At 45.6% G+C, this 122,388-nt stretch overlaps 4 protein-coding genes and 5 non-coding genes across 23 annotated transcripts; 5 read left to right on the top strand and 4 right to left on the bottom strand.

Moving 5' to 3' along the window:
* Positions 1-3,148: 3,148 nt before the first annotated feature.
* On the bottom strand, positions 3,149-5,283 carry LOC121143980 (armadillo-like helical domain containing protein 1). 6 transcript variants are annotated; one of them, XM_040756867.1, is made up of 4 exons: positions 4,841-5,260; positions 3,677-3,806; positions 3,500-3,577; positions 3,149-3,311 (listed from the first exon to the last, which is right to left on the bottom strand). In XM_040756867.1, the coding sequence occupies exons 1-4, from the start codon at positions 4,948-4,950 to the stop codon at positions 3,258-3,260; spliced, it is 372 nt and encodes a 123-aa protein (XP_040612801.1). In that variant the 5' UTR covers positions 4,951-5,260; the 3' UTR covers positions 3,149-3,257. The 6 variants fall into 6 exon arrangements, with proteins under 6 accessions (XP_040612801.1, XP_040612802.1, XP_040612799.1 ...); XM_040756868.1 differs by having other exon boundaries at positions 3,149-3,278; positions 4,841-5,257; XM_040756865.1 differs by having other exon boundaries at positions 3,500-3,806; positions 4,841-5,276.
* A 7,814-nt stretch (positions 5,284-13,097) lies between these two features.
* Positions 13,098-13,214, top strand: LOC121144218. Its single transcript, XR_005881537.1, has one exon. It is a non-coding gene; the product is annotated as a U5 spliceosomal RNA (small nuclear RNA).
* A 15,573-nt stretch (positions 13,215-28,787) lies between these two features.
* LOC121144216 lies at positions 28,788-28,903 on the top strand. Its single transcript, XR_005881535.1, has one exon. It is a non-coding gene; the product is annotated as a U5 spliceosomal RNA (small nuclear RNA).
* A 5,685-nt stretch (positions 28,904-34,588) lies between these two features.
* Positions 34,589-37,107, bottom strand: LOC121143979 (armadillo-like helical domain containing protein 1). Its single transcript, XM_040756862.1, has 5 exons — positions 36,707-37,107; positions 35,550-35,679; positions 35,373-35,450; positions 34,975-35,056; positions 34,589-34,899 (listed from the first exon to the last, which is right to left on the bottom strand). Exons 1-5 carry the CDS (start codon positions 36,814-36,816, stop codon positions 34,775-34,777), a joined length of 525 nt encoding a protein of 174 aa, XP_040612796.1. The 5' UTR covers positions 36,817-37,107; the 3' UTR covers positions 34,589-34,774.
* Positions 37,108-44,472: 7,365 nt separating this feature from the next.
* On the top strand, positions 44,473-44,588 carry LOC121144217. Its single transcript, XR_005881536.1, has one exon. It is a non-coding gene; the product is annotated as a U5 spliceosomal RNA (small nuclear RNA).
* Positions 44,589-47,676: 3,088 nt separating this feature from the next.
* LOC121144215 lies at positions 47,677-47,792 on the top strand. The gene has a single exon (XR_005881534.1). It is a non-coding gene; the product is annotated as a U5 spliceosomal RNA (small nuclear RNA).
* Positions 47,793-50,638: 2,846 nt separating this feature from the next.
* Positions 50,639-101,956, bottom strand: Armh1 (armadillo like helical domain containing 1). Of its 8 annotated transcripts, none has more exons than XM_040756854.1 (14): positions 101,815-101,950; positions 101,588-101,702; positions 83,463-83,583; positions 81,390-81,617; positions 75,714-75,782; positions 73,707-73,873; positions 69,020-69,216; positions 67,300-67,384; positions 52,677-52,799; positions 52,530-52,602; positions 51,683-51,812; positions 51,506-51,583; positions 51,022-51,103; positions 50,639-50,946 (listed from the first exon to the last, which is right to left on the bottom strand). In XM_040756854.1, exons 4-14 carry the CDS (start codon positions 81,593-81,595, stop codon positions 50,825-50,827), a joined length of 1,332 nt encoding a protein of 443 aa, XP_040612788.1. In that variant the 5' UTR covers positions 81,596-81,617; positions 83,463-83,583; positions 101,588-101,702; positions 101,815-101,950; the 3' UTR covers positions 50,639-50,824. The 8 variants fall into 8 exon arrangements, with proteins under 8 accessions (XP_040612788.1, XP_040612794.1, XP_040612786.1 ...); XM_040756860.1 differs by having other exon boundaries at positions 83,459-83,558; positions 101,815-101,917; XM_040756852.1 differs by lacking the exon at positions 101,588-101,702 and having other exon boundaries at positions 101,815-101,956.
* Positions 101,734-121,978, top strand: Tmem53 (transmembrane protein 53). Of its 3 annotated transcripts, none has more exons than XM_040756861.1 (3): positions 101,734-101,754; positions 117,057-117,175; positions 120,290-121,978. In XM_040756861.1, the coding sequence occupies exon 3, from the start codon at positions 120,326-120,328 to the stop codon at positions 120,941-120,943; it is 618 nt and encodes a 205-aa protein (XP_040612795.1). In that variant the 5' UTR covers positions 101,734-101,754; positions 117,057-117,175; positions 120,290-120,325; the 3' UTR covers positions 120,944-121,978. The 3 variants fall into 3 exon arrangements, with proteins under 3 accessions (XP_040612795.1, XP_005083973.1, XP_012978850.1); XM_005083916.4 differs by lacking the exon at positions 101,734-101,754 and adding an exon at positions 102,027-102,198; XM_013123396.3 differs by lacking the exon at positions 101,734-101,754 and adding an exon at positions 117,618-117,675.
* On the bottom strand, positions 107,020-107,123 carry LOC121144230. Its single transcript, XR_005881548.1, has one exon. It is a non-coding gene; the product is annotated as a U6 spliceosomal RNA (small nuclear RNA).
* Positions 121,979-122,388: the final 410 nt, after the last annotated feature.

The following is a 122,388-nucleotide window of genomic DNA, read 5'->3' as shown; positions in this document are numbered from 1 at the left end:
ACCAACGCCCGGCCTAGGGGTCCTAATTCTATAATATAATTTTATAAGGTGTCTCCTCTTTCCAACCTGACATTCTAAAAACCCAGCCAAGGAGATGGAGACAGAAGTCAGTGGTCTAGAGAGCTTACTGCTCTGGAGGGAACAGATTTTGTTTTCCATCCTCCACATCCTGGGGCTCAACAACCACCTGTTATTCAAGCACCAATAGAATGAGGTGATGCTCTCTTCTGGCCTCTGAAAGCTGCATTCACACACACAAAATTAAAAATACATATTAAAAGTATAAAGTGTAGGGGCTGGAGAGATGGCTCAGAGGTTAAGAGCACTGACTGCTCTTCCAGAGGTCTTGAGTTCAATTCCCGGCAACCACATGGTGGCTCACAACCATCTACAATTCAATCTGGTGTATATGTAATAAATAAATAAATCTTTAAAAAACAAGTATAAAGTGTAGGAACTTTTATCCTAGACCTGTTCCTGGAGGGAATCTTAGACCGTTACTGAACTTGCATTTACTGGCAGTCCCCAGACCCCACATTTCAGTATCCTTGGACATCACGGCTTTCTCTGTTTCATAATCACTATTATATTTTTTTCTATCTTTCTTCCTAAAAATCATCCTCTGGAATCACTTTAAGCCATTTTAACTTCTTGAGCTGGACATGGTGGAACATGCCAGTAATCCAAGCACTCCAGAGACTCAGAGACAGATTGCCCCTGAATTTGAAGATATCCTAGGTCCTCTAACGTTTGGTCAGCCAAGGCTCCATATTGGGACCCTGACTGAAAAAAAAAACCCTAAGAAGTCATTATAACTTTACAACAACAACCCCATTGCCTCTCAGAGAGGCCCACATTCACCTCACATACATTACTTGATACCTCTGTGTCAGAACTAACTGTAACTAAACCTTTGGGACTTTATTAACTTACAGACCAGTAACTTCCACCAATCCCCAAACTAAGAATGTCGGGAGACTTTTGCCTGCAGAAGAGCTATCCTCATCTTGCTGCAACTGCCAAGGGAAAGTTGAAATTTCCTTGATTTATGATATGTTCTTTTTTTTTTTTTTTTTTTTTTTTAGGTTTTTCGAGACAGGGTTTCTCTGTGGCTTTGGAGGCTGTCCTGGAACTCCCTTGGTAGTCCAGGCTGGTCTCGAACTCACAGAGATCCGCCTGCCTCTGCCTCCCGAGTGCTGGGATTAAAGGCGTGGGCCACCAACGCCCGGCTTATGATATGTTCTTGATGTGTTAAATTATAAGACTTCATGAAACTGCTTCCTTGTTGGAATATAAAATCTGGAGTAACCTAAATGTGTGTCCCTGAGTCATGAATAAACTAATTGGATCCAGAATAGACTATCTCTTGGCTGTTTTGCTTTGTTTTTGTTTTTGGAGACAGAGTTTCTCAGTGTTACAGCTCTGGCTGTCCTGGAACATGCTTTGTAGACCACCCTGACCTAAAAGTCACAGAGATCCTTCTGCCTCTGCATCCTGTGAGCTGGAATTAAATATGTGTGACACCACTGCCCAGTTGTTGTTTTTTTTTAACAGTTCCCATATGGTGGCTCACAATTATCTGTAGCTCCAGTTCCCAGGAATCTGACACCCCCTTCTGAGCTCCATGGACATCAGGCACACATGTGGTACATATTCAGGCAAAACAGACACATAAAATTAAATAATCTTTAAAAAAATTAAAAGAGACCCTCAAGACCTTGAGTACTTTCCATTGCATTCTTTGTGACTTTTAAAAAATGAAACATGCCAGGTGTAGGTGGTGCACGCCTTTAATCCCAGCACTTGGGAGGCAGAGGCAGGCGGATCTCTGTGAGTTCAAGCCAGCCTGGTCTACAAAGTGAGTTCCAGGACAGCCTCCAAAGCCACAGAGAAACCCTGTCTCGAAAAACCAAAAAAAAAAAAAAAAAAAAAGAACCAGAATAGGTCCTGAAAGGCAAAGGATCCCCTGGAACTGATGTTAGATAGTTGTGAGTCTCTAGACATCATAACTTTTATTTGTGTTATCGCTTTGCTTTTTAAATAAAGTTTCCTCCTACTCTGCAGAGGAAGAGAGGGAGGGAAGAGAAAGAAAAGCAAGAGACCACCTCAAAGAAAGGACTCCTCTAATGGACACGTGGTGGCTTGTGGGAACAACAGACATTGGCCGGAGGCCCACTTCCCCATCAGCCTAGAGCAGGCAGCTGTAATACAATGTTTACTAAAAACATGTTTACTAAAAACATGTTTACTAAAAACATGTTCGTGAAAAGGGCTGGCCCACGGAAACGCCCTAATATTGACCTTTTCCAAAGACTAACTGCCTCTTTCTGACCCACCCACCTCTGCCTCTGGTGGCAGGGTATATAATAACCAGCCAGGATATGAATAAAGGAGAGCCTTCTTGAGGAGCCTTCTGAAGCCACCGATGGGTCTCTGTATCATCAATCCTGACACCCTCGCCACATTCTCAGATACAGGTTGCACAGCGGGCGTGGCAGTGTCTTTCGCCAAGGGAGGACTCCTCTAATAGATACATGGGTGTCTTTCTCCAAGGGAGGACTCCTCTAATAGATACATGGGTGTCTTTCTCCAAGGGAGGACTCCTCTAATAGATACATGGGTGTCTTTCTCCAAGGGAGGACTCCACTAATAGATACATGAGTGTCTTTCTCCAAGGGATGACTCCTCTAATAGATACATGGGTGTCTTTCTCCAAAGGAGGACTCCTCTAGTGGAATCTTGGGTAGATTTCTCCAAGGGACAACTCCTGTAATGGACCCTTAGGTGGCTTTTGAGGCTATCCTGCTTCCCCCAACCCCCCCACCCCCGACACAGGGTTTCTCTGTGGCTTTGGAGGCTGTCCTGAAACTCGCTCTGTAGACCAGGCTGGCCTCGAACTCACAGAGATCCACCTGCCTCTGCCTCCCGAGTGCTGGGATTAAAGGCGTGCGCCACCAACGCCCAGCGGCTATCCTGCTTCTTGATGCGCTCACCTATTTTTCTTTTTTTGGTTTTTCGAGACAGGGCTTCTCTGTATTGTTTTGGAGGCTGTCCTGGAACTCCCAATGTAGATCTGCCTGCCTCTGTCTCCTGAGTGCTGGGATTAAAGGCATGCACAATCACCACTGGGCTACCAATGTTCTTTTCTTTTCATTTGTCCCTTGTTTATTTAAGTTTCTGGTGAGGCTGGTGTCTTTCCACATACAGGCAATTGAACTTGAAGGTCTGTGTCATTTCAGAGCTCTCAACCATTATCTCTAGGGGTCTTGTCTGTGAACCTGTAACGGTGACCACACCCTTTTGGGTGTGGCCTCAGGCAGAAGGAAGCAGAAAGAGGGAAGCTTGAGGCTTGGCTCCTGTTTTGGGGGCTCCTTTCTGGTGGGTCAGCCCATCCAGTAGGAAGGGCAGAGAAATGCTCCCACGGTTCTTTGTACTTTTCTGTGTAAGTGTTCCCCAATAAACACCCATTGCTGAGGCTGGTGGGAACGGACATACTTACAAGGAAGAGCTGGTAGAGTTCCTCCTCCATGGACTTGTGGACATGTTCCTCCACCAATGGGAACATTTGCACAAAGAACTGCAGCAGAAGTGAACGGGGCAGCAAGACGGTGTGGGTATCTGCTGACTCGACTGCCCATGCCCTGCAGTCTGCCCACGCCCACCCCAGCCCGAGCACCTCTAGTGTGAGGCTGGCCAGTCTCTGGCTGTTGCTGTGGTCGGTGTTGCCCATGGCTATCATCAGGCTGTGAATCACACGCATGTGCAGCAGCTCCTCGGCCACTGTGAAGTCATCTCGTGCCAGGATCCTTTGAGGAAGGATAAGAAGACAGGGAAAACTGTGGAGACGTGGGAGGGGAAAGGAGTCCCTCACCCCAAGTCTGAAGCCTCCCTCTCTCCAGCTGAGAAAGTAGAATTCCAGCAGAGCTGGGCTTTGTGGCACATGCCTTTTATCCCAGCACTAAGGAGGCAGAGGCAGGTGGATTTCTGTGAGTCCAGGCCAGCCTGTCTATGTAGAGAGTTCCAGGACAGCCTCACCTACTCCTGTCATGGGGAGACATTACTGCAAAAACAACAAAAAACAGGAAACAAGACAATGAGCTGCAATTCTTCCTTGAGAAGCCTGTAGTTTTTGTGGGAATTCATTTCACCAATAGTATTGGGATACAGGACCTAGGGCGTGGCTTCTTGTCTGCAAAGATGATCTCTCAAAAGCAGAGAGACAGAGGTCGAGTGCTCTCTTGGCTTGTGAACCTGGTCAGGTAGTGTGAAGCATTCTTTGGCAGTTCCCAGGTCCCTTGGGCAAATGAAAGGACTTTGCAACTTGTTATACCTTGTCCTGTATCCGTGAGTCTGTTTTCCCCCTAACATCCATATCTATCTATCTTCCTACCTACCTACCTACCTACCTACCTACCTACCTACCTACCTACCTACTGACCCAGCCACCCACCCACCCACGTACCCATCCACCCATCCATCCATCCACCCACCCACCCATCCACCCATCCATCCACCCATCCATGCATCCATCCTGATAGCCGCCTAATCCAGCCTGGGGCCAGCTCGCTCGTTCTGCCATCCTCTTCGGGCCCCAGGTGCCCAAACTCCATCTTTTGAAATTCCCACTTTGTCCCACCCCCAGAATTTCCCTGGCACGCACCCCGAAGCACTCCTTGGGAGTGATGGGCATAGCTTGCCCCTACCCTCTCTCCAATCCCCCCCATTCGCCACAGTCTTGCATTCCTTTGTCGCATTCATTGCACCCCTTATCGCCGCTCTGTTAGCAACGAACCAAGCGGCTGCTGTACAGCTCAGTGATTGTGGCAAACCGGGTAATCACCTGCTTTGCACGTCTGCCCCTCCCGGCAGGCCTGCTTCACGTCTGCGAGGCCGAGATAGGCTCTGCTGTGCACGCTGAGGCAGGGTCCCGCCACCCTGCTCATGGCTCATAGGGTTCCTCAGCCTCTGATCTGCCTCTGCCCTGACCCATCCTGCCAGTGTAGGAGCAACGGGAAACCCGGGAACCACGACGTGGTCTACTCAGCTCAAGTTGTTTTTGCTTGGCGTGACCCGTGAATTCTGTGCCTCGAGTACAGACAACTATAGACGACACTTCTCCTGAAGTGATAAGGTTAATTCAGACTGATCAGTAAGTAGATTTACATTCGGAAAAAATCTGTCGTTTGCTCTGCCCCCTGGTGGTCGACTCACATCTTTACAGGGGCAAAAAGGAAGTATTTCCGGTATTTCCGGAGCCCTGAGGGCGGCGACTCAGTCTTATTTACATACCCACAATGCACCGCACAGGGATCATTGCTGAATTTCAAACCAGAACTGCTAGTTTTTTGTTCCAACTTGGTTTCCTTCACCGTCGTACAATTTTCACAGATTTAAGTGAGACTGAACCAGAAGAGTTACGTGTTTTATTTCGTTTTCACAAAAAAGTGACCATTCGTTAAGTAAGATTCTTTGCTCACTTGAGAACTACATGTAGCCTAGGACAGGTATGTCCTTATAATTATATAAGCAGAAATTCTTTTCCGGAATTTTTGGAGGTCTCACTCAAGAGCCAAATTTTGAGCCAAGTGAGACCATATTCGTTAAAAACTAGAATCCTTTTTCTAAGTACTTTTTTACCAATTAGTTTTCAGCAAATACATAGTTTTGTGTGCTGTGTCATTTAGTGATTAAAATTTGGAGACCTCATGAAGCTTTTACCTTAGTGTTGTAATTCAAGCCTAAAGTTCAAAACCTGTACTTGTTGTGTATATAAACCCAGTATGACCTTAGCATGCTCTGTGTGTGTGGCTGCTTCTCTTTACTTTGTCTTGTGCTTATGCACCTGGGTAATCCTCTGTAGGTGATCTGTCTCCTTCCCTACAAAAACAAAACCAGGAACAAAGTCAAGAGAAACAATAGCAGAGAGAGACAAACAAAATTACAACCCAAATGTAAAGGCAACATATAATCAAACCAAAACTAACAAAACCCCCAAGAATATCAGGAGATAGTAGTGCATGCTTAATCCAGCATTTGGGAGGCAGAGCCAGAGGCAGGTGGACCTTTGTGAATTAAAGGTCAGGTTATATGGTCTCAGTGGTTAAGAACACTAGCTGGTATTCCAGAGGTCCTGAGTTCAATTTCCAGCAACCACATGATGGCTCACAACCATATGTAATGTGATCTGGTGACCTCTTCCGGTCTGCAGACAGACAGAACAGTGTATACCAAATAAATAAATAAATAAATAAATAAATAAACAAACAAACAAGTCTAAAAAAAATGGGGGGCAGGTATAATATAAAATCAAATCAGTTCCAGGACAGTCAGGGCTACTCAGAGAAACTCTGTCTTGAAAACCAACCAAGAAAGACAAAGAAACAAAAACAAACCAAAATCTAAAGGCAACATATAATCTAAACCAAAACTAACAAAAACCCCAAGAAGGTCAGGAGGTAGTGGTGCACGCATTTAATCCCAGCACTTTCTAAGCAGAGGCAGGGGGAGTCTCTGTGAGTTTGAGGCCAGCCTGGTCTACAGAGAGAGTTCCAGCCAACCAACCAAAACAAAAGAAAACAATTAAAAAGCCTAATGAAACAATGAGCAACAGGAAAAACAGGAGAACCCAAAGTAAAACAAAACTGAAATACGAAACTGATTTAGCTGAGCTGGATGGCACTGGTCTGCTATTCCAGTCACTGGTGACAGGTGGCAGGAAGATCAAAACCACCCTGGAGTATGGGCCAAGTTCAAGGCCAGCCTAGGCAGTTTAGGAAGGTACTGTCTTAACAATTAAAAAGTAGAAACAGCATATGATGGAATGTCACATAGTAGCTATGAGGCCTGAGGCACTGCAAGGCAAACCTGAAAGAGACTGGGAGGAAAAACAAAAATACCAGTGATGAGAGATTAGTACAGGATGTAATATGTTATAAATTGGGCACAGTGGCACATGCTTATAATCCCAGGGTTCAGGAGGCAGACAAGTGCATAGGCCTGCAGACAGTGTCAGTCTTGGCTTGCCGCAATCACCCACTCCCTCTGCTGGCCTACCCAAAGGCTGCCTGTAAAGAGCACTGGTAGTGCTGGGCGTTGGTGGCACACGCCTTTAATCCCAGCACTCGGGAGGCAGAGGCAGGCGGATCTCTGTGAGTTCGAAGCTGGGCTGGACCGACAGCCTCCAAAACAATACAGAGAAACCCTGTCTCGAAAAACCAAAACAAAAAACAAAACAAAACAAAAAAAAACACTGGTAGCTGGAAGCATTTCAATGGATCAGGTGGGATGGATTATGGCACTTCGGAGCCAAAGAATATTGAGAGGCATTCTGCAGGACACAGAGAAAAAAATGACTGACAAACTGCCAATACAGGCAGGACAGTTTCAAATTTCCTGCTTCACTGAGAAGTCTGCCACACACTCTAGACTGAAGACGGATGCCCCAACATTACAGAAAAACTGTGGGTAACTGTCCAGGAGGCAATATATCTCTGTAAATTCTAGAGTTTATATAATATCCTTCTGAGGTCTTTGATTGAGTTGAAGACAGATAGCTATGGCTACTGTTTTCCTTAGTTAAGATAAAAGGTAAGTTACATATAAAACTTTAGACTCACAAAGATAGGATAGAATATTTTCTCTAAATTTTGCCAAATGTTAATGGTCTAAATATTGTTACCTATAGATCTTGCTTAATCCCTGTTTGGTTATTTATACTTTTACTATGTTAAGGTTAAAACCTTTTTTTATTTAGACAAAAAGGGGAGATGATGGGGGATGTCCTTCTGTATATCTGTTTCTCTTATTGGTTGATGAATAAAACACTGTTTGGCCAGGCAAGTAGTGTAGGTGGGGTTATGAGAGGAAGGAGAAGGAGAGAGGAGACAGACTCTGAGATCCCGTGTGGCCTCCAAAGGAGTAACCAAGACCCTGTGAAAATACAAATTAACTAAATGACGGTGCTGATCAATAGGAAGTCCTAATCACTGGCCAACATTTATAAATTAATATATATCTGTGGGTGCTTATTTGGGGCTGAAGGGTGGTGGGACTTCAGCAGCATTGAGACAAGTGGGTCACTTGAGTAGGAGTTCAAGTCCATCCTTGATAATACAGCAAGAACTAGCCCAACATACAAACAAAAATGCATTATAATTATTGTTAATTAATTACTTAATTTGGAGACAGGTTTTCTCTATGTAGCTCTGTTGTCCTGGAGCTTGCTACATAGTGCAGACTGTTGTCAAACTTACAGAAAACCTTATTCCTCTGCCTCCTGAGTTCTGGCACTAAAGATGTGTCACCAAGCCTGGTTCATTATTATTTTTAAAAATCAGACATTCAGCTGGGCGGTGGTGGCCCACGCCTTTAATCCCAACACTCGGGAGGCAGAGGCAGGTGGATCTCTGTGAGTTCGAGGCTGGGCTGGACCGACAGCTTCGAAAACAATACAGAGAAACCCTGTCTCGTAAAAACCAAAAAAAAAATCAGACAGTCAGTGAAGTATTAACAATATGAGCTATTGATGCGGCATAAGTGTTGATGGCTCAGGAGTTATGGTTACATGCTCTCTCTCTCTCTCTCTCTCTCTCTCTCTCTCTCTCTCTCTCTCTCTCTCTCTCTCTCTCTCAGGTCTCCTGTAGCCCAACCAAGCTTACGCTTGCTATGTAGCTAAGGATAACCTTGAATTACCGATCTGACAAGTTTGCTGTTTGAAAATAAGGTCTTGGTAGCTCAGGCTGGCCTTGAACTCTTGACATTCATCCTGTCTTTACTTCCTGAGTGTTGGGATTACAGATGTAAACTGCTACACTGCTCTTCTAGACAAGTTTTTTTGTTCTTGCTTTTTATTTATTTTTTTAAAATATTTTATTTATTTAGTGTATATACAGTCTTCTGCCTGCAGGCCAGAAGAGAGCACTAGGTCTCATTCAAGGTGGTTGTGAACTACCATGTGGTTTCCGGAATTGAACTCAGGACCTCTGGAAGAACAGTCAGTGCTCTTAACCACTGAGCCATCTCTCCAGCCTCCTGCTTTTTATTTTTATTCTATGAGTGTTTTGCCTTTATGTATGCAAGTGCACCAGGTGCAGTGATGTGCCAGCCTGTGGGAGCCATCCTGGGTTCCCTGCAACCCCTGCAAGAGCAGCAAGTTTTTTTTTTTTTTTTGGCTTTTCCAGACAAGGTTTCTTTGTATTGTTTTGGAGGCTGTCCTGGAACTTGCTCTGTAGACCAGGCTGGCCTGCAACTCACAGAGATCTGCCTGCCTCTGCCTCCCGAGTGCTGGGATTAAAGGTGTGCGCCACCACGCCCGGCTTCAGCAGCAAGTGTTCTTAATCGCTTTTCACATCTCCAGCTTCCTCTTCTGGACAAGTACAACCAGCCTGTGATGTGAACTCCTCTAAGAAGTGAATCAGAATCAGTGTGGAAAACTGGAAACAAATTTGCCTTGGGGTTTGTACCTTGACCCTGGAGAACCTTATATAGCAAAACTCTTCAAATGTTAAATAAAGTGACACAGATCAGTACTAATATAACTGGGTGGATGGGACGTTCTTGTTTAAGCACAGAAGATTCTGGAGCCTGTGAGATAACTCAGGGTTAGAGGTGCTTGGTGCCTTGTCTTCACACTCAACATTCACTCACACACACACACACACAGACACACATACACACACACTTACACTCACTCACTCACACACACACACACACACACACACGCACACACGCACACATACACTCCAGCATGCTTGCACACTAAATAAGTTTAAAATCTTAGGATTTTTGTTTGTCTTTGTCTTCAAGATAGGGTTTCTCTGTGGCTTTGGAGGTTATCCTGGAACTCGCTCTGTGTAGACCAGGAAGGCCTCGAACTCACAGAGATTCGCCTGCCTCTGCCTGCTGAGTGCTGGGATTAAAGGCGCGTGCCACCAATGGCAAGTGCTAAAATGTTAATTATATTTTAATGTGCCTATATAAATATGCACGCCTGTGAGTGTAGGTCAGAGGACAATTTGGAAAATTTTCTTTCTGCCAGACATCTCTAGAGGGTTCTACTGTGCCAGTGCAAGAGTTTTTCAGTCACTAATATCCCTGTTGTACTTTGGGACTGATGAACCAGCCACACACTCAACCTCATTATAGGACAATTGATCATTTCATTAGTACCTCCAGTAAATGCCAGTTATCAGGTTAATTATTTAGATTTTTATTTTGCAAATGGTGATTTTTCTAAATTCATAAAGAGACATTTTATGGAAAACTTGTTTGGTTTACATATTTGGTTAGTTTTTCAAGGAGTTGTGTTTTTTCATAAGACAGTGTCACTCAGCCAGGCATAGACTCACACGCCTTTAATTCCAGCACTGGCAGCAGAGGTAGGCAGATTCTGTGAGTTAGAGTCTAGCCAGGTCTACAAAGTGAGTTCCAGGATAGCCAAGAATATATATAGACTTTGTATCAAAAAACCATGGGGGGCCGGGCGGTGGTGGCACATGCCTTTAATCCCAGCACTCGGGAGGCAGAGGCAGGTGGATCTCTGTGAGTTCGAGGCCGGGCTGGACCGACAGCCTCCAAAACAATACAGAGAAACCCTGTCTCATTAAAAAAAAAAAAACATGGGGGGGGAGACACCTTGTAGCCATCTGAAACTCTCCATCCTCTTGCTTCAGCACTGGAATTACACAAAACATCACCAGTTTTCATTAGCTCCTATGGCAGATTTAAAATGTTCCGACCAAGGTTTTTTTTTAACTATTTATTAATTTTATTTTATTTGCATTGATATAGAAGGTGTCAGATCCCCTGAAACCAGAGTTACAGACAGTTGTGAGCTGCCATATGGTTGCTGGGTATTGAACCCGGGTCCTCTGGAACAGCAGAACAGTGCAGTTTACCTCTGAGCTGCACTCCAAGACAGAGGCAGGTGGATCGCTATGAGTTCGAGACCAGCCTGGTCTACAAGAGCTAGTTACAGGACAGCCTCCAAAGCCACAGAGAAACCCTGTCTCAAAAAACAAAATAAATAAATAATAAAAACCCAGCCCTCAAGCCACTCCTACTGCCCAGTTTCAGAAGTCAGAAGTCTTCTGTGGTCTCAGCTAGCTGGAATGCTTTTTGTGCCCCTCAGTGATTTTTTCTTCTTCTGCAATAAACTTGCCTCTGGTTTCGTAGACTTTGGTGATAAGTCTTTGGTGACAAGACTTTGTGTGCCTCTGGACCTAACACATATCAGCTGAGTTGCCTGCTTTTATTTTTAAAAATTATGTGTATACGGATCAGAATGGCTCAGATCAAAAACACTGATGACAGCATATGCTGGACAGGGTGTAGAATACGTTGAACACTCCTCCATTGCTGGTGGGAGTGCAAACTTGTACAACTGCTGTGGAAATCATTTTACGGTTTTACAGAAAACTGGGAATCAATCTACCTCAAGACCCTGCAATACCACATTTGGGCATGTACCCAAAGGATGCACACTCACACCACAAGGACATTTGCTAAACTAGGTTCATAGCAACATTATTTGTAATATCCAGAACTTGGAAACAATCTAGACGCACCTCAGTGAAACATGTATAAAAAACATGGGGCTGGAGAGATAGCTTACAGGTTAAGAGTACTGACTGATCTTCCAGGTGTCCTGAGTTCAATTCCCAGCAACCACATGGTGGCTCACAATCATCTGTAATGAGATCTGGTGCCCTCTTCTGGCCTGCAGGGATACATGCAGACAGAACACTGTATACATAATAAATAAATATATCTTAAAAGAAAAGAACATGTGGCACATTTACACAAAGGAGTATTACTCAGGGGTAAGAAACAATGACATCTGTACATTTGCAGGTAAATGGACAGAACTAGAAAAAAAAACACCTTGAGTGAGGAACCCAGATCCAGAAAGACAAATACAGTAGGTTCTCACTCAGAAATGGATACCAGAAATAAAGTAAAGTATAACCAGCCTACAATTCACAACCCCAGAGAGCTTAAACCCTCTTCCAGAAACTGATGGAAGCAGATGCAGAGACCCACAGTAACCCTTGGGATGAGCTCCCGAAGTACAATGAAAGTGAGAGGGATAATGAACAAAGGAGTCAAGACCATGATGGGGAAATGCACAGAATCAGCTGACCTGAGTAGTGAGAGGTCACTGACTCCAGACTGACTACTGGGGAACCGGGACTGGAATGTAAATAATAAATAAAAAGGAGGACAACCAAAACGTTATGGTCATCATGTATGTCTGTGTGTGCCTGGCTCCCATGGAACTCAGCAGAGGGTAGGGAGGGTTGTGAGCCACCATGTGGTTTCTGGGAACTGAACCCTACTGTGTCATGTCTCCTAATCTGGTCATGTTTTCCATCTTAGAGTTGTTCTTTCCTTCTGTTGACTATGGTTCTCCTCTCCTTCTTCTAGTTTTGGAGATAATCACACTCTATATCCCAGGCTAGCATAGACTTTCTATATAGACCACCATGGTGTTGAATTCCTGGCAATCCTCCTGCCTCACTCTCCCGAGTTGCTTTACAGCTTTCCTGTGACTTCCTGGTGCCTTCCAGGAAAACATCAGGGTTACCACCTTATCTCTTCTGGACCTGCTAGTGCCTGGCCTCCACGTCCCAAGGTTGTGATCTCCACTCAGCCCACAGGCCTGTGTCCCGGGGCAAGCACAGCTACTGCTCAGCACATTTGTGACAAGTGAATGATCAAGACAATTGTCAAGGTCTCTGTTTATTTTGAGACAGGCTCTTTGTAACCCTAGCTGGCCTGGAACTCGCTTTGTACAAGAGGTTGGCCCCCTGGTGGTGGCCCAGCACTAGTCCAGGGATAAAGGCTGGCGTTTTGGAACCCTGGCTTGTGACTAAACGTATTTTACATACCCATAATGCATTGCGCAGAGATCGGCGCTTTCATTTAAAAGTATGAGCTCTTTTCCTGTTTCCTTTTTCTTTCTTGAGAGCGAAGCCGCATCCAGAGATTGAATGTGAACTGAAAGCAGACGTCAATGACGGCTTGATTTGTGCAGCTAGTTCCCATCGGTTATATAGGAGTTACAGACGGTGGAGAACGGTGGGCGGCCTGCACAGGTCATTCTCTGGTTTCTCTTCAGATCGTATAAATCTTTCGCCTTTTACTAAAGATTTCCGTGGGGAGGAACAACTCTGAGTCTTAGCTCAATTTTTTGAGGTCCTGCTTTGTTCAGGGCTACTTTTACTGGTTCAAGAGTAGACACGACAGAGTCTCCTTACCTGTTTGGGAATAACGAGTAATGAAGTGCTTTAGTTATTAAGTTATTTTCTTATTTGTGACACTGACTTTCTGTATTTCCTTGGAGGTTGTTCTTTGTAGGCCAGCCTGGCCTTAAACCATTTGCCTCCCGAGTGGTGGTTTTAAAGGTATGCTCCACCAAAGATCCGCAGAATTGTGTATTTTGAAATCACTTGAAAGGTCACTGAATAGTATTAATTTTTCCCCCGGGTTTTTTTTTTTTTCCGGTAGTTTTGTGCGTTTCCATTGCCCTTTTGAATCTCATTGTAGATCAGAGCGATTTCTGCTTTTCTATTGCTCACAAGTTTACCCCTTAGACACTTTCAGGATATTTTAGGATGTGGTCTTCCTCCACACAGGCCTCTTGTTTTTGTTTGTTTGTTTGTTTGTTTTTTGATTTTTCGAGGCAGGGTTTCTCTGTGGCTTTGCGGGCTGTCCTGGAACTCACTCTGTAGACCAGGCTGGCTTCGAACTCAGAGATCTGCCTGCTCTGCCTCCTGAGTGCTGGGATTAAAGGCATGCGCCACCAATGCCCGGCGGCCTCCAATCGGTCTCAGTGTGTGTTATATTACGTAGAGACAATCAAGCTGGGCAAAAGCACACTGAACACAGATTTCTGTCAGCTGTAAGACAGCCAGAGCTACATAGATAAACCCTGCCTCAAAACGCAAAAGTAAACAGGCAGGTTTAGGGGTCCTAAGTCTATAATATAATTTAATAAGGTGTCTCCTCTTTCCAACCTGACATTCTAAAAACCCAGCCAAGGAGATGGAGACAGAAGTCAGTGGTCTAGAGAGCTTACTGCTCTGGCGGGAACCGATTTTGTTTTCCATCATCCACATCCTGGGGCTCAACAACCACCTGTTATTCAAGCGCCAATAGAATGAGGTGATGCTCTCTTCTGGCCTCTGAAAGCTGCATTCACACACACAAAATTAAAAATACATATTAAAAGTATAAAGTGTAGGGGCTGGAGAGATGGCTCAGAGGTTAAGAGCACTGACTGCTCTTCCAGAGGTCTTGAGTTCAATTCCCAGCAACCACATGGTGGCTCACAACCATCTACAATTCAATCTGGTGTATATGTAATAAATAAATAAATCTTTAAAAAACAAGTATAAAGTGTAGGAACTTTTATCCTAGACCTGTTCCTGGAGGGAATCTTAGACCGTTACTGAACTTGCATTTACTGGCAGTCCCCAGACCCCACATTTCAGTATCCTTGGACATCACGGCTTTCTCTGTTTCATAATCACTATTATATTTTTTTCTATCTTTCTTCCTAAAAATCATCCTCTGGAATCACTTTAAGCCATTTTAACTTCTTGAGCTGGACATGGTGGAACATGCCAGTAATCCAAGCACTCCAGAGACTCAGAGACAGATTGCCCCTGAATTTGAAGATATCCTAGGTCCTCTAACGTTTGGTCAGCCAAGGCTCCATATTGGGACCCTGCCTCAAAAAAAAAAAAAAAAAAAAAAACCCTAACAAGTCATTATAACTTTACAACGACCCCATTGCCTCTCAGAGAGGCCCACATTCACCTCACATATATTACTTGATACCTCTGTGTCAGAACTAACATCTTGTAACTAAACCTTTGGGAATCTATTAACTTAGCAGACCAGTAACTTCCACCAACCCCCAAACTAAGAATGTTGGGAGACGGCCGGGCGTTGGTGGCGCACGCCTTTGATCCCAGCACTCGGGAGGCAGAGGCAGGCGGATCTCTGTGAATTCGAGACCAGCCTGGACTACCAAGCGAGTTTCAGGACAGCCTCCAAAGCCACAGAGAAACCCTGTCTCGAAAAACCAAGAAAAAAAAAAAAGAATGTCGGGAGACTTTTGCCTGCAGAAGAGCTATCCTCATCTTGCTGTAACTGCCAAGGGAAAGTTGAAATTCCCTTGATTTATGAAATGTTCTTGATGTGTTAAATTATAAGACTTCATGAAACTGCTTCCTTGTTGGAATATAAAATCTGGAGTCACCTAAATGTGTGTCCCTGAGTCATGAATAAACTAATTGGATCCAGAATAGACTATCTCTTGGCTGTTTTGCTTTGTTTTTGTTTTTGGAGACAGAGTTTCTCAGTGTTACAGCTCTGGCTGTCCTGGAACATGCTTTGTAGACCACCCTGACCTCAAAGTCACAGAGATCCTCCTGCTTCTGCATCCTGAGGGCTAGAATTAAAAATGTGTGACACCAATGCAAATTTTTTAGCAGTTCCCATATGGTGGCTCACAATCATCTGTAGCTCCAGTTCCCAGGATTCTGACACCCCCTTCTGAGCTCCATGGATATCAGGCACACATGTGGTACATATTCAGGCTAAACAGACACATAAAATTAAATAATCTTTTAAAAAATTGAAAAGAGACCCTCAAGACCTTGAGTACTTTCCTATGTAGTCTATGGTATTCTTTGTGACTTTTTAATAATAAAACATATACTTTATATGCATATGTGCCTGGTGTATGCATGTGCCTCATGTGCATACATTTCTTTCATGCGTGTATATGCCTGATGTATGCATATGGATCATGTGCAAACATTTCTTAAATGTGTATATGCATGCTGTATGCATGTGCATTTTGTGCATACATTTCTTTTGTTTTGTTTTTGTTTTTTTGGTTTTTCGAGACAAGGTTTCTCTGTATTGTTTTGGAGGTTGTCCTGGAACTCGCTCTGTAGACCAGGCTGGCTTTGAACTCAGAGAGATCCGCCTGCCTCTGCCTCCGGAGTGCTGGGATTAAAGGCGTGAGCCACTACTGCCCGGCTACCAATTTTCTTTCCATTTGTTCCTTGTTTATTTAAGTTTCTGTTGAGGCTGGTGTCTTTCCACACACAGACTATTGAACTTGAAGGTCTGTGTTATTTCAGAGCTCTCAACCATTATCTCTAGGGGTCTTGTCTGTGAACCTGTAACGGTGACCATACCCCTTTGGGTGTGGCCTCAGGCAGAAGGAAGCAGAAAGAGGGAAGCTTGAGGCTTGGCTCCTGTTTTGCGGGCTCCTTTCTGGTGGGTCATCCCATCCAGTAGGAAGGGCAGAGAAATGCTCCCATGGTTCTTTGTACTTTTCTGTGTAAAAAACCCATTTATCATTTATCTTGGGTCTAGTGAAATCTTTACAGACGTGCTTTCAATTGGTGCCCGATGTGCTTGGGTTGGTCCCTGGGACAGCCCCACGTAGCTCATTGTACAGCCTGTGGCTTTTTTATTTGGCTCTGGCCGCTAAGTTTGCTGCACAGTTTCCGTGGGAAAAGCTGGTACTTCTCTGTGCTCTTTGCATGTCGTGGATTTGGGGGCACGTGCCTGAGTAAAGTAGCCCAAAGCTTTCTGGGTTTCAGCGGTTTTTTTTTTCTGTTTCCATCTGTCTGAAGCCACACCCAGCCTCAATTCTTGCAGTGATCACTGCTTCTCCAGTCCAGGAGATGTCTGAGTTCAACCTCAGCCTGGTCTATATATCGAGTTCTCATTCAGCAAATGCTATACTAAACAAACAATCCAACAAACAAAAAAAGCCACGTGTCAGCCGGGCGTTGGTGGTGCCTCCAAACAATACAGAGAAACCCTATCTCGAAAAACCAAAACCAAAACCAACGAAACAAACAAACAAACAAACACACAAACAAACAAACAAAAAAAAAACCCCAGGTCTGGAACAACACAAACCAAGTTTGATGTGGAGACCTATGCCCGTCGTCCCTGCACTGGGGAATCGCAGGCAGAAGGATCTCGAGTTCAAAGTCATTTTCAGTTACATGGAGAGATGAGGTTAACCTGAACTACAAGAGACCCTGTCCCAAACACCCCCAAACAAGTAAACAAAACCCCGCAGCAGTCTAGTTGTATTATTCTCTGACTGCATTCGAGGTAAATCTTAGGTGCGGAACGTCCAGGTGCCTCTCTGCCCTTTTCTCGAAGTTCTAGTGTTTGGCACCTGTGTCTTTGAACTTTGAGTCATCAGTGCTTGGCATACATTCCAGTGCCTTAGGGCAAAGACCTCAGGCGTTCAATACTTTGAGTTAAATGAATGTACCGATATAGTAATTTTCGATGTGTTGTTTATTTACTGATTAATGCAGTGGTGAAATCCAATGCCTTTGTGTATAGACAACGGATCTACAATGACAACACTTCTCCTGAAGTGATAGTTGTAATTCAGAAAATAATTCGGAAAATCTGGCGTTTTGCTCTGCCCCCTGGTGGTCGGTTCACATCGTTACATGGGGTAAAAAGGAAGTATTTCAGATATTTCCGGAGTCATAGGGTGGTGGTGGTGATTCAGGCTCATTTACATACCCACAATGCATCGCGCAGGAATGATTTGATTTTTTAAAACAAAATCCGCCCTTTTTTTCCAGCTTGGTTTCTTTCACCATCCTACAATTTTCACAGATTCATATGAGCATTAGACAGAAACATTACAGTTGTTTTGTGGTTTTTTTTTTTAGGTGAAAGTTACCATTAGTTTTCTAAGACTTCTCTTATCAGGACTATATGCGACTTCCTTGCTAAAGTAAGAGGCTTTTGTCACTCAAAAACAATTTTTGGAGGTCCTCTGAGAGCCACAGTAGGGCCAGTGTATTTTGTGTAACAGTGGATTTTGGGACTTACTGTTATGTAGGTTATTGCTTGTGAAAAGCTTTATGTGCCTTTATATGCTCCTTGGGTGTTGGTGGTGCATGCCTTTAATTCCATCACTTGGGAGGCAGACTCTTGGAACGAGTCGAAGGCCAGCCTGGCCTACAGAGTGGTGAGTTCCAGGACAGCCTCCAAAAGCAATACAGACAAACTTTTGTCTACAAAAGCAAGAAAGATATAGACATCGGTTTGTTGAAGGTTGTTGTTCTTGTCAACTTTTTAACTACAACATTCAGTCGGTAAGGTTCGTATAACTGTAGTTTATTCTTTAAATATAGGCAGACAGACAGAGGGACAGATTTGGGAGTTGGTTCAATGGGTTTATTGCTTATCTATCATGCAGAAATCCTCAGCTTCTACCCACAGCTCTGTAAAACCTGCAGGTAGTGGTGTGTGCTTAGGACTGGGGACAGAGGCAAAAGTCAGAGGATCAAAACTCAAAGTTGTCCCTGGCTATATTAAGGTTCAGGTCAGGGCCGAGCGTTGGTGGCGCACTCAGGAGGCAGAGGCAGAGGCAGAGGCAGAGGCAGAGGCAGGCGGATCTCTGTGAGTTCGATACCAGCCTGGACTACCAAGCGAGTTCCAGGACAGCCTCCAAAGCCACAGAGAAACCCTGTCTCGAAAAAGAAAAAAACAAAAACAAAAACAAACAAACAAACAAACAAACAAATCCCAGCACTGGGGAGGCAGAGGCAGGCGGATCTCTGTGAGTTCGAGGCCAGCCTGGTCTACAAAGTGAGTTCCGGGACAGCCTCCAAAGCCACAGAGAAACCATGTCTCGAAAAAAAAAAAAAAAAAAAGGTTCAGGTCAGATGAGGCTAAATGAGACTGTCTTAAACAAAACAACAACAACAAAAACCCAGCTATCCCCATTTGTGGAAAAAAACTCCAAACCAGAAACGAATATTTTAGATTTCCTTCTTGGGAGCCTATAACACACTAGAGAATTCTTTTTCACCTTTCCTTTATCTTTGCTAACAACAAAAATTCCAGCTGGGCATACTGGTTCAACTCTTTAATCCCAGCCCTCAGGAGGCAAAAGCAGACAGATATCTGAGTTCGAGACTGACCTGGGCTACAAACTGAGATCCTGGATTGAAAAAACAAAACATTAACAAAGTTTCGTAAAGAACAATAGCAAAGAAAAACAACAAAATCTTAGAGACAAAACATAACTCAAGCCAAAACTAACAAAAATCCCAAAGAGACCAGGAGGTAGTGGTGCATGCCTTTAATCCCAGCATTTGGGATGCAGAGGCAGGTGACTCTTTGTAGACAGAGTTTCTGTCCCACCTGGTCCCAAAGCTGTTCAGTCCCCAAATAAACACACAGAGGCTTAAATTAAGTATAAACTCCTTGACTGATGGCTCAGGCTTCTTATTCACTAGCTCTCTCTTAATTATTAACCCATTTCTATTAAACTATGTGTTTCCACGAGGCTGTGGCTTACCCATAGTGCTCCAGCATGTTACTGGTTTGGCAGCTGCATCATATTCCTTTGGCACCTACATGGTGTCTCTCTCGTGTGCGACTGCTTCCCTGCCTTTCCTGTTGCCAGCCTTATCTTTGTGAATTCAAGGTCAGCCTGGTCTAAATAATGAGTTCTAGGACAAGACAGGGCTACACAGAGAGACCCCGTCTCTAAAAACCAAGCAACCCCCACATGTGGGTGTGGTGAAATGGTGGGTGTATGCCTTTTTATTCTCAGAACTCTGGAGGGGGGATCTCTGTGAGTTTAGGCCACCCTGGTCGACAGAGTGAGTTCCAGCCAACCAAACAATCAACCAACGAAATACAGGAACAAAAGCCCATTGAAACAATGGCCACAGGGAAAGCAGGAGAACCCAAACTAAATCAAAACTGAAACAAACTCGGGCATTGGTGGCTCATGCCTTTAATCCCAGCACTAGGGAGGCAGAGACAGGCGGATCTCTGTGAGTTTGAGACCAGCCTGGTCTATAAGAGCTAGTTCCAAGACAGCCTCCAAAGCCACAGAGAAACCCTGTCTCGAAAAACCAAAAAAAAAAAAAAAAAAAAACCTGAAATAAAAAACTGAGTTAGCTGAATTGGGTGGTGCTGGTCTACTTTTCCAGTCACTGGTGACTGGAGATGGGAAGCTCAAAACCACCCTGGACTATAGAGCAAGCTCAAGCCCAGCGTAGGTAATTTAGGAAGACATTGTCTCAACAATAAAAAGTAGCTGTGAGGCCCAAGGCTCAATCCTCGGCACCGCAAGGCAAACCCTGAAAGGGTGGGAGGAAAGCAGAAACAGGAGTGATGAGGGCTCAGTCCTGGGAACAAGCCATGGGGGTATAGGAGTGAGATGATCGGTTCTAGAGACACTTGGGAGGTAGTCAGTGGACCAGAGAGAGATGCAGTCTAAGAAGAGGCCTCAAGGGACATTATGGTATTGAGTTATAGGAAGGAAGAGTGACTGACCGTCCCTGGAACAGGTGAAGGTGGCCCAGCACTGGAGTTGTGTGTGTGTGTGTTTTCAAAACAGGGTTTCTGTGTAGCTTGGAGCCTGTTTGGAACTCATTTTCTATTCCAGTTTGGCCTCCAACTCACAGAGATTGGCCTGCCTGTTTCCCAAGTGCTGGGGTGATGCGGGAAGTTCTTCTGTGCACATGTTGTCTTATTGGTTGATTAAATAAAGCACTGTTTGCCAATAGGGAAGCAACATAGGTGGGACTAGGAGTCAAGGAGGATTCTGGGAAACAGAGGCACAGTCAGTCATGATGTTGGACAGGGAGAAGCAAGAAGTCTGAACTCTCTTCTCTGGTAAGAGAAGGCCACCTGGAAATACTCAGATTAGCAGTTATGGGTAAATAATTAAGTCAGAGCTAGCCAATAAGAAACCAAGAAAACAGCCAACAGCTTCATAATTAATGTAGTGTTTTGTGTGTTATTTGGGGGCTGAAACAGCTCAGGACCCAGGTGACTGGTAGGAAGACTACACGTTACATTGGGATTAAAGGCATTTGCCACCAAAGGTGACTGGAGATGTTTTATTAGACACAAGGAGATGTAAATGTCTGAAATAGAAGGGGTTAAGGGAACAGAACTAAAAAAAAAGGCAGGAGAATAGCAGGCATATGTGTGTGTTAGTACATGCATGTATGCATGTGTTTGTGTGTGTATTTGTGAGATTTCTTAGAGCAGTGGTTCTTAACCTGTGGGTCATGACACCTGTTTAAAGGGGTTGCCTAAGACCATCGGGAAGCACAGATATTTACATTATGATTCACAACCATAGCAAAACTACAGTTATGAAGTAGCAATGAAAATAACTTTATGGCTGTAGGGGGGGAATGCACAAGGGACTGTAGGGTGGCAGGGTTAGCAGGATGAGAACCACTGTCTTAAAGGATCAAGGGCCTCCATTAAGGCCACAGGATGCCCTGGAGCTCTTCCAGAGTCTTGATGACAGTTTCCTTGGGACCTGCTTTTGTAGGAGCACCCCCAACCCTACTACACTGCTTCTGTGGATCCCCATTCCACACACTACACAGTCCAGGCATCACAACATTTTTTTTTTTTTTGGTTTTACGAGACAGGGTTTCTGTGTATTGTTTTGGAGACTGTCAGTCCAGCCCGGCCTCGAACTCACAGAGATCTGCCTGCCTCAGCCTCCCAAGTGCTGGGATTAAAGGTATGCACCACCACCACCAGGCCTGCATCACAACTCTTTATTAGACCTTTCGCAGCAACAGCTTCCCTCTTCTTCTGTGCTTCCTAAGTCCCAGGTTCCCACCCAGAACCAAGAGGCACTAACTGTCTTCAATGCCTTCCTCCTGGCAGTCAGGCTTCCATGAGGCACAGTCTTGGCCTTCCTGTTTGCCACAGGGGCTCTGTCACTCCTTGGATTCTGAATGAAGCTTCTCAACGTGGGTGACATATTCCACCTGATTCAAATCTCCAGGGCCCATGAAAAAGCTGAAGCAGCTGTTGGTGGCGCCTTCACAGAGGTGTAATGCTGTGGGCCATAACGAGCATTCTTCTGGCCAGCCTGGTCACAGTGCTGCATCAACCCCAAATAACACACAGAGACTCTATTAGTTACAATGCTGTCGGCCAATGTCCAGGGCTTCTCATTGGCTGGTTCTGGTTTAAGCATTAACCCATGACTATATATATTTCTATTAGGTCTTATCTTAACTAGGACACCAGCCTCATTCATCCTCTCCTCCCAGGATCACATGGCAAACTCCACTCTTGACTACATTTCCCAGAATCCTCCTCAACTCCTATTCCCATCTTTCTTGCTTCCCTATTAGCCAACAGTGCTTTATTTATCAACCAATAAGACAAAGACAAACATATACACAGAAGGACTTCCCCCATCGGTGGGCAGCAAAGGTCACCATGAGCACAATTGCTGGCTCTGCATGGGCTCCAGGTCCCATCACCCCCTGCTCACCTTTTTTTTGTTTTGTTTTGTTTTTTGTTTTTCGAGACAAGGTTTCTCTGTGGCTTTGGAGGCTGTCCTGGAACTCACTTTGTAGACCAGGAAGGCCTTGAACTCACAAAGATCCACCTGCTTCTGCCTCCCGAGTGCTGGGATTAAAGGCGTGCGCCACCAACACCCGGTGCCTGCTCACCTTTGGTAACATTGACTTTGTTGGCTGCCAAGATGTCTGCCTGAATGCTATCTATTTTTGCATACAAGATCTCCCCATTGCTCTGAGGAGAGAAGCAGGGGGAGCCTGCCTCACACGAGAGCACTGTGCTCCTGGAGTGGGTCTTGAGAGGAAGGTTAACTGCACACAGAGCAGCTGAGGCAGAGAGGTCCTGCTCCCAGTTTAGCAATTAGGGCAGGTGGTAGGGGACGAGAAGACAGTGTGTGTGTGTGTGTGTGTGTGTGTATGTGAGTGAGTGAGTGCATGCATGAGTGTGTGAGTGAGCATGCTTGCGTGAGTGAGTGTGTGTGTGAGTGTGAGTGTATGTGTGTGTGTGTGGCCAAGTCAGGAAACTAGATTCCCTCTGTGCACAAGGGTCACCTTTCTGTCCTGGGCCGTTGCTGGGGCTGGTGGGAACGGACATACTTACAAGGAAGAGCTGGTAGAGTTCCTCCCCCATGGACTTGTGGACATGTTCCTCCACCAATGGGAACATTTGCACAAAGAACTGCAGCAGAAGTGAACGGGGCAGCAAGACGGTGTGGGTATCTGCTGACTCGACTGCCCATGCCCTGCAGTCTGCCCACGCCCACCCCAGCCCGAGCACCTCTAGTGTGAGGCTGGCCAGTCTCTGGCTGTTGCTGTGGTCGGTGTTGCCCATGGCTATCATCAGGCTGTGGATCACGCACATGTGCAGCAGCTCCTCGGCCACTTTGAAGTCATCTCGTGCCAGGATCCTTTGAGGAAGGATAAGAAGACAGGGAAAACTGTGGAGACATGGGAGGGGAAAGGAATCCCTCACCCCAAGTCTGAAGCCTCCCTCTTTCCAGCTGAGAAAGTAGAATTCCAGCAGAGCTGGGCTTTGTGGCACATGCCTTTTATCCCAGCACTAAGGAGGCAGAGGCAGGTGGATTTCTGTGAGTCCAGGCCAGCCTGTCTATGTAGAGAGTTCCAGGACAGCCTCACCTACTCCTGTCATGGGGAGACATTACTGCAAAAACAACAAAAAAAAGGAAACAAGACAATGAGCTGCAATTCTTCCTTGAGAAGCCTGTTCTTTATGTGGGAATTCATTTCACCAATAGTATTGGGATACAGGACCTAGGATGTGGCTTCTTGTCTGCAAAGATGATCTCTTAAAAGGAGAGAGACAGAGGCCGAGTGCTATCTTAGCTTGGGAACCTGGTCAGGTAGTGTGAAGCATTCTTTGGCAGTTCCCAGGTCCCTTGGGCAAACGAAAGGACTTTGCAACTTGTTATACCTTGTCCTGTATCCGTGAGTCTGTTTTCCCCCAACATCCATATCTAATTATCTTCCTACCTACCTACCTACCTACCTACCTACCTACCTACCTACCTACTGACCCAGCCACCCACCCACCGACATACCCATCCACCCACCCATCCATCCATCCTGATAGCCGCCTAAATCCGGCTTGGGGCCAGCTCGATCGTTCTGCCATCATCTTCGGGCCCCATGTGCCCAAACTCCATCTTTTGAAATTCCCACTTTGTCCAACCCCCAGCATTTCCCTGGCACGCACCCCCAAGCACTCCTTGGGAGCGATGGGCATAGCTTGCCCCTAACCTCTCTCCAATCCCCCCCATTCGCCACAGTCGCAAGCATTCCTTTGTCGCATCCATCGCACCCCTTATCGTCGCTCTGTTCGCAACGAACCAAGCGGCTGCTGTACAGCTCAGTGATTGTGGCAAACCGGGTAATCACCTGCTTTGCACGTCTGCCCCTCCCGGCAGGCCTGCTTCACGTCTGCGAGGCCGAGATAGGCTCAGCTGTGCACGCTGAGGCAGGGTCCCGCCACCCTGCTCATGGCTCATAGGGTTCCTCAGCCTCTGATCTGCCTCTGCCCTGACCCATCCTGTCAGTGTAGGAGCAACGGGAAGCCCGGGAACCACGACGTGGTCTACTCAGCTCAAGTTGTTTTTGCTTGGCGTGACCCGTGAATTCTGTGCCTCGAGTACAGACAACTATAGACGACACTTCTCCTGAAGCGATACGGTTAATTCAGACTGATCAGTAAGTAGATTTACATTCGGAAAAAATCTGTCGTTTGCTCTGCCCCCTGGTGGTCGACTCACATCTTTACAGGGCCAAAAGGAAGTATTTCCGGTATTTCCGGAGCCCTGAGGGCGGCGACTCAGTCTTATTTACATACCCACAATGCATCGCACAAGGATCATTGCTGAATTTCAAGGCAGCACTGCTAGTTTTTTGTTCCAACTTGGTTTCCTTCACCGTCGTACAATTTTCACAGATGTATGTGAGACTGAATCAGAAGAGTTACGTATTTTATTTTGTTTTCAGAAAAAAGTGACCATTGGCTAAGTAGGATTCTTTCCTCACTTGAGAACTACATGGAGCCACAGACGAGTATATCCTTATACTAGCATAAATAAAAACTCTTTTCCGGAATTTTTGGAGGTCTCACTTAAGAGCCAAACTTTGAGCCAAGTGAGACCATATCCGTCAAAAATTAGAAATAGTGTTTTATTATCTCTCATCACATGTTTTCAGCAGATTCATGTTTTAGTGTTCTGTGTGTTGTGACTTTTACGGATTTGGGGTGTTTTAACGTAGTGTTCTAAATGAAACACAAAGTTCCAATCTTGTGCTTGTTATGTATCTAAGGCCCATTATGACCTTAGCAAGCTCTGTGAGGCTGCCTCTTTCCTTTGAGTTGTATGCTTGCGCTGCACAGCTTCTAAAGCATCTGTAGGTGATCTGTCTCCCTCCCTGCAAAAACAAAACCAAGAACATAGTCTAAAGAAGCAATAGCAGAGTGCTGCACTCAGAACACATGGTACTCAGTTCTCTCCAACATTTTTTATTTATGCATATGAGTGCTGTCTCTGCATATGCCAGAAGAGAGCGTTCGATACCCCTGGAGATGATTGTGAGACACCTTACAGTTGCTAGAAAATTCATATCAGGTCCTCTGGAAGAGTAGCCAGTGTACTCTTAACCCCTGAACCATCTCTCCAGCTCCTAGGTCCTCTGAGTGCTAATAGGACACAATGCTGTGCTATTTAGGAGACTTGGCCACAAAAGGTCAGCGGCTTCACACTGGAATGGTTTGCATGATGTTATTGGATGCCCCTTTTTTGTAACCCAGACATCAAGCTATGAGAAGGCAAGGGTCCACATAGAGGAAACATTTTTGGGGGAAGAAGTCGATACAGGGTCCATGTGTAACAGCCCTGGCTGCCCTGGAACTCACTTTGTGGATCAGGCTGCCCTGGAACTTACAGAGAACCACTGGCTTCTGTCTCCCGAGTGCTGGGATTAAAGGCAGGAGCCACCACAGCCTGGCCCTTTATTCCATTTCTTAGTCTGTTTATCTCCTTAACCACAGAATTTAGCTCCATTCCACTTCCAGATGCTCCTTTTCTCTCAAATTGTTCTTATTCATTAGAAATCTTTAGAGGCATGCACATTATTAGTAACCACATCCCAGAGTCTATAAAAGGCTGCTTTGAGATTTCCTCTGCCAATGCCAGTGGAATTAATCCAAAACCTTTTCATTTTAGCCTCAGGCAAACTCCTTGGACAAGGTCAAAAAGCATACAAATTCTTCACCAGAATACCACAAGGACAATCTCTGACCACATATCAATCTTCTTTGCTGAAACCTCTGACCCAGACATCCACAATTCAAATCATCCTCACCTCCATTGCCTTCCATGCTCCTACTAGTACGGCCCATTAATCAGTACTTAAATGTTCTGCTGCTTTTCTAATCCACAGTACCAAGGAGTACCTTCCTTCCAACAAAAATATCGTCTGGATTATCACAGCAATTCCCCAGTCCTTGATACCAACTACTGTCGTAGTCACGGTTTCAATTACTGTGAAGAGCACATAGCTATGGAAACTCTTATAAAGGAAAACATTTAGTAGGAGTCTTAGCATTTTGAAGGTTTAGTGCATTATTAACAAGGTGGGGCATGGTGGAATACAGGCGGACATGGTGCTGGAGCCGAGAGTCCTATATCTTTCTGGCAATAGTAAGTGAACTGAGACACTGGGAAGTATCTTGAGCATGTATGAGACCTCAGAGCCCACCTCTATAGTGACACACTTCTTCCAACAAGACAACACCTCCTAATAGTGACAGTCATTTTGGGGACCATTTTCTCTCAACTCACGGCGACACCCATATAATAAAACAAAAATGAAAAAACAATCTTAGTTTTTAAATCACATTTTAGTTGTACTGGTTAGTTTTATGTCAACTTGACACAAGCTAGAGTCATCAGAGAGAGGGTAGCCTTAGTTGAGGAAATGCCTCCATAAGAAGCAGCTGTGAGGCATTTTCTGAATTAGTGATCAATAGGGGAAGGCCCAGCCCATTGTGGGTGGCGCCTGCCTTGGACTGGTGGTTCTGGGTTTCATAAGAAAACTGCCCTAGCAGGCCATGAGGAGCAAGCCAGTACCCCTTGGTGGCTCCTGTGTCAGCTCCTGCCTCCATGCTCCTGCGCTGTGTGAGCTCCTGCCCTCACTCCCTTGATGACGGCTGTGATGGGGAACTGTGAGCAAAATAAACCCTTTCCTCCCCAATTGCTTTGGCTATGGTGTTTTTCACAGCAATAGTCACCCTCACTAAGACACCAGTGTACTAGAAGACACAGGAATATAAAATTATAAGCTCAGAGAGATGAGAACTGTCAGCTAAGCAGCTTTGTCAGCGACTGGAGGTTAACTTCAGTGATAACCCCTCCCTGCTTACAGCTGAAAACTGCCTTCAGTCAAGGTTAACTTCTAAGAAGTTGTTGCTCCATGGCTTTTGGCTTCACATTGTTTTGTATCTTCCTCTGCTATGGGACACCTGCTTTGTCAAGAAAGCTGGGGTTTTTCTAAAGACCCTTGTAAGGGAAAATTGTCAAATGCAATATATGTCTAGCTTACCCTCAAAATCGTAAAAGTTCCTTTGTCCATGGATAGCTTACTTCTTGCTATAAAAAGCAGCCCCGGGGTTGAAGGTATGGCTCAGTAGTTAAGACCACTGGCTGATTTTCTGGAGGACCGGGGTTCAATTCTCAGCACCTACATGGAAGCTCATAACTGTCTGCAACTCCAGTTCCTGGCGATCTTACACCTTCACACCAATACATATAAAATAAATTTAAATTAATCATTAAAAAATAAACAGAAAGCAGCCCCAAACAACTCCCACTGCACAGTTTCAGAATCTGAAACTCTGGCTGTGGTCTCAGCTAGCAGATATGCATTTTGTGCCCCTCAGTGTTTTTTTTTTTCTTCTTCTGCAATAAAGTTGCCTCTGGTTTCATATACTTTGGTGATAAGTCTCTCTCAGTTTTGTGTGCCTCTGGACCTAACACGTATCAGCTGAGTTGCCTGCTTTTATTTTAAAAATTTATGTGTATATGGATCAAAATGGCTCAGATCAAAAACACTGATGACAGCTTATGCTGGAAAGGGTGTAGAATAATGTGAACACTCCTCCATTGCTGGTGGGAGTGCAAACTTGTACAGCTGCTGTGGAAATCATTTTTGCAGTTTTAGAGAAAATTTAGAATCAATCTACCTTAAGACCCTGCAATACCAAATTTGGGCATGTACCCAAAGGATGCACACTCACACCACAAGGACATTTGCTAAAGTATGTTCATAGCAACATTATTTTTGATATCCAAAACTTGGAAACAACCTAGATGCCCCTCAACAATCTTGTTTCTAATTTAAATAAAAAATACATTTAAAAAGTTCTTATTAACAACCTCCTGAGTCCAGTTAGTGCTGCCCAAATGCGCATGTGTGTGGAGTCATACTGGGGCAGGCGAACTCTCCCTCCCTCAGTAGCCGTCAAGTGCCAATAGCGCCCTCTCTAAGGGTGGGGCTTCGGAGACCCCGCCCTGAAAAGTCCCACATTGTGGATGGGGTGTGTACTCCTGCAAATACGGCTCTGGTGCTGCCCCCTGGTGGTGGCCCAGCACTAGTTCAGGGATAAAGGCAGGCGTTTTGGAACCCTGGCTTGTGACTGAACGTCTTCTACATACCCATAAGGCATTGCACAGAGATTGGCGCTTTCATTTAAAAGTATAATCTCTTTTCCTGTTTCCTTTTGCTTTCTTGAGAGCGATGTGGCATCCCGAGATTGAATTTGAACTGAAAGCAGACTTCCGTGACCACTTGATTTGTGCAGCTAGGTCCCATCGGTTATGTAGGAGTTACATGCGGCCGAGAACGGTGGGCGGATGCACACAGGTCATACTCTGGTTTCTCTTCAGATCGTATAAATCTTTCGCCTTTTACTAAAGATTTCCGTGGAGAGGAACAAGTCTGAGTTTTAACTCAATTTTTCTAGGTCCTACTTATGTAGGACTACTACCTGTTGTTCAAAAGGAGGTTCTTTGATACTACTACTTGTATGCAGTAAGGAAACTTGCTAAATAGCAAGTTCCTTGTGGGTCTCCTGGACGGTTTTGCAACTCTCTTTTTTCTGTGTATTTCCAAGTCTGCGTTCACTGTGGCTTTGATTGTTGTAGAGCTGTGTGATCCAGAGACCCACCTGCCTGTTCCTCACCACTTCTTGAGAGAGCTGGAAATGAAAGCATGGCTTTTCTCCCACTGTTGTTGGTAAATCTGCTCCTTCGCCACCTCAGGATACTTTGTGCTCTTTCTCCGTGTGGGTCTCTTGTTCATACTGGTCTCATTGTGTCATACTTCGTAGAGAAAAGCTGGGCAAAAGCACGGAGGACACAGGTTTCTGTGAGTTCAGGACAGTCAGGGCTACATAGAAACGCCGAAGAAAACAGTCAGTCTTAGCTCTCTTTAATTCTATAAAATAACTTGGTAAACTCCTCTTTCCAACTTGACTTTTATTTATTTATTTATTTATTTATTTATTTATTTATTTATTTATTTATTTATTTTGAGACAGCGTTTCTCAGTGTAGCTCTGCCTTAGAACTCACTGTGTAGACCAGGCTGGCCTTGAACTCAGAGATCTGCCTGCCTCTTCCCCCCTGAGTGATGCGTTTCTCTCTTTTTCCCAACCCCATCTCCCTTTCTCTCTTACCCCCTTAAAGTCCATGCATTTTGTATAACTGCAGTCAATTCTTCAAGGCCTCACTGAAGTCCTCTGACCAACCTGAGGAGTAACCATACATCAAAGCAGAGGTATTGGGGAGCAGCTGAGCTCTGGCATTCTCACAGACAGGGCTGGGGGTTGTTTCTCCAGGTCTATTGCTTATCTATCATGCACAAATCCTCAGCTCTACCCACAGCTCTGTAAAACCTGTGCTTCGGACCTCATCCGAGGGAGGCAAAGACCAGAGGACCAAAACTCAAAATTGTCCCTGGCTAAGTGAGACTGTCGTAAAACAAAACAACAACAAACAGCTCTCCCCATTTGGGGAAAAACCCCAACCAAATCAGAAAAGAAAACTTTAGATTTCCTTCCTTGGAGCCTATTCCACTTTGGGGAATTATTTTTTCACTTTTCCTTTATCTATGTTAACAAGAACAAAAATCCCAGCTGGGTCACACTGGTTCGAGCCTTTCATCCCAGCACTCAGGAGGCAGAAAGAGACAGATATCTGAGTTCCAGACTGGCCTGAGATACACAGAGATCCTGGCTGGAAAAAAACAAAACAAAACAAAAACATCAACAAAGTATCATAGAGAAACAATAGCAAAGAAAAACAAAATCTAAAGATAACATATGACCCACACCAAAACTAACAAAAACCCCAAGAAGGCTAGGCGGTGGTGATGCACACCTTTAACCCCAGCTTTTGGGAGTCAGAGGCAGGCAGATCTTTGTGAGTTCAAGGCCAGCATGGTCTATTTAATCAGTTCCAGGACAGCCAGGGCTACACAGAGAAACCCTGTCTTGAAAAACCAACATACTGCTGGCTGGGGGTGTTGCATGGTGGGGTGGGGTGCTGCAAGCTTTCATTTATTTATTTTTTAATAATTTACATATTTGTATTTTATGTGCATTGGTGTTTTGCCTGCATGCATGTCTGTGTGAGGGTGTCAGATCCCCTGGTAGCAGGAGTTATAGACAGTTATGAGCTGCCATGTGGGTGCTCAGAATTGAACCCAGGTCTTCTGGAAGATCAGTGACTTAACTATGGAGCCATCTCTCCAGGCGGTGCATTCCTTTAATCCCAGCACTCCAGAGGCAGAGGCAGACACACCTCTGTGAGTTCAAGGCCAACCTGATACACAGAGTGAGTTCCAACCAATCAACCAAACAAAAACCCCAATGAGAAAATGAACAACAGGGAGAGCAGGAGAACCCAAACTAAATCAAAACTGAAACACAAGAGTGAGTTAGCTGGGCTGGGTGGCACTGGTCTCTTATTCCGGTCACTGGCAATGAGAGGAAGGAAGCCAAATACATCCTTGTAATCAGAGATCTGCCTGCCTCTGCCTCCCGAGTGCTGGGATTAAAGGCGTTTGCCACCACAGGCTGGCTGGAGATGTTTAATTGGACACAAGGAGATGTTAAGGTATGGCTGGAATAGTAGGGGTTGAGGGAACAGAACCAAAGCAAAAGGCAGGAGCATATCAGGTTGATGGGGAAGTCCTATGTATATGTCAATAAAGCACTGTTATTGGCCAATAGGGAACCAAGATAGGTGGGACTAGGAGTCCAGGAGGACACTGGGTAGTAGAAACACAGGAAGTCAAGATATAACACCAGGCGGTAGGAAGCCCAGAAACCTCTCCGGTAAGAGAAATACTTAGATTAGCAATTATGGGATAAATACTTAAGTCAGAGATAGCCAGTAAGAAACAAGCAAGGCCAATAGCTTCATAATTAATATTGCCTCCTGTGTGTTTATTTGGGACTGATGCGGCTCTGAAACCAGACTGGCAGGAAGGTTTCCATTTACATAATGGTGATCAGAAGTGGGATCATGAATTTCCACGTAGAATGACAAACGCTCTAAAGCAATTTTAGAAACAGAAGAACGGAGAGAAGCATAGCTTCTTGGTAGCAGAATTTTCTCAGGTGGGCTCTGTTTTGTTAGCGACAAGCAGAGACTCAGGTGGCTTGCTTAAGGGAGTCTTCCTGAGTCAGCACAAAAAAAGAAAACAAGGTTCTTTTAAGAGGCTCTGCTAATGATTGAAATGTGTGCAAGTACAGTTGGAAGTGGCAGTGACCACATCTCTAGGCCAGCAGCTTTTGCTAGATATCAGCATGGACTGAGGCGGTAAACTGGAATCATGCTTACACCTGCCATCTTGGAAAAATGCAATTTAAACAGCTGTGGTTTTAACAGATAAAACACGTGGCCAGAAAAACATAAAGATTTATAGTAAAGCCAGATTGGATGAAGAAAACCTCTAAAGGTTTACAGTGTGTTTAAAATATACGTAAGATTGAGAGAGAAAAAGAAACGGCAAAGTGGTAAATAAGTAGAGAAGCCGGTTGTGGTGGCGCACGCCGGTAGGAATTGCTCCAGAGGCAGAAGCAGGCAGATTTCCAAAGAGAAACCCTGTCTCAGAGAAATAAAGAAATAAAAGTAAAAGAAATAGAGTAATAATAATAGATAAATAAGCCACGTAAAGATGGAAAATACACAGAGAGTCTGGATACTTTAAGCTGTTAGGTTTTTCAGTTTTTTGATTGCTCAGGAAGGAATAACTGCTAAAGTACACTTAATTATAAATGCTGCTGAATTAATTCAACTTCTATCCTTTGAAAATGCCTTGACTTCAAAATTTAAGTATAAGGATATGTTACTTGGGAAAGGAGTTTTTGTTTATGTTTCTACAGAAAATGAAAAGCTGAGGATTCCTTCTAGGCTTCTGTGGTTTGATGAACCCAGACCCCCAGAAGCAATGGCCCAAGTGACTCAACATCTAAAACAGCTAAGATGATACAGCTTTACAGACCAAAAATAAGGACTTTACAGGTTTTTGAGTTTTGTTATGATTCCCATGGTATGAACAGCGCCCCCTTCCAGCAAGAAGCAGTTTGGAATGAGCGACGTCCAAATCTCATATTATTTATAAATCTTTGTTTTCATTTGAATGGGGTTGTTTATAATTGGTTAATGATCATAACCAATCTCTTTTTAAAGGAAAAAGGGGATTATGGTATGGAAATGAATACTTTGTATGGGTATGGTTTTTCATTTATTTATTTATTTAAAATTTTTTTGGTTTTTCATTTATTGATACAAATTCAGGTCAATTTTGTGATGCTTATATTTCTCTTCTTTTTTTTTTTTGGTTTTTCGAGACAGGGTTTCTTTGTGGCTTTGGAGGCTGTCCTGGAACTCACTTGGTAGTCTAGGCTGGCCTCGAACTCACAGAGATCCCCCTGCCTCTGCCTCTCGAGTGCTGGGATTAAAGGCGTGCCCCACCAACGCCCGGCTTATATTTCTCTTCTTGATTAAGTATTGTGCTTATACTGTCTTTTAAAACATAATGCATGATTAAATACAGACTATAGATAGTTACTTATAATAGTCAGAATTTATAGTTAGGTAGGTTAGGTTTTCTAGATATTCAGAAATATATTTGAGATACATAGACAGTCTTCAAACCTTTCAAAGACCTTCAGAAAATGGCATTTAAAATGATTTAGGGTTTTTCTTGACAATGAGAAATGCCTGCTCCTGGCAGCACCAATTACGTCTGAGAGGAAGATGGGCATCGAAGAAACTCGTTATGGAGTTTGCTTTCAACATGGCAAGATTAGCCATTTGGGCAAGAAACTGCTCTTGCCTAGACTGCTTGACTGTTATTGTATAATCTGGACATGCAGGACCCACAGGAAAGTGACTGCTGAACTCAGTCTTACAGGGTTCCTGCTTCATGGAAGAGTCTACGAGACTTTCTGCAGGACACAGAAAAATGTCTGACAGACTGCTAATGCAGATGGACAGTTTGAAATTTCCTGTTTTGCTGAGAAGCCTTCTGGACACATTGTGGCCTTATGGGCTGAAGATGGATGCCCCGACATTACAGAGGAACTTCGGGTAACTGTTCAGGTAGCAAGATGTCTCTGTCAATCCTAGTGTTTATATATTATCCTTCTGTGATCTTTGATGGAGTTGAAGACAGATAGTTATAATATAGTTTTCTTTAGTTATGATAAAAGATAAGCTACATATAGAACTTTGGACTCACAAGGATGGGATGGATGATATTTTCTTTAAATCTTGCTAAAATATCGTAACTGTGTTCTTACTTGATAACTGTTCGGTTATATAATTTGACTATGTTAAAGTTAAGACCTTTCTTTTTGTTTAGACAGAAAAGAGGAGATGATGGGAGAAGTCCTGTGTTTATGTCAATAAAGCACTGTTGTTGGCCAATAGGGAACTAAGATAGGTGGGACTAGGAGTCCAGGAGGACACTGAGAAGGAGAAACACAGGGAGTCAAGATGTAACGCCATGGGGTAGGAAGCCCGGAAACCTCTCAGGTAAGAGACATACTTAGATTAGCAATTATGGGATAAATACTTAAGTCAGAGCTAGCCAGTAAGAAACAAGCAAGGTCAACAGCTTCATAATTAATATAGCCTCCTGTGTGTTTATTTGGGGCTGATGCGGCTCTAGAACCAGGCTGGCGGGAAGGTTTCCCATTACATCAGGTGTGTGTGTGTGTGTGTGTGTGTGTGTATGTGTGTGTGTGTGTATGTGTGTGTGTGTTTGTGAGATTACTTAGAGCAGTGGTTCTCAACCTGTGGATCATGGACCCTTTGGGGTCAAACAGCCCTTTTACAGGGGTTGCCTAAGACCACTGGGAAGCACAGATATTTACATTATGATTCATAACCATAACCAAACTACAGTTATGAAGTAGCAAGGAATATAACTTTATGGCTGTAGGGGGGGAATGCACAAGGGACTGTAGGGTGGCAGGGTTAGCAAGGTTGAGAACCACTGTCTTAAAGGGTCAAGGGCCTCCATTAAGGCCACAGGATTCCCTGGAGCTCTTCCAGAGTCTTGATGACCCTTCCTTTGGGACCTGCTTTTGTAGGAGCACCCCCCAACCCTACTACACTGCTTCTGTGGATCCCCATTCCACACACTACACAGTCCAGGCATCACAACTCTTTATTAGATCCTTCCCAGCAACAGCTTCCCCTCTTCCCCACTGTGCTTTCTAAGTCCCAGGTTCCCACCCAGAACCAAGAGGCACTAACTGTCTTCAATGCCTTCCTCCTGGCAGTCAGGCTTCCATGAGGCACAGTCTTGGCCTTCCTGTTTGCCACAGGGGCTCTGTCACTCCTTGGATTCCGAACGAAGCTTCTCAAAGTGGGTGACACCTGATTCCACCTGATTCAAATCTCCAGGGCCCATGAAAAAGCTGAAGCAGCTGTTGGTGGCGCCTTCACAGATGTGTAACGCTGCAGGCAGCAAAGTCACCATGAGCACAATTGCTGGCTCTGCATGGGCTCCGGGTCCCCTCACCCCCTGCTCACCTTTGGTAACATTGACTTTATTGGCTGCCAAGATGTCTGCCTGAATGCTATCTATTTTTGCATACAAGATCTCCGCATTGCTCTGAGGAGAGAAGCAGGGGGAGCCTGCCTCACACGAGAGCACTGTGCTCCTGGAGTGGGTCTTGAGAGGAAGGTTAACTGCACACAGAGCAGCTGAGGCAGAGAGGTCCTGCTCCCAGTTTAGCAACTAGGGCAGGTGGTAGGGGACGAGAAGACAGTGTGTGTGTGTGTGTGTGTGTGTGTGTGTGTGTGTGTGAGTATGTGTGAGTGTGTGTGTGTGTGTGTGGCCAAGTCAGGAAACTAGATTCCCTCTGTGCACAAGGGTCACCTTTCTGTCCTGGGCCGTTGCTGGGGCTGGTGGGAACGGACATACTTACAAGGAAGAGCTGGTAGAGTTCCTCCCCCATGGACTTGTGGACATGTTCCTCCACCAATGGGAACATTTGCACAAAGAACTGCAGCAGAAGTGAACAGGGCAGCAAGACGGTGTGGGTATCTGCTGACTCGACTGCCCATGCCCTGCAGTCTGCCCACGCCCACCCCAGCCCGAGCACCTCTAGTGTGAGGCTGGCCAGTCTCTGGCTGTTGCTGTGGTCGGTGTTGCCCATGGCTATCATCAGGCTGTGAATCACACGCATGTGCAGCAGCTCCTCGGCCACTGTGAAGTCATCTCGTGCCAGGATCCTTTGAGGAAGGATAAGAAGACAGGGAAAACTGTGGAGACGTGGGAGGGGAAAGGAGTCCCTCACCCCAAGTCTGAAGCCTCCCTCTCTCCAGCTGAGAAAGTAGAATTCCAGCAGAGCTGGGCTTTGTGGCACATGCCTTTTATCCCAGCACTAAGGAGGCAGAGGCAGGTGGATTTCTGTGAGTCCAGGCCAGCCTGTCTATGTAGAGAGTTCCAGGACAGCCTCACCTACTCTCTGTCATAGGGAGACATTACTGCAAAAACAACAAAAAACAAGAAACAAGACAACTTGCTGCAATTCTTCCTTGAGAAGCCTGTTCTTTATGTGGGAATTCATTTCACCAATAGTATTGGGATACAGGACCTAGGATGTGGCTTCTTGTCTGCAAAGATGATCTCTCAAAAGCAGAGAGAGGTCGAGTGCTCTCTTGGCTTGTGAACCTGGTCAGGTAGTGTGAAGCATTCTTTGGCAGTTCCCAGGTCCCTTGGGCAAATGAAAGGACTTTGCAACTGGTTATACCATGTCCTGTATCCGTGAGTCTGTTTTCCCCCAACATCCATATCTAATTATCTTCCTACCTACCTACCTACCTACCTACCTACCTACCTACCTACCTACTGACCCATACACCCATCCATCCATCCATCATCCATCCACCCACCCACCCACCCATCCACCCATCCACCCATCCATGCATCCATCCATCCATCCTGATAGCCGCCTAAATCCAGCCTGGGGCCAGCTCGCTAGGCTTGCCATCGTCTTCGGGCCCCATGTGCCCAAACTCCATCTTTTGAAATTCCCACTTTGTCCAACCCCCAGCATTTCCCTGGCACGCACCCCCAAGCACTCCTTGGGAGCGATGGGCATAGCTTGCCCCTAACCTCTCTCCAACCCCCGCCCCCATTCGCCACAGTCACAAGCATTCCTTTGTCGCATCCATCGCACCCCTTATCGTCGCTCTGTTCGCAACGAACCAAGCGGCTGCTGTACAGCTCAGTGATTGTGGCAAACCGGGTAATCACCTGCTTTGCACGTCTGCCCCTCCCGGCAGGCCTGCTTCACGTCTGCGAGGCCGAGATAGGCTCAGCTGTGCACGCTGAGGCAGGGTCCCGCCACCCTGCTCATGGCTCATAGGGTTCCTCAGCCTCTGATCTGCCTCTGCCCTGACCCATCCTGTCAGTGTAGGAGCAACGGGAAACCCGGGAACCAGGACGTGGTCTACTCAGCTCAAGTTGTTTTTGCTTGGCGTGACCCGTGAATTCTGTGCCTCGAGTACAGACAACTATAGACGACACTTCTCCTGAAGCGATAAGGTTAATTCAGACTGATCAGTAAGTAGATTTACATTCGGAAAAAATCTGTCGTTTGCTCTGCCCCCTGGTGGTCGACTCACATCTTTACAGGGGCAAAAAGGAAGTATTTCCGGTATTTCCGGAGCCCTGAGGGCGGCGACTCAGTCTTATTTACATACCCACAATGCACCGCACAGGGATCATTGCTGAATTTCAATCCAGAACTGATTGTTTCTTTGTCCCAACTTGGTGTCCTTCACCGTCGTACAATTTTCAAATATTTATGTGAGACGTATTTTATTTTGTTTTCAGAAAAAAGTGACCATTCGCTAAGTAGGATTCTTTGCTCACTTGAGAACTACATGGAGTCTCAGCTGAATATATCCTTATACTATCATAAGTAAAATCTCTTTTCCGGAATTTTTGGAGGTCTCACTTAAGAGCCAAACTTTGAGCCAAGTGAGACCATTTTTGTCAAAAATTAGAAATCATGTGTCTTTCACCATCTAGTTTCCGAAAAGTAGATTTTCTTTCTTTTACCGTTGCCGGTTTAGAGTATTTGCAAGTTTTGTGAAAGACTTAACTTAGTGTTTTAAGTCTGAAACAATAGCAGAGAAACTTAGGACGCGTGCTGTACTCAGAAATCAATGTGCGCAGTTATTTCCTCCATCTGTTTGTTTACGCATATGTGTGCTCTCTTTGCATATGCCAGAAGAGGGCATCCGATACCCCTGGAGATGCTGTACTATTTCGGAGGCTTGGCCACAAAAGGTCAGCGGCTTCACACTGGAATGTCTTGCATGATGTTATTGGATGCCCCTTTTTTGTAACCCAGACATCAAGCTATGAGAAGGCAAGGGTCCACATAGAGGAAACATTTTGGGGGGAAGAGGTCGATACAGGGTCCATGTGTAACAGCTCTGGCTGCCCTGGAACTCACTTTGTGGATCAGGCTGCCCTGGAACTTACAGAGAACCACTGGCTTCTGTCTCCCGAGTGCTGGGATTAAAGGCAGGAGCCACCACAGCCTGGCCCTTTATTCCATTTCTTAGTCTGTTTATCTCCTTAACCACAGAATTTAGCTCCATTCCACTTCCAGATGCTCCTTTTCTCTCAAATTGTTCTTATTCATTAGAAATCTTTAGAGGCATGTGCATCATTAGTAACCACATCCCAGAGTCTATAAAAGGCTGCTTTGAGATTTCCTCTGCCAATGCCAGTGGAATTAATCCAAAACCTTTTAATTTTAGCCTCAGGCAAACTCCTTGGACAAGGTCAAAAAGCATACAAATTCTTCACCAGAATACCACAAGGACAATCTCTGACCACATATCAATCTTCTTTGCTGAAACCTCTGACCCAGACATCCACAATTCAAATCATCCTCAGCTCCATTGCCTTCCATGCTCCTACTAGTACGGCCCATTAATCAGTACTTAAATGTTCTGCTGCTTTTCTAATCCACAGTACCAAGGAGTACCTTCCTTCCAACAAAAATATCGTCTGGATTATCACAGCAATTCCCCAGTCCTTGATACCAACTACTGTCTTAGTCACGGTTTCAATTACTGTGAAGAGCACATAGCTATGGAAACTCTTATAAAGGAAAACATTTAGTAGGAGTCTTAGCATTTTGAAGGTTTAGTGCATTACTAACAAGGTGGGGCATGGTGCTGGAGCCGAGAGTCCTATATCTTTCTGGCAATAGTAAGTGAACTGAGACACTGGGAAGTATCTTGAGCATGTATGAGACCTCAGAGCCCACCTCTATAGTGACACACTTCTTCCAACAAGACAACACCTCCTAATAGTGACAGTCATTTTGGGGACCATTTTCTCTCAACTCACGGCGACACCCATATAATAAAACAAAAATGAAAAAACAATCTTAGTTTTTAAATCACATTTTAGTTGTACTGGTTAGTTTTATGTCAACTTGACACAAGCTAGAGTCATCAGAGAGAGGGTAGCCTTAGTTGAGGAAATGCCTCCATAAGAAGCAGCTGTGAGGCATTTTCTGAATTAGTGATCAATAGGGGAAGGCCCAGCCCATTGTGGGTGGCGCCTGCCTTGGACTGGTGGTTCTGGGTTTCATAAGAAAACTGCCCTAGCAGGCCATGAGGAGCAAGCCAGTACCCCTTGGTGGCTCCTGTGTCAGCTCCTGCCTCCATGCTCCTGCGCTGTGTGAGCTCCTGCCCTCACTCCCTTGATGACGGCTGTGATGGGGAACTGTGAGCAAAATAAACCCTTTCCTCCCCAATTGCTTTGGCTATGGTGTTTTTTCACAGCAATAGTCACCCTCACTAAGACACCAGTGTACTAGAAGACACAGGAATATAAAATTATAAGCTCAGAGAGATGAGAACTGTCAGCTAAGCAGCTTTGTCAGCGACTGGAGGTTAACTTCAGTGATAACCCCTCCCTGCTTACAGCTGAAAACTGCCTTCAGTCAAGGTTAACTTCTAAGAAGTTGTTGCTCCATGGCTTTTGGCTTCACATTGTTTTGTATCTTCCTCTGCTATGGGACACCTGCTTTGTCAAGAAAGCTGGGGTTTTTCTAAAGACCCTTGTAAGGGAAAATTGTCAAATGCAATATATGTCTAGCTTACCCTCAAAATCGTAAAAGTTCCTTTGTCCATGGATAGCTTACTTCTTGCTATAAAAAGCAGCCCCGGGGTTGAAGGTATGGCTCAGTAGTTAAGACCACTGGCTGATTTTCTGGAGGACCGGGGTTCAATTCCCAGCACCTACATGGAAGCTCATAACTGTCTGCAACTCCAGTTCCTGGAGATCTTACACCTTCACACCAATAGATATAAAGTAAATTTAAAATAATCATTAAAAAATAAATAAAAAGCAGCCCCAAACTACCCCCACTGCACAGTTTCAGAATCTGAAACTCTGGCTGTGGCCTCAGCTAGCAGATATGCATTTTGTGCCCCTCAGTGTTTTTTTTTTCTTCTTCTGCAATAAAGTTGCCTCTGGTTTCATAGACTTTGGTGATAAGTCTTTCTCTGTTTTGTGGGCCTCTGGACCTAACATGTATCAACTGAGTTGCCTACTTTTTTTTTTTTTGTTTTTGTTTTTGTTTTTGTTTTTCGAGACAGGGTTTCTCTGTATTGTTTTGGAGGCTGTCGGTCCAGCCTGGCCTTGAACTCACAGAGATCCGACTGCCTCTGCCTCCCCAGTGCTGGGATTAAAGGCGTGCGCCACCACTGCCCGGCCGAGTTGCCTGCTTTTATTTTAAAAATTTATGTTTATACTGATCAAAAAAGCTCAGATCAAAAGCACTGATGACAGCATATGCTGGACAGGGTGTAGAATACGGTGAACACTCCTCCATTGCTGGTGGGAGTGCAAACTTGTACAGCTGCTGTGGAAATCATTTTTGCAGTTTTAGAGAAAATTTAGAATCAATCTACCTTAAGACCCTGCAATACCAAATTTGGGCATGTACCCAAAGGATGCACACTCACACCACAAGGACATTTGCTAAAGTATGTTCATAGCAACATTATTTTTGATATCCAAAACTTGGAAACAACCTAGATACCCCTCAACAAAGAATGGATGATTAAAATGTGGCATATTCACACATAGGAGTATTACTCAGGGGTAAGAAACAATGACATCTTTACATTTGCAGGTAAATGGACAGAACTAGGAAAAAAAGACATCTTGAGGAACCCAGATCCAGAAAGACAAATACAATAGGTACTCACTCAGAAATGGATACCAGACATAAAGTAAAGTATAACCAGCCTTCAATTCACAACCCCAGAGAGCTTAAACCCTCTTCCAGAAACTGATGGAAGCACTTGCAGAGACCCACAGTAACCCTTGGGAAGAGCTCCCTAAGTACAATGAAAGTGAGAGGGATAATGAACAAAGGAGTCAAGACCATGATGGGGAAATGCACAGAATCAGCTGACCTGAGTAGTGAGAGGTCACTGACTCCAGACTGACTACTGGGGAACCGGGACTGGAATGTAAATAATAAATAAAAAGGAGGACAACCAAAACGTTATGGTCATCATGTATGTCTGTGTGTGCCTGGCTCCCATGGAACTCAGCAGAGGGTAGGGAGGGTTGTGAGCCACCATGTGGTTTCTGGGAACTGAACCCTACTGTGTCATGTCTCCTAATCTGGTCATGTTTTCCATCTTAGAGTTGTTCTTTCCTTCTGTTGACTATGGTTCTCCTCTCCTTCTTCTAGTTTTGGAGATAATCACACTCTGTATCCCAGGCTAGCATAGACTTTCTATATAGACCACCATGGTGTTGAATTCCTGGCAATCCTCCTGCCTCACTCTCCCGAGTTGCTTTACAGCTTTCCTGTGACTTCCTGGTGCCTTCCAGGAAAACATCAGGGTTACCACCTTATCTCTTCTGGACCTGCTAGTGCCTGGCCTCCACGTCCCAAGGTTGTGATCTCCACTCAGCCCACAGGCCTGTGTCCCGGGGCAAGCACAGCTACTGCTCAGCACATTTGTGACAAGTGAATGATCAAGACAATTGTCAAGGTCTCTGTTTATTTCGGGACAGGCCCTTTGTAACCCTAGCTGGCCTGGAACTCCCTTTGTACAAGAGGTTGGCTCCAGCCAGAGAGATGCACCTGCCCTTGCCCCCCAGCGTAGAGATTAAAGGTGTGGACCACCACAACCCGCTCTCCAATGTTTGGGTCACATCTGTACTGGCTGGTTTTGTGTGTCAACTTGACAAGTTAGAGTCATCAGAAGAAGTTGCCTCGGTTGAGGAAATGCCTGGATGCTACCCAGCTGTAAGGCATTTAATCATTTAGGGATCAATGGGGGAGGAGACAGCTCATGGTGGGTGGTGCCATGTGTGGGCTGTTGCTCCTGGGTTCTGTAAGAAAGCAGACTGAGCAAGCCATGGGAAGCAAACCAGTAAGCAGCACCCTCCATGGCCTCTGCATCATTTCCTGCCTCCTGGATCCTGCTCTGACCTCCCACAGTGATGAACAGCAACGCGGAATGAAGTGTAAGCCAAGTAAACCCTTTCCTCCCCAGTTGCTTTTGGTCATGGAGTTTTGCCACAGCAATAGAAATCTAAGACAGTATCCATCCACCATTGCCTTCTCCAACTTACTACACGTCAATTCCTCCCATATCACCTTTTATTGTCCTGTTGCTGTTGTTAAAAAGTTCTTATTAAGGCCAGGTGTTGGTAGCTCACGCCTTTAATCCCAGCACTCCGGAGACAGAGGCAGGGGGATCTCTGTGAATTCGAGGCCAGCCTGGTCTACAGAGCGAGTTCCAGGACAGCCTCCAAAACAATACAGAGAAACCCTGTCTCGAAAAAAAAAGTTCTTATTAAACACAAAAAGGCAGCCCACACAATGGGAAAAGATATTCACTAACCCCACATCTGTCAGGGGGCTGATCTCCAAAATATACAAAGAACTCAAGAAGCAAGTCTCCAAAACACCAAAGGATCCAAATGAAAAGTAGGGTACAGAACTAAATAGAGAATTCTCAACAGAGTAGTCTAAAATGGCTGAGAGGCAGTTAAGAAAGTGCTCAACATCCATAGTCATCAGGGAAATCAAAATCAAAACAACTCTGAGATATCATCTTACTCCTGACAGAATGGCTAAAATCAAAAACACCAATGACAGTTTATGCTGGAGAGGATATGGAGAAAGGGGAACACTCCTCCACTGCTGGTGGGAGTGTCAACTCATACAGCCACTGTGGAAATCAGTATGGAGATTCCTCTGGAAAGTGGGAGTCAGTCTACAAGACCCAGCAATTCCACTCTTAGGCATATACCCAAAAGATGCATAGTCATACAACAAGGATGTCTGTTCCACTATGTTTACAGCAGCACTGTTTGTAATAGCCAGAACCTGGAAGTAACCTAGATGCCCCTCAACTGAAGAGTGGATAGAGAAAATGTGGTACATTTACACAATGGAGTACTACTCAGTAGGAAAAAACAATGGAATCTTGACATTTGCAGGCAAATGAACGGCACTAGAAGAAACCATCCTGGGTGAGGTTACCCAGTTACAAAAAGACAAACATGGTATATACTCACTCATATATGAATTTTAGACATGAATCAGGGGAGTGCCAGCCTACAATCCACTGCCAGAGAGTCTGGGAAACAGGAAGGACCCTGAGAGATATGCCTGGTACCCCAGAGAAGGGGAATGAGGCAAGATCTCTGAGCAGATTGGGAGCATGGCGGAGAAGGGAGAGGGAGCCAGTAAAAAGAGGGGGAGAAGAGGAGGGGAGAGGAGGACTTGGGGGAGCAGGAAGGTTGAGTCAGGGGAAGAATAGAGGAGAGCAGGATGAGAGACACCATAATAGAGGGAGTTATTTTAGGTTTGAGGAGAGAGCTAACACTAGTGAGATTTCCAGAGATCTACAAGGATAACACCAACTGGCAAACTTAGCAATAGTGGAGAGACTACATTAAATGCCCCTCCCTGATAATGAGTTTGCCGACTACCTTATATGCCATCCTAGAACCTTCAACCAATGACTGATGGAAGCAGAGGCAGACACCCACAGCTAAACACTGAACTGACCTCCTGGAATCCGGTGACAGAGAGGGGTCGATGGGCTGGTGAAACCCAGAGAAACAGCTGACCTGAACAAGGGGGAGCTTTTGGACCCCAGACTGATGGCTGAGAGGCCAGCATGGGACCGATCCAGACCCCCTGAATGTGGGTGTCAGCGAGGAGGCCTAGGCAATCTATGGGGCCTACTATGGGTAGTAGATCCATATTTATCCCTGGCATACGAATGGACTTTGGGTGCCTATTCCACAATAAGGGATGCTCTCAGCCTGGACACTTGGGGGAGGGCCTAGGCCCTGCCCTGAACCAAATGATGGACTCTGGAGATCCCCCATGGAGGGAACAGAGTGGGGATTGGGTGGGGGCTGAGGGTATTGGTGGGGGAGCTGGAACTGGCATATGAAGCAAGCTTGTTTCTAATTTAATTTAACAATATGTTAAAAAAAGTTATTAACAACCTCCTGAGTCCAGTTACTGCTGCCCAAATGCGCATGTGTGTGGAGTCATACTGGGGCAGGAGAACTCTCCCTCCCTCAGTAGCCGTCAAGTGCCAATAGCGCCCTCTCTAAGGGTGGGGCTTCGGAGACCCCCTCCCTGAAAAGTCCCACATTGTGGATGGGGTGTGTACTCCTGCAAATACGGCTCTCGTGCTGCCCCCTGGTGGTGGCCCAGCACTAGTCCAGGGATAAAGGCAGGCGTTTTGGAACCCTGGCTTGTGACTGAACGTCTTTTGCATACCCATAAGGCATTGCACAGAGATCGGCGCTTTCATTTAAAAGTATAAGCTCTTTTCCTGTTTCCTTTTGTTTTCTTGAGAGCGATGCGGCATCCAGAGATTGAATGTGAGCCGAAAGCAGACGTCAATGAACGCTTGTTTTGTGCAATTAGTTCCCATCGGTTATGTAGGAGTTACATGCGGCCGAGAACGGTGGGCGGATGCATACGGGTCATACTCTGGTTTCTCTTCAGATCGTATAAATCTTTCGCCTTTTACTAAAGATTTCCGTGGAGAGGAACAAGTCTGAGTCTTAGCTCAATTTTTCGAGGTCCTACTTATGTAGGACTACTACCTGTTGTTCAAAAGGAGGTTCTTTGATACTACTACTTGTATACAGTGAGGAAACTTGCTAAACGGCAAGTTCCTTGTGAGTCTTCTGCACGGTTTTGCAACTCCCTTTTTTCTGTGTACTTCCAAGTATGCGTTCACTGTGGCTTTGATTGTTGTAGAGCTGTGTGATCCAGAGACCCACCTGCCTGTTCCTCACCACTTCTTGAGAGAGCTGGAAATGAAAGCACGGCTTTTCTCCCACTGTTGTTGGTAAATCTGCTCCTTCGCCACCTCAGGATACTTTGTGCTCTTTCTCCGTGTGGGCCTCTTGTTATTACCGGTCTTAGTGTGTCAAACTTCGTAGAGAAAAGATGGCAAGAGCACGCAGGACACAGATTTCCGCGAGTTCAGGACAGTCAGGGCTACATAGAAACGCCAAAGAAAACAGGCAGTCTTAGCTCTCTTTAATTCTATAAAATAACTTGATAAACTCTGCCGCGCCTCCTGCGCAGCCTGTATCTGAGAATGTGGCGAGGTGGTCGGATAGATGACACAGAGACCAGTCGGTTGTGTTAAGAAAACTTTATGCTCCCCAAATCGGCTTAGGAGAACTTCCCAAGAAAAATGCTTCCCTTCAGAAAAAGCTTCTGCCAACAGCCCTCTCACAGACCTCTCACTCTCCTGGCTGGTGGTTAAATGTCCAGCACCAGAATCTGGAACAGCAGGGAGTAGCTAGCCATTGGGAAGATCAAAGTCATGGTGTTTCAGTGAGGGAGGCCTTATCAGGAGCTTATGGCATTGAATTGTTTTCCGTAAACAGGTTTTCAGTAAATATTGTCTCAGAGCTGCCTGCTCCCAGGCTGATGGAGGGGTGGGTTTCTGGCCAGGGTCTGTGATCCCCACAAAACTCCTCTTTCCAACTTGACTTTTTTTTTTTTTTTTTTGAGACAGCGTTTCTCAGTGTAGCTCTGCCTGCCTTAGAACTCACTGTGTAAACCGGGCGTTGGTAGCGCACGCCTTTAATCCCAGCACTCGGGAGGCAGAGGCAGGCGGATCTCTGTGAGTTCCAGGCCAGCCTGGTCTACAAAGTGAGTTCCAGGACAGCCTCCAAAGCCACAGAGAAACCCTGTCTCGAAAAACAAAACAAAACAAAAAAAAGAAGCAGCTTGAGGCATTTTCTGAATTAAAGATCAATGGGGGAGGGCCAAGCCCATTGTGAGTGGCGCCTGCCTTGGACTGGTGGTTCTGGGTTTCATAAGAAAACTGCCCTAGCAGGCCATGAGGAGCAAGCCAGTACCCCTTGGTGGCTCCTGTGTCAGCTCCTGCCTCCATGCTCCTGCGCTGTGTGAGCTCCTGCCCTCACTCCCTTGATGACAGCTGTGATGGGGAACTGTGAGCAAAATAAACCCTTTCCTCCCCAATTGCTTTGGCTATGGTGTTTTTTCACAGCAATAGTCACCCTCACTAAGACACCAGTGTACTAGAAGACACAGGAATATAAAATTATAAGCTCAGAGAGATGAGAACTGTCAGCTAAGCAGCTTTGTCAGCGACTGGAGGTTAACTTCAGTGATAACCCCTCCCTGCTTACAGCTGAAAACTGCCTTCAGTCAAGGTTAACTTCTAAGAAGTTGTTGCTCCATGGCTTTTGGCTTCACATAGTTTTGTATCTTCCTCTGCTATGGGACACCTGCTATGTTAAGAAAGCTGTGGTTTTTGTAAAGACCATTGAGCCACAACCTTGTAAGGGAAAATTGTCAAATGCAATATATATCTAGCTTACCCTCAAAGTCGTAAAAGCTCCTTTGTCCATGGATAGCTTACTTCTTGCTATGAAAAGCAGCCCCGGGGTTGGAGGGATGGCTAAGTAGTTAAGAGTACTGGCTGATTTTCCGGAGGACCGGGGTTCAATTCCCAGCACCTACATGGAAGCTCATAACTGTCTGCAACTCCAGTTCCTGGGGATCTTACACCTTCACACCAATAGATATAAAGAAAATTTAAATTAATCATTAAAAAATAAACAGAAAGCAGCCCCAAACCACTCCCACTGCACAGTTTCAGAATCTGAAACTCTGGCTGTGGCCTCAGCTAGCAGATATGCATTTTGTGCCCCTCAGTGTTTTTTTTTTTCTTCTTCTGCAATAAAGTTGCCTCTGGTTTCATAGACTTTGGTGATAAGTCTTTCTCAGTTTTGTGCGCCTCTGGACCTAACACATATCAGCTGAGTTGCCTGCTTTTATTTTAAAAATTTATGTGTATACCGATCAAAATGGCTCAGATCAAAAACACTGATGACAGCTTATGCTGGAAAGGGTGTAGAATAATGTGAACACTCCTCCATTGCTGGTGGGAGTGCAAACTTGTACAGCTGCTGTGGAAATCATTTTTGCAGTTTTAGAGAAAATTTAGAATCAATCTACCTTAAGACCCTGCAATACCAAATTTGGGCATGTACCCAAAGGATGCACACTCACACCACAAGGACATTTGCTAAAGTATGTTCATAGCAACATTATTTTTGATATCCAAAACTTGGAAACAACCTAGATGCCCCTCAACAATCTTGTTTCTAATTTAAATAAAAAATACATTTAAAAAGTTCTTATTAACAACCTCCTGAGTCCAGTTAGTGCTGCCCAAATGCGCATGTGTGTGGAGTCATACTGGGGCAGGCGAACTCTCCCTCCCTCAGTAGCCGTCAAGTGCCAATAGCGCCCTCTCTAAGGGTGGGGCTTCGGAGACCCCGCCCTGAAAAGTCCCACATTGTGGATGGGGTGTGTACTCCTGCAAATACGGCTCTGGTGCTGCCCCTGGTGGTGGCCCAGCACTAGTTCAGGGATAAAGGCAGGCGTTTTGGAACCCTGGCTTGTGACTGAACGTCTTCTACATACCCATAAGGCATTGCACAGAGATTGGCGCTTTCATTTAAAAGTATAATCTCTTTTCCTGTTTCCTTTTGCTTTCTTGAGAGCGATGTGGCATCCCGAGATTGAATTTGAACTGAAAGCAGACTTCCGTGACCACTTGATTTGTGCAGCTAGGTCCCATCGGTTATGTAGGAGTTACATGCGGCCGAGAACGGTGGGCGGATGCACACAGGTCATACTCTGGTTTCTCTTCAGATCGTATAAATCTTTCGCCTTTTACTAAAGATTTCCGTGGAGAGGAACAAGTCTGAGTTTTAACTCAATTTTTCTAGGTCCTACTTATGTAGGACTACTACCTGTTGTTCAAAAGGAGGTTCTTTGATACTACTACTTGTATGCAGTAAGGAAACTTGCTAAATAGCAAGTTCCTTGTGGGTCTCCTGGACGGTTTTGCAACTCTCTTTTTTCTGTGTATTTCCAAGTCTGCGTTCACTGTGGCTTTGATTGTTGTAGAGCTGTGTGATCCAGAGACCCACCTGCCTGTTCCTCACCACTTCTTGAGAGAGCTGGAAATGAAAGCATGGCTTTTCTCCCACTGTTGTTGGTAAATCTGCTCCTTCGCCACCTCAGGATACTTTGTGCTCTTTCTCCGTGTGGGTCTCTTGTTCATACTGGTCTCATTGTGTCATACTTCGTAGAGAAAAGCTGGGCAAAAGCACGGAGGACACAGGTTTCTGTGAGTTCAGGACAGTCAGGGCTACATAGAAACGCCGAAGAAAACAGGCAGTCTTAGCTCTCTTTAATTCTATAAAATAACTTGGTAAACTCCTCTTTCCAACTTGACTTTTATTTATTTATTTATTTATTTATTTATTTATTTATTTATTTATTTTGAGACAGCGTTTCTCAGTGTAGCTCTGCCTTAGAACTCACTGTGTAGACCAGGCTGGCCTTGAACTCAGAGATCTGCCTGCCTCTTCCCCCCTGAGTGATGCGTTTCTCTCTTTTTCCCAACCCCATCTCCCTTTCTCTCTTACCCCCTTAAAGTCCATGCATTTTGTATAACTGCAGTCAATTCTTCAAGGCCTCACTGAAGTCCTCTGACCAACCTGAGGAGTAACCATACATCAAAGCAGAGGTATTGGGGAGCAGCTGAGCTCTGGCATTCTCACAGACAGGGCTGGGGGTTGTTTCTCCAGGTCTATTGCTTATCTATCATGCACAAATCCTCAGCTCTACCCACAGCTCTGTAAAACCTGTGCTTCGGACCTCATCCGAGGGAGGCAAAGACCAGAGGACCAAAACTCAAAATTGTCCCTGGCTAAGTGAGACTGTCGTAAAACAAAACAACAACAAACAGCTCTCCCCATTTGGGGAAAAACCCCAACCAAATCAGAAAAGAAAACTTTAGATTTCCTTCCTTGGAGCCTATTCCACTTTGGGGAATTATTTTTTCACTTTTCCTTTATCTATGTTAACAAGAACAAAAATCCCAGCTGGGTCACACTGGTTCGAGCCTTTCATCCCAGCACTCAGGAGGCAGAAAGAGACAGATATCTGAGTTCCAGACTGGCCTGAGATACACAGAGATCCTGGCTGGAAAAAAACAAAACAAAACAAAAACATCAACAAAGTATCATAGAGAAACAATAGCAAAGAAAAACAAAATCTAAAGATAACATATGACCCACACCAAAACTAACAAAAACCCCAAGAAGGCCAGGTGGTGATGATGCACACCTTTAACTTTTAACTTTTGACTTTAGCTTTTGGGAGTCAGAGGCAGGCAGATCTTTGTGAGTTCAAGGCCAGCATGGTCTATTTAATCAGTTCCAGGACAGCCAGGGCTACACAGAGAAACCTTGTCTTGAAAAACCAACATACTGCTGGCTGGGGGTGTGGCATGGTGGGGTGGGGTGCTGCAAGCTTTCATTTATTTATTTATTTTTTAAAACATTTATTTATTTATTATGTATACAGCATATGTCTGTATGCCCACAGGCCAGAAGAGGGCACCAGATCTCATTACAGATGGTTGAGAGCCACCTTGTGGTTGCTGGGAATTGAACTCAAGACCTCTGGAAGAGCAGGCAGTGCTCTTATCCTCTGAGCCATCTCTCCAGCCCCCATTTATTTATTTTTTAATAATTTACTTATTTGTATTTTATGTGCATTGGTGTTTTGCCTGCATGCATGTCTGTGTGAGGGTGTCAGATCCCCTGGTAGCAGGAGTTATAGACAGTTATGAGCTGCCATGTGGGTGCTCAGAATTGAACCCAGGTCTTCTGGAAGATCAGTGACTTAACTATGGAGCCATCTCTCCAGGCGGTGCATTCCTTTAATCCCAGCACTCCAGAGGCAGAGGCAGACACACCTCTGTGAGTTCAAGGCCAACCTGATACACAGAGTGAGTTCCAACCAATCAACCAAACAAAAACCCCAATGAGAAAATGAACAACAGGGAGAGCAGGAGAACCCAAACTAAATCAAAACTGAAACACAAGAGTGAGTTAGCTGGGCTGGGTGGCACTGGTCTCTTATTCCGGTCACTGGCAATGAGAGGAAGGAAGCCAAATACATCCTTGTAATCAGAGATCTGCCTGCCTCTGCCTCCCGAGTGCTGGGATTAAAGGCGTTTGCCACCACAGGCTGGCTGGAGATGTTTAATTGGACACAAGGAGATGTTAAGGTATGGCTGGAATAGTAGGGGTTGAGGGAACAGAACCAAAGCAAAAGGCAGGAGCATATCAGGCGTGTGTGTGTGTGTGTGTGTGTGTGTGTGTGTGTGTGTGTGTGTGTGTGTGTATTTGTGAGATTACTTAGAGCAGTGGTTCTCAACCTGTGGGTCATGGCCCCTTTGGGGTCAAACAGCCCTTTTACAGGGGTTGCCTAAGACCATCGGAAAGCACAGATGTTTACATTATGATTCATAACCATAACAAAACTACAGTTATGAAGTAGCAATGAAAATAACTTTATGGCTGTAGGGGGGGAATGCACAAGGGACTGTAGGGTGGCAGGGTTAGCAAGGTTGAGAACCACTGTCTTAAAGGGTCAAGGGCCTCCATTAAGGCCACAGGATTCCCTGGAGCTCTTCCAGAGTCTTGATGACAGTTTCCTTGGGACCTGCTTTTGTAGGAGCACCCCCCAACCCTACTACACTGCTTCTGTGGATCCCCATTCCACACACTACACAGTCCAGGCATCACAACTCTTTATTAGATCCTTCCCAGCAACAGCTTCCCCTCTTCCCCACTGTGCTTTCTAAGTCCCAGGTTCCCACCCAGAACCAAGAGGCACTAACTGTCTTCAATGCCTTCCTCCTGGCAGTCAGGCTTCCATGAGGCACAGTCTTGGCCTTCCTGTTTGCCACAGGGGCTCTGTCACTCCTTGGATTCCGAACGAAGCTTCTCAAAGTGGGTGACATATTCCACCTGATTCAAATCTCCAGGGCCCATGAAAAAGCTGAAGCAGCTGTTGGTGGCGCCTTCACAGAGGTGTAATGCTGCAGGCAGCAAAGTCACCATGAGCACAATTGCTGGCTCTGCATGGGCTCCGGGTCCCCTCACCCCCTGCTCACCTTTGGTAACATTGACTTTGTTGGCTGCCAAGATGTCAGCCTGAATGCTATCCATTTTTGCATACAAGATCTCCGCATTGCTCTGAGGAGAGAAGCAGGGAGAGCCTGCCTCACACGAGAGCACTGTGCTCCTGGAGTGGGTCTTGAGAGGAAGGTTAACTGCACACAGAGCAGCTGAGGCAGAGAGGTCCTGCTCCCAGTTTAGGAATTAGGGCAGGTGGTAGGGGACGAGAAGACAGTGTGTGTGTGTGTGTGTGTGTGTGTGTGTGTGTGTGTGTGTGTATGTGTGTGTGTAAGCGAGTGTATGTGAGTGAGTGTGTGCGTGCGTGCGTGTGTGTGTGTGTGTGTGTGTGAGAGAGTATGTGTGAGTGTGTGTGTGTGTGTGTGTGTGTGGCCAAGTCAGGAAACTAGATTCCCTCTGTGCACAAGGGTCACCTTTCTGTCCTGGGCCGTTGCTGGGGCTGGTGGGAACGGACATACTTACAAGGAAGAGCTGGTAGAGTTCCTCCCCCATGGACTTGTGGACATGTTCCTCCACCAATGGGAACATTTGCACAAAGAACTGCAGCAGAAGTGAACGGGGCAGCAAGACGGTGTGGGTATCTGCTGACTCGACTGCCCATGCCCTGCAGTCTGCCCACGCCCACCCCAGCCCGAGCACCTCTAGTGTGAGGCTGGCCAGTCTCTGGCTGTTGCTGTGGTCGGTGTTGCCCATGGCTATCATCAGGCTGTGGATCACGCGCATGTGCAGCAGCTCCTCGGCCACTTTGAAGTCATCTCGTGCCAGGATCCTTTGAGGAAGGATAAGAAGACAGGGAAAACTGTGGAGACGTGGGAGGGGAAAGGAGTCCCTCACCCCAAGTCTGAAGCCTCCCTCTTTCCAGCTGAGAAAGTAGAATTCCAGCAGAGCTGGGCTTTGTGGCACATGCCTTTTATCCCAGCACTAAGGAGGCAGAGGCAGGTGGATTTCTGTGAGTCCAGGCCAGCCTGTCTATGTAGAGAGTTCCAGGACAGCCTCACCTACTCCCTGCCATAGGGAGACATTACTGAAAAACAACAAAAAAACAGGAAACAAGACAATGAGCTGCAATTCTTCCTTGAGAAGCCCATAACCATACTATTCTGTCTTTTGTTTTGTTTTTCAAGACAGGGTTTCTCTGTAGCTTTGGAGCCTCTCCTGGAACTAGCTCTGTGGACCAGGCTGGTCTTGAACTCACATAGATCTGCCTGTCTCTGCTTTCTCAGTGCTGGGATTAAAGGCCACTACTGCCAGGGTTGTCTGCCTTCCTTCCTTCCTTTCTTTTCTTTCTTTCGAGAATGGATCTTACTCTAAATCCCAGAACTCACTATGTGGACAAGGCTGGTTGAAATCACAGAAATCTGCTGGCCTCTGCCTTGTCTAGCCATATATATATATTGTTATGAGCTGGACACAGTGGCACATGCTTTTAACCCCAGGGTTCAGGATGTGGAAAAGTGCATGGGCCTGCAGACATCTGCTGGCCTACCCAATGGTCTTGGCAGCTGCAGCCTGCTGTAGGAATACTGGTAGCTGGGTGGTGATCTCGAGAATCGATGATTCTGAAGAAAAGAGGGACCATTAGCCAGGAAGCCCTTTCCCTCCTCCAGGGGCAGTCCCATATCAGGAGTCCTACCAGTGAAGATCTTGGCCTGTAGTTTGGAAGTTTCCTTGACTGATGGGATAAGCAGCTCCACAAGGCCCTTGAGTAGAGGCAAGCGCACGTCATAGTGGATCAGGTCCTTTATCAGCTCGATGGCTGGGGAGGACAGAGATGCTGGAGAGGCCTCTGGTCCTTCAGAGATCATCACTACCTTCTATTCTGCCCTCTCCACCACCACCTCTCGCTTGCTTTCTGCTGCTCAGAACCTGGTAAGGCCTCATATGGAGAGGTTACACTTCCTGCCTGTCTGGAGCTTGTGACTAGACACCAGCAAGAGTAGGAGTCAGAGGGAAGAAGGGGATGGTGAGCCCGCCAAGGAAAGGTTGTCAGGTCAGAGCTGGAGGTTTATGGCCCATAGAAATGAGTTGCCATCAGCTTGGAGGAATTCGGGTTCGATGGAGGAGGAAGGGGCCAGGGTATGACAGATTTAATTTATCTTTTAAGAATCAAAACCCAGGGCTCCTACATTCTAGGCAAGCACTCCACCCATTAGCTACATCCTCAGGCCTGGGCTGGGTCTTTTGTTTTTTGAGACTCCCCATTATTGTCCTGAGGTTGATCCCCAGAAACCAGGTAAAAAGAGTAGAGAAGTGATCCACCAGGTTGTCCTGACCGTCACAAGTGCACCATGACATGCAAATGCCCCCCAACATGCTTGTAATCCTAGTACTTGGGAAGCGAAGGCAGGAGAATCAGGAGTTCCAGGTCGTTAAAGAAAAAAATAGCCAGGAATGGTGGCTAGAAGACCCGCTTCCTTCACAGACATTTTCTGTAGGGAGATGCCTAAGTTCCTGCACTGCAGAGGCTGAGGCAGGAGGATTGTGAGTTTGATGATAGTTTAGGCTTTAGGTAGATCAAGACCCTGTATCTACGTATGTATGTATGTATGTATATACGTACGTACATACGTACACACCTATGCAGCTCAGTGTAGTAGCACAGGCTTGCTCTCTAAGCACTTGGGAGGTTGAGGTAGGGGCATTATGCATTTGAGGATAACCTGTACTACATAGCAAATTCCAGCCTAATATAGGCTACCCATTGAAACTCTGTCTTCCCCAGCACCTGGGACCTTGGATATTCCAAATGTGGGTGAAAGTAAAACATCACACTTACAGGTGTGTGTTTGTATGTGCGTGCATGTGAATGTGCTGGAATGTATGTGTGAGTAGTTTTAGAGTTGTTTTATTTTGTTTTGAGACAGGGATTCAGTACATAGCCTTGGCTAGCCTAGAACTCATTGTGTAGATCAGTCTGGCTTTGAACTCACAGAGATCCGCCTTCCTCTACCTCCCGAGTGTTGCCACCATTAGAATTGATTATTGGAGAAACTGCACTCTGTGGATGGGAATGGATGGAAAGACTGCCCTCTGCAAATGGGCTGACATCATGAAGGAATCTGTATTAACCAGCCAGTGGCTATGAACGGGATTCCTCTGACATGCCATCCTTGTTGTCCAGGAAAGATCTTGTCATGGGAAGAGGAGGTTGGGGCTTGACACTTGCCCACACAGACATCGTCACAGGTAATTCTTGCTTTGGGGACTCTGTGTAACCAGAAAACCCTTGCTTCCTGCCTCCTCCCCTCAAGCTCCCAGAGCCTGCAGTCACTTCCGGTCCCTCTATAACTGGAAGCCTTGATGCCTTTGCTTAACTCTCCATAAAGCTCAGCTAACCAGCACCTCCCTTGATCCTCCTCTGTAGAATCTGTGTTTAGGGAAGTAAGAAGTTTTTCTGCTAATCTGTGTATAAATATGAATACATCTATAAATATAATCATCTTATAGACCAAGATGAAGAAGCCCTTACAATGAACAGAGTAAATCTAAACCTTTTGTACACATGCAGCCACTTCCAAGGTGCCCACATATTCTGGAGTCTGAAGCAGCAGAATTCTCTGCTCCTAGAGTCTTGGGAAATCAGGACTCTAGTTTACTATGCACTTCTAGACAAGACTGCCACCCTCTGGCTGGACTGAGGAAGTGCGAGTCAACGTAAACTTTTTCCAGCAGACTGTGCTCTCTGATTGTTGTGGACTCTGTTACTCTTTTAACTGCACCCTATTCAAACACTAATGCAGAAGCACTAAAAAACAGATTGATTCACTGCATTTTTCACTGCATCATAATCAAAGACCAATATTAAAACACCAAACACTGATAGACTGACTGATTATTAGACACAGACTCTTCAGTGTTTCAGTTATGTAGATCACACCGGCCTTGAACTTGTGGCAATCCTCCTGTTATAGCTGCCTTCATGTGGCATTACAAAACTATTTTGAAAATTATTTTTGAGTGTTGGGGAGAGCTTATGAGCTGGTTCAGTGGACAAAGGCACTTGAAGCCAAAACTGACTAAGATCCCAAGGACCACACGGCAGGAGGATAAAGGTACTTCTAGCTGTCCTCTGACCTGCACGCCCCTGTGGCGTGCACCTGCTCCACCACAAATAATCAACAAACACATGAATGAGCTAAAGGGCTGGAGAGGGTCAGCAGGGGAAGGTGCTGGGAAAGCGAGCTTGAGAAGAGGAGTTCATGTCCTCAGCACCCAGGTGAGTGCTGGGTTGCCATGGTGACTGTACTGTACTGTCAGCACTAGGGAGCTAGAGATGGGGGTACCAGGACAAGCTGTCAGCTCAGCTCACTCTGGTGAGTTTCAGGTTCAGGGAGAGACCTCAATCTGTAAGGAGAGTGGCTGGGTGGTGGTGGTGCATGCGTTTAATCCCCGCACTTGTGAGGTAGAGATAGGGAGATCTCTGTGAGTCAGAAGCCAGCCTGGTCTACAGAGAGAGTTCCAGGACAGTCAAGGATGTTATAGAGAGACTGTCTCATAAAACTAAGGGAAAAAAGAGTGCCGCACCATGTAGTCATCTGAATTCTCCATCCTCCTGCCTCAGTGCTGGAATTACACATAAACATCTCCATACCCTGTCTCAGCGGTTTTCATTAGTTCCTATGGCAGATTTCAAAGGTTCCAACCGAGTTTTAAAAATTCCTTAAGTGTTATTATTTGAGAGAGTATGACGTGTGTGTGCGTGTGGAGGTACATGTGCCACAGCATGCGTGCTGCACTAAGAACACATGGTGGTCAGTTCTCTCCTCCATCTTTTTATTTTTATTTATGTGTATGAGTGCCCTTTCTGCATATTCCAGAAGAGGGCATCAGATCCCACTAGAGATGATTGTGAGACACCTTGTGGTTGCTGGAAATTGAAATCAGGTCCTCTGGAAGAGCAGTCAGTGCTCTTAACCACTGAGCAATCTTTCCAGCCCTCCCTCTACCATCTTTGTGTGCCTTTGGGGAACTGACCTCAGGTCATCAGGGCTGGCAGGAAAGGCTGAGCCATCCTGATAGCCCCACCAACATGTGGTATGTTTGTTTTTTCCAGGACAGAACCTACTTCCCGTGAGTGGGAGCTGGCCTCGTTTCTTACTGCGAGGGTCAGGCAGAAGAAGCATACGGGTAGAGAGTGCTTAGGGAGTCTTTCCTGTTCTGTTGAATTAGTTATCTTTCTATTTAGTTATCTTTGTTTATTATTTTATCTTCAATATTTTACATTTTTACCTATTTTTAATTGTTTTTATCTTTATCTAGTTTGCAGATGTGTTTGTGTGTGCAAAATGTACTTGCACTCCACAGTGCACCTATGGAGGTCAGAGGACAAATTCAGTCATCAGACTTGAAGGCAAGCGTGTACACTTGCTGAGCCATTCTGCAGGCCCTGGGAGGACCTGGAAGGACCTTGGATTTCTCTCTCTTTTCTCTTTTTATTAGTTTCTCTTTCTTCCCTCTCTCTCTCTCCTCTCTCTCTCTTCTCTCTCTCTCTCTCTCTCTCTCTCTCTCTCTCTCTCTCTCTCTCTCTCTCTCTCTCTCTCTCTCTCTCTCTCTCTCTCTCTCTCTCTCTCTCTCTCTCTCTGTCTCTCTGTCTCTCTGTCTCTCTGTCTCTGTCTCTGTCTCTCTCTCTCTCTCTCTCTCTCTCTCTCTCTCTCTCTCTCTCTCTCTCTCTCTCTCTCTCTCTCTCTCTCTCTCTCTCTCTCTCTCTCTCTCTCTCCAGGGTCTCACTGTATAGCTCTGGCTGCCTTCAAACTCAATTTCTAGACCAGGCTGGCCTTGAACTCACAGAGCTCCAACAATTGCTTCTGCTTCCCAGTTTGGATTATTGCCATGTGCCACCACAGCAGGCTGGATCTCTGAGAGACACCGTTGCCGTGGTGTGAGGACAAACAGCAGCTATGAGCAAAGGTCTCTTACTAACCAGATGTGGTGGCACATGCTTGTAATCCAGCATTCTGGAAGCTGAGGCCGTGGGATCAAGGACTTGAAGTCAGCCTGAGTTCAAGTCCTAACATGGGCTACATTATGAGAGATTTACTATCTCTACTACTACATTTTTTAGGGATGATTTTTAATGTAGAAATGGATACCTAATTTTTTTATTTTTTATTTTTTTGGTTTTTTGAGACAGGGTTTCTCTGTATTGTTTTGGAGGCTGTCCTGGAACTCGCTTTGTAGACCAGGATGGCCTCGAACTCACAGAGATCCGCCTGCCTCTGCCTCTCAAGTGCTGGGATTAAAGGCGTGCGCCACCAATGCCCTGCTAGATACCTAATTTAGACAGACAGAATTAACAGCTTTTGAAGTTCTATGCAAAAGTTCAAATATCCTTTGTCTCTGCTATGTTTGGTGGCAAGGGACAAGACATACACTATTAATCCCAGTAGTCACACTAGTTAGCCATAGAGGCCAGGCAGTGGTGGCATATACCTTTAATCCCAGCATTTGGGAGACAGAGGCAGACTGATCTGTTAGTTCAAGGTTACCCTGGGGGGCTGCACATAATCGATCCAGTCTAAAAGAGAAACAGAGCTCACACAAAGGTGACCTCAGCACTGGGAAGGTGGAGACAGGAGCTCATAGTCAGTCTGAGGCAACAGTCTGAGCAGGATTCAGTCTGAGGAGGCAGTCTGAGGCCATGATTTTCCCCTGGCTGAATATTGGTAGAAGTAAGAACTCTCTAGTGGTTGGCTGCTTTGCTTCTCTGATTTTTCAGTTCCCCCATCCCCAATATCTGACTCTGGGTTTTTATTAAGAGCTATTGGAACTCATGCTATATCTGGCACCTTACCTTTGGGGTAGGAGTTCTCAAAAAAAGCTGCTTGCCTGTGGCTTTGCAGCCACGGGCACAGGCTGAAGCTGCACTCAGGACTCTGACCAGACAGCTAGGTTCTTGTCTCTTTTTTTCCCTAAGCCTCTAATCGAGTGTTGCAGCATCTCTGCAACAAACCCCATAGGCACCTGGGCTCCAATGGAGCCAGCTGGAGTTACTCGCCCCAGACTGTCTGGCTCTGCCTTCAACTGGAGTTACCCGCCCCAGACTGGCTGGCTCTGCCTTCAACTGGAGTTACCCGCCCCAGACTGGCTGGCTCTGCCTTCAGCTGGAGTTACCCGCCCCAGACTGGCTGGCTCTGCCTTCAACTGGAGTTACCCGCCCCAGACTGCCTGGCTCTGCCTTCAGCTGGAGTTACCCGCCCCAGACTGGCTGGCTCTGCCTTCAGGCAGCTCCCACCACACATGCTTCTTCCACACAACCCTGTGTGCAGTTTTTCAGACAGCCGGATCCCTTTCCCCCATGGGTTGGGGGCTTTCCCTAGAACCCCTCTCTAAGCTCACAGCTACACAGCTACACACTAGCAGCTGCAGCTGTCCTTAGCCAGACTGGTCACTGCGTGTTCTCCAACAGACATGCTACTCTGGTTTATGCTCCTCTGTCTTTGTCAGCAGATTTGGTGAGACAATTGGGAATTCTTTTTTTTTTTTTTTTTTTTTTTTTTTTTTTTTCGAGACAGGGTTTCTCTATGGCTTTGGAGGCTGTCCTGGAACTAGCTCTTGTAGACCAGGCTGGCCTGGAACTCACAGAGATCCGCCTGCCTCTGCCTCCCGAGTGCTGGGATTAAAGGCGTGCGCCACCAACGCCCGGCGACAATTGGGAATTCTTGAAGTGGGGAATTAGTTAAAAAGGTTTTTTCCCCAAATTACAATGAAATGAGTTAGGTCTCTATATGATAATATGCTGGACAGTTTGAAAATGGAACAGTTAGATGAGAGGATAACTAATTGAGATGGGACTTATGTAATGTCAGTTATAAACATTATCAGAGCCGGGCGGTGGTGGTACACGAATCCCAGCACTCGGGAGGCAGAGGCAGGTGGATCTCTGTGAGTTCGAGGCCAGCCTGGTCTACAAGAGCTAGTTCCAGGACAGTCTCCAAAGCCACAGAGAAACCCTGTCTCGAAAAACCAAAAAAAAAAAATTATCAGTTTTATCATTTTTGTTTTATCACTAAAAAAGTTGGTTAATCTGAGTGCCAAGATACAAGTTGTAGAAAAACTTGAAGCCTACTGTGGCCTCTCTTTCCACAGGAAAGTGTGTGTGTGAAGAACCTGGGAAGTTGTGAGTATATTCAAGGCTCTGTGTTCAATCTTCAGCATAACAGGAAAAATATGCATATGATCATTTGTTTATTCCCTTTCTCTCCAACTAGTACAAAGCCTCCAAGGGGACAGGGACTGTGTCAGTTTTGTTTATCACTAAATATTCAGTATTTGATGCTAATTCTGCTGCATATTAGGCATTAGGTAAATATTGATTATTGGCTTGCTCTGTTTTGCTTTATTTTGTTTTTAAAATAAGATCTCACTATATTGCTCAAGCTAGCCAGAAGTCTTGAACAAAGGGATCCTCCTTCCCTAGTCTCAGAAGTTACTGGGATTAGAGGCATGTCACTGCACCTGGCTAAAAGTTTGTTTAATAAATGAAACTGTTGGGGTTGGAGAGATGACACAGTGGTTAAGAGCATTGTCTGTATATCCAAAGGACCCAGGTTCAATTCCCAGAACCCACATGGCATAAGGTAATGAAGAAATTGATCAATTATTGATTGGAAATGTGATGAAGGCCCCAGAATTTCATAAAAAATATCATGTCAATAGCAAAGGTTTAAAAACAAAAAGACTTTTCCATCACATAGCAACAAGTCAAGGAAATTATAAGGAAATGTCCTACTTGTTCTTTATACAACCAAACTCCTCTACCTGTAGGAAGTTACCCAAAGGGTACTAAAAGGGATAAAAATCTAACAGATGGATGTGTTTTATTTTGTAGAATTTGGAAAATTAAAATATGTACACCACACTCCATACTATTGATACCTATTCAGGTTTTCAGTGGACAACTGCTTTGAGTTCAGAAAAGGCTGATTCTGTAATCACACATTTGTTAGAAGTTATGGCCATCATGGGTATACCTGCACAAATAAAGACAGACAATGCTCCAGGATATGTCTCTGAGAAAATGAAACATGTTTTTGCTTATTATAATATAAAGCATATTATATATATATATATGTATAGGCTTTTTGAGACAGGGTTTCTCTGTATTGTTTTAGAGGCTGTCCTGGAACTTACATAAAGCATATTATAGGAATACCACACAATCCTATAGGTAGGCCGTTATAGAAAGACCAAATCGAACTGGAAAGGATATGCTAAATAAACAGAAAGTGATGATAAAGACCCCAGAAATAGATTACATAATGCCTTATTAACTTTGAATTTTCTAAACGCTAACAAGAAAGGAACAACACCCATGGAGAGACATTGGATATCAGAAAAAATATGGAATTAAATCAATCTGTATTCTTTAAAGATGTGTTGACCTCAGAATGGAAACCAAGGCTTGTGTTACGATGGGGAAGAGGGTTTGCTTTTGTTTCCACAGGAGAAGAAAAGCTATGGATACCATCAAGAAAGATAAAGATACTATTTGAACAAGAGAAATGTCTTAATTAGAAGAGATGATAGTTCATCAAGCAGCATGGATGTTTAGTCTAACCTAACTTACAAAATTAACAAATGCTTTTCATTTGATCATATATAAGTTGCCAAAAAGGAACCTCCCCAAAGTTAGGGTTGGGGAAGGGTTTTGCTTTTGTCTTTTCAGAAGACTAAAGGCATCCAGCTAAGGAATCTGAAGACCACTGCATAAATGAGACATCTGAAGAAAAAGGACAAATCATCCAGAAGAAATGTTCCAAGAAACAGAGTATATCACATTTCCAACAAGATAAAATTTCATACATCTTTCCAAATGTTTGTTTATGCTGTTCTCTACAGACATATAATGCACATGGTCATGTTGTAGTCCCAGTCCAACTAAATATTAAAACTGGCTTTGGAGTATGGCTCTCTCCTTCTCTAAACCCAAGCGAGCTTACTAAAGTAAAATCCAGATCTGTCTCATGTCAGAAAAACCACCTGATATGGGACAGAAGAAAAACAAATACTTAAGGACTATTGTATTGCCACTAATCTCATAATCCCTTGGCTTTATTTTGCCTCTTTAACAGCTTTTTTACAGTATAAATATCATCTCAAAATTTATAAGATTTATATATATTAAATTTTTTCATGATATTAATGGTCACATAGAGTACTAATTCTAGAAAAAGGCTTCATCTACCTTCCTGTACATGATTTCTCCATCAGTTTTCTGCAGTGAACCATGACCACACCTAACAGCCACCTTTGAAGTCTCCAAAAGGATGATGGGGTCCTACAACAATGATTCCACCAGGACTATGATAACACCACTAAGCTGAAAAACATCGCCCAAATAACAGCTTTTGACTATAAACTTCTCGGGACAATTCCAAGGTGGCCTAGATGACCCAGCCTCACAGACTACTCCAGCCAGGACTTGAGACAAGCCCTGCATCTTCCCATTATGTAGAGACTGGATAACAAATGATACAGGTACCTCTCCCAGGACTTGATAATTAACCCAAAAATTTCTTTCCAGAATCTCTTAAAGCTGCCAATGGTCACATTTCCAAGAGGTGGGGTGGGTGGTTTTTGGTTGTTTTATGGATTATGGATGTTTGTCATTGTTTAGGGGGTGAAGATGGAGGTTTTTGTCCCTCCAGGTCCCACCACCAATTCAGTCCAAAGTAAGTACATAGAGACATGTTAATTATAAAACTGTTGACTGATGGCTAGGGCATCTTACTGGCTAGCTGTCTCTTAATTATTAACCAATTTCTATTAATCTAAGTATTTCCACATGGTCTTATCTTACTGGAGAAGGGAATGGACCTGTTATTCCTTCCTCTGGTACATGGTGTTTCTCTGTGGCCTCTCTTTGCCTTCCTGTCTCCTTCCTCTTGCAGCCCCACCTAGCTTCCTGCCTCTACTGGCCAGTCAGTATTTTATTCATCAACCAATAAGAGAAACATATACATATACATATACATATACATATACATAGACATCCCCCATCAAGGGGGATTGGTTACTAGTTGTTATTGATAATGGTCAAGGAAAAAGCTAAACAAAGGAGATTAGATTCAGGGTTCTTTTCTGTTTGTTTTTCGAGACAGGGCTTCTCTGTGTAGTCTGTTCTGGAACTCACTCTGTAGACTAGGCTGGCTTCAAACTCACATAGATCTGCCTGCCTCTGCTTCCCAAGTACTGGGATTAAAGGTGTGTGCCACCACTGCCCAGCTTAGAGTTCTTGTTTTGAAAGAAAAAAGGGAAATATAGACATGATAGAATAAAAGGGTAGATTATTGAATCTACTCTGAAAAGAAAAAGGGGGAAATATACATATAATATGATAAAAAGATAGGTTATTGAACCTACCTTATAAAGCAACTACTAGTTTTAAATATTTTACATGTGGTTGGATTTTTGTATATTGTATATAAATTTTGTATATTGATTCAAATTTAGGGTTAATTTTGTTAAAATTTACTGTACATTTGTTTCTAATCTTGCTCAAGTTACTGTACCTATATAGCTCACTTAACAATGTGATGCAAATTTCTAGTCATTGAAAGTTACTACCAATTGTTTAGGATAACAAGGAAATGTAGGTTAGTATTTAGTCACCTATTACAATTAAACTTGTAGTCATATTAGGTATCTTTTTTTTTGTTTTTGTTTTTTCGAGACAGGGTTTCTCTGTGGCTTTGGAGGTTGTCCCGGAACTTGCTCTTGTAGACCAGGCTGGCCTCGAACTCACAGAGATCTGCCTGCCTCTGCCTCCCCAGTGCTGGGATTCGTGTACCACCAACGTCCGGCAATATTAGGTGTCTTTAAGGTCAAAAGCGATATAGTCTATATAGGTAGGTTGTCTTCAAACACTTCAGAGATTTACAAAATATGGTATTTAAGGTGTTTTAATAACACAGGTTCTTTTATTTATGACAGTGAGACATGTCTGCTCCTGGCAGCACCAATCTACTTCAGAAAGATGATGGACATTGAGAAACTCCACATGGAGTTTACTTTCTTTGTGGCAAAAAACCAACCACTGGGCAAGAAAGTGCCCTTGTCTCAACTGCTGACAGAATGCTGTCCAAATTGTACAAGCAGGACACAAAAAGAGAATGACTGTATAACCTTGCCAAGACAAGATGGGACAGTCCTTCAAAGATCCTGCTTCATAGGAAAGTCTATCAAATATTCTAGGCCTTAAGCCAAAGATGGATGCCCCAGCTTTGCAGAGGAGCCTTTTCTGTCATTTGTCAAATTGTTTGGAGGTTGCTTGCTTGCACCTTCTGCTTATTCAGTTTATGTTATTTCCTTCTTGGGACTCTGAGGGAGTTGGGGACTAGATAGTTATAGTTACAGTTTTCCATGTTTGCCAGACTCAGAAAAGAAATTCACTAAAGAAATGTAAAGTATGGCTGAGAGACATAAAAAGATGTTGAGTTGGTAATGCAAGTTAGAATAGAAAGTGAATTAGGTACAACACTTTGTTTGGACTCACCAAGATAGGATAGATAATGGAGTGTTTTCTCTGAATTTGTCAAATGCAAAAATGGATAGACATTGTTGATATACTTATTGCCTGTATGTGCTGTATATAGTTATCATACTTATTGTATATAGTTTTTCTTATATTAGTTATAACCTTATTTAATTTTAGACAAAAAGGGGAAATGTGGTGATATTTTGTTTATGGTCTAACAAATAAAGCTTGCCTGAAGATCAGAGTGCAAAGCTAGCCACACTAGTCAACCATACAGGCCAGGCAGTGGTAGCACACACCTTTAATCCCAGCACTCGGGAGACAGAGGCAGACTGATCTCTATTAGTTCAAGGCCACCCTGGGCTATACAAAATTGATCCAGTCTAAAAGAGAAATAGAGGGCCGGAGAGATGGCTCAGTGGTTAAGAGCACTGATTGTTCTTCCAAAGGTCCTGAGTTCAATTCCCAGCAACCACATGATGGCTCACAACCGCCTTGAAAGAGCTCTGATACCCTCTGCTGGCCTGCAGGCAGAGAATTGTGTACATAATAAATAAATAAAATAAAAAAAGAGAAATAGAGCTCACACAAAGGTGATCCCAGGACTAGGGAGGTGGAGATAGGAGTCTGAGGCAGTCTGAGACAACAGTATGAGTAGTATTCAATCTGAGGATATAGTCTGAGGACAGGCTTGCCCCTTTTGCTGAACCTTGGTAGAGGTAAGAACTCTCTAGTGGTTGGCTACTTTGTTTCTCTGATCTTTCAGTCCCCCCCCAATATCTGACTCGAGGTTTTTTTTTTTTTTTTTTTTTTTTTTGGTTTTACAAGACAGGGTTTCTCTGTATTGTTTTGGAGGCTGTCGGACTAGCCCAGCCTCGAACTCACAGAGATCCGCCTGCCTCTGCCTCCCGAGTGCTTTTTTTTTTACAGTTCTGGGGAACATGGCACCACTGAGTCATAACTCCCTCCATTTAAGATTCCCAATTGAGCTCACTAATTTCCCTTAAAGGTTTTTAAGGTACTGGAGAGATCGCTCAGCTGTTAAGAGCACTGGCTGCTCTTCCAGAAGACCTGGGTTCAGCTCCCAGCACCCACAGCTCACAACTGTCTGTGACTCCAGTTCCAGGGGGATCCAGTGCCCTCTTTTGGTCTCCACAGGCACCAGACATACATGCAAGGCAAAACACCCATCTCAAAAAATAAAATAAAAATGAATTTGGTTTACATTTAGCTGGATGTGGTGATACATGGCTTTAATCCAAGCACTTGAAAAACAGACAGGCAGACTGTGTGAGTTCCAGGTCTACACAGTGAGACACTGCCTCCAAAAATAAAATAAAATGTGAAAATAAAAACTTTGTCCTTTCAGTCCATGAGGACACTGGGGCTTGAACTCAGGTTGACAAGCTTGGTGGCATGTATCTTTACCTTCTGAGCCATCTCACCCTGGTTTTGTTTTTATTTTTTATTTTTTGTTTTTGTTGTTGTTGAGTCAGGGACTTGCTATTTTGCTCAAGAGGCTGTCCTCAAGCTAGTGGGCTTAGGCCTCTCTAGTGTTTTCACTCTAGGGAAAGGACACAATGAGTGACTGCTTTTGTCACTTTAACTGCTAATTCTGATAAGTCCCCTCTTGCCACCAGTTCCTGGAACTGCCATCTTTCCTGAGAAGAAAATGCCATTTTTCACTTCAAAGCAGTTATACATGGAGATAAATTCCAGGCAGGACCACTTTGGAGAAATCCTCTCTCAGTCCTGACTTTGACTTAGCTTAAGTGGGATGGTCATTAAAAGAAATTCTAGAGTTTTCAGGGGATCTAGTGTCCTCTTCTGACCTCTGTGAACACCCACAGTAACACACACACACACACACACACACACTTTTTAAAGCTTGGCAACTGAAGGAGGAGAGAGAAGTCTATCACATTTGGTCATAGAATGTCACCTCCCTTTGTGGTGGTCACAGTATTATCTGGCCTTCTTCCCACTGAGGTGTGGTGTCTATGTGGTCCTGTTGAGGCTTACTTGTTTTTTTGTTTGTTTTTTCGAGACAGGGTTTCTCTGCATTGTTTTGGAGGCTGTCCTGGAACTCGCTCGGTAGACCAGGGTGGCCTCGAACTCACAGAGATCCACCTGCCTCTGCCTCCCGAGTGGTGGGATTAAAGGCGTGCACCACCAACGCCCGGCGAGGCTTACTTGTTTATTTCATATACATTCATGTTTTTTTCTGCATGTATGTGTGTGAAAGTGTTAGATCCCCTCAAACTGGAGTTAGAGGCAGTTGTGAGCTGCCATGTGGTTGCTGGGAATTGAACCTGGGTCCTCTGGAAGAGCAGCCAGTGCCTCTGGGTCCTGTAAATTCTAACAGGACACAATGTTAGGCTATTTAGGAGGCTTGGCCACAAATGAAGGTCTGAATGTGTGCCGTTGACACAAGCACAGCCCTGTCAAGGACCCCAGAGCCTCAGAGCCATGGAAATGGTAAAGCCTTCCCTGGGTGAGGCTCAGAGGGACTTGGTTCCCCAGGACCAAGTACAAATTGGGATGAGTGAGTGGTCTTTAGCTAAACCAGTATGTCCAGAGACTATCAAGCTGAGCTCTTCCTCCCAGATAATTATAGCTGGAGACTGCTTGCTTCCAGAGTCCCCAGTGCTCCTTTTCATCTGTCCACAACACAGCTGCTCCCGGATTCAGAGGTAGGAAGTCAATACTGCTGCTGGTACCCTCTATTAGAGTGCACAAGCCCACCTGATTCCAGCCCCGACCCTGAGTGTGTTCCTGTCTGTCTGTCTAACCTTGCTTCACTCCCTCTTTGCCCAAGTCAGGTTTCCCAGACCCAGCCTCTGAGGTTTGGGCAGTGGAATGGGCTCATGATCCCAGTAGGGAGGTAGAGTTGAGAGGCTTATGAACAGACCAGACTTGGCCTCCAGTGGGGCTGCATGCCTGTAATCCCAGCACTCGGGAAGCTGACAGAGGAGGATAGAGAGTTCAAGACAAGTCTAGACTGCACAACAGCCTCAAAAGGAAAAAGAAAACAAGGAAGGAAATCAAGAAGCCATCATAGACCCTCCACTGTTCATCTCCTTAACCATCTGACAGCCTGGAAAGTCCCAGGCTTTATACTCCTACAGATTATTTTGAGAAATAGGTGAAATAACCCATGGAAGGTCAACAAATGAATGACTCAGTAAATGAAAACTTATGGATGCCATTAATGTCCAAATTAGTTGGTTTCTTTTTTGTTTGTTTTAGAAAGACATTTCCTATGGTGTTTGTTTGTTATGTTATGAGACAGTCGCACTCTGTAGCCCAGGTTGGCCTGGGATTTGTGAATCTCTTGTCTCAGTCTGGGGATAGAGGTCTGTACCACCACGCTAGGCTTCCTTTTTCTTTTTCTTAGTGCTTGAAGTCCAACCCAGGCCTGTGCACACTGGATGAGCATCCTATCACTGACAGGATTCATTCATTCATTCACAATTCTGACTCTTGGAACAGGTGCAGGTGTCAAAGGCACAGTAATTAGCTGGATGTGGTGGCAGGCAGGGGCTTCAGTGCAGAGGGCAAGAACCATATGAGAGACCAACCGCTCTGGACCTAGCTGGTTCTAACAACTGCTCAAACAAATAACTACAACTGCCGTTTTCTGAGTAACTTGCTGGTTGATACTACAACAGCCTTTCCCCTCTGTCAATGCTATTTTAGACACTCAGCAACAGGCTCTTTATGCCTGGAGGGAGACTTTGGAGAATGTGACACTCGCTGCCGCCTTTGGAGGCCTCCCTACCTTCATACTGGACCTCCAGATGCATTGTGCCCAGGACCATCAGCACACAGTCCACGATGCTGGGGTGTGTCGCTCCAATGATTGCCTGGCAAGACAGACAGAGGGCAAGAGGGTTGACTCTTTAGGCTTAGAAGTGAAATGAGGATTCCTAGACAGCAGAGCTGGGGGTGAACTGACACTGCAGTCTTTAGCACAAGATGCATTAATCCAAGTCTCCTGGCTGTTTGTTAAGACATGCAGGACCAAGGGCCAAGACTTTGGCTGGGGGAGGGAGGACACAATGGGGAGAAAACTACTCATCCCAGATCCTGAAATGTCTTTTAGTTTTACCTCTTCAAACTTTTGCTACACCACATGCACCAACTATTGAGAAGACAGAAAGAGTAAGGGTCTACCCAAGTGCTGGGGTAGGAGGCCCTGGGTGGGAACTCCAGGGATCCTCACGTCTGAGCCTCAGCCCTCCTCAGCTGAGCTCAGCTCCAGGAGGCGACCCTTCTTCTTTCCTGACTTGGGGCATTTGGTCTCGGAAATTTTATTCACTTTAGTTTCACTTGTTACTAACTGTGAAATCCAAACTGTTGTCCTCATCTTAGGCCTTTCCAAGGAGATTCGGCCTTGGATTTTCCATGGCCAGTGGCCTCTCCAGCTCTCTTTCCCTCTTCCTTTCTTTTCTTTTCTGTTTTGTTTTTTGAGACAGGGTTTCTCTGTGACTTTGGAGGCTGTCCTGGAACTCACTCTTGTAGGCCAGGCTGGCCTCAAACTCAGATCCACCTGCCTCTGCTTCCTGAGTGCTGGGATAAAGGCGTGCGCCACCACTGCCTGGCTAAGCAATGGTTCTTAAACTGAGCTAAGAATCAGAACCCCTTGGGAATTTAAAAGGCCAAAGCATATCAAGGGCCACTTCGGAGCCGCCGCGGTCCATGGAGTCCAGACCTAACGCATTCACATGGTTTCTCCTCCTATGTCTTCTCTCTGTGCTGTATAACTCACCCTACTGGCAAAGCCCAAAGCTAGATGTTGTCAGAGTCTTTGATTCTTTTTTCAAGACAGGGTTTCTCTGCGTAGCCCTGGCTGTCCTTGAACTCAGAGTTTAGAGTTCCACCTGCCTCTGCCTCCCGAATGCTGGGATTAAAAGTTTTTGATGTTTTTTCTTAGTTCTATGACTTCTGTCCCAAACATGTCCACCCACTTTGGTCACCTCTCACCCACTCCCACTGCCCCCATCGAGGCTTTTTTTATCTGCTGCCTCTCAGCATTTGTGAGACTTTCGACCATTCATGTCAAGACCACATGCCCCTACTTAGTAGGCATGATACCCAAACCTGACTTCATTCACATTCTAGGGCACAAGCCAAGAAAACGAAAGCTTTTCTAGTCCGAGAGATCTGGCCTCTTGTCTCACACACTGGCGACAGAAGTGCCATGCTTCCTTCCCAGTCAAATGGATGCCTTTAATCTTTCCTACAGTTCCCTAGTTATCCTTGTTGCTTGTCTCAGCCACTTTGAAGTCTGCCAATATCTTTCTGATCCTTAAATAAGCAGCACAAGTCGCTCTGCTGGGAGGCATGAATCCTCTGCCCCGCCTTGATGCTGATAGAATAGCAGACAGGCTGTGGGAGCCTTTGCTCCACCCTTCAAGACTGTGGGAAGTGCTTCTGGGAAAAGTACTTGTAAGACTATGCCATGGGAATCAGAACTCCAGAGCATAGCTGTGGCTCACCTGGGCAGTCCTGAGAGTCTGCAGGGCCAGCTGCTGGGCTTTTGGGGACCCACAGGGCAGCAGAGCTATTAGACCTTTATACACTTGATTCTGATACTTGGGGTTACCATGGAGCAGAGTATCCAGTAAAATCTGCACTTCCTCCTGGGTCTCTTCTGATTTAGACTTTGCCAGAAATTCTGCTATGGCTCTCACACCTGGGTGAAGAAGAGAAAATGCTAACTTGGATAGGGTTTAGGAAAACAATTCCTACTCAAGGTTACATAATCTGGATTGCATAAGAGCAAGCAAAGTTAAGGATCAATTTTCATGCTACATTACTGTTGTGTTTACTTCCAGCTATGTGGCCAAAGTAGTTTTGTGCAGCACTATTGAGTTCTCACCTCTACCAAGGCTGGGGGAGGGATCCTGTCCTCAGTGTGACTGGAGACTAATTGCCTAAGACTGAATACTGAATGCCCTGCTCTTATCTTATATACCTGTCTAGTGCTGGGATTAAACGTGTGAGCTCTGTTTTTCTTTTAGACTGATTTACTCTCATGTAGCCCCTGGGGGTTTTTAACTCACAGAGATCCATCTGCCTCTGTCTCCTGCCTCCTGGAATTGTGCTGGGCTGGAAAGACGGCCAGCCGTTAAAGGCTAGGCTCACAACCAAAATTAAAGGTGTGTGCCACCACTGCACTGCTTCTATGGCTATGGCGGGCTTTGCATTCTGACTCCCCAGGCAAACTTTATTAGAACATAAACAATATATCACTACAGTCTTATAGGCCTGGCAGGCAGGCATAGAGCCCTGGGAGATGGTGGAACCCTCTGGGCGACAGGCCTGGTAGGAAGAGGTTAATCACTGGTGCCTCGTGTTGAAGGGGTTGCTGGGACACCAGGCTGCAGACAGAAAAAATCCTCTAAACAGGTTACAGTGTGTTTAAAAGTGTGCATAGGCTTAAGAAAGAAAAGAAAATGGATATAGACACTCATAGGAAAAAAATAAGTATTTTAAATATAATAGAGTCTTTAAAGAGAATAAAGTAATTTAAAGGGAAAAAAGCCACATGAAGATGGGAAATACACTGGGAATCTGGATCCTGTATATTGATTTTTAATTTTTTGAATGCTGATGAGTAACCCACAGCTGCTGAGAGACATGGGATTGTAAAAGGAACTGTTGAATTAAACCAACCTAGATACTTTAGGGTGTCTTAACTTTAAAATGGAATTCAGAAAATGTATTATGTTAGAGGAAAGGTTATGCATTTGTTCCACAAGAAACAAAAGACTGGATTCCTTCAAAGTTAATAGAAATCAAGTTTGATGGGGGAGACCTCCTGAAAATCTTGGTTACAAACATAAAGAAATAAACCAGGAAAAACTACAACACAAGTGACATATATGCTGATCCCTCTGCATGGGAACAGTTCTGAGACTGGACAACAGATGTTAGAACTAGTTTTCCCAGGGCTTGACCATTCTGTCAATTTTCTCAGGGTTCCCTGGATATGCCGTCACCCCCAGACAACAGGAAGCAGTTTAGAGAATACAATACCCACATTCCCAAGAGGTGGGGTGGATGGTTTTTGGTCATTCAGTGGGTTATAGATGTTTGTCATTGTTTAAGGGGATATAGGAATATAGGATAAAAGGAGAACTACTAACCTCAAATATTTAACATTGGTATGGATTTTGGTATAATACAAATTTAAAAGATATTTTTGCTATACTATATGTATGTTTCCACTCTTGCTTGGAGTATTGTGCTTATGTAATGTATAATTAAGAAATGCAAGCTGGGGCTGGAGAGAAGGCTCAGCAGTTAAGAACATTGGCTACTCTTCCAAAGGTCCTCAGTTCAATTCCCAGCAATCACATGGTGGCTCAAAACCATCTGTAATGAGATCTGGTGCCCTCTTCTGGCCTGCAGGCATACATGAAGGCAGAACATGGTATATATTATAAATAAATGAATCTTAAAGTAATGCAGGTTAGCAGTTAGTCATCTATAATAATTAAACTTGTAGTCATAATAGGTGTGTTTTCAAGGTTAAATAGCTATATTTTAGACAGACAGGTGATCTTCAAATGCTTCAGAGGCCTACAGAATATGACATTTAAAATGTTTTGTTAACATAAAGCTTTTTATGACAGTGAGACATGATTGTACCAATCTCCTTTAGAGAAGATGATGGGCATTAATGAGCCTCCATATGGAGTGTGCTTTCAATGTGGCAAAGCTAGCCATTTCAGCAAGAAACTGCCCCTGTCTTGACTGCTGACAGTATGCCATACAAACTGGACATGCAGGACACAAAAGAAAGTGACTGCTGAACTTTGCCAAAACAAGGCCAGACAGTTCTTCAAAATTCCTGCACTATAGAAAAGTCTGCCAGACATTCTAGGCCTATAGGCTGAAGATGGATGCCCCAGCATTGCAGAGGAAACTTGGGTGGCTGGCTGTCCAGCTGGTCAGAAGTCTCTGTCATTTCTACAGTTTTGGAAGTGACTTGTACTGCACTTCCTGCTTACTCAGGTAATAATTATCCTTCTGTGGTCTTTGATGGTTACAGTTACAGTTTTCCTTAGTTACAACATTTTGGACTCATCAAGATAGGAAAGATAGTAGAGTGATTTCTCTGAATGTGCAAAATGCAAAGGGACTGCATATTGTAAACATAATTCTTACATGATAACTGTTCTTATTGTATGCAGTTTTACTATGTTAAAGTTAAAACCTTTCTTTTTAGACAAAAAGGAGAAAATGCTGTGGAATATTTAACTAAGAAAAGAAATGTTACATTTGTTTATGTTGCAGAATATTTGTTTAACTATGAAAAGATGTGTTGCATTTGTTTTTGTTTTTTGTTTTTTTGTTTTTTTTGCTTTTTTCGAGACAGGGTTTCTCTGCATTGTCTTGGAGGCTGTCCTGGAACTCGCTTGGATGTGTTGCATTTGTTAATGCTGCATTTGTTTAACTTTATAAAGATGCTGGGTGAGCCGGGCATTGGTGATGCACGCCTTTAATCCAAGTATTAGGGAGGCAGAGGCAGGCAGATCTCTGTGAGTTCAAGGTCAGCCTGGTCTACAGAGCCAGGTCCAGGACAACATCCAAAGCAATACAGAGAAACCTTGTCTTGACCTCCCCACCCAAAAGAAAAGATGATGGGCAGTGGTGGCGTATACTTTTAATCCCAGCACTCAGGAGGCAGAGGCAGGTGGATCTCTATGAGTTTGAGACCAGCCTGGTCTACAAGACCTAGTTCCAGGACAGCCTCCAAAGCTGCAGGGAGAAAAAGGTGTTACATTTGCTTATGCTGCATTTTTTTTAACTATGTAAAGAAGATGTGTTGCATTTGTTTCAGCTTGCCTGCCTAAGGCACCTGATTGGTCTAATAAAAAGCTGAGTGGCCAATAGCTAGGCAGGGGAGGGATAGACAGGGCTGATGGGCAGAGAGAATAAGTAGTAAGAGGCATCTAGGCTAAGGAGAGAACAAGGAAGAGAAAGAGGCCACTAGCCAGTCAGACACGGAGGAAGCTGGAAAGTAGGACACACAGGGTGAAAGAAAGGTTAAAAAGCATGAGGGCAAAATGTAGATGAAGAAAACAGGTTAATTTAAGTTGAAAAGCTAACCAGAAATAAGCCTAAACTAAGGTTGAGCATTCTTAACCAATAATATGTTCCCATGTCGTGATTTGGGGGCTGGTGATCCGAGAAAGCCTGCTACATCATCATCATCAGCAGCAGCAGCAGCATTATTTATTCAGACAGGGCCTCATGCTTTCCAGGTTGTCCTCAAACTGTGTAGCTGAGGATGAACTTGAACTTCTGATCCTCCTGCCTTCACCTCTCAATCGCAGGGATTGCAGGTATAGGCCATATTTTTCATCGTTCTCACCTAACATGTTTATGTATACCCAACATAGTTGGCATTCAATAACTTTTCTTTCTTTTCTTTTTTTTTTTTTGAGACACAGTTTCTCTGTGTAAGTATGATGGCTGTCCTGGAACTCGCTCATGTAGACCAGGCTGGCCTCGAACTCATGGAGATCTGTCTGCCTCTGCCTCCTGAGTGCTGGGATTAGAGGTGTGTGCCACCACTGCCTGGTTCAATAATTTTAAGAGGTTATTCCTTTTAAAGTTTAGCTTATGAGTGCTTTGCCTGCATGTATGTCAGTGTACCACTTGTGAATCTGGTGCCTGCAGAAGCCAAAAGCCAGTGCCAGAACTCCTGGAACTGAAGTTACAGACACCTGTGAGCCATTGTGTGGGTGCTGGGAATAGAACCTGGCTCCTCTGGAAGAGCAGCAAGTGTTGCTAATCACCTCTCTAGCCCTAGCTATATTTATTTATTTATTTATTGTTGATACAAGGTCTCTCTAGGTATCCCTAGCCGTCCTGGAAGTCCTATGTAGACCAGGCTAATTTCAAACTCACAAAGATCACCCTGCCTCTGTCTCGCCAGTGCTGGGACTAAAGGTGTGTGCCACTGTCTCAGTTACAGTTTGAGCAAATGATGAATCAGGGAAGCCATAAATCTCATCTTTTGGTTGTGACACGAACAGAGAAGTTCACTGAGGAAACTACTAAATGCTTTCTGTGCACCTAGCTGTCCTATGATAGCTTTTTCCTTTGGCAGTATGGGTGCTGTCCACTCCATCCAGCCAGTGTCCACAGGCTGGCACACCCAGGACCTACCGTAGCTTTCACAGATGAGTTCCTTGTACTTCCTGCCAGTATTTGCAATAATCTGAAGTAGTTTGATGGATTCCCTTTTGTCCTCTTCCTTGATTTTCTCTAGGCCAAGTATTTCCAAGAGTGTTAGGACACCTCCAATCTCAAGGAATTCTATCAGGTATCGATTGCTGTCCAGAGAGAATACCACAAACAGATGTTTGAGGAGCTCTATAGTTGGCATTTTCTTGGGCCACCAACCAGCTCCCAAATAAAGACACAGAGATTTATCATTAACTATGCTCAGCTTTAGCTTAGGCTTGTCCCATTAGCTCTTTTAACTTAATGTGTTTCTATTCATCTACATTTTGCCTTGGATTTTTTTTTACCTTTCATTCTGTATGTCCTACTTTCCTGCTTTCTCAGTGTCTGTCTGTCTGGCCTCTGGCTTCTCCCTGGCATTCCTTTTCTTTCTTCTCCCAAGCCTAAATTCCTCCTCCTACTTACTCTCTCTGCCTGGGAGTCTCACCTGTATCTCCTCTTTCACTATTGGCTGTTCAGCTTTTTATTAGACCAATCAGGTGCCTTAGGCAGGCAACATAAAACAGAAACATATTTACATAATTAAACATATGCAACCCATCTTTATACAGTTAAATAAATATTTCACAACATAAACATATGTAATACATCTTTACATAGTTAAACAAATGCAACACATCTTTGCATAGTTAAACAAATATTCTGAAACAGGGCTCCTTAGCACTGAATTGAAGGCATTCAAGGAAAAGGCACTGTCTTCACAAAGTTGCCGCTAAACCAGGAGACGTACAGATAGAGGCAGAATTGTTTGGATTGTAAAATTTTAATATATATTAAATTTTATTAAAGTATATAATATATAAAAATGTAATGTATGGATGGATGCAATATAGCAACTTACTTTGTAGATCAGGCTGCCTTCAAACTCAAGAGATCTACCTCCCTCCGCCTCCAGAATGCTGGGATCAAAGGTGTGCACCACAACTGCCCAGGTATATATTTTTTAGATTACATTGCACCATGCTGCCTCGAACTTGCTATCCTGCCTCAGCTTCTGAGATTACAAGCCTGTGATACTATGTTCAGCAAAGAAAACGATGCAACTAAATCCAGCAGGAGAACGGCTTTGCCTCTTTCTAGTCTCTGTGTCTGCCCTCCTGCTTCTTTTGGACAGGGCCTCACTATGTAGACTAGGACTGCTATACGGGTCAAGCTGGTCTTGAACTTGCAGTGATCTCTTGCCTCTGCTTCCTGCCTCCTGGGATTACAGGTGTGAGCCTCCACAGCTGGCCAGCAACCTCTCCTCCCTTCTCACTCCTTCCCTCCCCTCCCCCTCTCCTTCCTTTCCTTCTTCCCAGTCTCCTTCTTTCCATAATTGTCCGTTGGTGAATCATGCTTCTTCCCTCAAGGGCCCTGTGGATTTGGTGGGGGCAAACATGTGACGGGGTGTCATCCTTCTGCCTGCAGAAGGCAGGTAAGTGGTCTATGCTGGCTCACCTAGAAGACCCCATGAGAAGAGGTATGCTCTCTTTTAAGTGTAGCTGAGCTACAGGAATGGTTTCTGGAGGGCCTGAGGACCCCAGGACACAGAGGCCTCTGGATATGGGGACTGACTGAGAAAAGGAGCAAAAGAGCGATAAAGAGACTTAACCCTGGAGAATTTAGTAACACCCCTGGGTCTGATCAGGCCTGAAATATGTACGCCCACCCTCTGGGCTTTCTCAGCTAGGTAAGCCAATAAATCCCCCTTTTTCCTGGTCTAATGTAAATGTGTTTTGATTTTTTATTTTACTTTATTTTTTATAGTACTCGACCAACCTGGTTCTGAGTAGTGATGAGTTGATGGGAAGCAGGATGGAGGAGAGACTAGAGCAGAGTCACAGCTGTCTCTGGGCCCACCCCGAGGGCTTTGACACACCCGCTGTGGACTGAAGACACTGTGGGCCTGACTTGGCCTGAGACCCAGAGTCTCTCTGGGATGGGACTCACCTGCTCACAGCAGACAAGAAGATGCCAATGGACCTCAGGATCTTCTCTAAATCCAAGCCAGTCATATAACTGCCGCAGAGTTAAGGAGCATGCCCAGGTGGTTTTCCACTTAAACTGATCCCTAGTACTTCCCAGGGCCCGGGACAAGCAACTGGCTAACTTGTGCCCTTTACCCTGAGGGAAGCCCCTGGCTGAAGGGCAGAGCCAGCACACTGTGTTGGGGTGTTACATTCCCTGCTCTCTAAGAAGTTCCTCCAGGGCAGTCAAGCCATCTGGGCTGTGCAATCTCCCTAGGGAGCAAAGAGGTTCCCATAAATCCAAATGTATAGAGAAAACTGATGGTCAATTTCTCAAGCCCCTCAAAGCCACAGCTGGTACATCCTTGGGTCTCAGCACAGCTCATTATTTTGGGTCTCATTCCTGAACTTCTCTACCAAGAATTAGCTTCATCTGGGAGGTGGTGGTGCACCCCTTTAATCCCAGCACTTGGGAGGCAGAACAGGTGGATCTCTGGGAGTTTGAGGCTAGCCTGGTACAGAGTGAGTTTCAGGACAGCCAGGAATACACAGAGAAACCCTGTCTTGAAAAACAAACAAACAAACAAACAAAAAGAGCTTTATCATTAATTCTGCATTCTATACTTGCTCAAAGTTTTATACTGGAGGTCACTATCCTTATGAAGAATTGCAAGGCTTCCTAATAAGAATAACAGGAAATGGAGGAAAAATTAAACTCTGATTTAAAACAACCTCAGTATTTAATGTTATTTTTTAATGTGAGCCTTTGCAAAAAGCCTTGCTGTAATAAAGCATCCAGAGCGGGCTTCAGCTCAAATGCAAAGTATGAAATCAAGTCCCAGCAGAGAGGGAGCCAGTCAACAATTACTAGGCTCATAACACATCACAGGCTCTTAGAACACTTAAGAAATTAGCTGGAATTATTGCAGTCCATGAGGATGACTGAGAGCCTCCAGGACTGATACAGGCTAATGTAATGGGCTGGAGGTAATGGTGCTTTGTTGAGGGGGTGGGGTGAGGCGAATTATCTCTGCTGCACCCCAGTTCCCAGGATGCCAATAGAAGGAGAGACAGATTGGCTCATTAGGAACAGCCTTTTACTGAAAAACAGTGTTTGCTCTGGAGCCAGGCTCCTCTGCCTGTTGCTATCATGGCTTGTACCAGGCTGTTAGCCCACATAGTAATCTCTTTATTGCTACATTGTCCCTCTCTTCCGCCTAACCCCTTTGCCCTTCCTGCCTCTTTTTCTTAAGTTACTAGTTAGGCTGACAGGCTTCTGTCACCGTCTTTCCCGCGCCCCAGGCTAGTCTGGATTTCAGTTACTTGCTCCTTCCTTTGCCCTCTCTCCTCCTCCCTCCCCTTCTTCTTACTTCCCCTCTCCTCTTCCTTTTCCTCCCTTTCTCTTCTCCCCCTCTCCCTTCTTTTTGAAAGGGTCTTGCTATGTAGCCCAGGCTAGCCTGTAACTCAGGATGATCCTCCGTCAGCACCCTGGGATCACAGGCGTGTGCCACCATACACAGCTCTACTCAACCTTATAATACATGCGTGGTTCAGAGCTCGGGGCCTGGAACATAAAAAGACTCAGTAAATAGCTTCTGCTTGTGTCACTATTATTGCTTAAATCTTTGGTTGTGCTGATCTGTTACTGGAGTTTAAGAGTGACAAAAGGTTTAGGCTTATGTGGTTAGTTTTGCAAAGGATAACGATGTTATATTGGTTTGTTTTCCTTCCAAGTGAACTACTGGAGGAGTTGGTGGGAGGGATCTCTACCTGACTATGTTGTCTTCTGGTGGGATACTCCTAATGGCAGGATCACAACAAAGGTAAGTTATGGATGATTCTAGGTGTAGAAACTAGGTCTCCTCACAGACTCATCCTGTTAGCAGTGGCGCGATGTCCTCTAAAAGGCAGGTACACGGCATATGGAGAAGGCACGATGCCCAGTGCGTAGATGCACTGGCTGCAGGAGAGGAGAGGAGAGCAGAGCAGAGCGCATGCCCCCTAGAAGCATCAGCTCTTGAGGAGCGGGTAGGGCAGACCCTGCAGCAGAGGCAGAGAAAGATGTGGGAGGTAAGGAATGGAGTGCTTCAAGGGGGCAGTGAACAGAGTAGCAGCACATTCCTCAAGTCCCAGAACTTGGGAGGTCAAGGGAGGAGGGTCACATGACTGAGAGTAGGAGCTTGGATACAAGCGAATGCAAGGAAGATAGAGGCGCAGTGGCTGCTGCAGAAGGCTTGGAGCTGGGCAAGGTGAGGGGCACACTTGATTTAGGCCAGAAACTTAAAAGGGCACAAAACAATTCCCCGATCAAACCCACCATTGCTTTCTTCTGTTTCTTCTTCTTTCAGACAGGCGGGGTCTCTTGTAGCCTAGATTGAACTCTAGAGCTTGTTATACGGTGAAGATGACCCTGAGCTCCTGATCCTTCTACCTTTGTTTTCCAACTCCAGGATGACAGACATTTGCCCACATGCCTGCTTGCTTCGCTCTTTCCTTCCTTTTGACCTCATCAAACCCTACTTCAATGTAATACTCAAAATATTGACATTAAGACCAAGTGTGGGGACTGACATCTATAAACCCAGCACTTAGTGACAGAGGCAGGAAGATTTCCAAAAGTTTCAGCTCAGCCTGGACTGCATAATGAGTTCTAGGCCAGCTAGACCTGGCCAAACAAAACCCAAGAAAAAAAAAGTTAGTATAAAGTTCATGACAAAATATTGAAGTTTTAAATGTATCCAGTATCAGAGTGTATACCTCCCTTTCCTCCCCCTGTGTTCACAGGAAATGCTGAGACAACCAGGAAAAACAGTTCGGACTTGACGGCAAAGTAGTTGCTGATAATTGGTGAGGTTAATGTTAGTTGTAGGGCAGAAGCCAGAGTTCAGGAACTAATGTTTCCCATGCATGACGGCTTTACCACCAAGTCACTAAATTTCTGCAGAGCACCAGTGTTTGTGAGATGATCTGTGCACAACTGGCCCAAGTAACCAGGGTGCTTGCCAGGAAGGAGGAAGGCTGAGATGACACACACCTTAATTCCAGCACTTGGAAAGTCACGAGTTCAAGGCTATTGTGGTGTGCTGGCTACTTTTGATGTCAACCTGACACATTTCTGGTCATCTGGGAAGAAGGAAGGAATCATAATTGAGAAAATGCCTCCTGCAGGGCATTGTCTTGGTTGATGACTGTTGTGGGAGGCTCAGTTCACTGTAGGAGGTGCCACTCCCGAGCTGGTGTCCCCAGAAGAAAGTAGGCTGAGCAAGCCATGGAGAGCAAGTCAGTCAGGTGTGCTGAACCATGGCCTCTGCTTCCGCTCCTGCCACCAGATTCCTTCCTTGAATTCCCTAGATGATGGACTATCAGTTGTAACATGAAATAAGCCCTTTCTCCCCAAGTTGTTCTGGTGGTAGGGTGAAGGCGGGGTATTAAAGAGTTCACTAGAACCAAGCTAAATGATAAATGGGTGTTTTATTAGGGAACAACTTACACAAATGACAGTAAAGAACCACCCCGGCATTCCTGCTCCAGAAGATGAGGTCTCTGCCCTCCCAATGCGATTGAGATCCCAGACCCAAGAGAGAGAGCTCTTCTCACCTTCTCCACCCCAGAGAGGTGTGGCCACTAACACAAATGAACTGGCAAGGCGAGATTCTACTACAGTAGGGTTTTATCACAGCAACAGAAACCCTAACAATACAGCAAGTTCAAAGCTAGCTTGGGCTACATGAGACCCTGTCACAAAAAACAAAAACAAAAACAAACAAACAAGAAAAATGGCCGTGTTAAACCCCCTGTCTACTAAATAAGCCTTCTGATAAGGTGAAAGGCAGACTGGCAATCTGCATTTAATTCATAAGGAAGAAGGAATTAAGATAAAAGGGGCTCATAGAAGGGGAGAGGGTTCAGAAAAGAAGAATACTTAACAGAAAGATCTGAGGTGGGCTGGGGTCCAACCAAGTGGTGGAGAGCTTGCCTAACATGTGGAAGGGAGGTCCTGGGTTCTCCCCACAGCCCTGGGGGAGAAACGGTCTGCAGTAAATCCACGGAGAGTCTGTGCAGTAAATCCACGGAGAGTCTGTGCAGTAAATCCACGGAGAGCAGTGCTGTGGTGCTCACACACAGCACAGCGTTAGCCACTCACTGTCAGTGACCAAACCAAACCATCTTCAGTTGTGATCTGCTTCCAGGACACCAAACAACATAGCCACTGCAACTTGTCCCCAAACAACTTTTTAGGTTTATTTGTTTATGTATTTTAGAAGTGTTCTATCTGTATGTGAGCTCACACGCCAGAAGACGGCATCAGATCCCATTACAGATGGTTGTGAGCTACTATGTGGTTACCGGGAATTGAACCCAGGACCTCTAGAAGAACAGCCAGTGATCTTAATTAAAGTTGCATCTCCTTTTATGTTCTCTTCCCATTCCCCTAGTTTCCTAAATCAGAAATGTAAGATGCCATCTGTCTGTGACATGCGTAGAGCCAGTAGCTGGATATAGCTAGGTAAAAGGCTCAGAATCAGGAAGGAAACTGGAGAATCTTCCAGCTGGAGTGACACTGGCATCATAATAATGGATTTGATTATTCAGGGAGAAACAGAATGGAATGAGCATAGAAAAGACAGGGGGACAGAGGCTCAGGAAACACCAAGATTTAAGGGAAGGAAGGCCAAAGAAGAGAGGGGTCAGCCAGAAGGAAAGAGAAAACACGAAAGTCAAGTCACAGAGCTCAAGGGAATGGATTTGAGAAGTGGGAAGGGCTGACAGATGCCATCAAGAGGTCATGTACAAGGAATGAGGATGTGGCCACTGAGCTTGGCAGCCGGAGAACCACTTGAGACCTTGGGAGACCAGCACTGACGGAGCTGGGTGAGCAGAAGTGAGACAGCAGTGGGCAGAGGAAGCAGCGGAAGGGGAGACAAGGAGACACAATGACCTTTCAGCTAGTTTCATCATGAAGGGGAAGGGCTGGGTGAGCTCAGGGTTGAGGCTAGGATTTCATTCTGATTCTTAGAGTTAGTGCCAGGCATGGTGATGCCCATCTGTGGTCCCAGCACGTGGGAGGTGGAGGCAGAAGGATCAGAAATATTGGCAACGCAATATTTGAGGCTGTCCTGGGCTACATAAGACACTGACCGCCCCTCACCCAGGGGTGGGTGGGGCTGGAAATATGGCTCAGCTCTTAAGAGCACTGGCTGCTCTTCCGGAGGACCCAGGTGGTAGTTTACAACTATCCGTGTCACCAGTTCCAGAGATGATCGGATGCCCTCTTCTGACCTCTGAGGCACTAGGCACACACACACACACACACACACACACACACACACTAAAAGATGAGAAAGAAATTAGTGATAAAGAAAATGGAAAAGATGTAAGACCAAAAACAAAGTCTATAAGGAAGAATCAAGTGTAAAATAAACACAAATTTGACCTAGACAGAGTACTAGCTTCCCCAAGCCTCAGGAGACAGAGGTAAGAATAAGGAAGGACACACTTAGAGTTAGGAAGACAGAAAGTCAATAGAATTCTTGGCTTTGGGGATATTTTTATCACCACTTTTTTTCAGTTCTAAAATATTGGAACCAAGAGAAAACTTTGCCAACTCTATTTTTTCTTTGGATGACTCCCCACTTCCTACCAGTTCTGCAAAGGATACATGATTCTAAGCCAGGTGGTCAATCGTATGAGGAACAAGCTGGCTCCCTGGGAAAACTCCAGTTCCAACTCGGGGCCGGTCTTGCCTTCGTTGGTTTCGATGAACTTGGTGAGAATCTGCGTTCTCAGGCCTTTGCCGGCATTGTCCCACTCTTGCAAAAAACTTAGGAGGCGGCTAATTGCCGCCTGTTCTTTTATAGAAGTCATGTTCTGCCAGTTCCAAGGGTGACTATAAGGAACAGAAGATGGGGTACCGGAATGTCTATAACCACGTGATCTACTGATCTGCTGCCAGCTAGGGGAGCCTTTGTGCAAAAAGTCAGGCTAGGTGGCTGAGGGCGTGGCCCACTGGTAGTGCTTGCAGGGGCCTCTGAGTTGCCTTCCTAGTGCTGTGTCAAACAAAACAAGCGAATGGATGATGGCTGGGGCTGTAGCTCACAGGCGGAGTACTTGCTGAGCATGTGCAAGGTCCTGGGTTTGATCCCCAACACTAGAAAAAAAATCAATCTCAGAATGGCCACCTGCCACTTGATCGGGCAGGGTGTAGCCAGGCTGTAATGAAGGGTATCACGGTGGCCCAGCAGTGACACAAACTTACAGTCCTAGTACTTCCAGATACTGAGGCAGGAGGAGGATTTCAAAGTTTGAATGGGCTGACTCTGAGAAAAAGGCTGTTTCAACATCAGTGACAACGTACACCAGGTTGGCCTTGAACTAAAAGGTCTGTCTGCTTCTGTTTCCCGGGAGTTAGGACTGTACCACAGTGCTCTGCTGTTTTATTTTTCCTTTAAGACATAGCCTTGCTATGCAGCCCAGGCTGGTCTTGAAATCCCGACAAACCTCCTGCCTTAGTCTCCTGAATGCTGGATTACAGGAGTTCATTTAAACATTTTTCTTCTGTCTGTGTGTAAGATGTGTATGTTGGTGTGCACACGTGTGTGGACATGCATGTGAAGTCCGAGAATGAAGCTGGGTGTTGTCCTTAACTTCTCTTTATTATTTCTTAGTTTTTGAGACAGACTCTCACTATTTAGGCTTGGTTGACTTTGAACTCACTCTATAGACCAGGCTGGGCTCAAACTCACTGACATCTGCCTGCCTCTGCCTCCTGAGTGCTGAGATAAAAGGCGTGCGCCACCACGCCAAGCCCTGTCGCCTTGTTTTTTGAGATAAGGATTTTTATTGAACCTAGAATTCACCAGCTTGGCTAGACTGGCTGGCCGTGGAGTTCCAGGAATGCACCTGCCTCAGCAACCACCCAGCGAAGGCTTTATAGATAACGCCACGCCTGGCATCTCCGTGAAGGCCAGAAAAGAGAAAACACAAGATCCAGGGTGGTAGGGAGAAGGTGTTTGCTAAAAGCCTCAATGTCTCTCAGAACCCACTTCATGCAGGATGGGAGACTGGGGTCTTTTGAGACCCTGCCCCCTTTCTGTTGATTAGTTTAGGCAAAGTCCTTCTTAGCCTTGTGCTTGAGGTGTTTATTCTAACTCTTTAAAAGAACGCAAAGTGAAGTTAGTGGAAAGAACAACTTACTCCATAGCTGGATTAATGGGCTGTGGTCTGTAGGAGCCTGTGTCCTTGGGAGAGTACTTTCAGTGGGGGGAGGGAAGGTTTAAAATAAACCCGTTTCCCCAAAATAGTTGTGATTGAAAGTGTTATTATCCATAACAAATGTTAGTGCTGATGGGATAGAGGCATGTGAGATTCTTTTGTCTGACAGACAAGTGAAAGTCATATTTCACATTATCATGGGGTTTTCTGTGATTTACAGAATATTTGTGAAACATTACTTGCAGCGGCCATGATTGATATGGAGGGAACAGCTTGTGTGTAGGGGAGATGTGTATTTCACAAAGACTGTTCAACATGAAATTTACAGTCCCATAAAGTGCTGCTACATCTTCGCCAGAGATCTAGTTAAAAGGACTTTACAGTCTGAAACATCCTAAAATTGATTCTAAATTAACGTTTCCTCACATGTATTTGAGATATTGATGGGACCCTGCTATCAGGCTTTTATTAGGGAGTGATAATCGGGGGCAGGCTGAGACAGACGTATACACATACCAACCTCCACCACTCCCCAGAGGACACGGGGTCTGTGCTCCTGGGAAGGGAGTCCACGAAGCTTCAGCAAGACACCACAGGGTCCAATCAGCCTTTGGAACTGGGGAAAACAAGGGTGGACCAATCTAAACACAAAAAAAAGATCAAACCCTCATGGGTTGCCATCAATTATAACAAATTCTATTGCAGTCAAAGGCACAAAATCATTGTCATAGGCTGTAGCATCTTCAACAGTTAAACTGGCCTTCAGAAGACGGGGCCAGTGGTCATTTTAGACCCCAGGGAGAAGGGGATGAGACAATAGCATTAACCTTCTCAAAAATATTCTTCACAGGGTCAGAATCACCTGTTCTATCAGAGAAGCTCCCAGCAATTCTGGGGTAGAGAAGCCCAGGCATGATGCTCTTGGTGATGCCCCCTCAGAGTCCTTGGAGCTCACTCTCCCTTCTGTTCTCCTTTCCTCCCTTTGCGTCTTCTTCCTTCAGGGTCTCACGCACATTTGGTCTAGCCAGGTCTCACTCACATTTGGTCTAGCCAGGTCTCACTCACATTTGGTCTAGCCAGGTCTCACTCACATTTGGTCTAGCCAGGTCTCACTCACATTTGGTCTAGCCAGGTCTCACTCACATTTGGTCTAGCCAGGTCTCAAACATGACCTTGGTTTGCCTCAGCCTTCTTGTGCCCAGCACAACTAACTTCAGCGCTGAGTGTGCAGGGAAGGCCTACTGAGTAGCTCCCTACAAGGTGTTGTGGGAGACAAGAGGAGCACGTGGACTCATCAGGGCCCTGGAGGGCCTCCTGGGGGAGGAGTGGAACCAGACTGAGCTCAAGGCCATGCTTAGCCCTCAGCCTCTTCCCTGCCTTCCTCCACAGGCAGTCATTTCCAGCTCTTCTGGTGTTTACTTCTACATTTTCAAGTAACAATTGCACATATAACTTGTGTGGGCTGACCTGTGTTTCCATCAGTTTCATGTGCTGAAATCCCACATGCCCACAACCTTAGGCTACGACTGTGCTTTGAGGTAGGGTCTGTGTATACTTGCGTGCACGTCACTACTCAACATGTCTGCAGAGGAGATTAGCTGCGGATAGCGCTCCTCAGATATGGTCTACCTTGTGTTTATGTTTTCTTTGAGACAGGAACTCTCACTCTCTTGGGTCTCACCAAAGAGACGAGGCTTGCTGACTGACTAGTATCATTCGTCTCTGTCATTACAAGAATGACAACATGACTGACTCTCTGCTTTTCCTCCTCCTCCTCCTTTTCCTCCTCCTCTTTAAATGTAGGCACTAGGGATTGAACTCAGGTCTTCATGATTGCAAACACTTTACCATCTGAGCTATTTCCCTGGCCTTGGCAGGGTCTTTTAAAGAGCAACTAGGATAGAGTGAGGTCATTACTGTTTTTTACAAGAATTTTTAAAAGAACAGATCAGGGCTGGGTGTGGTGGTACACATCTTCAATCCCAAACCCCTGAGGGGCAGAGGCAGGCGGATCTCTGTGAGTTCAAGGCCAGCCTGGTCTACATAGTGAGTTTCAGACCAGTCAGGACTATATAGTAAGTCCCTGTCTCAAAAAACAAAAGAATGGCCAGACAGTAGTGGCACATATCTTTAATCCCAGCACACAGGAGGCAGATCTTTGTGACTTCGAGGTCTACAAAGCAAGTTCCAAGACAGCCAGAGTGTTACAGAACTCTCTCTCTCTCTCTCTCCCTCCCTCTCCTTCTCTCTCCCCCTCTCTCTCCCTCCTCCCCCCCCCCAAACTCAAAAAACAAAACAAAAAACCCCAAACGTTAGGAGATGTTAGGACACGGGGAGACAAAGAGGCTATAGGGAAAGACGGCCGTCTGCAATGGACGCAGACAGACCCAGGAGCCAGCAGCCCTGCAGCACAGCCCTCACACCCAGCGAGAACATGGTTCTGCTTTTTTCTTTTTTCTTCTTTTTTTTCTCTTTTGGTTTTTCGAGGTAGGGTTTCTCTGTGTTGTTTTGGAGGCTGTCCTGGAACTTGCTCTGTAGATCAGGCTGGCCTCGAACTCACAAAGATCCTCCTGCCTCTGCCTCCGGAGTGCTGCTTTTTTCTTTTAAGGACGGGTATGTTGTGTCTGCCATGTGATGCATTGCCTGCCCATCATAGCCAGTAGAGGGCGCTGGACACTCTGGAACTGGAGTTAGAGTTAGATGGGGTGCTAGAAATGGAACTTGGCTCCTCTTGCATGGCTCCAGTTCCATTCCTGTGGTTTTTTTGTTTGTTTGTTTGTTTTTTTGGTTTTTGGTTTTTACGAGACAGGGTTTCTCTGTATTGTTTTGGAGGCTGTCGGTCCAGCCTGGCCTCAAACTCACAGAGATCCGCCTGCCTCTGCCTCCCGAGTGCTGGGATTAAAGGCGTGCACTACCACCGCCCGGCTCCATTCCTGTGTTTAAGTCATCCAGCTTGTGGTTCTTTGTCATGGCAGTCTCAGCAAACTGATACACTATTATTACTTGGTTTATCAACCTTGGATAAAACTTGTTATTTATTATTCTGGTGGCTGAAGAATTACTTCTCTTGAAGCACTCCAACCCTCCCTTTCCTCTTGCCCATCCTCACAATATAATTTCCCACAATTTACAGTTAAATCAATAGTGTTTACATTATTGACCAAGTAAATAAACTCTTCAGCCAAGCAATAAAATACTATTACATTTTCTTTCCTTACGGCTTGGCTTTTACCTAGAGTCAATCAAGGCCATTTCTTTTCAATCATTTAGTTCTAATTATCTGCAGTGATTTACCCCACAAATGTTCCATATGCAGCAGCATTTTTTTCTAGATGTTCAACCCACATCTGACTAGTCTCTTCTTTTCCCCGGAGACCTGTGTCCACAGACCTCTTTCTCCTTCCGGTGGGGCTCGGTAAACAAACGCTGCCTTGGGGTTTCCTTTCGCCGCTCTTCGCCGTTGCATGGCATTCCTTGTTTCTTGATTCATTCCCTTGTTTTATTGGGGCGTGTTCTGTTAGTGGCGTCTGTAGGTGTATCGTGTAAAATCAGCTAGCCCCTCTTCTGTCATAGACTAACCCCTACTGGACAGGCTGTGTGTAACAAACAAGGCAAGGTTTGATTGGCACTCAGATCAAGCCTCCCCTTTGCTTCTGCTGGTAAGTCTGGTGTCGTTCTGATTCCTGCCTGTGCCTTTTCTGAAACTGTGGCTGAGGATGGAGCTCCACAGCGGAGCACAAACCTGAACATGCACGAGCTCTGTTTGAATAACCAGCACTGGAGACACAGGCACAGAGCTTGTTCTTGGTGGGCACAGGTTTGGGGTCGGCACGGAGCCTTTTATTTTACTGTATTAAAAAAACCCTTAGAACTGCATTTATTTATTTGTGCGTGCTCATATGTGCACATGTCACAGTGTATGTGCGGAGGTCACAGTACAACTTGTAGAAATAGGTCCCTCTCCTCCCACCGTATGGGTCCCAGAATGGAACTTGCTCATAGCTTGGTGAAGAGTCTCTACCTACTGAGCCCTCCTTACCCTTTCTGCTTTAAAGATTTATTTATTTTTACTGTATGTATATGGATGTTCATCTGCATATAGATCACACCTGTGCCTGGTGCCTCCCCAGAGCCAGAAGAGGACATCAGATTCTCTGGAACTGGAGTCACAGGTAGCCGTGAGCCACGATGTGGGTGTTGAGAACTGAGCACACGGCCTCTGCAAGAGCTGTCAGTGCTCTTAACCTCTGAGCATCTCTCCAGCCCCTACAGAGAGCCTTATAAAGAAATCACTGTAGTTTTAATAGTGTGATCTAATAGGGCGAGCACAGGACACTTGCTTTGGTGTGGGGGCTGGCTGTTTGGAAAGCCTGTGGCTAGCCAGGGGAGACACAGGGAAAGTTGTTCTAGGCAGAGGGAATAAAACATTCCATTGGCTCAGAGTGAGTAAGCAGAGGCACAAAGATTCTCTTAAGAGCTCGACCAAAGGCACGTGCCACCATGACTGGCATGACTTTGCTTTGGAAATTTCTTGATTATTGCCTACAATGCCTGGAAATGGGAATGGGGAGATGGTTCAGTGGTTTAAAGTGCTTGCTGGTCTTCCAGAGGACCTGAGTGCAGTTCCCAGCACCCAGGTCGGGCAGCTTACAACTGCTTGTAACTCCATTTCTAGGATCTGACACCCTCTTCTCTAGCCCCCACAGGCATGTGCACACACAGCATACATTCACACAAACAAGACACTTTTTAAAAAAAGATGGGCAGGAGACACAGTTCAGCAGTTAAAAACCCAGACTGCTCTTGAAGATCTGGCGGCTCACAATCTTCTGTAACTCCAGTGCCAGTGGATGGGCTATCCTCTTCTGGTCTCCACAGGCACCAGATGCTCGTGTGCACAGATGTACATGCAGGCAAAACTCTCACACACATTAAAAAAACCTTAAAAAACAAGGAACCAATAAAAAGATGCTTGAAAAGGCAGGACTGGAGTGGGTGCCAGCTCCAAAGCCATACACAGGGCACCAAGGGGAAGAGAGGAACAGAACTGCTTCTCAGGAAGAAACAACAGGACTGGAGGATAAGAGAAAGGGAGGAACCAAGCAGGCTCAGAGGGAGTGCAGGGCCATCTTTGCAGTGGTGAACGGGGGCCACTTACGAGGCAGGCAAACACCATACCACTGAGATATACTCCATGTGGCCCAGGTTGGCCTCAACTTACTATGTAGACAAGGATGACCCTGAACACATCACATACACTATACACAATAATAATAAAAAATACATTTTAAAAAGGTCCCTTGCTAACCTTATTACCAGTTGTGTTCATAGGATTAGACCTCCAGTTCCCAATCTCCCAGGCCCCTCCATGCTCAAGGCTGTCCTGCCACCAGCAATGGCCAGCTTCCTTTTTGTCCTTTGGCAAAAGCCCTGGGCCTCTTCAGGGCTCTTGACTTTGTCTCTTCTCCCATCGCCTTTCTCTCTCCCTGAGCTGTCAAAAATGAACCCCTCTCCCTGGAGGCTGAGCTCAAGGGCAGGTGTTGCTTTCCCCGTCCGTGTCCCAGGTAGGGTGGCATAGCATAGATGTTCAATAAACGCCTGCCGGCTGATGAGAAGCCAGCCAACCCTTGTTGTGATAGTTATATCTGAGTGTCCATGATATGTAGGTACATAAAACCGCTGCCATGTGCAGAGTGGCGGAAGCGCCATCCAAGGAGGCCAGCGCGAGGTCTATGAGGCATTTTACAGCAATGACAGGGATGGCAGTGTCAGCCGTGGTGTCATCTTTGGACACTAAGGACAGGGATTTGGTGCCATGAACGGTCAGTTAAGTTGTAATTGGAGAGAGCTGTTCTTCTGAAAATCATAATGTTCTTTAGTTGCAGCCAAATGGCGTCCAAGAAGGGGAGAAAATTTTTTTGAAATGTCAAAGAAATCATTTCCAATTTGGTGCTCACAAGCAGGGGCTCTAATGATCAGTAGAAATGAGAAGCAAACAAATTAGCACTAATGGAAAATGGCTTTTGGAAAAGAGGATTTAATTTATAGGCAGCCGATCATGGCATGCAGTGGGCAATAAAAGTCAGTTTCACCAGCTTGATCCCAACTGGAGCTCGCATGGAATGCCAGAGAAAAGTGTCCGACGCCATCATGCTCATTGGAGTCTCTCAGTAAGTGGCAGCCAATTACAACTGTCATTATTTTACCTTGGAGAGAAAATGATGTGAGAAATCATAGTACATGAAATTAAAATCCAGATTAGAAACCTTCGTCCAAATTGTTTGTGACCTTCCAACCTCGGCAAAGTCTTCTCAAGAAGGACCAGCATGCTTTGACGTCTTTCCAGAACGGACTCTCTGATCTCCCCTCCATCATCAGAGGTGATGTGAATAAGTGATATCTTATCCACAAACCATTTCTACAGTGACCAAAAGGTCCTTTAAGCAAGGGAATTGAAATCACAAAATTTCAGAATCCAGCTCCCATGCTAAGTCAGAGGTCCTTAGCAACACTCAAAAGGAAGCTACCAACTATCAACAACTAGGAGGAGACAGGCCTGTAACCCAACACCTGGGAGACTGAGGCAGGGGGACCACCATAAATTCAAGGCTACTCTGGGCTATGTAGCAAGTACTAGGCCATCCACGACAACATAGCAAGATCCTATCTCAAAACAACAACAACAACAAAATAAAACAAATAAAGCCAAATAGACAAACAACAACAACAAAAGAGTTCACTATGCCTTGTTTCTAGATAAAATTTCCCAGAGATCTCCCCTGGTCAACTCCCTCCCCTAAATTCAGAATGCACATCTTTTTTTTTTTTTTTTCAGAAAGCACATCTTAAAAAGCCAGAAACCTCCAAGACATCGTTATCAGCCTGGCTCACACTCCCCCGCTCCCCTCACAGACAAGGGGGTTACCGGCTTCCATTCCTGGGGTTTCACAGGGCAGAATGAAACAAAGCCTTCCCCTTGGAGTCTTGGCTCGATTCCTCACTCTCAGCCTTTATGCAGAGATAGATAAGTCATGTGCGCTGACTAGTTTTATGTCAATGTGACACAATTTAGAGTTATCTGAAAGGAGGGAGTCTCAGTTGAGAAAACATCTCCCTAAGATCCAGCTGTAGAACATTTTCTCAGTGATTGATGAGGGAGGGCCCAGTCCATCGTGGGTGGGGCCATCCCTGGACCGATGGTCCTGGGTACCATAAGAAAGCAGGCTGAGCAATCCACTCAGAGCAAGCCAGTAAGAAGCATCCTTTCATGGTTTCTGCATTAGCCTTGCCTCCAGGTTCTTGTCCTGCCCTCACTGCTTTTAATGATAAACTGTTACCTGGAACTGTGAGTGAAATTAACCCTTTCCTCCCCAAGTTGCTTTTGGTCATGGTGTTTCATCAGAGCAGTAGTGGTCTTAAGACATTGTGTTGCAAAAATAAAAGTCCCAGAGACTGATATTGGGGTTCAAGCTTCAAGCTGAAGATCAGAGAAGCAAAGCAGCCGGCCACTAGCCCTTACCTCTACCTCAGGCTGAAAGGTGATCCTGGCTGCACAAAATCTCAGTCTGAAATCCCAGACTGCTATGCTCTCCTCAACGTGTCTGGGAAATCCTGAGATTTCCTATCCTCAATGTGGCTGGAGAATGAATGCCAGCTCTGAGACCCTGTTCCTGTCCTAACTACCTCTCATGAGTCCTGGGATTAAGGGGATAACCTCTGCTACTCTTTCACACTGATTCAATCTCATGAATCCCTGGGTGGCCTTGAATTAACAGAGATCTGCCTACCTCTTAATCCTGAGTCCTGGGATTAAAGGTGTGTGCCACCACTGCCTGATCTCTATAGCTCAAGGTTGACTTTGCTTTCTGAATCCTTAGGCAAGCTTTAATAAATCATAAATAATATATGACCACATTGTATGCCACTCCAAGATGGAAATATACTTTGAGAAATGTGTTCAGAAATATGTCATTGTGTGAACATCACAGAATGCAATTACATGAACATAAATTCCTAAATTATATAGTGTGGCCTGATTCTACTAGGCTACAAGTCTATACAGCATGCTACCACACTAGTTGTAGGTAACATAACACACTAGTCATTGCATATCTGAACATTGAAAGGTACAGTGACAATGTGCTAAGGGCTGGAGAGATGGTTCCACAGCTAAAATCACTTTTCAGAGTATCTGGGTTCAGTTTCCAGCACCCGCATGGTGGTTTACAACCACCCCTAACTCCAGTTCCAGGAGACGGATGAACTCTTCTGACTTCTGCAGGCACCAGTCACGCAGGTAAGACACTTGCACACATGCAGACACCACACTTATATACACAAAGTAAGTAGCTAAAAGGCTGGAAATGTAGGTCAATGGCATAGTATCTGCTTTAGTATATGTGAGGCCCTGGGCTTGATACCATAGCCATAAAAATTATAAAAGATTAAAAATAATGATGCACTTGTATAGGGCACTTCCTAATGGAGCCTGTAGGATCTGAGGTTGTTTTGTGTGAAGATGTAAGAAGTGTGGGATGAAGACCTAAGATATTACCATATGTTATGCAGATTTTATTATTTATTTGTTTGTTTGTTTTTGAAACAGGGTCTATGTAGCTCTGGCTGTCCCAGAACTTGCTATGTAGACCAGGCTGTGTTATCATGCTGGGTCTGTGTGCAGATTTTATAAGTACCACATTCTGGGCTGTTATTACATGTATAAACATTTTCTTTCTTCAATAATAAATTCACTTTAAAGCAAAGAACAAAACAAAAATGAAAAGATGTTATAGCTTATGTAACATGAATAATAAAAACCCAGAGACAGATATTTGGGTTAAGTTGAAGATCAGAAAAGCAAAGCAGCCGACCACTATTGAGTTCTCACCTCTACCAAGGCTGGGGGAGGGAATCCTGTCTTCAGTGTGACTGGAGACTAATTGCCTAAGACTGAATACTGAATGCCCTGCCCTTATCTTATATACCTCTCTAGTGCTGGGGTTAAACGTGTGAGCTCTGTTTTTCTTTTAGACTGATTTACTCTCATGTAGCCCCTGGGGGTCTTTAACTCACAGAGATCCATCTGCCTCTGTCTCCTGACTCCTGGGATTGTGCTGGGCTGGAAAGACGGCCAGCCGTTAAAGGCTAGGCTCACAACCAAAATTAAAGGTGTGTGCCACGACTGCACTGCTTCTATGGCTATGGCGGGCTTTGCATTCTGACTCCCCAGGCAAGCTTTATTAGAACATAAACAATATATCGCCACAGTCATATAGGCCTGGTGGGCAGGCATAGAGCCCTGGGAGATGGTGGAACCCTCTGGGAGACGGGCCTGGTAGGAAGAGGTTAATCACTGGTGCCTCGTGTTGAAGGGGATGCTGGGACACCAGGCTGCAGCTTCTCTCTTTCATTCCTTGGGGTGAGCAGCTTCTGCTGTCACATTCCCCTCATCCTGTTATTCTGCCTGCCATGGGCCCAAGAACTAAGAGGTCTATCAGCTGGAGCCTCTGATGCTAAAAGCCACAATAAACCTCTAGTTAAGTTGCTTCTCCCAGGAATTTTGTTACAAAATATTTTGTTACTTGCCCAACACACTTAGCTTACTGTTCTTTATTACTTTGTTTGAATCAGTGTCCCTTTACATTGCCCTGACTATACTGAATTCACTATGTAGATGAGGTTGGCCTGGAACTTAGGGGTCTGTGAGTTCCTGCCTTTGTGCTGGGGTTACAGACGTGTGCCACCACGCCCAGCACTCACTGTTACTTTCTATACACAACTTCAGTTCTTCTTAAAGTTTTTTTCCTTTTTCTTTTTAAAGAAAGGGCCTCACAATAGCCCAGGCTTGCCTCAGACTCCTTATATGGGGGGAGGATGACCATGAATTTTCTTTGCATCTGTATATCTGTGGTATGTGTATGCGTGTTTGTTTGTATGTGATAGGTACGTGTTCTGACACTAAGTGTCTTTTTTATGGCTCCCCACTTTACTTATTAAAACAGGGTTTCCCGATGAGCTGAGAGCTTGCCAATCCTGGTTAGCAGACCTGGCCAGGCTGTCCCAGGGATCCCGTCTCTGCCTCCAAGTGCTCAGGCTACAAGTGCTTGCCATGTCTGCCCAATTTATGTGGTCAGGGGATCTGAACTCCAGCTCTTAAACCTACTTGCACAGTCAGCACATTATCTTCTGAACCACCTCTCCAGCATGATGATTTGGAACTTTAAACTTTTATTTATTTCTATTTTATGTACATTGGTGTTTTGCCATGGATGTCAGGTCCCCTGAAACTGGAGTTATAGATAGTTGTGAGCTGCCATGTTGGTGCTGAGAACTGAACCCAGGTCCTCTGGAAGAGCAGTCAGTGCACTTTACCCCTGAGCCATCTCTCCAGCCCTGATGATTTGGAATGTTTGATCCTTCTGTCTCTACCTCCAGAGTAGAGGATTATAGACATGTGTGGCCACTCCAGCTTCTTATGGGTTCTTAAGATTCAAACTCAAGTCCTCAATCTTGTACAGCCAGCTGTCTTCCCCAGTGAGCCTCTCCCAGCCCTCTATAACCGTCTCCATTAAAACTTACTCTTGAGGGCTGGTAAGATGGATTAGTGCTTGCGGCATAAGCCTGGAGACCTAAGTTCAAGCCCCAGAGCCAACAGGAATGCAGAGGCAGAGAACCAACTCCACAAAATCGTCCCATCATCCCCACACATGTACCATAACATAAATGTGCCTACACATAATTCATCACACACAGTAATGATAATTTTAAAAGTTGTGAGACTTGTGATCTTCATGCCTCACCCTCTGGGGTCATGCTCATGAACTTCTTAAACTTTCTAGTTCAAAATGTGCACACACACTCACTACGCGCGCGCGTAGGCCGGCACAGGTTGGGATCACCACTGTTACTCTCCACGTTCACCTCTAACCCTGTCTTGGGGACAGGAAGACCATGGAGCTGCCACCCCCTATGACTCAGAGCCTTCTGGAATCCCTCCTGAGAGACCCACTTGAAGTTCTTCCCCAGCAGGAACCAGAAAGGTGTCCATGCTGGTCTGCCTCTAACAGATCTGCAGATAACACGTCTTGTAGGGCTGTGGACTTGAACTCATGGAAATCCCAGTGTTAGGATTATAGGTGTGAACTGCGATCCTGGTTCTCACTTTCTCATTAAGTCGTGCCAGGGATTGAACTCTGGACCTTGCACACCCTCGACGAGCACTCTGCCACTGAGCTACACCTTCTGCCCTGTGTTTTCAAAGCTTCAAAGCAGCCTGCCAAGGCTTCAGCTAAACAGTACATTCCTGTGAGTTTACTTGGGGGCTGTGTCAGTTGCTTGTCTTGTTACCATGACAACATACCCAACAGAAGCAATTTAAGGAAGGGAGGGTTTATTCTGGCTCACAGTCTGTGGGTACAGTCCATCACCATGAGGAAGCCACAGAGAGAGCCCGAGACAGCACTCTCAGTGCAGAAGCACACACTGATGTCAGCTGGGCACTGCACGCAGTTAGGGTGGGGCTCCTCACTTTAATTAACTTAATCTAGAGAGTCCCTCTCAGCATAGCCAGAAACTACCTAATCTAGGTCATTCTTTTTGTTTCTTTCTTTTTTCGAGACAGGGTTTCTCTGTGTAGTCATCACTGTCCTAGAACTTGGTTTGTAAACCAGGCTGGCCTTGAACTCACAAAGATCCACCTGCTCTGTCTCCTCAATCCTGGGATTAAAGGCGCTCATTACCATGCTTCCATACCTCTCATTAAGTTATGTTTTCATCATGTGCTAAGAGTTTTCAGCTCTATGCCAGGTGTAGTGCTCATGCCTATAGCCCAGCCTTCAGAAGGTTGAGAAGAGAGGGTCATTACAAGCTTGAGGCTAGCCTGGACAACACAGCAAGTTCCAGGATAGCCAGAGTTACAGGAAGAAACACTTTCTCAAAAGGTAAAAACAAAAACATCAAAAAAGAAAATTTCAGTTCTACTATGACCTTGTAGGCTAACCGTGTACATGCGTACACAAGCACCGTCGATGTAGAGCATTCCACACTTGTACCAGGCAAGAGCAGTGGTCTTTGCCTTTAATCCACTCCAGGAACACATACATCCCAACCTGCACTTCCTTATAGATCCCCTTCTGCTCCTGCTAATGCCCTCTATACAGACCCTTCCTGCTACCAACACCTCGAACTGATTCTTCTTGCTCCTCCTCTGTTCTCTCCCTCTATTTCCCCACACACCTCTTTCCCTATATCTCCTTCTGTAACCCCATTCTCCACTCGAAACCCCACTTTTCTTCCCGACTCACTCTTCCCTTAGTTCTATTCCCCAGACCTACTCCTGAGTTTTCCTGCAAAACACAACTCAGATCGTGTCACACTCTTCCCCTCCCCCCTCCCAAGGCTTCACAGACACACTCTCCTCCTCCTCACCCCTCCCAAGGCTTCACAGACACACTCTCCTCCTCCTTACCCCTCCCAAGTCTTCACAGACACACACTCTCCTCCTCCTCACCCCTCCCAAGTCTTCACAAACACACTCTCCCCACTCCTAACCCTTCTCAAGTCTTCACAAACACACTCTCCCCACTCCTAACCCTTCTCAAGTCTCCACAGACACACTCTCCCCCCTCCTCACCCCTCCGAAGGCTTTACAGATATGCTCTTCCCCCCAAGGCTCCATGCTTCCTATTTTTCATTTCCTATCTTTCTTCCTCTTCCTGGTCTCCTCATGCTGCCCTTGACAATTCTTCCTCCATTCCCAGCTTCCTCAGAGTCCCTCTGCCCAGCTCCAAAGCTGTGTCCTGGGCTCTGCTGCTGCAAAGCCTTCATTGGTGGTGGCCTCTAATACCCTCTTGTCCCAAGGATTGAGAGGTGGAACTGGGGTCTCCTAACCAAAGCCCAACCAAGTTTCTTATCCTACATCCTTATTTAAAGACTCCTGAGACTTTAAGGGTCAGGCCACTCACCTGTATGTACCTTTGCCCCTCATTCTGGTATCTGGAGACACCAAAAGACCTGTTTTATTCATCAAAGATAAACATCTAAGGGCCTATGAGATGGCTCAGTGGGTAAAGGGCCTTGCTGACAAGTCTAGTGACTTGAGTTTGATCCCCAGGACCCACAAAGTGCAAGGGAAGCAGTGAGTCCTGCCAGTTGTCCTTTGAATCCCACATGCATGCTGTGACATATGCACATAAACAAGTCTAGTTTATTTTGTTGGTTGTTTTGAGATAGGGTCTCACTATATAGTCTTAGCTGGCCTGGGACTCACCATGTAGACCAGACTGGTCTCGAACTTACAGAGATCCATCTGCCTCCATCTCTGGAGTGTTGGGATTTGAAGGTATGTGTTACAATTTCGACTAGATGTAACTTAAGAAAATGATTAAGTTGGGCATGGTAGCAAACAAAAAGGATTAATATTTCACTCACAGGCATCCTCCTCCCACCCATGCCCTCTCAAGGTCCACCACTGACCAATTTAGCATTCTGACTGTCTCCTGGGCTCCATATTGGCCACACCTTAGACCTTGTCATTATCCAAAACTTCTTAAACCTCATTTTTTTTGGCTTTATGAGACAGGGTTTCTCTGTAGTGTTTTGGAGGCTGTCGGTCCAGCCCGGCCTCGAACTCACAGAGATCCACCTGCCTCTGCCTCCCGAGTGCTGGGGTTAAAGGCATGTGCCACCACCGCCCGGCCAAACCTCATTACTCTTTTGTTCATCTATTTACAAGATGTGGGTTTTTCTTTCTTTTTTACTTCATTGGAACATTTAGTCCATGATACTTTCTCTCTCTCCTATCCACCTTAGGTCTTAATCACTTCAATCATCCCTTTGCCAGAATCCTCAAGTTCCTGCCTTTGTCTTCTCACTCCATCTACCTGATACAACTAAGACCTAGAGTGACACTCCTAACCTCTCTGTACCTGCCATTATGTACTGAATATTGGTGCGGGGAAAACAATGTACTGCTCTTCAGTCTGGTCCTGTGGTTACTGCTCTCAGATTACAACAGGAACATGGCAGCAGAAGTCTCTGGATTTCCTTGGGTGTCCTATCCTTCACTGTTGCTATCTATTCTTTCCAACCTCAAACGTGATCTCTAATCCTGACTCTCACTGGCTAATAGCTCCCTGTATCACAGAGAGACTATGCCACTTGTGATAGCTGTCACTGGTTGGCAACTGTATCTGGAATTAACTAAAACCCTAGCAGTGGGGTACCCCTTTGAGGGATTTTTCCCTGACTGAATTGACTGAGGTGGGAAGACCCACATTTAAGTCTGGACCACACTTTCTGATGGCGGCTGATATAAAGGACATAGAAGAATGAAGACTCGCTTTGTCTGCTGGCCCTCACTCTTCATTCATTGATATTAGCACCTAATTCTTTGGGATGCTGGCATTTACTGAAGACCACCTGAGACTTCCAGCCCTATGGACTGAACAACTACTGGACTCTTGGGCTTTCCATTGTGAGACAGCCATTGTTGCACTAGCTGGACCACAGCCTGTAAACAGGCACAGGGAAGTCAGAGGTCAATGCTGGGTGTCTTAATGTTTTACTGCTGTGAAGAGACACATGGCTATGGCAAGTATTATAAAGAAAAGCTTTATAACTGGGGCTTGCTTATCGTTTCAGAGGTTTAGTCCATTATGAGCATGGTGGGAAGCAAGGCAGCATGCAGGCAGACGTGGAGAAGGAGCTGAGAGTTCTACATCTTGTCTCACAGGTTACAGGAAGTGGTCTGATACACTAGACAAGGCTTGAGTATATATAAGAAACTGCAAAGCCTGCCTCCACAATGACACATTTTCTCCAACAATACCACACCTACTCCAAAAGACCACACCTACTGATGGCGCCATTCCTTTTAGGGGGCATTTTCCTTCAAACCACTGCAGTTTGTCATGGGCTTCTGAAACCTCAAAGCCCATCCCTCAGTGACACATTTCCTCCAACACGGCCACAGCTCCTAATCCTTTCAAACAGTGTCACTCCCTAGTGACCAAACACTCAAATCTAGGAGCCAATGGGAGCCATTCTCATGCAAACCACAACATTTGACTCCCTGGTCTCCATAGACTTGTAGTCACATCATAATGCATATGCATTCAGTCCAACTTCAGAAGTCCCCATGGTCTATAACAGTCTAAAACTGTTCAAAAGCCCAACATTGAAAATCTCTCCTAAGACTCAAGGAAATCTCTTAACTGTATGTAACCCCTGTAAAACCAAAATAAAAAAGCAGATTGCATACTTCCAACACACAATTGCACAGAACTGCCATTCCAAAAGGGAGGAGGAAAGGGAACATAGTGATGAAATACTGGACCAAAAAAAGACTGAAAATCAGCTGGGAAAACTCCAAGTTCTGCATCTCCACATCTTCAGATCTCCAACTCCTTGCAGCTTTGTTGACTGCCACACACTTCTCTCTCTCGGGCTGGTTCCACACTCTGTTAGCAGCTTTTCTCAGCAGGTACTCCACAACTATGACTTCTCCAACATCTTGGGGTCTCCAACAAAATCCAGGCTTCACCTTCACATCTTCATGCAATAGCCTTTCTGGACCTCCACGCAGAGGTTATACTGACACATGCCTGACCTTGATGCTTTCCTTAGTCAAGGACAGAGATTCCACAACCCCATTCTTGTATCCTGAACTCTAAAGCCTGAACCTTGTGGCTGAACCTGACAAGTTCTACTGCTTGCTGTGGCTGGAACTTGGTCCCCTTGTTCAAATACATTTTCATCAGCTTTCTGTTTTTGATGGTTGCCTTCATTGTTTACACTTTTCTTTAATTCCTTTTTGTAAGTTGGAAGCTTAGCTGGGCAGAGTCTTGCCCTGAAGTCACTACTCCCTTTATTCTACTTAGCATCAGGTTTTTCTTTAATCTTTTTATTTTGTTGAGTACTGGATTTGGCTCCATTATACTTCCTGGGTGCTCATTTCCTCCTCAAATTGTACATTTTGTATTTTTCCTTACTCGGCTTGCTCCTTTTCATTGTAGATCTACACAAGTGACCTCTAATAACCACATGACACAGTCAATACTAGGCTTCATCAAAATCTCCTCTGCCAATGCCATTAATATAAAACTCCTCAGTTTGACCTGTTGCGGAATATCTGTTTAACAAGGCAAAGATGTGTTACACTTGTTTATATTGTGGAATATTGCTTTAACTATGTAAAGTTGTGCTACATTTGTTTATGCTGCATTTGTTAATGATGTAAAGATATGTTGCTTTGCCTGCCTAAGGCATATTTGACTGGTTTAATAAAAAGCTGAATGGCCAATATCTGGGTAGTATAGGGATAGGCAGGGCTGCCTGGCAGAGAGACTAAATGGGAGAAAGAAAGGGAGCCTCTAGGAGCCAGCCAGGCAGCCACCAGCCAGCCAGACTCAGAGTAGGGCACACAGAATAAAAGAAAGCTAAAAAAAACAAGAGGCAAAACGGAGATGAAGAGAAACAGGTTAAATTAAGTTACAAGAGCTAGGGGGACAAGCATAAGCTAAGGCTGACCATTCATAACTAATATTAAGTCTCTGTGTCTTTTTGGGGGCTGGTTGGTGGCCCCAAAGAAAGCCTGTTACATTAGTGTCAAGCATATTTTTTTGACAAGGGCAGAAAGCAGTTACATTATTTGCCAAAATATCACAAGAACTGTCTGTAGACCACATAGTAATATTCTCTTCTAAAACCTCTTAAGCTGGGCCATTGCTCTCAGCACCATTGTCTTCCACTAAGCCCTGATTTCCTGCTTTCCTTCAAGTGTTTTCCTAATCCAAACTCCCAAATTCCGTATTCTAACCACAAGCACATGGTCAGGCCTGTTACAGCAATATCAATATTGCTCCATGGAACCAACTTCTGTCTTACTCAATGTTCTGTTGCTGCAAGGAGGCCATGACTACAGCAAGTCTTATAAAGTAAGCATTTAATTGGGGCTAGCTCACAGTTCAGAGGCTTAGTTCATTACCAGCATGGCAGGGAACTCAGGGGCATGTGAGTGCTGGAGAAGTAGCTGAGACTTCTATATCTGGATTCCACCACACTGGGTGTCTTTATCTTTCTCCACTACTTTATTCTTTTGCGTTTGTTTTGAGACAGGGTTTCTCTGTGTAGCCGCGGTTGTCCTAGAGCTCACTCTGCAGACCAGGCTGGCTTCCAACTCACGAAGATTCTTTTTATTCTTTTTTTGTTTGTTTGTTTGGTCATTTGAGATAGGGTTTCTTTGTGTAGCTTTGGAGCCTGTCCTGGAACTCACTTTGTAGACCAGGCTGGCCTTGAACTCATAGAGATCCGCCTGCCTCTACTTCCCAAGTGCTGGGATTAAAGGGGTGCACACCACTACTTGGCTTACTTTTTAAAATATTAATTTGTTATTACTGTGCAGCTTTTACCTGGGTCCTGGGCATCCAAGCTGGTTCCTCATGCTCAGCCAGAAAACACTTTACTGGTTGAGCCATCTCCCCAGTTAAGCATTTAAAAGTGAGATTTTCCACTTAGGGGGCACATAGCCTTAGAGGCTGCCAATAAGTGTCAAAATGCCTCGAAAGTATTTCCTTCCCGTTTCTTTTAGCCAAGTCCCATGTAGCTGCAGCTAGCCTGGCATTACAGGGCTATACCATCTTGCTTCTGCCTCCCACCCACCTCTCAAGCCTCTGAATCTTTGCTTCCTGAAGCAGCACTGGCAAAGGTCACTAGCAACTTCCTTGTTTGTGAATCCAGGGTCATCTCTGAGTTTATTTACCTTATTAATCACCAGCTCTCAGCACTTCCCTCCTTGGCTTCCGTCCCCTGGGTTACATACCAAAAGTGTTCCCCGTCACTCAAACAATCCAACTGGCCTCCCTCCTTCCCACAATCCCCAATTCAGGCTCCGCATTGTACTAAAACTTCATGGTAAATCTAAGCCCTTGTGCTCAAAGGTGTAAGAAACATTGGAGAATATATCACCACTGGCATCGTCTATCTGCTCTTTCCAAGATGAGCCCAAGCATCAGATGCTGCCCTGGGCCTGCACCTGTCCCTCTAGTGTTTCTTTTGCATCAGTCTCCCTCTGGCCAGAAGATGCTTCATGTCCTTTCTTGTACTCAACCTCTCACGGTTACCCTTTTCAACTTTTCCTCCTTGAGTTCTTACCTTCCTTTTCTTCACAGGTCTTTCACGACCCAGCTCCACAACTACCCTGTTGCCATAAATGCTACTTCTCTCCGGGACTGAGCTCCCCCAGTCCTTACTCTTCTGAAGTATTTGTCCTTCCCATCGGATTAAAAGTTGTTCAAGCACGGTTCCTTCCTCTCTCGCATTAAGATCATAAGTTCCCAACCGTCCTAATGCTGAGACCCTTTAATACAGTTCCTAATGTTGTGGTGACCTCTAATCATAAAATTATTTCCTTGTTACTTCATAACGGCAAATTTGCTTCTGTTATGAATCATAGTACAAATATCTGATAGGAGGGGTCGCGACCCACAGACTGAGAACCGCTGAACCAAAGGCTGGCACTCACTAGCACCCAAAGATTTGTATGTTGTCCAGTCTCTGGCACGTACAGCTGTTCAGTAAAATTTTATTAAGTGCAAGAAAGCTGTACCCGTCTAAGCCAGTTGGAAAGGGCATTCCTTAAGTCATTACCTGAAGACCCCCTTCCCAGCCGGGAAACCAGTCTCCCACGAGTGGGAGAGCCGGTCGGCACGCGCCTCCTTACGCTGTTTTGTTCGTTTTTCTGCCTCCAACCTGTGAACTGCGGCTGGTGATGGGGGTAGACATAGTTAGAGGTGCAAGTCCAAGTTTCCTCCAGGGTACGAGAAGACAAAGTTCTGAGATGCCCATAATACTTCAACTCTCCCACCTACTCTTACCTTCACCGGAGGGTGGGGACGCTCCAGGAGCACCGCCCCGCTGACCAATACTTGATCCAGATCAAGAGAGTCAGCCAATTGCTGTGGGCCAAAGACACGAGGGGCGGAGCGTGGTTGTTAGAGGGCCTGGCTAGTGGGTGAAGCCGGAGGCGCCGAGCGACTTGGTGGTTGCTAGGAGGGAGGTCACAGAACGCGGCTCCAGGATTGGGCAGCGCCGGGCGTGGGCAGGCGGAGTGGGCGTGGCCCGGCGGCGTCGGGCCCAGGCGAGGTGAAACTGCGGGAGTTCCGGCGGGAGGCCCGTGCTGACGGCCCTCACCTTCACCATGGCCTCGGCCGAGCTGGATTACAGCATCGAGATCCCGGATCAGCCCTGCTGGAGCCAGAGTATGGAGGGGGATTGGGGAGGTAGCTCAGCAGCAATGCCCCGCCCGCCCCGCGGCCCCGCCCTCTCGTGGCCCGCCCCCTCCGGGGTCCTCAGGGCGGAATGAAGCTTGAGGGGCGCGCAGAGCCCCGCCCATGCGCCCCGCCCCCCAGTCGACTGGGGGTCTTTCTGTTCCACACCAGATTCTCAAACTCCCGTGTTCTGCTTCCCTTTGTGGCTGGAGGCCCCTCAAGGTTCACTCTGATTCTTTTGTTTTGGATCGGGCTTCCCATTTCTCTCCCCTCATTGCTAAGTGTGACTAGGCCCACCTTTCATTTTCCAGAACGAATGGAGTCCTTTGGGGGAGCCTCTGGGCCCCAAAAGTCCAGGGGCTCAGCATGCCTAGTCCTCTGCTTCCCCACGAGCCTTGGTAGTGGTTAACAGAACCGTCTGTTAGGCTGGCTTGAACTCTGGAAATCCTATCTCCTTCCTGCCTTTAGTAATTGGATAACCTTCAGTAGACTTTCAACTCTGAATTTCAGTTTTCCCTCTCTGCAAAAATGAGGAAAAATTGCTGGTTGCACAACTGAGATTATTTGTGTCAAGGTCTTGGCATAGGTCCTGATAGGAATGAATTCGCTAGTTGGCATTTAGAATGAACATTGTGTACCCCTATTATTCATATCATTAAAAAGGATGTGTGGGAGGCTTCATGAGATTAGTAGCTTGTAAAGCAGTGTAAGTTGTTGGACCAGAGAATAGAAAGTTGTCCCTGTTGGAAACGATGGCAGAGGAGGCTTGGAGTACAGGTTGACCTCTGCTTCTGCTCTTTGGTCTGTTTGGAATAGTGTTTCCAGTCCACTGCCCTTCACGTGTTCAGCTCGTCATGAAACTTAGCTTCTTCAACAGCCTTCCCAGGCCAGTCTGATCCAGTGTGTGTCCCTGTCCTTGGAGTTTAGGACAGGGCAGCAGCCTCTCATCTCCCAAAGCACGAATGGCTGGCACTGTCTGTTTGTCCCTAGAGTTGGGTCATTGGGCTTATGCTGTGAAAGGACTTTTGACTGTAGCATGGGATGAAGTCTGTTAATATTGCTGCCCTTGCAGAGTCATTAGCTGCAAAGGACTGGCACTCCTTTCTGCGTGGCCAGGAGGTCAGGGATTCTCTCTCTGCCCAGGTGGGTAGAGACAATCTTGGTTTGCATTTCTGCCCTACCTCTTACTAGCTCTCTGTCTTGGGCAAGATTTTATTATTTATTTTTGCAGGCCTGGGGGATTGAACTCAGGGCCTAATGTGTGCTAAGGCAAGTGCTTTACCACTATGCCATACTCAGCCTTTATTAAAATTGATTACATATTTATTTATGTGTGTGCACGCACACCGTAGCATATGTGCACAGGACAGAGGACAGTTGGTTCTCTTTCTGTGCCCTTCGGAGCTGAAGATCTGACAAGAGCTGTTTACTGGCTGAACCATCTCACTGCTCAACCCTCCTTTTCTGACAGTCTCACTCTGTTGTCTAGACTGTCCTTACACGTACTCTACTGCCCAAATAAGGTTGAAATTACAAATACTGTTCAATCTTTGGTAGTAGCTAGCATTCTAGGCATGGGCCATCAGAACTGGCTTTGGTAGATGATGGTGATGATGATGATGGAGATGGGGGTTCTCTATGTAGCTCTCACCATTCTGGAACTCATTATGTAGACCAGGCTGGCCTTGAGCTTACAGAGAACTTCCTGCCTCTGCCTCCCAACTGTTGGGATTAAAGGCGTGCACTGCTACTCCTGGCTTTAGCAGATCATCGAATCTTTCTGAGTCATGTATTTCTCCTGTGTCAGATGGAAATGATAATAACAGCCCTCTAAGATTGTGGAGGGTAGATGCTGGATGCATGTGTCTGGAACCGAGTGGCTGCTCTGGCCATGCTTCTCCCCTGTGTGTCCCCTCGTTGCTGGAGCCTGGGGCTTAGCCCCAGAAGATATCTGAGGGACCAATTTACCCTGCATCCCTCTGCCGGACATTGTGTAGGCAGGATGCTTCCTCCCAGACACCAGGGCCCATTGGAGGAATTGTTAGAAAGCACTTCCTGTTCTTGAACCACATCAGCCTTCGTATTGTTTCTGCTCAGTTTGTCATTTGCTGTGTCCCTTCGAAGGGTTAGTTGCTGGTGCATCGAGGGACTCCTGTAAGGCACCCTGCAGACAGCTGTGGTTTTCTGGAGAGAGGGAATAAGGAAACAGTGGTTTCACAATTCTGTGGATACCATCTAGAAAGCAAGATCTCTTCCTCCCTAAGGCACAGCTTCTCTGCTTCCTTGAATCTTTCCTCCAAGAGGAAGTACCTCCAGGGCTTTCAGTTGTGCTTGAGCCAGGCTAAGTTAGAGGTCATGAACTGCATCCTGAAACCCAGCCCCAACACCAGTCTAAACCCCAACCATAACCCTAACCCTAGCCCCAACACCAGCCTAAACCCAACCCCAACCCTAACCCTAACACCAATCTAAACCCCAACCCTAACCCTAACATCAGCCTAAACCCCAACTCTAGCCCTAAGACCAGCAGCCTAAACCCCAACCATAACCCCAACCATAACGTAACCCCAACCCTAGCCCTAATACTAAACTGGAGGACAGGGACTTCTTCTCTAACTTTAAACCCTAACATTAATGCTAACCCTAACCCTAATCCTGCAAACCAAACTGTAATCCTAACCCTAACCCCAACCCTAATCCTAATTCCAACCATAACCATAATCCTAGCATTTAAAAAATATTTTAAAGTTATTAATTTATATTTTACATTCCAATCTCAGTTCCCCCTCCCTTCTCTCCTCCCACTTACCCCACTTCTCTCCTAAGCCACCTCGAATCTGCTCCTTGGAGAGGGTAAGGCCTCCTCTGGTAAGTCTACTAAGTCTGTCCCATCATCTAGTTGAGGCAGGACCAAGGCACCTCCCCACCCCCCACACCCCTGTGTCTAGGCTGGACAAGGTATCTCTCCATCTAGAATGGGCTTCACTAAGTCAGTTTGTACATTAGTGTTAGGTCTTGGACCCATTGTCAGTGGCCTCATATGTTGTCCCAGTCACACCATTGTCACCTATATTAAGGGAGTCTAGTTTGGTCTTATGCAGATTCCACATTTGTCAGACCTGAGTCAGTGATCTCTCACTAGCTTGGGTCAGCTGATTCTGTGGGTTTCCCCATCATGGTCTTGACTCCTTTGTTCATATTATCGCTCCTCCCTCACTTTGATTGTACTCCAGGAGCTTGGCCCATTGGTTAGTTGTGGATTTCTGCATCTGCTTCCATCTGTTTCTGGAAGAACATAACCCTAACATTAATGCTCACACTAACTGTAACCCTAACTCTAACCCCAACCCTGCTTCTTTGAATCTTCCCACCACAATGATGTACCTTGAGGACTTTTAATTGTTTCTTATTCATCCCTCTCAGAGTACTGCCCCAGAGCTCAGCTAGAGGTCCTGGACGGCTTCACTACCTCCAAACTTAACCCCAGCACTAACATTATCTCCAACCCTAATTGTAACTAAAGACTTAATCCTAACAAAAACCCTAAACCTAACCTTAAATTAGTGCCAATCCTAAACCTAACCCTAACCCCAATCAAAAACCTGATTCCTAATCCGAATCTCAACTTCAAACCTAACCCCAAAGCTAATCTAACCAAAACTGCAACCCTAGCTCCAGTCCTAATTCTAACCATAGCTCCAACCCAACCTAACCCAAATCCTAACTACAACACAAACCCTAATACCAACCATAACCTTAACCCTAATCATAGCTCCAAACCTAATCCTAACCCTAACCCAACCCTAACCCTAACCCAACCCTAACCCTCACCCTAACTCCAACTCTAACCCTCACCCTAACTCCAACCCTCACCCTCACACTAACCACAACCTTCACCCTAGCCCCAATCCTGTCCCACGCACTGTGGTGTCTGAACCTGTTGCTTCTCTTCTGTAGAGAGCTCATCTGCAGGCTGGCCTGGATGCACAGAATGCCTCTCACCTGAAGGCCCAGGGCAGAGATTGTCCTCCCTTTGTGGTTATTGTTTCGTGAGGAAGTGTGTAGGATGGTCAGTCATATTTAGTTTTTGGAATTGCCTTACCCTTTCCCTGACTAGGAAATCAAAGCCACAGAGCCAAGCACTGCAGTCATTTGACAGTGAGGTTAACTTTACAGCCATTGTTCACTGTGTAGCGGGGGTGGGGGTGGGTGGCTTGGCTGGACTCATTCAGAGCCCTGAGCTTTGTGGGACAGGCTGGGCTGACTGGTGTGCCTAACTAACATGTGTGAGATCTTGGGTCTGATCTTCCAGCACCACGCTGACCCTACAAAATTCATAGAAACTTTGAAGACAGGCTCTCACTCTTTGAGTCACCAGAAGACCTCAAGGCAGCCACCCAAGGTGACTTGTGGGTTCCAGACTTTATTGTGAGCCTTCTCTTTTGCCTGCCACTGGCAAGGGTAAAAGAAATGTGGCCATATCTTTAAAATCAGAAAGCTTTTGCTGGCACCAGGAAGCAGTGCTGGGTCCCCACCATCATGAGGGGCCCGTGTTGAGGGAGTGGCGCTTCCGGAGGACTGACAGGTCCATGATGATCAGCAAAAGTGCTGGAGTGAAGGCATAGGAGGAGAACAGAGGGACTGCAGGGAGCAGGGGCCTAAAGGGGGGAAGCTTCCATAGTGGAGTTAATGCATGTGGTGAAAATCCTAGCACAGAGGAAGCAGAGGCAGGTGGATCTCTGAGTTCAAGAGAGCTCCAGGATAGCCAGGGCTACACAGAGAAACTGTCTCAAAACACCAAAAAACCAAACCAAACCCCACTGAATGCTTCATGTATTGCATGTCATCTTTGTGCAGGGGCCATGCTAATCTTCTGTGTAATTGTTCCAATTTTAGTGTGTTGTTGAAGCACAGCTTTTATTTATTTTCAAATTCTCATGCCTTTTCTTTCTTCCATTAACGAGGCAATTGAAGTTTCCTCCCAAGGGCCTGCTGCGTGCTTGCTCTGTGAAAGGCCCTGCCTTTGAGGTCCACACCCGGTGTGCCTTTTGCATTTGTCACCTTCTGCTGTTGGCCATGCTGTGCCCCATCCACATGCCAGCCCCCCTCCTTTCACTGTGTTTTTATCCTCACTGTCACCCTGGCAGGAGGGGTACCCTTCATCAGGTTTTACAGATGAGGCATGGACGGATGGAGGACGTGAAATGTCTTCTTCCAGGTAACACTTTTTCAGGCTGAGAGCCTTACTTGGAGCTTGTGGATGTGGAGATTCCGGCTGGCGTGAGGAAAGGCTGCCAGAATGCAATGTCACAGTGAGGACTGCAAAGAAGGGGTGTCCGCTGAAGTATTTTTATTGTAGCGCAAATGGGGAACAGCATCGTGTTCGAGAATGGGAGATTGGTCACCATAAATTATGAAAACATTTTACAGCTGCTCTGCAGCCACCGAAAATAATGGTGTAAAAATATATATAAACTGACAAGGAGACATGGTCCCAGTGTATTGCTGAGTGGAAGAAAGTGGATGACGAAGAGTATGATTCCGATTTCACTTGGTATTTGTTTTCTACTTTGTCTGCAGTGGTCATGCAGCAAAGTAATAATCATTTCACTTACTGGACTCTCTTTGAGCCGGCTATACTGTTGAGCCTTCTGTAGTCATGATCTTGCTGAATTCTTTGTAGTAAGTATTAGCCCATTTCACAGATAGAAGAATTGGGAACTAAAGGACTTACCTTAGATCTGTTTCACAGTCACAGAGTTAAAGATGTGGACTGACATATGACTTTGTAGGATGTGGATTCTTAGATGGAATGCAATTCTACTATGTTATTTCAAAACCTAAATTTAAAATAATCTGGATTAAGCCGGGCGTTGGTAGTGCACACCTTTAATCCCAGCACTCGGGAGGCAGAGAAGGTGGATCTCTGTGAGTTTGAGGCCAGCCTGGTCTATAGAGCAAGTTCCAGGACAGCCTCCAAAACAATACAGAGAAAAACCATATAATACTAATACTAATACTAATTTGGATTAAATATAGGAGCAGTGAGACTCTAGACAGGATTTCTGGGGGTTAGGGAAAATGGGGAATCATTTTTTCGTTTGCATTTTGAAAACACATCGGTTCCTTATGTTTTGATTTTTGTCTCGCATTCAAAACAGCCTGTGTCATGTCAGTCCTCTCTGTCTTCTCTACACGCCCCTGGGATACACACAATCTAATTTATGCCTTAGTTTATGACTTGAATTGCTTGCTGAACAGCAGACATATTTGTAATTCTTGTGTTTCCAGCATCCCGTTATTCCTTGACAGATGACAGGCAGCCTGGGATTGAGTTATTTTGTAGCATGCTCAAGTAGTGTCAGGTAGAAAAGAATGCTTCTTCATTCCCAAGGGCTTCTGGGTATCCTTAACCAGCTGTCTTGGTTGCTTTGATGAGACTATCTTCCTTGTTGTAGTTTTGAAATGGTTTATAACTTTCCTTGCAAAATTGATACTCTGCTTTGAAATCTTTTTTGTTTTCACAGTATCTCAGAGTCTTACACAGGATAGGCAAATTCTACCCCTGAGTTGTACCCCAGCCACATATTTGTTTTAGGAAATGGTCTAAAAAGACTGGTGATGCACATCTGTAATCCCTTGTTTAGGGAGGAAAGGCAAGAGGGTCAGAGCTCAAGGCATCCTGACTATGCAGCAAGTTCAAGGGCATGAGGCCCTGTCTCAAAAAAGAAATTGGCTCTAATTTCAGAGAGATTTGCCATTAATATGTGATGATTTCTCCATGTATAGAATGGCTGTGTGTACCTTTAGATGATTTTTTGTGATGATATTTTGCTGCTTTTTCAGTTACCACTTAAAAATACTATTGAGATATTATTCACATATCATAAAATTCATCTTTTTTAAATGGCCAATTGGTGGTTTTTGGTATATCCACAGAGTTGTGAAAACACCAGTAGGATCCAATTCTAGAAATTTTTACCATGAAAAAGAGATCTTGGACTCATTGGTGGTCACTCCCCACCCTTCCTTCCACCTGCTGACAACCACAGATCTGCCTGTCTGTGGGCTTACCTTTTCTGCTATTTTATATAAATGGAACTATCTGATACGTGACCCTTTTCTCCTTTTACTTAGCATGGTGTTTTTGTTGTTGTTGTTGTCTTTTGTTTTTGTTTTTCAAGACAGGGTTTCTCTGTGTAGCTCTGTAGACCAGGCTGGCCTCCAACTCACAGAGATCCACCTGCCTCTGCCTCCTGAGTGCTGGCATTAAAGGCGTGCACCACCAATGCCTGGCTAGCATGGTGATTTTAAAGCTCGTCTATACTACAGGCTGGGTAGTACTCTTTTATTCTTTTCTATGAATGAACAGTATTCCATTGTATGGATGCCCACCTTTCGTCTAGTGTGAATAATAAATACTACTATGAAAGTCATATCTAAATTGTTACATGGACCACAGTTCCTATGGGCATAAACTTAGGAGTGAATTATTGGGTCACAGGTGACTCATTGCTTAATTTTTGTTGTTTTGAGATTGCCTTAGTTAGGGTTACCACTGTTGTGATGAAACACCATGACCAAAGCAACCTGGGGAGGAAAGGGTTTACTTGGCTTAAGTGTCCACACCACTGTTCGTCATTGGAGGAAGTCAGGACAGGAATTCATATAGGACAGGAATCTGGAAGCAGGAGCTGATGCAGAAGCCATGGAGGGTGCTGCTTACTGGCTTGCTTCCCATGGCTTACTCAGCCTGCTTTCTTACAGAACCCAGGACCACCAGCCCAGGGGTGGCACCACCCACAATAGGCTGGGCCTGCCCCATTAGGAAAATGCCTCAAAACTGGATCTTACGGAGCATTTTCTCAATTGAAGCTCCCTTCTTTCAGGTGACTCGAGCTGTGTTAAGTTGACATAAGACCAGCCAGTACAGTACTGCTGTGTCTGCCAGGCTGACTTCAAATGTGGTTGGCAGCCCAGGTTGTGCTTGGATTCACAGGTCTCCTGCTTCTACCTCAAAACTCCTGGGGTTGCAGTATATTTTAGATCTGTGGAAGCTGCCAAACTGTTGTTCAAAGTGATCGTTCCTTTTTCCCTTTCTACCAGGAGTGTGAAGTGTTGGCTTCCCCTACCAGGGTTTGTGATCCTCTGACTTTTTGGTTATAGCTCTTCTCGTAAGCATAAAGTGGTGTTTCCTTGTAGTTTTGACTTCCATTCCCCTACTGACCATGGAGGTAAACATCTTTCATTGTAGTCATCATCAGTGACTACAAGCTTTTGCTGTGCAAGCATGAGGATCCAAGCTCTGATGCCAGCACCCGTGAAAAAAGTTGGGGGTGACCACACACACACACACACACACTCATATGCACACACGTACACACACACACACTCATGCATGCATGTATGTACACACACACACTCATATGCACGCATGTACGCGCGCGTGCACGCACACACACACACACCTGGGTTATTTGTTTTGGTTTTAGATTGTAAAAGTTTTATTCAGTATGTTCTGAATATAAGAACCATATCAGAGGTGAGTCTTTCTTTCCCTCTTTCCTTCTCTCTTTCTCAAAGTGCCCTTTACAGTATAATTTTTGGGCTTGGAGAGGTGGCCTATAGGTTAAGAGCACTGGTTGCCTTTACAGAAGCCTTCTGTGTCTGCCACCCACCTGGAGGCTCATAACCACTTCAATCTAGTTCCAGGGGATCCAGCTCCTTCTTCTGGCCTCAGTAAGCACCAGGCACACACATAGTATACACATGCAGGCAAAACATTCACACACATAAAATAAAAATAAATTAGTGCAAATGTTGAAATTTTAGCTTATGTGTTTTGTTTGTTCTCTGTGATATTGGTGTCACGGTCCATAACTATTGCTCAGTTAAGATCACAAGCTGTTCTCCTTTCTAAAAGGATCAGTTTTATGTGTATGAATGTTTTTCCTGCATGTTTATCTGTGCGCCATGTGCATGTCTGGTGCCCACAGAGGTCAGAAGAGGGGACATCGGATACCCTGGAATTGGAGTTGCAGATGGTTGTGAGCTGCCATGTGGTTGCTGGGAATTGAACCCAGGTCCTCTGGAAGAGCAGACAGTGCTCTTAACCACTGAGCCATCTCTCCAGCCCCTAGTTTTAATTCTTACATTGAGGTTTGTGACCTACTGAAATTTCATGTTTCAAAATTATCTTGAATATGCTTTCTTTTTCTTGCTGTGTAGACCAGGCTTGCCTTAGAACTCTCAACCTTCAGGGTGCTAGGGTTAGAAGTGTGTGACACCACTCCAAGCCTGTGACTTTCTCCCTGATACTTCCTTCTCCTGTTCTTTTTTGTTTGGTTGTTTTTGTTTTTTTGAGACAGGGTTTTTCTGTGTAAAAGCCCTGGCTGTCCTGGAACTTCCTTTGTAGACTAGGCTGGCCTTGAACTCATAGAAATCCACTTGTCAGCTGGGCGTTGGTGGCCCATGCCTTTAATCCCAGCACTCAGAAGGCAGAGGTGGGAGGATCTCTGTGAGTTTGAGGCCAGCCTGGTCTACAAGAGATAGTTCCAGGACAGCCTCCAAAACAAAATAGAGAAACCCTGTCTTGAAAACAAAAAACAAAAAACAAAAACAAACAAACAAACAAAAACCAGAAATCCACTTGTCTCTGCCTCATGAGTGCCAGGACTAAAGGAGTACTCCACTACCGCCTGGTTCCTCTGGTTCTTATTTTCCCCACTGCCCTTGTTAGAACATCACTCTCTCTTGCCTTGCTGTAGCAGCCTAGCTTCTCTAGCAAACACTGTCAGTGCAGTATGAGGAGAGTGTGGTGTTGGTGGGTGCCCCAACTAGTCTGATGATTGGGATGGGTGTGATAATCATATAACTAGTCTGATGATTGGGATGGTTGTGATAATCATATAACTAGTCTGATGATTGGGATGGTTGTGATAATCATATAACTAGTCTGATGATTGGGATGGGTGTGATAATCATATAACTAGTCTGATGATTGGGATGGGTGTGATAATCATATAACTAGTCTGATTTTGGGATGGTTGTGATAATCATATAACTAGTCTGATGATTGGGATGGTTGTGATAATCATATAACTAGTCTGATGATTGGGATGGTTGTGATAATCATATAACTAGTCTGATGATTGGGATGGTTGTGATAATCATATAACTAGTCTGATGATTGGGATGGTTGTGATAATCATATAACTAGTCTGATGATTGGGATGGTTGTGATAATCATATAACTAGTCTGATGATTGGGATGGGTGTGATAATCATATAACTAGTCTGATGATTGGGATGGGTGTGATAATCATATAACTAGTCTGATGATTGGGATGGTTTTGATAATCATATAACTAGTCTGATGATTGGGATGGGTGTGATAATCATATAACTAGTCTGATGATTGGGATGGTTTTGATAATCATATAACTAGTCTGATGATTGGGATGGGTGTGATAATCATATAACTAGTCTGATGATTGGGATGGGTGTGATAATCATATAACTAGTCTGATGATTGGGATGGTTTTGATAATCATATAACTAGTCTGATGATTGGGATGGTTGTGATAATCATATAACTAGTCTGATTTTGGGATGGGTGTGATAATCATATAACTAGTCTGATGATTGGGATGGGGTGTGATAATCATATAACTAGTCTGATTTTGGGGTGGGTGTGATAATCATATAACTGCTGAGTTCCTGTGCAGGCCAGCATGGTGGCGCCCACTGGGCCTGTGGTAATAAATGAGGTAGATGCACGTCCTGCATTGCAGAACCACTGGGTTAGGGGAGAGTGACAGACATTAAACAGTTGTGTAAGTCTACATTAATCAGCAACAGATTGGATCATACCACTTTCCCATTACAGAACTTTCATTCACTCTTTATTGCTGTGGAATAAACCCCCCAGTCCCACTCTTTGCTGCTCTTTCGCCCATTGTTCTCTGTCCTCCGGGGTCCCAGCACCAGGACTGCTTACTGTGGCCCAGATGGCTTATGTCAGCCCTGCCCTGCCCGTGTCCTCTGTCCACCCTGCATGCCCCCACTGGACCTTTGAGGCCACAGTAGGGAATGTGACTTCCTCAGGCAGACTTTTCTTGGCCACTAGCACTTTCCAAGCCATATTTTAAAGGTTCCTTTATAGAATCCAAAGGAACAACTGTGGGTAAAGCCTAGTGCTAAAATGTTTGCCTACCGTGCACATGGCACTGTGTTCCATTCCCAGTGCCACAGAGAAGCTAAAGCAAATGTGAGCTACAGAGGGGCGGTGTGCACTCCCCACACCTGGTGAAGAGCATGTTGGGTGCAGACGCTGGAGAGCAGAGACCGGTTCTCTGAAGGGAGTGCTTGGGCTCTGGGAGTGGGCAGGATGTCCAGGGTACTGTGCCCTCATAGAGATGAACATCTTGAGAGTCATCTCCTAAGGGACTTAACAGATATTGCCCCAGAGCTGAGCAGAGTTCTAGAGCCCTGTGTTGAAAGGGCAGTTTGGAAGCCCTGCTCAAATCTCTGTTTAGAAATGCCTTTTCTGGGGCTGGAGAGATGGCTCAGTGTTAAGAGCACTGACTTCTCTTCCAAAGGACCCGAGTTCAATTCCCAGCACCCACAAGGAAGCTCACAACTGTCTGTGACTCCTGTTCCAGGTCCAGGGCATCCAATACCCTCACAAAGACATTCATGCAGGCAAAACACCAATGTACGGGACATTTGGTGGGAATGGGTAACTGTTTGTTAACCCAGGAGCCTGAAGCTGCCTGAGCTTCGTGGTGCTGGTCCCCACCCACATAGAACAGGTCCTGAGGGGCTGCCCTGGCAGAAGACAGGGGCACAGGGACAAGAAAGGCTGTGACTGCTTGGAGCCACCCACCCGAGTTAGTAAGCCTGGGAGGGATGGCGGGTGTCAGCCAGGGACTGAGGGTCTGGCAGCTGCTGTTCCGTCTGGCCTAGAGCCCTGCGGGTGCGGGCAGTTAATCTCTGAAGGCCAGAGTCACCGCTACCGGAGAGCAGGAACATTGAACTTTTCAATCACATTAATTTCCACAGGAAATTGTTGTCTTCCTTTTGTCCAAAGGTTAGTGATTTATATTTACCATCTTCTAACTGGCCTTGAAATTTACTGTTGCCAGGTCACCACCAGCATGAATAAATTTCAGGTGTCAGATGAGCATAGCCAAGCGGCTTGGTCCTTGGAAGGGTGCGTACACGCCAGTCCTTTTTAGAGGCTGGCTGTCTAGCTACAGACAGTCCTTATGCAAATGCCTGCATAGGGGGGTGGCACTCACCTTGCAGGGTAGATGGGACATGGTTTTCGGAAGGCCTCTTTAGACAGGCATAGTGCCGGCAGCTTGAATTCCTAAGTATATCACCGAAGGAGGCTTGCTTCCGGCTGTGGATGGGGCTAACCTGGGTCGGGGTGTGGGGTGTGTGTGTGTGTGTGTGTATGTGTGCGTGTGTGCGCGTGTGTGTGCGCGCGCACGTGCTTAGGATCGGAAGTAGACACAACATACCTGCCCCATGGTGTTATGGGGGCTAAACTTCCATGAATACAGGCTATAGTAGTCTCTTGACAGCAGGGAAAGTGTGGCCATCAGCCTCCTGTCCCTGCTTAAGTAGTTTTACCCAGGTCTTTTGTCCTGTTATTTTATTTTTACTTTTTTGAGATGGGTGTCTCATGTACCCCAGGCTGGCCTTGAATCTTGACTTTACATTGTAGCTGATGAAGAGCTTGAACTTCTGATTGTCTAGCCTCTGGAGAGCTAGGATTATAGGTGTGGTTCTATGGGTCGATCCCAGGGCCTTGAGCATGCGCGGCAAGCACTGTATCATCTGAGCTTTGCCCTAAGCCCTTCAAGTTTTCCTCTTAGATCTTTTCCCTCCATCTGTTCATAGATTAGAACAGACACTAGCCAACCTTTTCTGCAGAGACAGTAGTGCCTAAGGCTTTGTGAGCCATCCATCTCTTTGGAGCCACTCTTCTGTGTTGTGTTCATCTGAAGATAGCCATTGACAATGGCTAAACCGGGTGAGAATGGCTGTGTTCCGATGTAACTCTTTATAGACAGGGTCTCATGTTGTAAAGGCTAGTCTCAAACTTGTTATGTGGGCAAGGATGACCTTGAACTTCTGATCCCTCTGGTTCACTTCCCAAGTGCTGAGATATCAGGCAAGGGCTGTCGTGCTGGGTTTATGGTGTCGGGGACTGAACCCACAGCCTTGCATGTCAGGCCAGCACTCTGCTAAATGAGCTACGTCCAGGCTACTGTGTGCTCCTCTGCATGCACACTCACGTGATGAGAGTGAACCCACAGCTGTATTCATGCCAGGCAAGCTGTTTGTCACTGATCTGCAGTTCCAGACATCAAATAGGACTTTTTGTAGATTTACAGATTTATTTATTTGTTAGTTTTGGTTTTTCTTCTTCTTTTTCTTTTTTTCTTTTTGGTTTTTCGAGACAGGGGTTCTCTGTATTGTTTTGGAGGCTGCCCTGGAACTAGCTCTTGTAGACCAGGCTAGCCTCAGCTCCCAAAGATCCATGTGCTTGTCCCCTGGGTGCTGGGATTAAAGGCATGTGCCACCATGCCCAGCTATATACACAGGAATTAAAATGTCATATGATTTTATTGTGATTTCTTAAAGACTGTGGTTTCATTGTAGCCCAGGCTGCTCACTGCCATTCAGTCCTCCTGTGTGCTAGATTATAAACATGTGTCACCACATTGATGTTTTTTCTACTCATTTAAAAATGTAAAAGTGTGGGGTCCTGGCATGGTGGTGTATGCCTTTAGTTTCAGGAGGTTAGAAGCACATGGATTTCTGTGAGTTTGAGGCCAGCCTGATCTATTATATAGCGAGTTCTAGGCCAGCCAGGGCTATAGTAAAACTCTGTCTCAAAAAAAGAAAAAAGAAAAGAAAAAGCCCAGGTTTGAGGTAGCTCAGTAGAGCACTGTGGAGCCCTCAGTTTGATCTCCAGCAATGTAAAACAAAACAGTAACAAGCATGAACAAACCGTTTGGGGGGCTGGGAGGTGGCTCATGGGTAAAGTAGCTGCTGTCCAAGCCTGAGGACTAAGTTCGTATCCCCAGTGCCTCTATCAAAACTGGGCAGACACATCTGTGACCCCAGTGTGGAGGGAAGCAAAGGCATGTGGGTCCTGGAGCTCATTGGCTGGCCAGCCTACATGAATCAGTGAACTTCAAGCTCACTGAGAGACTGTCTCCACAAACAAAGTGGAGAATGATTGAGAAAGATACCCAGTGTTGACCTCTAGCATCCACAATGCACATACACGCCACATGGACAAGTGCACACGCCACAAACACCTGTGCCATTTTAGCTTATAGACCATAGGGAAACAGTGGGTTGATGAGATGGCTCTGTGGTTAAGGTATTTGCTGTCAAGCCTGATGACTTGAGTTTGATCCCCAGGACCCACGTGGTAGAAGGAGAACCAACTCTGAAGGTCATTCCCTGACCTCCAAACACTCTGGCACCCATAACCCTTCCCACACAAAGAAATCAATGTAGTGTTTTAAAATGAAAGGAAAACAGTCTGATTTAGCACACAGGTCGTGGTTCCCTGGACTGAAAGGTGATGTTGTCTGGAAAGGGCATTCACTTCATTTTCTGGGGATTGGGAGCTACTAAATGTGGGTGTTCTCAGTAATGCCATGGTGCCTCCACAGAGGTCTACAAAAAGACAGCTAGCTGGTCAGAGGATGGGGGCAGGACCCACATGGAGATTGAACCCCTGTTGATTTCCTGCCCACAGCTCTAGATTGGTCAGAAATGCAGTCCTGCCTCTGGTGCTGACAGTCCCATCTATGTTTCAGAGAACCCCAGCCAAGATGGGAAGGAGGCCAGGAAGCGACTGCCTGTGGTGATTCTCTTGGGCTGGGGTGGCTGCAGGGACAAGAACCTGGCCAAGTATAGCGCCATCTACCACAAAAGGGTGAGTACTGTGGGCAAGTGCTCAACCAGGATGTGGGCCTCTGCTACTCTGCTGCTTTGTGGGGAGCATTAAGCTTGGCTGGTTCACCTTTGGGATGGAGCAAAGGTTGACCACCTTTGGGCAGCCCTAGAGCAGTACCAGCAGACTGTGAGGACGGCAGCATCATGCCAGGTCCTCACGTAGCTGCTTCAGTCCCGTTTCCCCGTTTCTTCTTCCCCACGGCCTTGATGGGTTTGTTCCCTGGTTGTGAAGTAAGATCACACCCCATAGCCAGGTGTTGGTACCTTTAATCCCAGTACTGTGAGTTCGAAGCCAGGCTGGTCTACACAGTGAGTTCCAGGACAGGCTCCAAAGCAATATAGAGAAACCCTGTCTCGAAAAACAAGCAAACAAACAAAAAAATCACACCCCATATCCTGATTCATGCCTCTTTGGATGGCAGGAGCCGGGACAGGGTGCACCGGGCATAGTTTTCTAGGACTTCCTTCCTTTCTAACCAGGTAAGCTTCAGAGCGACAGCACCTTCCCTTCCCCATTCCCAGGATCAGAGGGTTTCTTGGAGAAGAGTCACACGTCTTAGGCCACTCTAAAATGTAGGTGTGGAAGTTGTGACTAGCAGGTGTCCCAGGAGGGTCAGGGTATGTTTAGCCCCATCTTCTCAAAGCAGCCTTCAGGAAGGGGTACAAGGTATATGTGCTTACAGTGACACCAGGGCCTGGTCCTCAGAGGATTAAGTAGGATTGTAAAGCTAGGTTTGCTACTAAGAAAATCCATCGATGGCACATGCCTTAAAGCCAAGCTCTTGGGAAGCAGAAGTAAATGAATCTTTTTTCTGTTTTTCTTTTTTTTCTTTCTTTTTTTTTTCTTTCTTTTTTTTGAGACAGGGTTTCTCTGTATTGTTTTGGAGGCTGTCCTGGAACTTGCTCTTGTAGACCAGGCTGGCCTCGAACTCACAGAGATCCGCCTGCCTCTGCCTCCCGAGTGCTGGGATTAAAGGTGTGCGCCACCAACGCCCAGCTAGCATAGAAGACACTTGGGAAGGTCGCTTTTGCAGAGAGTGAGGCTCTTACATGGACAGAGAGTGGGAGGAAGAAAGTCAATGGAAGGTTCCAGGGAAGACAGGAGCTGAGCTGTCAGGGCAGCTGCACGGGCAGCCTCGGGGAGGAAGGGCTGCCTTTACCCCTAGCAAGGAGAAGATGGGTGTGAAGAAAAAGTTTTCCAGTCTAAAACTCCCACTTTTTTATTTGAAAGAAAATAACTCCTTATTCTACCATCTAGAGATTGCCCCGGCTTACCCTGTAAGGGTGTCTCCATCTAGGTTTTCTCTGTATACCTTTTAGACCATGAACTCCATCGTGTCCTGTTAGTAAGTTTTTGTTGCATGTCCATGATCATTGCATGTCGTTGCATATTTCATTTTATCTAGTCCGTGTCTGGATACCCAAGTAGCATGTTCCCAAGGCATCTTATACAGCTGGTTTGTCCAACCCCAGAGTCCAATCCAGGGTCACACACTGCAGTTAATTCTCTTGTTCCTTATCTCTGTATTCTTTCTTGTGATTTAAAAAGGTCCTTGCTTTTGGCTTACTGAAGACTGGGCAGTAAGGGAATATATGTTAGAGTGTGTAGTCCCACCTGCTGCTGGGGGAATAAGAAAGGGGGGCTATAAAGCCTCTATCAGGTGTAACAATTTGGGAGTATGGGTGGCCTTCAGGCACCCCTTCGGAGTTTTTAGCACCCCCATGGCTAGAAACTCAGGGGTCTATGGCTGGTGACCATGGCTGGCCTCTCCTGCTTGGCTCATCAGAGAACTGTGGCCACACACTTCCCCCCTTCTTATTGCTATGAGGATTCACTTTGTACCAGGTGCTGTTTTTGTCACTTGAGATACATTTTTTTCATTTAACTTCTACCATAACCTTTTGAGGTGGGTGTCATCCCAATTATAGATGGGGACACAGACAGAGAAAGAAGTAAATTACTCTTTGCCCAGACAGTTAATAAGTGGCGGGACCAAGAATTAAGTGCAGACCTATCTGACCCCAAAGCCTGCCCAACTCAGGGCCCCTGGCAGAGAGACTTCTTGTCTCTAGAACAAATTAATAAGAGGGGCTAAGGCCCAGAGTAGTGTCTGGTGCTTCCTCCATCTGACCTTCAAGGGGACCTGTCCAGAGGGTTAGTGGTACACTTGACACAGGCAATAAGGGTATGGAAGCTGAAAGTGAGCTTTGGCCTAGATTTTTTGATTTAAGAGCAACATTGTTTTCTGGATTTAGAATTTCTTTCATTTTGTTTCTATTCTCCTTTGTTCCTTTCCTCCCTTCTTCCCTCCCTTCCTCCTCTCTCTTTACTTCTGGTTTGGGACTTCAAGGTGAGTGTGAGGAGTGATCCTAAGTCCAGGAATCAAATATAATTAAAGATCAGATCCCCAAACCAAACAGTGTGGACTCTTGTTTTCAGGGCACCCACTGCAACAGGGAAGAGGACAGGACTTCTGTCTGGCTCAGAAGCGCCCTCTGGTGGTTGAGGCTGGGATCTGCATGCCTTCTCTGTCTCATGGGGGTACAAAGTAGCCACAACATGGTATATCCAAGTCGCAAGGCCTTAATTATGCAAGTTCTGGGGTTGGGTTGGTCAGGAGGACAGCCATAGAGGGAACTAGAGTGAAGAGATTTTCTTCTGGTTGGATCACATGTTTCCAAAGCATGCTATCAGCTCCAGGCTTCAAATACCATCCCAGGCTGAGGAGGCATGGACGGCATGAAGCAGGGCGTTCAAAAACAGGCCTCGAGCACGCCTTTAATCCCAGCACTTGGGAGGCAGAGGCAAGCAGATCTCTGTGAATCCAAGGCCAGCCTGGTCTACAGAGCTAGTTCCAAGACAGCCAGTACTACACAGAGAAAACCTGTCTTGAAAAAACACAAACAAAACAAAAACCCTACCACTACCAACAAAACAACAACAGGCCTTGAGGGTGCCTCCACTCCTGTACCTGCAGCTGGAGAGCTAGCTACAACAGAACTGTGGAAATTGGAGCTCCTGGGCTCCTTTGACTCACTTGTGCCCATCACCCGCCGTATGCTGGGACTGACCTGGTCCCTCTCGTCTCTCCAGGGCTGCATTGTGATCCGATACACGGCTCCCTGGCACATGGTCTTCTTCTCTGAGTCCTTGGGCATCCCCTCCCTTCGTGTGATGGCCCAGAAGTTGCTCGAGCTCCTCTTTGACTACGAGATTGAGAGGGAGCCTCTGCTCTTCCATGTCTTCAGTAATGCTGGCGTAATGCTCTACCGCTACGTGCTGGAACTCCTCCAGACCCATCAGCGCTTCCGCCACCTGCATGTGGTGGGCACCGTCTTTGACAGTGGTCCTGGTGATAGCAACCTGGTAGGGGCCCTGAGGGCCCTGGCAACCATCCTGGAGCGCCGGCCTGCGGTGCTGCGCCTGCTGCTCCTGGTGGCTTTTGCCTTGGTGGTCGTCCTGCTGCACTTCCTGCTTGCCCCGTTCGCCGCCCTCTTCCACACCCACTTCTATGACAGGCTGCAGGACTCAGGCTCCCACTGGCCTGAGCTCTACCTCTACTCCAGAGCTGACGCGGTGGTCTCGGCCAGCGACGTGGAACGCATGGTAGAGGCACGCGTGGCTCACCAGGTCCTGGTGCGCTCGGTGGACTTTGTGTCATCGGCACACGTCAGCCACCTCCGTGACTATCCTACTTACTATACAAGTCTGTGTGTTGACTTCATGCATAACTGTGTCCAGTGCTGAGGTCCTGCTCCAGAAATAAACGCCGGCGCCTCCCTTCGACCTACATCTGTCCTGAAGGACTGCTGGCATGGCTGCTCCCTCAGACTCTGGGGTGGGGGTGCCAGGGCAAGTTTCTGTTGGGCAGGCTTGCAGTTATTTGGACAAGTGCAATGTTCTTACGGTGTTTGGGCTGTAAAAGGCTAACAGTTTGTGTGTTGGGTGAATGGCTTGAGGCTGAACCCCAGAGTTGTTTGAAAAGTGCTGGCTGTGGTCTTGAGTTCAAACCCAGAACTCACATTTAAAGAAGAAAAGGCCAGGCACAGTGGCACACACTTAAAATCCCACCTCTGAGGAGGTGGAGATAGTCAGGTGCCTGGAGGCTTTCCGGCCAACTAGCCTAGCCTAGTGGTGAGCCGCAGGCCAGTGACAGGACCTGTCTCGATAGGCAAGGTAATTGGTGTCTGAGACCCCAGGTGGACCTCTGGTCTTCAGTGCATTTGCACACAGGTGTAGCTGCACACACCTGGATTGTGTAAGAACCTTTCACGTGGGAGCTCTTAACAAAATTCCAGATGTGTAGTCAGTGACCCCACTGTTAACTGTGGGTACACAGTACTTATGTGTACAGTGTGCATAGCAGACCCCCAGTTCTTAGTTACTTTGCATGATCTACAACGTAATCATCTGGGTTAACTGAAGTTTTATTCTTGTTCTAAGAACTGAGTTTGGGTAGGTAGGTAGGTGTGTGTGTGTGTGTGTGTGTGTGTGTGTGTGTGTGTGTGTGTGAGAGAGAGAGAGAGAGAGAGAGAGAGAGAGAGAGAGAGATGTAGCCAGGCTGCCTCAATCTCACTATGTAGCTGAGGATGACTTTGAACTCCTGATCTTCCTGTCTCTACCTCCCAGGTACTGAGATTACAGGCATATGCCACCATGCCTGGCTTGGATTTTCATTTCTTGAATGGAAGGTACCTTAAGTAGCAGAGAGAGTCTGGGGAGCAGAGCTGTCTCTTGAAGGACAAAGCCCCACATTAAACACTATTCCTACCTGGCCTGTCACTTGGAGAGGTTGTCTGTGACCTTGTGGTCAGATATCAGGTGAGGTCTGAGGATTTGGGTATTTGGGGCCTGCCTGGTGCCACACACTTGGTTAGGGAGCCATTGAATTGGAGGGATCTGATGACTGTGTATTAAGAGGAAGATTAAGTGGAGAGCAGAAAGGCTGCCATGCTCAGTGAAGGGGAGGACATGTCTAGGAGGCTAGAACCAGGGTCGGGGAATTCAGGCTGAAGTAACATCTATTTCCTAAAGGACACTCCCACTCAGTAGCCCCCAGCGGGAAAGATGGCTGTACCCATAGGTCGTACCATCTACTGTGCTGCAAGTCATGATGGCATCATTCTGGCACACAGTTAAGTTAGGTATCCAATATTTGTAGATTCAATGAACCTTCTGTGTTTCAGAGAAGG

This window comes from Mesocricetus auratus, unplaced genomic scaffold, assembly GCF_017639785.1.
Source record: "Mesocricetus auratus isolate SY011 unplaced genomic scaffold, BCM_Maur_2.0 Super-Scaffold_100014, whole genome shotgun sequence".
Taxonomy (NCBI): domain Eukaryota; kingdom Metazoa; phylum Chordata; class Mammalia; order Rodentia; family Cricetidae; genus Mesocricetus; species Mesocricetus auratus.
This window is presented reverse-complemented; position numbering and strand designations above follow the sequence as displayed.

Coding starts and splice junctions, on each gene's coding strand:
- LOC121143979 (XM_040756862.1), bottom strand. CDS start 36,816: ATGAGCCATGAGCAGGGTGGCGGGACCCTGCCTCAGCGTGCACAGCTG. Junction 35,680..36,706: donor GGGGCAGACGTGCAAAGCAG/GTGATTACCCGG, acceptor CCTTCCTCAAAG/GATCCTGGCACGAGATGACT. Junction 35,451..35,549: donor TGGCCAGCCTCACACTAGAG/GTGCTCGGGCTG, acceptor CTTCTGCTGCAG/TTCTTTGTGCAAATGTTCCC.
- Tmem53 (XM_005083916.4), top strand. CDS start 102,138: ATGGCCTCGGCCGAGCTGGATTACAGCATCGAGATCCCGGATCAGCCC. Junction 102,199..117,056: donor TCAGCCCTGCTGGAGCCAGA/GTATGGAGGGGG, acceptor TCTATGTTTCAG/AGAACCCCAGCCAAGATGGG. Junction 117,176..120,289: donor GCGCCATCTACCACAAAAGG/GTGAGTACTGTG, acceptor TCGTCTCTCCAG/GGCTGCATTGTGATCCGATA.
- LOC121143980 (XM_040756863.1), bottom strand. CDS start 4,950: ATGAGCCATGAGCAGGGTGGCGGGACCCTGCCTCAGCGTGCACAGCAG. Junction 3,807..4,840: donor GGGGCAGACGTGCAAAGCAG/GTGATTACCCGG, acceptor CCTTCCTCAAAG/GATCCTGGCACGAGATGACT.
- Armh1 (XM_040756852.1), bottom strand. CDS start 81,595: ATGACTTCTATAAAAGAACAGGCGGCAATTAGCCGCCTCCTAAGTTTT. Junction 52,800..67,299: donor TCTGGAGGTCCAGTATGAAG/GTAGGGAGGCCT, acceptor TGTCCTCCCCAG/CCATCGAGCTGATAAAGGAC. Junction 51,813..52,529: donor GCAGCTGCCAAGACCATTGG/GTAGGCCAGCAG, acceptor CCTTCCTCAAAG/GATCCTGGCACGAGATGACT.